We start from the raw sequence: 144179 nt of genomic DNA, 5'->3' as shown, positions 1-144179 counted from the left end.
TTCCCCAGCTCATTTGTGTGTATTGTAGGGGAAGCTGCATTTTCTGTTACCCCAAAAAGCTCCTAAAACACTTAAATATTTCTCAAAGGTAGACAGATCCTTAGCATAAAGTGGGGTGAGGCAGAAAGAAGCTGATTATTGTTTCATAACACATGACAATACATGATGTAAAACCCCGTGCTAAGGCTGGCCCATTCACACTGTTCTGCTTTGACCCCCTACCCCTAAAATCTGCACCTGATACAAAAATTTGAACAAATGAGTTCACACCTCGCCACACATTAAAATTCATGATCAAAATACAGACTACGATGTGAAAATGAAAACTCCTAAAATTCTGATTTGATGCGGATAGCTTTTGTACTTCAGGACAAAGCTTGGCAAGTTTAGTGTGTTTATTTGCTAAAAGCCATCTGCTGAAAAAGATTTGATGTTGAACTGTAATTTCAGGTTATTACTGCAAATTCTGCAATGTAAAGAAGCGGGAATCAGCTACTCTAGACTAAATGAGAATGACAAGCACTGGGAAAAGAAACATAATTTCAAACACTGGGTGTTGTCTCATGGGAAAGAAGCAGAAATAATTGATGTCTAAAAGTAAACTACTCATTAGGATGGACATATGTATTAGAGAACCTGAGGTTGAACAACAGGATTTACTTCAGTCAGATTTTTTTCTCCTCATTCTCAGTATACAAAAATATCAGCAGTAAACAAAGTAGATCTACACCGAAGCCAACACCACAGACCACCCCCTGGGTGAGATAACTTTATACTCATATTTTCTTGAGAACTAGGCAAAGGCAAGTTGCCAGAGCTATTTCTGTGGTTCCTCGGCTTGTCCTTCACTGGGACAAGACCGCTCACTGAGGTGAAGGTGGGAATATAATTTTCTTTTGCCAACTAGCATTGTGTTGTTCGTTATAAGCTTGGCTGTGCCTCTGACTATTGCTCTAAGCCTGCCTTGTTTTTCTTTCACGTCCTTTTGTATTGCCTTAGAGCTCTTTGAAGGTAAACGTTACTTAGTGGACAGTACAGTTACTGTTCCACTGCAGAGCAAGGCATGTTATCCAGTTATTTAAAGGGGAGAAATAAGTATGTATGCTTACATAAATTTACAGACCCTTGTACTTAATGTTGTGAGGGTCAGCACAGTCTGGGAGCCAGGGCAGACCCAGCTGGGCAGGCTGCAGTGTCCCCAGGCTGCCCCAAACCCCGGCAGCCAAAGTCTAGGAGGGGATGGGTGCCCTCCAGGCCCTTACAGCAACTTTCCAAACGGTGAAGGGACAGACCATAATTCTGATGGGAAGCCAGCGTAACCAACTCTGAAGCAGAAGCTTTACTCCTGCTTTAGGTCAAGGACACAAGGACAAAAAGCCTGAACTTATCAGGGCCCTTGGATGCAGTGCCAGGGGTGCAGCTGTCGACACCCACAAATTTCCTCAACACAGTGGCATCTTGGCTTGGAATCATCATGGAATGTGATGATTGATGCCCAAAATAAAATCAGTCTAGCTCTGTCCAAAGTTGCCCCATAAAGGTGTTTTTTCAATCACACACTATTAAGGAAAATGAATCATTAATTCACTCAATTTATTTTCCAGTCCTCCCTTCTGACCATGTTGCCATGGATGGAAGAAGAGGCCGTAGGGAAAGAGCTGCATCTGGCACATCTGTTTTGCATCCAGAAGGCAGGTCTGTTACCTTGTGTTACCTTGTCTGTGTGCTTACAGCCAGGTGCTGCTCTGCTGTGTCATAGAGAGCCCCTGGGGCTACGGATATAGCCGGGTAAGGAAAGTGGCCTTTCCTGCCACTACAACAGATGGCACATGCTGGCACCTGGGTCCCACACCCCAGTGGATGTCAAAAAGCAGAGGGAATACCTGACTGTAGACTAGGTCAGGAACCTGAGATCATCATTGCCTCATCACAGCAGGAAACATCGATGAAGGATGCCTACCGAACATGCTTCCACTGTCGCTTGTGTAAGAAAGGAGTTAAAGCACTTATTGCATAGACACACGTTAAAACCCACATTACAGGGGTTTTAAGCTGATCTTTTTAAGCAGAACCATGTCTATAATGATCTAAATTTTAAAATAGCATACAAATACTCTTTTTAATGCTTTAGCTGCCTTCCCACTCACACATGAATTTTTGAAATCCCGGGAAAAAATGCAATCATGCACCTCAGGAGGTACGGGTACAAACTGGTCCTCTATATTTTAAAAACTGCCATAAATACATTACACAGGTGGACAAATAAGCACTCTTACAGAGCCATGATTTCTTATTATGGTTTTCAGGGAGTTTATTTCTGCAGAAAGGTGGCAATTCACTCACCTTGCTCTCTGTTGGGCTTTAGTTTCAGTAATCATTGCAACCAGATTTCTTTTCGAGCTTTTTCTGATTTAGGTGACTAAGCAGCATGTAAACAGCACGTATTGCTTTTAATTATTCTTCTGGACCATTTTAAAGATTAATTTTTTACTGAAAAGGAAGTCAGGGTGTACATTCTTTGTGGACAAGGCCATCAGATGGGGAAATCTCTTTGTCACTTCCCTGGACCAGGATACAGGTCCACCACTAGATACGGCTGCACTTTCTAAGCTCTGGTGAGTGAGGATGGCATTAAAAGCTCAATTTAACTGAATTTCTGTTTTGTAGAAAATTCTGATGTGAGGAAACTTATTCTCCTTCTGAAGCATGATGATTTGCAATGCCTTTGGAAATCCTGAAAATGTCTGGGACATTTTAAAAGGCATCATTCCCTATTTCTAGGAAATCTTGCATTGCATAGTTGAAATAAAGCCATTTCAATGTCAAAGTCAAAGCATCATTAACTTTTTTGTGATGTTGCATCTATGAAAATCCCTGCTGAAAAGAGTAAACATCCTGGAGTCAGACTGAGTGGCTTCTCTAACTTTCTTTTCTTGTGGTCCCAGAGGAGAGCCATGGTGTTCTGGGGGAAAAGTGAGCATTGCAGCAGCTGCTGCATATCCTTCAGACAAAATTTTCTAGCCAAGAGCTGGAGAAGTGCTGGCTTTTCCCATGATGATGAAGCACTTTTTATTCTCTGCCTCTAGCAAAGTTGTGCCGACATAGTGATGTTACACCATTGAAGTAGGTGTCACATGGGTTCAAAGTTCTTGAGGAGCAGAGGACAGCACTGGTGGAGGGGGAAGGAAAGCACAGGCTGCAGTAGCAGGTGGCAGGTAGGGAAGACGACAGTAAGAAATGAAAAGAGAACCATTGTAGCATATAGAAATGAGACCTCAAAGAAAAAAAGATCTGTCAAAAAAAAAAAAGGAAGCTTTTGGTTGAGGTTATTTAAGTGTGTTTCTCAGAAGCAATCCATAGTTTCCTTCTTTTCAGGGAATCTGAACATCTTCAGTACTCTGCCACTGCTGGGGAAAAGATTAATTGTCTGTAATTACCAGAATTATTCTCACACCCAAAGTGACCATTGTTAGGCTTTTGCTATTGTAGTCTCTTACAGAAGCAACCTCTCTGAGATGTCTGTCCTCTTGCCAAGAAAGTGTTAAAACCAGTGGCTGATTTCAGCCTGATTTGGTCTCAAAGGAAACAGATTTCCAGCATTTTTTGTAGAAGCAGGTAAACAGAGAGGAGGAGAGGGATGGGGTTTCAAACTTCCCCAAGTTTGTTCCTATAAATTTTGATTGTTATCCTCATAACCCCCCATTCTCTTGCCTTTTTTTTCTTCAGCAATGTGACTTTGCAAAGCACATTACCTTTGCCTCCAAATGCTGTGAAGCCATGTGAGGCAAAGTGCCTTGAAACAGTTCAAGAAAAGACTGTCAGATATTCCCATCTTCTGTACCCCTGTGTTGCCTCAGTGGTTGAAGCTAAGCTGGAAGGTGTTGTGAAACAATTTATGACTGGTTTTGAGAAGACAGAAATTAGAATTTGGCATACTCTTTTTGATCTCTGTGTTTGATGTGGGCTGTATGTGTAAAAAGGGTCATGGTAGGTGAACAAAGGAAGTTGTACCACAGCCCATCTTCTACCTGTCATGCAAAGCAGAGTTGCTGCACCACATCTCTGGCTATGTGGGAGGTGTGGACATATCTGGCCATTCTCCTCCTCCATTAAATCTACCTCTGCCCATAGCCATAGCTCCTATTTCACTGACTGTCTGCCTCCAGTAATAACAAGCCCTAGTTCCTGTGCTGGCAACTATTGAAGTCCTTTTTATTAGCCCTGGTTTAGCTACACTTTTTTTTTTTTTTTCAGTTATATTGCCTTCCACAGTCAGTCCTTCTGTTCACATATGCTTCTAACTAACTATGGAGTCAGCTGGCAGCTTGTTCTGAGCTTGAAAATGTTTTAGAGCTTGTAGCCTGCTTTTCCCATCTTAGACATCTCTACCTTACTCATACACAGGTCTTAGATGCTTCTAATGTCAGCCATTAGGACCTTCCAGCACAGCAATCTCCACAGACACTTGTTTTCTTGTTTCCTCTAGTCCTCTTTAAATGATCATGGCTGATGTGATGATGGATGTTGTGCTGATACGATGATGAAAGTGCATTTTTGTGTTGTTTCTAGTTCTTCTGTCCACAATCTCACATCTGTTTTTCAGCATTTTTTAATCTAATGTCAAAAATGACTCTAACATTTTAGAACAAACTCAAGTATATCTCACACTGTAATCCATTTATCTTGGCATTCTTTTTTGTGTTTATTTGGGGGGTGTGGGGTGTGTGTGGGGGGGTGTGGTTTACCTTTATCCTACAAAATTTGAAGTTTTCTTCTTCCTCTTCTTATGCAACTTTTAGCACTGTCATGTCAGGCCTTTGCCATGAAAACCGGTAATGAAAGTACTGCTTTTTTAGAAAAAAACCCTCATTCATTAATCATGGTGACATCTCATATTAACTAGTTAATGTATAAAGGCCTTTGGGCATTTATGAATCTGTCATTTCAGAAGAACTAAAATGAAGCAACAGTATTTCAGGCAACCAAAGAAAAATTCACCAAGGACCAATTTAATGTTATGCAACTGTTCCAAAAATATTCATTCTATACACGTAACAATGCACTTTTTAAAAGTAAAAATCAAAACACACTGGAGAATTTACATATGAAAGCCTGGCTGCTTTCTAGGCAGAATGTCAGTTCTGTACTGAATTCTTATCATTTCAAGGGCCTCTTCCTTGCAACCAAAAAGCCCTGTGAACAAAATAAAAATCTACACTTGTTAAATTTCTCAGGTGTTTTTTAAGTTGGTATATACATTCACTTTATAGGAAAACCACGTGTCATATGAATTACTTTAATATTTTTATGATATTCTTACTGTGTGATACCTTACCCAACAAGTAGTCCCACAGATTTTTAAGGTGTTTTGTGTTACTTAATTTGAGTAAATATTGTGACCTGAGTGATTATTAATAACATGTAAATGTACTAGGTAAGGCTTTGAATTTTGTGTAGTTTGTGACTGTCATTAGATGGAATTCCTTCTAATACATTCAGTATACAAATATAACAAGTACTAAGATACCCTGTGTCACCAGAGAAGCCACTTGTGCTGGGAAAAGACTGTATTTGACAAACTGAGATAAATTATTTTAGAATGTTCAAGTGAGATGGAACTGCAGAATGTTCAAAGGAGGAAGAGAAACAGTGAAGAAAAAAGAATAGGCTAGAAGAGTGGGGTTACAGGAATATACCCGAGGTGTGACCAGCAACTTCTCACACTATGACCACCAAGTCCTGTTGTAAAGTTGTTTTTTCCGCATGTACAGAGTATTTTGCCACTACTCTTTTTGAGAAAGAAAAATACCTCTTTTTTCTGAGCATGTGAGGGCAGTTTTCCGATCTCTGCAATAGGAGCACACAGGGGTAGTGGAAATGGGTCTGTGACCTCTGCACAGGGTGAGCCACCTGCAGGCTGGCTGGAGCTGCTTCTTTCTTTTGTGTACAATTCTGTGCAGTCTCTGATAGCTGTCCAGGTGCATGTTTTAGAATTCAGTATGGTATTACAAGTCAAATTAATTATTTAGTCTGTGTGATTGTTGAATTCATCACTTTGTACCTCCATTGAGCACAGAACTATGGCTAACATGAATAAATTACTGAGAGATAAGATAGGTTGTGCACTTTAAAAGTATCAGCTGCCCTGTGGAACTTGTCTACTTGCACACATTCAAATATGAGAGAATTTGGGATAACTTGCTTCTCAAAGTTTATGGTTGGAGACAACGATCATAAGGGTCTTTAAGTCCGTAAACTACCTTGCAGGAGAGATCCTGGAAGGAGTTACTATGAGGCAGCTGACATGCTATACATCCACACTGGTTTTGATGTTTTGATAACTTTTTTGATAACTCATTGAGCAATGAGTCCCAAGATATGGGTGTGAGAAGATCTGTACACTGTTCTTACCCTAGTGAATGATATTTTACTTAATTTACAGCTGATCCATCAAAGAACTGAATATTCTTTAGAAGTAGAACATTTTCTGCCAGGATATTCACAACTGACCCTTTAAACTGTTACTAACAAGGCTGAAATGACACCCAAAGGTCATTTAATCCATTCCCTACCTTAAGACAGGATCAACAATGCCTATCACTCTTCACAGAAGTTTGCCTACCCTTTAAAATGACCTCTGGTGTGGAAATTCTGTGACTTCCACAAGCAGTGAATTGAAATTCCTTTGTAAATCAGAGCTTGTAAAAAGAGTTTTCCTAGTATCTTATCTAAGTATTCTTTATCCTATCTGCCACAGATATGAAGAACATTTTATAACCTTCTCTTTTTGTAAAAGGGACTTGAAAAATCTCTTGCAAGACTTTAAAGAGTTGTTTTGAACTCGGATGGTTTACAGTTCCCCATCAGTCTTCCAACAACTTTGATTCCTCACATGCAACCATAATTTTTTCCAGACTTCTGTTAGTCTTATTTCTTCTCCCTGGACTTCCTCTTTCTGCACTATTTCTGAATTACTTTTCTGCAAAACAGCTACACAATCTGTTGTTTCCCATCATGTCCACTTGAGTATCTTTAGAACCTTGCACTTACTGAATTTCACACACGCTGAATTTCATCCCAGTTTTGGATCATTCCTTCAACTTGTCAGGATCATTATTAAGTTGTGATCCCATCCTACAGCCTATGTACAGTCATTTCTAGTTTTGTATTATCTGCACTTTTAATAGGCATACCGACCATTCATCATCCAGATTATAAAATGAATATTGTACAGACTTTTGGAGAATCCTGCTAGACAAGTCTTTCAATTTTGTCAGTGAATCCAATGAACTACTTACTGGAAATGAGTGGCCAAACTCTTTTTTAGCATTTTCATTTAGAGCACTGGAAGTCTGTCCTAAGGCAAAGTTAATAGACTTGCACAAAACGTAGATATGTGAGAGCTACTTTGTTTTTCCATCCACAAAGACTGATGATCCTGTCATACAAAGATATTTTTTTTTCCATAGAGTCAAAGAAGATTATACTTAACAACTCTGTGTTATATGCTCCTTGTTCCCTTGCTAAGAAATAGTTGGCTAATCAATACTTTCTTTGCTGCTCTTCATTTTAAAGACAGGCATGTATTTGGCTTTATAGAGTGTTTCAGTGCTATAACTATTGCAGCTGGAGTCTTGTAAGCATCAATAGTTGTTCTGAAATTACTTTAGCCAATTACAGCCAACAAGATGCTGTTCGGTGCCTTGGAGAATGACACACTCAACTTCTGAGTTTCACTGAGCACCTTAGTAAATAGGAATACTGATAACAAATTTGTTCCTTTTGATTTACATTGAACAAACAGAAATTTTGTGTTTCCATTCTATTTGAGTATTGCCTTCACTATGCTGATAAGAAAGCATTACATAAGTGATAACAAAAGTGTTATTCATTTTCAAGATAATTCAGAGATCAAATTAAAAATGAAAAATTTCTTCTGCCCTTCGCGCACACACACACACACAGAGACAGACACACAGACACACACAGACACACACAGACACAGACACACACACAGACACACACACACACACACACTCTCTCTCTCTCTCTCTCAATCCCCCATCAGTATATTTAGTATAGAGTCTAGTCCAGAGCTTACTGCATTAACGTTATAATAGAGCTGGAAATATGTAGGGAATACACTTACAATCCCTGACTGTCAGAGCCAACTACAGCTAAAAGTAAACTTCAGATCCCTTGGAGGTCTTTCTCTAAGGTAAGCAATTAATACTGGGTACTTTGTGTCTCTGTTCAGTGACTCGTCTTCCATGGCATTCTTGTTCAGAAGTTATGGACAATAAACCCAAGGGCTCATTGTGGCATATCTGGGTCACTTCAGAGGTCAGTTTTGGCAATTGAATTCGCCAAGGGAAATCTGGATCTAAATAACAGCCTCTTTACCATTCTTGTTAGTCCCAGTGCTCTGTAGCAAGACAGTGTCTGAACTTAAACCTTTCTTTTGTTCCTTTAATTTAGCCAATGCATTGTACTCTTGGTTTACTTCTTTCATACATTTTGTAATCAGACTAAGTCAAAAGACACTACTGCATTCTGCATGTCATTAAAATTCTTGTTGGTTTCTTATTTTTTCCTTCTTACCTCCTTCATATGCCTCAACACCTGAAATTCTCAAGTGGTTCCTTCGGTGTATTTCAGCCCATGAAGGCTCCTGTACAGCTAACCTGCGCATGTTACCAGTCATTTCTTCTTTCATGGTATACTACCTCACTCCCTCTGTGCTTGAGTGGTGAACGTACTTACCTTTGGTCAGCCCCTTGGTCTGAACTGTACCAGAATTTATCATAAAACTGATTCCTCTACATATGTTTTAAAATGCTGAGTGCCCTCTTCCCATGAGTTGCTTCAGATAAGATATATCCATAAGAGATATCCTAAGGCACTACTTATGGATACTCCCCTATCTTTACACTCCAGGGGCTTTTTTATTTGACAGAGCTGAACCAGTGCACTGGGAAATGCCATTAAACCCATGCTATTGCCTACAAAAGTGCTGTATTTCAGTTTAATTCATGCTGGTTTGAAGGTGAATTAAAACAGACGCCATTATAATACAAAACAGAAGGGTTCATAGGGCTTCTGGGACCAGTTTAATTTTAGAGGCGGTTTCAAATGTGTCTCATGCAGATATCCCACCACCTCTGTCTCTGCAGCCAGCACAACTGAAGTCTCTCAGACTGCCTGGAGCTGTGCTTGGCTGCAGCAAAGCACAAGCCTCTTCCCAGGGCTGAAGGACATGAAACCATCCAGGGTCTGCTCCTTTCAATGCCCTTCCTCATGATCTGTGACTGTAATGACCTCACTTCCATCCCACGTGGGTGGTATGTGGATGGCTGTTGCAATTTGAGTTACAGCAGTCAGGAAATAACATAACACTAACAAAATAGCAAGCAGCAAAAAGCTTTACCGTTGGACAAACAGAAAAGGTTATTTAAGCTGAAGGCAATGTAGGTACTAATGGGTAGATATGGTCTATGATTGCATTAATGGTGAATATTAGAATAAGGTCATAATAGTATGACTTTTGAGTGACTTCCCAGCGTAAATACTGCAGGCAGGGACCAAACTGGATTCCAGACAGAGCCTGAGACACTTCTGAAGCTGTTTATGTGGTCGTTTTCTTCAGCAGTGGGGAGCTGGCTGTGCTGACCAAGATTTCTCCCAGGTTTGTGCTTTGTATTCCTAAATCCTTTGTGACACCGGAGGCACTGCCATGTGTTCGGGAAACAATGGGGCAGTTAGTACTGCCTTACAGCGCTGAATGGTGGATGTTAGCTCGGTTTTGAGATGTTGCTGAACTAGTTTCTGAAGATCCTTTCCAGCCTTAATGTTTCTGTGTTTCTACATTGTTTTCTTTACCGAATAAAAATAAATAAATAGGAAAGCTTTCTAAGCAGACTGGGAATTTTGGTTCTGCTTTTCATTTCAAAAGCAGGAACTGGTTTTCTGCAGTTGTTTACACTGGTGTCCTTTAAAAAATAGTATTGCAGGCAGGGAAAAGAGTTCACTGGGTCTGGGAGGAGAAGCAATGGTTGTTGTGTCCCAGTGTGATGGTATCATATAGCTGCCCACTAAGCTGCACTCCCAAACATGGGCTCCACATGCTGATGAATCCCAGTAGCAAAGGCTTGACCAGGCTGACCTGGATCCCTGAAACTATTACAGAGGCATTGAGTGGAAAGGTAAGATGACTATCCTGATTTGTGTTCATTTGGTATTTTCTAACTTGGGCAAAATTCCTAAAGGTGGAAAACAATGAAGTTTGAGGAAGGTGAGGTAACAATGCTGTAAGACATGGTTCCCATCCAGCTGGGGCACAGATCTGATATTGATAGTATCTGTGTCAATAATTTCCTCCTAGCCCAAGCTGAAAAGTGGTCAAGATGTAAGTCTGTCCTTAAATTACCAGGCAGTGAGTAATATTCAATTAGTAACTATCTCCTAAGGTTCTTGAAGAGGCATGTTCTCACTGAACTGCATAAAATATGATGTGATGGGGCTACCGCGGAGCTTGGAGTATTCCAGCACTGAGATTTATGCGGCTGTTTTAACAACCTCAGGATTGCAGTCAAACTCTATTGCTGAGCAAGGGGAATCTAAAGCAAATTGTGATTCTATATCTTACATAATTGTTCTCAGTGGCTCAAGCAGGTGAATGTGAGTTCTTCTGACTGCCTCTCTAATAAAGTTTCTTGAGGAATGTTTTCCTGGTGAATTTAGCAACTGACATTTACTGTCTCATATATGACAATGAAATGAGTGCCTTGTACTTTCAAAGTGTATCATCAGTCAAGTGTAAATCAGAGATGAACTGCTCTAGTTTACTGCCATTCTCACAACAAGAAAACATTTTTTGAAGCAGAAATTATCCTATTTTATTTTTGATGCTGTTCATCTTGGTTACATTTGGAAAAATTTTATGTGAAATTATATTCACTTCTTTAGCAATAGATTCTTCTGTAATGGCTTGGCAAGTAAACAGCATTTCATTATTTTTGCACTTTGTGTCATTACATTGTGTTATTCTTCTTATGGAGGTAAAAAAATGAATTGACACTGGAAAATAATATGTGCTAAAAGTCTATTTCTTTTGAAATATTAAATCAGGATCTGATAACGTGAAGAGAGATCTGCATATAGTGGGCCTGAGTTTTCAAACAGAGACAAATTTTTCCAGGAGCTCAGCTTTCAGACCTAAGGAAAAGTGTGGGTTTAAAACTAAGAAGTGCCTAAATTTTTCCTCAGATACCAATGGGTTATCAAAGGATTTGAAGCGTTGAAATCTTTTAAAATACCTGATCATTCATTTTGTTTCATGCCCATTCAAAAATTGTCCCTACAGTGTACATTCTTTATGGCTTAATCAATTTTGGGCCACACCTGTGAATTGCTATTTTTATAGAGATTCATAGCTATAAAGCTGTTCTGATACAAGGCTTAATGCCTTTGAAATTACTTTATTTTTTTGAACAGATGTGTCTGAATAACAGGTCTGGAAGTGGAGGTCTTGGTCTCTCAAGTATTCGTTCTCATTGTGTCACTTTCTGTAATGAAATCCTCCAAGGAGTGACAAATTCAGAGATAAACAGCAATTAATAATTCACAGTGGCCAGAGGGAAGGAACAGCCGGTTGCACCTCATTGCACAGATCTAACAACACATAGCTTGGACAGAAAATTTAAGGAGTTGGTCACTAGCTGTTTCTTTCTCAATTCAATCTCAATTTGGATAAAATGGGTCTGTAAGCATAAATGCATGTCTTCAAAAAGCAATATAAAGAACAGTTATTTCTCTAATCATTGTCTTATGGATAAAATCTAGAACCTATTCTGCAATGCACATTGGTATCTTACCTCACTAAACTCGTTTTTTTATTAATCATCTGATGTGTAACACAGAAAAAATCCACCAGGAATTCCAGACACTTTCACATCTTTTCTATCGTCCTGAGTCTCACTGTGTTTATTATATACATCGTAGCCCCATTTTATTTCCTGGAGTTTGCCACCATGGTGAGCAACTCTCACAGCCATTTAGTCATTACATACGCACATGCAGTGTCTAAAAACATCCCTCCTGTTCAGGCTCTCTTCAGTCCCCACTAAGGTTTACTTTACCTTCAAAACCCACTTCATCCTTTGCTCATCTGTGCCTTTGCTCTTGCCTGTTCACACCTTCCTATTCTCCAGGGATGGACTAAAAAACCTTTTCTAGGGCATGGACTTCAAATCTATCCAAAATGTTCTGCTTGGGTCATATCACACCTAGAAATGCCATTTCTGCCTTTTACATTAAATCCAGGTTTAGTACTCACATTTTCTATGTCCTTCCCATACACAGCAGAAAATTACATCTGAACAAGACAGACCTGCAGTGTCATTGCGACAGACTGCTCTCCAGTTCCAGTAGTTTGCATTGTCTTTTGTTTCTTAAGACCTATAAATGTAGTTATTTTTGGTGAATTGATAAGGCCTCTTCTTGTATGAAGACAAAATTTTAGCAGTCAAGATGGTTCCTCTGTAACAAGGAGCTTCACAGCCTCCTTCGGTATTGCTTCAGATGGGCCAGCAGTGTGCTCTGGTGGCCAGGAAGGCCAGTGGTGTCCTGGGGGGCATTAGGAGGACCATGGCCAGCAGGTGGAGGGAGGTGATCCTCCCCCTCTGCTCTGCCCTGGTGAGGCAGCATCTGCAGTGCTGTGTCCAGTGCTGGGCTTCCCAGTTCAAGACAGAAAGGGAACTACTGGAGAGGGTCCAGTAAATGGCTGCAAAGATGATGAGGGGACTGGAGCACCTCCCTGGTGAGGGAAGGCTGAGGGAGCTGGGGCTGTTTAGCCTGGAGAAGACTGAGAGGGGATTTTATCGATGCCTACAAATGTCTTCAGGGTGAGTGTCAAGAGGCTGGGGCCAGGCTCTTTTCAGTGGTGCCCAGGGACAGGACAAGGGGCAACGAACACAAAGTGCAACACGGGAAGTTCCATCTGAATGTGAGGGAAAACGTCTTTCCTTTGAGGGTGACAAAGCACTGGAACAGGCTGCCCAGAGAGGTCGTGGAGTCTCCTTCCCTGGAGATATTCAAAACCCACCTGGATGCAATGCTGTGCAACCTGCTGTAGGAGAACCTGCTTTATCAGGGGGTTGGACTAGATGATCTCCAGAGGTGCCTTCCAACCTGACTGTTCTGTGATTCTGTGATTTTCATCCTGTTCTTTTTGTTCAGGTTTACTTCATCTTTTTACATCCATACTCTGCTTTTTTTCCTCCCATCTAAAATATATTTTCCTGTTGTATTCTTCCTAATTTACATCTTTTTGAATTTATAGATTTGTGATTTAGATTATTAATTCTTATGCATAAACTATGTGTTTTCCCTTACCATTTTCACTTTCTTGAAATTGGGCCTTTACAATTTGTTATATGCAGTATAGATAGATCCCTATACAAATCTTAACCACTTGTTTGATCCAGAAAGCTAAATATGATAAATATTTCTACCTCTGAAAATGTTGACTGATACCCTTGAACTATTCTTCTGTCCACATTGGACTATAAACTACATGGGGTAGGTACCAGATGCTAATTTTCCTTTTGAGTACCTCTGCATTAATACTGAATAATAATAAGTAATTGAATATGCAACTAACTTATGTAACATAAGTCACATCCATTATGTACAGGGTTTTCATAGAAAACAAATAAAATAGTATCAAAGAGTTCCACAAAGGAAGAATCAGCTTGATTTCTTGCATGTTAGCAATAGTTTAAAATTTTGAGCAATCAGTAGGGGTTTTTTGAAGATAATGCATCTATTTCTGGTGTTTATCTGGAATTAATCTGGTGCTTAACAGTAAGATTTTAGTACTTTGAGGTTTTGACCAGAAGTCAGAAACATGCTAGGACAGTGCAAAAAGAACAACGTAACTCAGAATTTTTGGTAGCCATCTTAGGCTAAATTTTGCACCAGCTAAGGGCAAGTTACACTAATTACATTTCTTACTATTGCTAACATTTTGTGTGTGTGTGTATTAAAGACTATCCTAACTATAGGGCTATGAATAGATTATTCTGAGGATTCTGAACTTACACTACTCAGTATTTTCTTATATTTGGCAATCTTTCTCCCTTTCTTTTCCTTTGGTTAATTTTTTCATAGGCATGCTGTTTCTTGTTCCATACACTTTTCTTTTTCCCTGAAAGCATGCATTATTTATTTTTATTTGTCAAAATTCATCTTATCTTGCAGTGTGCTGAATTATAGATACACTGGAAGGTTAGGTGAGCAGCCTCAGATAGCTGAAAGATCTTATCTGTTCTTATTCTGTTTCAGGAAAACACCTGTGCTCTATTAAGGTGGTTTTGCTGAAAAGTCAGCATTCATAACATGAATATAACTGAAAAATATTTCTGGTGGCTAGGGTGGAAAGTATCCCTAAGATGCCATGAAGAAGAGTGTGGAAAACCCACATTCTCAGTCACAGGACAGCAATTTAGAGTAGGTGAGGGCGGGGTCAGGTAGATGAAGACATGAAGCCTTTCCAAGAGTCAGTGAGTAGTGAACGAATGTTAAAATAAGATTAACTTCAGTTGTCTGAGAAAGCAGGAGAGTCTGTCACCCCCAGATTAGCTTGCCTGTTGCACTGGCTGAGGTAGCAACTTTTCATCACAGTCTCTTTTTTGAGACTCGTGCTCCATGAAAAATATAGATAAAACCTCCACACAGCATATCAAGTCTTCAGGTGTTTTTTGGATTTTGGTCTTTTTTTCCTTTTTTATTTGGACTCTGCTCAACATGTAGTGAAAAGTAGATTCTAAATTTGCAGGTAAAGAAACATGCTGGGAAACAAAAGTTTTCAATGTTGAAGAAGTAAATTGGACACTGTCTCAATTGTTGTTAATAAAACACAACCTATTTCAGAGCTTTTCTCAGGCTGTACAACACCAGGGAAGTGATGGGGTCATTGCTGAAATTCATTACATAAGTTCTGTGGAGTTTGGCATTAAAGTTCCTTAGATTGTGATTTGGATTGTAGAAGCTCATTGACTACTATCAAAACCATAAGCATCTCTCTAGCAAAGTGACATTTTCAGAGTGAAAGAACAAATAAGTAAGCAGATGTGACAAGACCATTTTGACATCTTGTAAAGCTGCTCTTAGCCAGGAACTTCCAAACTTGCTATACCATGGATATTTTCTCAATAAATACATAAGCTGTAGAGTCATCTCTTTGTAAATATGCAGCAACTTGCAGCAACTATAGCTGTTGCAATTATGTATAATTATTTTAACTATTTTTAGAATAAAGTGCTGGCACATTTCTTAAAAAAATATAATTTTAACTTTTTTTTTCTTACCCTCAGTCCCTCTGCACCATTCCTGTCTTCCTTCCCATAAAGGTTTCTCTGCCATGTAAGTTACTTTTGATTCTTCTACCTGTTTCTGCACATTGGCTACCAAGTTTCTGTCCGTTGATCTAACAGTGCTTTCTAATGATACTTCCCGCTACCTATTAAGACTCCACAGGAGAGGAATCTGATTTCTTTTTCATCTGAGAACATAGTAACAAAAAGCACCACAAAGATGATCACATCCTTTCCCCTGCACCTGCAGGAAGCCTTGCACTGAGCATGTAACTCAGAAGGATGTGCTGAACATCCAGTCCCCCTGGCTCTACTTACCAGAAGGATTCAGCATCTTATAGCAAGGCTTAAATGCAAATTCACAACCTATCCAACCAGTGGGCTTCAGTCCAGAAAGGTGTAACCCAGGCAACAGTCATTTAAGAGCTGTAGATAATGAAGTTTGTTTTGTAGGGCAGGAAATCTGACACCTTTAATTTTAAAATAAATGGAAGCAAGCACCTGTGGGCTGGTGGATGGATTACCCATTACAGTTAATGACATTGGTGACATTTAAATTCACTGTCCCACATTGGATAGCAACCACCCAGCCCTGCAAGGTGGCCTAATAAAATGTTTTGCCATCAGGTGAAAGGAGGCCATGATGGTGGTAGGAGGGAAGGTTGCTCAGCATCATACAGGAAAGGATCAAGAAGGGATTTTCCTGTGGTTTGCTGACTCTCACTCTTGACATGTATTGCTTGCATCTTGCCTCCTTTCTTCTTTTGGAACTGTCCCTAGACAGCAAGGAAGATTATATTGTGACTATAATTAATATCACTTAATTAAATCAATATACTTAGCACTATTTACAGGCTTGGCTATTTTTAAATTCTTCCAATGCCAATTTTACAGACACATTGATTAAAAGCTGATTATAAACCATAAACTAGTTTACCATTACTGTAAACAAAGCAGAAATAGTAAAATTGCACAAATAGTGAAAAGCCTGCTGATTCTAAATTTTCTTTCAGGTTTAATAGATACATTATCCATAATGTGAATGATAGCATCTCTCAAAATATTTATTACTTTCAGCCAAACAATATATCTGTCAGTGACAATGTCTGTTGGAAGAAATGTCAACCCATCTGCACCATTTGTTGTGTTTTCCAGCGGTCTCCATTATAGCTTGGGAGAACAAAGTGTGCAACAAACCAGCATCTTTGTAAATCTGCCTCAGCACTATTGATTCAGAGGCGTTATCCTGCTAAGCAAAATGTACCACTCAAAATGGGAGTTTTTGCACATGTCTGCCCCTAGCCATCACTCCAATTTTTTCTGTAAGAAAGGACCCTGTGGTATTGACTTGTTTGTATTCATCTTTGTCCTTACCTCTAATCTTAGAAGTGATCGGTTAATTCAGGAGGTTTCTAGAAAAAGAGGAAAAAAATGGGTTAAAATGTAAAGATTTTATTTGGTAATGATGTTGTCAATGATATGCAGGTTAGACTTGTCTGTGTTCATTATTTAAAATAATATACACTCCTCGCACCATGCCTGAATGGACTCAGTATCTGCCATGTTCAGCTTCCATTTCATTAATTTCTTTATTTGTTCTACTTATTGCTTCCATTGCATCCTTCAGCAACAGAAACACTGAAATTTGTTCTTCCCATCTTTAAATTATTTTTCACTTGTTCCCATTACCAGTGTACTTTTGCAAGTCTTCATTTGCAGAATACACTGAGAGGCCAATGTGGATTTGACAGAAAAGGGCATCATTGGAGAAAAAGGGAATAAATTGTAGCCTTTACATAATAAACTAAATAAATTGACCCTCTTTATCATATTGAGGATTAAGCCTTTATAGCTGACTTCTCAATTCATTTATAATAGCATGAGCTGTAAAAGTGCAAAACCTCCTCAAATGTGCTTATTACTGTTAAAAGTCTTTAGGTTCCTGGGGCAGAGGGTTTAGTCTGAGGTGTCTCATTGTTTAGACATCCAAGTGTAGCTGCAGATGATGTTTCATGAGTCAAATCCTGTGGTCTCAGCATCACCATGCCTGACATCTGAAGTCAGTGGGAGTTTTACATGGCCAGAGAAAGTGGTGTAATGTCATTAATGAAAAAAAGCACACATTCTGGTTTGAGCAAGGGATGGCATCCAAGGTAGCATGACTTAAGGAACTGAATAGTGAATTAATAATTCTGAAGATAACTGATCAGTGCCCCCTGGTTTTACTGTGAAATGAGAAACGTATAGGTATTTCCAGTCTTTCCTTTTAACATTTGGATCAATTGTGCTTGTATATCTAGTTAACAAAAAAACCTAAAGTATTTAGCAAGTGATTAATTAGATTTAGTATGAAAATAAAATAATGAATTTTCCTGGAAATCTAGTTCCCAGTAAAGTTCCCAGGGAAGATTCAAGCATTGGTAAGCTGTTGAACTAGTTGCATTGAACAAGAGCAGACTCTCAATACTTAATATCCTGAAAAAAGGCTGTAATTTCCAATAGGCAGTGAGAAGCACTTTTCTTAAATGACATCTTCACTTTGGCCACTTTGGCCGCTACCTTATGTAACATTCCAGCTGACACAGAAGTCTACCTGCATCTTCCCTTGGTGTCCCAACCTGTGATCCCAGGGACTGATACAAGATTTCAAACCCGAGTCCAAAGAAGTCTCAAGATGTACAGAGAACCCTACTGTCATTAAATGAAAACAGCCTGATTATTTTTCAGTGGTTTGATTTAAAGTAGATATTCTTTTGTTCTGAAGAAATAAATTTTATGTGAGAAAATTAGTAAGTGCAAAAACTGGAACCAATTTATCTGGGACATAAGAGATAAAAGCAAAAAAATAGCTAGGGTGTAAGAGAGTTAGGTACTCAGACATTAAATATTGCGCTGTCCTAGGTTTGAATTTGCATGCCTTTGCCTTTCAAGGAAAAGAAACCAAAAAACAACCAAGCAAAAACTTCCATTATAATGTCAGTTTTGTTCATTTCTATTCATATCTTAAACCTGGCAGGACCATTGTGATCACCTACTCTGATTTCCTGCATGAAAAAAAAAAAAAAAACAAAACAAAACAAAAATAAAATACAGACAACAGAACATTAGAAAGTAATTCCTGTATCAAGCCCACAGACAGCAGAGACTTTATATTTCAAAGAAAGAGATTTAATCTTGATCCTAATATTAAAAGTCAAATGCATAAACTAGACTAAAAAAATGAAGACTGTATTTACTACGCCTTTTGAAAAGCCATGTGACTAACTCATTACTTCCACTCTAAAGTTTTCAACTTTGAAATGTTCATTCGCTTTGTCTATACATTATAACCTATATATAAACGATACAGCTCATTGTGTCTGACAGCTGAAAAATTTTTTGTCAGACAAATACTCTCATCGTTCTCCTCCTAGTGCATTTTTCCTGCTAAGTAAGAGAAAGAGCAGTGAAGGAACTTATTCCACCATTGTTGATTTTTATTAGATTTCTTCTGATGAGGACAAAAATTTCCACAGAGAATACTCCATGAAGCCCGGATGGACTGCTTGCTTTCATAAGCATTATTATGCTTTGTTTATCTTTGGGTATTACATTTGATGGATTAATAGAACCGTACATCGGATTAAAGGTAAAATCAGAGTAGCACAGTAACTTGCTTTTAAGCATCTAGTCCGTAGACAGTATCTAAAATCCAGAGCTAGGTAGATAACATCCTTACGTATGTAATTTGCATACACACACACTTTTTTATATTTTTATATGCATATATATAATTTACAAATTATTTATATAGTTTACTGAAAAACTCTGGATGGTCTGAAAAACCCATGCAGCTGGTAAGAAGTGACAGTGTTTCATACTGTCATAATTTCATACTGAATTAGACAGTATGAAAAACTGGTGATAGGAAGGTCACTGAAATCCTTTATTTCTTCAGGTCTTACCTTAGCTCAGATCTTCATCCAGCTGTAATCCATGCTGAGCTCCCCACCATGCGAATAGTAACCCTTGATGGTTATTTTTAAGAACTACTTAAGGGTTAGGTTTATTTGGGTTTTTTTTTTTTCCTATGATGCCTCTTTTATTATTGCCAATAGTTGCCTAATGGCAGTATCTCTTAACAGAAGTTATATACATTTATTGCCCTTCTTCAGTCTGAATGAGAAAAACCTCACAGCGGAATCCTCCCAGAATGGCCAGAGAAAAGGTATGTTTACAAGGAGGGCTATTTCCCATCTCTCTATGGATGCTGTGTCATAAAATAGCCTTGAGGGGAAAGGAGTGAAAAACTGCTTCATAGCTTGTCTTCCATGTGAGCACAAGACACTAAATCTTTAGTCTGAGTTTGTCTTCCAAGTTATTTCCAAGGTGGGTTTTTTGCCTTTGTATTCAAAGACTCTTGCATGTGTAGTGCTCAAAGGGTGTTTGAATTCAGGCCTGCAGAGCTGGTGTGTCTGTATCACGAGGAAATAGTCGTGCCTTTCCTCTCCTTTTTTGATTCAGATCTTGACCTCCTTGGCCTCCGTATCTTGGTGTATTTTACTGTTACTGGCTGGGGTTTAACAAGAAAGCAACTGCAACCCAGTTGGTAAGGGTTGCACTTACTGGCTGCACTGGGCATGCCCATGCCTGCTGGATGGGCTGCCATAGCACATCACCTCTGGGTATCAGCAGGGATAAAAAGATAGCTTAGGTGCCATCCAGCAGCAGACAGATGCTCACTAGAGATTTTGAGGCATCATCTATTTTGTAGATAAATACTTACTCCTACTCTTCTGTATCACACAACTCTTGCAAGACCAGCAAATTTATTTTCTTGATTTTCTTGAGACACCAACCATCTTGTATGATGGAAATCGCACAGCATAAAGCATGTCTATAACATGTTAAAAACCTGCATCAAAATAGGGTAAAGCAACACTCCTATACACTTTCACTTGCCTCCTGCTTGGAAGGAAATGGCAAATGAATGTGCTTCTGTTGTAGACTTACCCAAGACACTATAGTTAAAAGGCAAGCTTTAATACACCAATTTGTTCCTCCTGTCTTGAAATTCAAGGAGTTCAGTGGGTTTAATTTCTCTTTAAAGAAACATGAGTTCATGTAGCATTAGATTAAGAATTTAGTGTTGAGAATGATAATAAGCTACTTGGGAGCACAAAGCACATGATTTCCAGCTGCTGAACTAATCTTGCCTCAGTGAAGCTCAGAGAAGAAACAAGCAAAACCAAACAAATTGGTTGAAGACCCACTTCAGCAATACATTAAACCTTTCCAATCAGCTGCTATGCACTATCAACTCATTCTATTGACAAGGCAAAAGCAGGGGTGGCTTCCCCACATGTTTACACCAGACTCAGGTGAGTTGCTCAGAAGAGCTGGCACAGTGGCCTCGAGTGCCTCCAAGGTGGGTGGACATCTCTAATCTTGCTCTTTAATTGACTTGATAAAAACAGTAGAAGCTATAAGATACAATAAACTAGAAGAAACTACAGAAAGTGCTGGTCCTTTTTTTTTTTCTTTTTTTTTTTAATGCTAGCTTTAATGCATTTAAAAGTGGACATGCTTGTCAGCAGTTGTCATCCTTGAGCTGGAGCCCATCAGCTGCTGTCTGAGGGGCAGTGGACAGTGCACCTCTCCCTTCTCCAAGACAAGGTTGGAAGCACAGTCAGGACTTTCATCCTGACCTTCACCAGTTACAAAAAAACATTTTTCCCTGTGGCAATCCAGGTTGGTGTCAGACTCTCTGACACAGAAATAAATAAGATTCAAACTTTTTCCTTGACTGCTGCAGTTTGGTCCAGAGGAACCTCATTGCAACTGAATGTCCTAGATAAGAACATCATGGTCTTGTCCCTTTAAAGCACGCACTGTTCAAACAGCCATATTTTTTTACCAGTCATTCTTTAATCAATAACCTCTGCCAATTTTAAAATCTTCTTTCTATGGAGAGCCCAGGGACTGTACAGAATAAATGGCCTTGGTGTTTGGGGCCCTTTGCACTACAAGTGGATGCTCCACACACCATCTTGACGGGATGCACAATTTTTTTACTTTTATTTTTATCATCATCTTGTGTTGGCTTCATTTAGTTTTACAGTTTATTAAAGTACACTGGAAAGAAGGAATTCAGGAACTGAAAAATGTATTTGTGCCTCAACTACAAACAAATGCTGCTGAAGCTCATGCTTCTGAGTAATGCAGCCATGCCAAGTTCCTGCCAAGAAAGCTTGCCTACGCCTGATCTCAATGTGAATCTCTTTGTCTGGCTGTTTCTGCTGTAAATAAAGTTACTCATTGGTGAGCATCCCAGGAAAACTTGCTGTGCCTATGCACAGAGAATATAGATACTCAAAAAAAAAAAAAAAAGAAAAAAGAAGAAACAGGTGATGACCAGGGAGATCTGGATGCCAGGGTGATCTGGATGAACTGAGCATGAAATAATAGAACTGGATTTCTTTTAATTTCAGGACAATATCCAGTTCGTTAGTGAACTGTAAAACTGTGTGAAAAAAAAGAAAAAAAAAAATACAATTTTATCAGAAAATGAAAACCAAAAAACAGCCTATCAATAGTTACTGGAGCAGTGCAATGTTCTTGTGGGTTAACAGATTGACTTGTGTGCCTTGCTTGTGGGTTTTGAAGAATGTTATTATCTGGAAAAAAAAGAAGCAGTCATATTTTATTGGTTGTGAAGTACTTTTATAACTTCAGCTGAAGCGCCAGTTCTATAAACACTTCACACATATAAGTCATTACAGTGAAGTCAAAAAAGCTATTTGTCTGCCTGGGGTCATACACTGCTATCTTCAGGACCAGGATTTATTTTCCTGGGCTTTACACTAGACTCAAAAAGAATAAATTCCAGCTCATGATTGCCCAGCAGTAAGTAGTCTTAGTTATTCAGGTTGATACTCACTGTAGCTTAATTAGGAATCGAGGCTACACAGGTAGAGAATAGAAAGACGTATGTTCCTACAGAGCATGATTCAAAGCGCCTCGTTTAATAGCCTAATGATTACCTAACCTACATGCTCTGCATCTTCTGGAGACGCCTGCCTGCCAGGGAGGGCTGGGCATGTCCAAAGTCAGGAATTAAGGATACCAGCTTTGCTTCCATGACCCTTTGGCTCAGTTCAGCACTGGAACTGAGGACAGTAGAGTTCGGTGTGAAAGAGCATTAGATGGGCTCCATGTCCGTCATATTTTTTGAAGGTCCTTTTGTTAATCTTGTTAATGTCTTGTCGCTATGGCCTTGTAGAATCCATTCTTCTGTGTTTCTGTCCCACAATATGTCACCAAACCCACAGTATTCGTTTTCAGACTCAGAATCCAGATTCTGAATCCCCCCAAAGGAAGCTTAACTTTATCTGAAGATTCACCAGAAAAAGACCTTTCCTGTTCTCCCTTCAGCACAGGAACAGTCTAGTTTACGATACCTCTGATTTCACCCTGTCTTTATGAGCTGCCAATACCCCAAGTAGTTATTCAGTCTTCTCTCTGCCTACCAGTCAGCCTCATGCTAAGAAGCATTGGCTTGGCTGATGCCACCACACGCAGATTTCGCTTAGGCAAGTAAGGTAGAAGCCCTTAACAAAGGTGTTTGGAAACCAGTAAGGCTTCCTCAGTTTGGACTTTCCTTTGAAAGTCCTCAACCCTGATGGGAAACCAGGTCATAGGAACCCAGGGGTTCTGAACAGGATCTCTGACCTGCAGGACAGATGTGTTCTTTCCAGATTCTCTGATGCAATCTCTGCATCCTGAAATTTAAATTTTGATTTGCCACATACAGCTGTCTCTATTACAGCATCAACCCATTCATCTTTAGCAAGTGGGTGGACTTTGTTTCCCTTTTCTGTTAATAGCAACGCTGCATTTGGCCACTGTACATTCCTATTACTCATAACTGTTCCTAATAAGCCAGTCACTGTTTTCTTTTTTACTTCCCTGGTTTAGTGAAAAAAGCTTTACGGTGGGACTTAAATCTGACACTGATTACTGTTGCGAAAAAAACTTAATGACCAAGAAGGGCAAAAATATTCTTATAACTCAAAAAGCACCTAAGGTTACTGCTTATAGGTCTGTTGTTTGCAAAACTCTTCCTTCAGGCATTTAGGGTTTTCCTACAGTCAGTGGTCAACCATAAGAGCTTTCTTGGTGAAATGAAATAAATCTACATGGTATCAAACTAAGGCTACCCTCTTCATAAGGATATCCTCCCCATGTGTTGTTCTGTAGGAAAATATGGAACTGTAGTTCTGGTAATTTATGTTCTAAGATTCATTTATATTTATGGTTCCAGCTAGAACCTCTGAGCTGTGGATTTAAGACCTTACTGCCCTTCTTTCCCTCACTCTATATGCCCAAGTGCAAGGAGTCTAATGCTTGTCCCAGATGAAGGGACATCACAGGTGAGCCAGTGGTAGAGCATGTGAGCTGGGACCTCAGTTATTCCCCCTTGTAATCCACTGATTAAAGTGCATTTGTGCAAGTACACCTGAATCGGCAATACAGGCTTTGCAGTCAGTGAGCAGAAAGGCAGATAGTTTAGAGGAAAGTAAAATCTTATACAGCCACAGCAAAACCCTTTATCGGTGTCTTTCACCTCAAACAAGCACTGGGATGTCGTTGCATCTGCCGTACCCTTTGAAGTTCTTCTGTGAAGGTCTAATCAATGGGCCCACAAAAAAGCCAGTGTTCAGGTTATAAAGACTAAATTGGAAAGGTCCAGATGCTGTTCTGTCATTCAGCTCAATATTTCGTAACGTGTTTGTGCTAATATGGAGCTGTGAATTTTATTTAAAATTCATATTAGTGTGCATTTCAAGGTGACTGCACTCTTTATTCCGAAAACTTTTGCATTACTTCATTCAGCCCTATAAACACTTATGGAAAGCACACTCTAAAAATAAATTCCTTTTGCACTTCTCTCATTTAAATTGCTTTCAGGAAAACGCTGATATCAGGAAAGAGGCACCCACATCCATATGTTTACATCTATCGCAATTCTCAGTCACTTTTCTAATGTTAACTAGGAAATTATGTTATTTGAAAAACCTGTAATTACTCACAGAGCAACACTCTGTCTTCATATTCACTGCTTTTATTAATGTTTATGGTACCTACAAAAATTGCACTCAGATTCAGGGCTGAGGCACACAACGGAGGCAGGCAATATAAATCAAGAGAGACATGCTTTTCCCTGCAGGCAATCGCAGGTCAGAGTGACCACCTCCGGGCTGTCTATAGTGTGGGTGGAGAAGAGACATCGCCAGATGAAAGGTGTATCCTTGGTGCAGAAGCACACATTGTCTGTCTACAGAAGACTTCCTCAGCTCAGGAATAGTTGTCTTCACAGAGTCAGTGCCAAAGAGATTCCCCTGCCCCAGACGCTTCTCAGGAAACATTTTTTTCCAGTCGTTCATGTTGACAGATTGGTCTGCACAGGGTAATTCAGCTCTCCTGAAAGGTCACTGGTGGCAGCCGTGTGGTGCCAGCTGATGCATCCCTTCTGGGTGTGGGAACGGGTGTGGGGGACGACCCCCTGCCGAGGGATTGGTGGGTGTGAGGAGGAATAGGAGGCTGCAACACTTTTTGTGATTAGGAATTGAACGGGTTTGATACTGCAAAAAAACCCAAACCTTCAGCTGTTTGGAAAACACATTCTTGTCAATGAACTTTTTCTATCAAAATGAAGGTCTCCCTTACTCTTCTCAGAAGCAGAGACCCTATCATGAAACCAAGGTGCTTTCTACCTAAAAATACATCTTCCAACATCTTTGTTCTTCTCAAGCTAATTGTTTGTTGGGGTTTTTTATCAGAAGTTTTGTAATCTAATGAATGCCTTGGACAGCTGTGAATAACGCACCATAGGTATATAGATAAGGGTCTCCTTCCGTAGTAGGTCCCACCTCGTCATGTCCCACCATGAGAGGTACAGGGTCTTTGATGCTCTGTGTGAGAGTAGCTGCTTCCTTGGTGGGTTGCTGAGGTGTCTCTTTAGGGTCCACTGTGATTTATATAATAAATAATAAGTACCACCTTTTGCACTTGAGGAGTATTGAAAGGTTGCATGCTGCAATTAAAGAGTTTGTTGGAAATCAACCAGATGTTCAATTATGCTGTTGAGGGAAAATGTTGTTCTGATCACTGTAAGTCTGGAAACAGTATTTAGGATACATTTTGTGTTGACTAGATGGTGTCTATTGTGTCTCAGTGAGAGATGGCTTTTTACAGTGCTGCGGAGTACCTTGTTCTTGCTGTACAGCTCATGAGTACATGAGAAATACAAGGTAGTCACCTAATTACAGAGCAGGTGCAGTGTTATTAGTGACACATAGTTCAAAATGGAACCATAATTATGTATGAAGATCACTCCAAGAAACACTTAATTGCATCACTTATTGCTAACAGCTTATAGATACCAGCATGCTTCTGAGTGATAAAAGCAGTTCTTCCACACACACTCCTGGGTCATACAATATGCTAAATCTCTGCCAGGACAGAGATTGAGGAAAAGGGTTTACTTGCATCAAGGATTCAGATACAGCTCTTTAGAAGAACACACTTGTCTAAAACTGAGTGGAAATCCCTGCCTGTTTTTTATTGCTCAAAAGATGTCCTCTCTTAAAAGAAAAACTTCTCCCAGTGATTCTTGATATTATTTGGATTTTTTTTCTGTTGTCAAATGTGTAGCATATCAAGCAAGTTGTAAAACACTGCTGTTATAAAACAGATTGTACACTCTTAAAAATGAGTTTTGAACATTCTATTGAAAATTCATACATGTGTGTTCATATTCACGTATTCTTATGGTTTACTGTAATTTCATAGCATAACTGTATTTTAAGAAATAAAAAGGTCACATTTTTAATGTAACAATTCTGTAGAATAACTGTGGAAAAAAGAGGTCCATAATTAATTTTATCACATTTTGAAAAATTTCCTGAATTTTTCAGTTCATGTTTCCACATGTTTCAGCTCTATCAAGTGTATTGTTATTTTATATATAGTATATAGTTCTTTGTTATAAGAACTCTTGAGGCCCTAATACAAACATATTTATAGACCAGCTTGGGGTTCATTTACAGATTAAAAATTTACAGGGCTTTTAAAATTTTAAACCTAAATTAAACAAAAATGAATTAATCCATTGTACACCTTTTTAAACTTGCTCTTAAGAATGGTAATTTTTGTGATTAAGAGGAAAACATTTGATCTACATTTTTAGATATTCCTTTTTTTATTCTTGCTTCAGCTTAGTATTTGCAAACCCATGATAATGAAGACAGCCGATAAAGGTACCTTGATTTTTCAGTTTCAAAGGCAGGAGATAGAGACCAGACTGTATATCTGATTTAATTAGAAACATTGAATTTAAGCTAATGCTGTACTCACGATCTAGTTTTTGTGCCTCCTTATCTATGTTTTCAAACATTATCTAGAACCAATTTTTTTTTTTTTTTTTTGCTCAACTTGGCAGGGGAAAAGGCAGAGTTTTTGCCTGGGAACTGGGAAGCATTGTTGCTGGGAACAGAAGGAATTGACAATTTCAGTTACTTTTCTTAAATGATAAAGAACCAGGTCTGAATCTGACATTTTCATCTCTAAGTCCTCACAAGGGAAGGGCGAGGAGTCATGTGCAATGGTCTACTTCTTGGATGCTAACTCCAGCAGGCAGGTGTCAAGCTGCAGAAAATACCTAAGCAGTGGCATCTGCTCCCTAAGGAAGTTAGCATCCAAGACTGGCGGCTTTGCTTATTGCCTCTGGGCCTGCCGTGGGGATGTCCTTCCTTCCAGATTTCCTTTTGCTTGACTGTTTCCTTTATTTGTAACTCACATCACTGTCTATGAAATGAATATAATGTCCACCTTCTGGAAATGGAAAACTTTAGGAAATCTTTAGGATATGTACATATACAAAAACATACACACCCCCACATACATATCTATTTACAACCTACATAGACATATCTATACATTCACAATCAGTCCCGTAACCCCACTTCTCAGTTTATTCTGGAAGTTAAGTTGTGTCTTTAAACAACTGCCTGGGGAATGAAAACAAACAAAGAGAACCTGATGGCCCTCCAGGTGCCTTCTCAAAGAGTCTTAGCAGTAGGGAGAAACTCCCTGCACAGCTGGCAAAATAAATGATCCAATGGTGGGAGCTGCATGCTTAGATCTTACATCTGAGAAAGTACTGTGGGTCGTGAGACCCCACACAATGCAGCCCAGCAGTGTCTGTTCTGAGGGTAAAGGCATGGGTGGAATGGGGAGAGCTCTGTTTGCTCCCAGACTGGAGTTAGCAACTTGGAAAAAGAACGTGCTATTTCAGTAAGATTTTGCAGGCAAAAGCTGCCTGCAGCTTCTTACCAGATGATGGGGGGGGGGGGGGGGGCGGGGTAGGGGGGTAGGGAAATTGGGGGAAAAGAATCTGAATCACATTTAAAAATTATTTAGTAGTTATATACAGAAAAAAATATTTCTTCTGAGCTATGGAATTTCTCTAATATAGTAGAGACAGAAGTTACTAACAGCTATCAGGAGGTTTGTGTGTCTCTGTGGTAACATCCCTGAAAATGTGGAATGTTAAGGAGGAGTGAAAAAAAGCAAAAGTGAAAATCTCTGCGAGAAGGAAGGGAAGCAGAGGATCTTCAATTCACACCACTTTACAGAGGTGAGGCTTTTGGTGCATACCAGAGCCCTTATATATCAGTGATGTAAGGAAAAAAAGAAGGCAATTGACTGAAGGGGATGAGGGGGAAGTGCTTTGTAAGAACAAGAAATGTGCTATGAAATTGCAGTGAAATGTATAAATCTGTGTGACTGTAAAGGACTTCTCAGCATGATGTTGTGGCCATTTTCACAAACGGGAAAGTGTTGCTTCCTGAACTAGCAATTGATCTGCTCCCCAGTGTTAATGCTATCATACTTGCAACTTTACAGCTGCTAACTTGGTGGCTTTCCAACTGATAAGAAGGATTTTGAGTACTGTCTTAATAAATCCAGATTCTGTCACCTTCGATCATCTTACATGGTATGAATTTAATAAATAGGTTCATTATTCTTTTTCTGTTGACTTGTTTTCCATCTCCTTGGCTCTGGCTTTTCTGCCCTTAGCACCCAAATGAGATGCTTTTCCTCCTACACCCTGCCTGGCTGCCCATTGGTTGAAGCATGGGTGAGACAAACGCCTGCTTTCAACACCGGGGCCAAGCTTTACAACATCCTAGAGCATTTGTTAACAACTGTCTTACAGAGTAAGTCAAGTTTTGGCCCAATTGCCTGGATGAGGGCTGCTCTGAGGGCTGCAGTGCTGCCACAGAGGGACCGGGCGGATGCTCTGTGCTCAGGTGCTTTGTGGGCAGGAAGCAAGACCAGCTTGTGGGAGGCAAAAGGGATGCAGTTTCTGTTTAAATGCAAGTTCACTAGGCATGGCAAAATGCACTCTTCAAAAGCATTTAAGATGGCCATATCTGGTAGATATTCACATAGGTATCGTTATTTCTTTCGTCCTCCCTGTCCAGACTTTTTCCTGGCTCTGCGAAATTTCAGAGTTCCTTCTCCAGACCAGGGAATGGAAGAGCAAAACTGAAAAACATGAAGATTTATTTATAATGTTCAAAACAATGTATATTCTCTACTTCTGGCATTTTACCTGAATATTTTTTCTTAATATTTTACGTGGAAATGTTCTCATGCTACTTTACTTGTTTCCCATCCAATAACTTGCATTGGCCAATTTCAAACAAAAATGAAAGAGGATTAGAAGACTTAGCCATAGGGAAGTTTTCACTAGTTCTATTAAAAAGAGTAAGGAGAGATAACATAAAGTAAGAAATTAATGTCATCACCGAGGAGAGACAGGCAGAAGGTAACTCTGCTGTAGGCTGTAGGTCAATCAACACAGTCACACTTTCCTGCAATGATGGGAGCAAAGGTGTGCTTCCTTACATGCTTAGGCACAGCACCAGCCTCTGCAGCTGCTATGGATTTATATCCAGCCAGCTCAGGTCTGTTTGCACATGCTTAGACTGGCATGCTTGGCATTATCAAGAAAAACCCAAAAGCTTTTAATATCAATAAATGAGGAAAGAACAAATCTGGTGTAAGGAATACAAAACTGGTCATGATTTTGATGGGGAAAACCTCAGAGAAGCAGGAACATTATAGCTGTAGATATTTATTTTCTCTGTCCATGCACCCATTTTCAAACAATTGATTTTTAGAAACTGCTATTATTAAGTATGCAGTATTCTTGCCAATGTCTTTTAGCTGCTCTAAAACTTTCAGTCTGTGCACAGCTAATAAAAACCCATGATGTCAGAAGCTGGTCAAACAGAAGGCTTTGCTTATTGTTACAGCCAGAATAATAGATAGAAAGGGGAAATAAAAGTAGTAAAGATTTGAATGGTAAAAGATTACATGTTTTTAATGGAGACAACACTTTTCTGGGTGAATGATCACAAGGAAAAATGTACAAAGGATTAGACAGGGGAGTCCAGATTTGTGAGGATGTCATATATATAGGAGAACTTCATAAACATTTTTCATTAAGATCATGAACTGTCCAAGTAACATAGTGAATACTGGTTGGCTGAAAGGTCGAGAATTTGTGAATAATGTAGATCAGATCATCAGCACTGAGATGAGCGAATGCTGTTCTGTTCAGGTTTATGTCACATACCATGTATGCAACCCTGCCATCACTGGCTGTTTTATCTATGAAGTGGATGTCCAGGAGGCTCCATAAATGTGCACTCTCTATGCCCACCCCCCAGAGCTGTTACAGTCAGAAAACTCTCCCTAATCTTAATAATGAATTTACAACATTTACCATGAAGGGCCAACAGCTGTAAAACCGCAGTGTAGCACAGGAGGAGAAGAGGAGACATCGAGGACATCATCAGTGTCTTGGACATCTGCAACAGCAGGAGATTTGTTAGGTGAAAATAACCAGGAGAACGACCTCAGTGAGTTGGTCCTGGTCCTTTTCCATACTACACAGCAAGGCAAAACCCCAATAACTTGCTATGCCTGGCAGTCTGATTCAAGGGGAAACTCCTGTTACTGAAAGGGCAACCAGTTCAGAAAGAACTAATGGATAGACATCAGACTCCTGCCCAGCACAATCTATTATAAAACTTACCAGAGCCAGTACAATAACCATTGCCATGTAATGTTTTGTCTGTGTTATGACTACACTGTTCCACTTTTTATTTTTTCCATTTCTCTCAGATGTGGTCACCAACACTATTTCTGCAGGAAGTAGCGTCTTCTGTACCTTGTTTACACAACTAAACTAGTGACCCAGTGTTTCCTCTGAGACAACCCTTTATCTATGATGCTGACATGAATGAGTAAGTTTTGGGAATTTTGCCTTCAAAAGATATCAGAAAGATGTGCTTTACTGAGACATCTGAAGTCCACCAGCTTCTCACAAAATACAGTTTCATATATACTAACTCTATCAATAACTCTGGGGGGTTTGTTGGTTTTAACCCCAACCTTGGGTTCATTCCTGTGAGAAACTAAAGCCCATCATTTGAGGGTTTCACAAAAAACAAAAAAAAAAAAAAAGAGTTTTTTTAAGCTGGATGACTGCAACGTAAGGAATGTTGATAAAAATGAGGACACAGCTTCAGAGATAAAACATATAATGCTGAAATACAAGGGTTATTCAATAACATCAAGAAAAAATTCCCTTGAAAAATGCAATGAAAAGGTACTGTACTAAACATGGAGATTAAATCCAGCAGCAATTAGCATATATAACAGATATGGATCCTCCTGTAAGTGGAGAGCACAATGCCTCTAATTATAGGTCATGAATACAGATGACCAAGGAACAAACATCTCACAAAACTGAGGTTTCAACCTTTGTCTCCATTCTGATTGGTCTTGAAAATACATGTTATAGTCTGGGGGGGCAGAGGGGGGGAGCACATTAAGAGAAGGTAGAGGAAGAGGACTTTACCTGTAGTGGTGATCAGGACAGGTAAGTGAGAGATGGGATAAAACCTTGGCCTTAATTGGCCAGAAGAGTAGTTTAAATGTCTCTCTCTTTCATCCTACCTGAAAGCCCAGCCCAGCAGAGCAGGAAGGGGATGATCTCTCTAACGAGGCAAACTAAATATAGAAAACCTTGATGACCTTCTTGATTGAAAATCTTATCAAAACAGACACAATCCTTCCAACAACTTTTGTTTAGTGGATTGATACATTATAGTGATTAAAGAGTCACGGAGTCACAGAATCACAGAATGGTTGAGGTTGGAAGGGACCTCTGGAGGTAATCTGATGCAACCACCCTACTCAAGCAAGGCCACCTAGAGCCAGTTGCCCAGGACCATGTCCAGCGACTTTTGACTATCTCCAAAGATGGAGACTCCACAACATCCCTGGGTGACATGTGCCAGTGTTCACACTCTCACAATAAAAAGAAGTTTCATGATATTCAGAGGAAACCTGTGTTCCATCTTGTGCCTGTTGCCTTGTGTCTTGTCACTGGACACCATGGAAAAGAGGCTGGTTCCACCTTCTTTGCACCCTCTCTTCAGCTATTTAGATACATTGTTAAGGTCCCCCAAGCTGCCTTTTTTCCAGGGTAAGCTGTCCCAGCTCTCTCATCCTTTCCTGACAGGAGCGATGCTCCTGTCCCTTCAACTGCTTTGTGGCTATTTGTTGGACTCTCTCCAGTGTGCCCATGTCTCTTAAAATGGGGATCCTGAAACCTGACACAGCCCAGGTGTGGCCTCACCAGTGCTGAGCAGAGGGGAAGGATCACCTGCCTTGACATTCTGGCAAAGCTTTGTCTAATGCAGCCAGGGATACCATTACCCATCTTTGCAACAAGGGCACATTGCTGGCTCATGTTCAGTTTGGTGTCTGTCAGGACCCCCCAGATTCCCCCCTGATTTTATAATCACCACTAGTATCTCCACAATATTTTCTCTCCTAATCAAGCTAGTGTGAAATAGGGAGTTGTTTCTCATTTATGTCAAAACCTCTTTCTGCTGCCCTGGGAAGCTGAAGAGGTATAAAATGATTACTTGTACCTTCAGCTCAAAGCCCACCCTTTTCATAGTGCCAGAGTGGTGCAAAGGGGAAAATATAAGTCCATTATGTGAATTACATGCTGATAATGAACAACTGCATGGAGTTAGTCATAGTAATTGTAAGAAACAGAGTGGTTTAAAAGTTATTCTTACTAAACTCTTTTCTTTTTCATCTCTTCCTGCAAGAACAGCAGTGGTTCTCAGTCAAATAGTTGTGCCCTATCAGAGCTCTGACCCTACATGCACTCTATTCTCAGGAGATTATTTCATTATTTTTGCCCTGTTTTAACTCATGCTGTTCAAAATCACCTGTGAAGCATATCCCCCATTGACACACCAGTCCTGGAAGACTACCATGCAGTTTGCTTTGTCTTTTCTGCAGGGACCACTGAAGTTATGACAATCTTCTCTGGTACCACAGATGAGAGACAAAAGCCCTTTTGATGAGAATTTTTTTTCCAAAACATTGACCCTACTGATTATTACCTGTTTGCACAACAGCTAAGGGGAAAAATCCATCAGGAATGGTTCCTTTTCTTCCTAGGATGATATAAGAAAATATTTTGGGTTGAAATGATTCCAGGTTCTGCTGGATGGTCCATTTTCTTCTTATAGCATAGCTGGGAAGGCACTGAACAGAGACAAGTTAGGAAGACTAGCCCATGTGTTGCAGATGTATTTTCTGGGTTTTGATGTGAGCATGGTTTTTTCCAAATCATTACAGGACACCAGTGGAAACTGGGTCCCTAAATGCCTTTGTAAATCAAAGTGAAACTGTAAGTGAAAGTTAATGGGTTCCATGCTTAAATATTCATGTCTGAAAATTTCCCTCACCACCCATTCTAATATAAATGTGTGAAGGGAAAATTGAGGATGTTACATATTTAGAGTTCAGTGAAGCACTTGGCACTGTGCTTCATGAAATCTTACTGCTAAATTAATTCAGATTGTCTTGGATAGCAGCATACCCGTGTGGGCTGAAAACTGCCTGACAGATTGTAAACATGTGGCAGTGATAGAGTCCTCCTCCTAGAGTGTTAAAGATACGTGTTTAGTGACATATACTATAGGGACTGCAACTAATCAAATCTCATTATATTATATTAAGAGTATAAGCATATCCAACATTAGCTGAAAAGAGATGCCCAAATCTGGAAAGACTGAAGTATATATAGCTTTGCAGAGGTTTTAAAATCTTTTTGTGGTCTAGAGATCAAAAGTTCTGAACAGAGAAGAAATACAAGGCTAAGAAATTAGAAACTAGATGAATTTGGTCAGGAAAAAAAACCAAAGCAAACAACCCAACAACAAAAAGAAACACCCAAGGAACGGAATAATAATAATAAAAAATACAATGAAAAGTAAAAGTCTAGAAAAGTACAATGATTATTGACAATAACGAAGAAGTGCATTAAATAAAACTTTGCAATATGAGACAGGAACAAAATAAGCCAGTGACTTCAGAGTGGATACCCACAAAGTCACAGTGTAACGGACTACTTTTGTTGGGATGTTAGCTGTTAACCATGCTGATCAGAATTATTCCACTACTATTACTTGAAATCATCTTCTTTCTTCTATAGAATCTAAAAAAAAAAAAAGAGCTGTTCTGTTGTGTGTGGAACAGCAGTTTGTATAGTGAAGCTCTGAGCCATCTCTCGGCATTGCAGAATTACAATGAGTAACACAAAAGCCTTTCCTGTATAGCTCTGAGATGACTATACTTTCCTAAAGACTGCATTGTTCGTAACACCCAAAACACGTCCAAGGAAACTCAGAGATGTAAAACAAACAAATGAAAAACAGAACTGTGCTTGACTGCAAGGAAAGGTTGAAACAGCTAAACCTACAGAATTTTCTAAAGGATGAAGGGGTACTAGATGTTTTCCTTCTTGAAAGTATTTAGAGCCATTTTGTTCCATTACAGGCTTACTGAAATCCACTGGAGAACCCAAGTAAAAAGAAATATTTTTCATACTACTGAGAATTTCCTTAGCATTTAAAATGCATATTTTGCAAACACACAGACAAACACAATCCCTGGACTGAGGAGCATGTAAATTAAGAATCATTGTACAATTGCTTCACTGTAGTTTTACCCTGACACAACCTTACATGTCAGCTGTTTCACAGGACCCTCCCAAATGCTAGATCTTCGGCTTATGACAAATCTGAGTTCTTCTTCAGTGAAAGAGGAGTTATTTACAAAAAAATAATACTGCAAAAATAAATGGGTACCATTAAACGTTGGTAGCTTTATAGCATGATGACATAATAAATGACACTCTATATATTTTGCACTCCCACGAACCTTATTTGACCATGTGCAAAAACTAGTTACACCTGTATCTTGGGAGTTCTGAAGCAGCTACAAAGGATGCAGCCTTTTACCATCAAAAAATTGGGTTAAAATCTCTCAGGTGATCGTGTACCTACAGGTGTTGTAATGTAAGCTTTTACTGATAGGTGTTGGGGGATGGTTCTGCTTCACATTTAAAAGAGGGGAGAAAAACTCTTCTCTCATTGATGTAGAGGGAATGGACCAAGTGGATTCAAACCTAAGGTAATGAGAAACACTAAAACCAGTTGAGTACCTTGATCTATGATAGCCTTATTTGTCATCTTCTGAGTGTTTGCTGTCTATTCTCCACCAAGTTCTCAACCAGCTAGTTAATAGAGAACAGCACTTACCAGAACCTACTTGGGTATTTGGTTACAGTTTCATAACAAACAGGTCTCCAATGTATTCAGCTTGACAAAAGAGTTATGAATCAGTTTTAAAACTGAACTTTAATTTGGACAAGGCAAAAAAGTGTCTAGGTTAGTCCACTAATTAATGCAACATAAATTTATATAGCTACATTGCTACTTCTACTGATTTTTTAATATATGTGGACAATAAACACATATATTGGCCAAATGGCCAATTTACTCTTAGCCTGGACTGGCGAGGCAGAGAGGTTTTCTTCTTAATCATCATCCATTAATGTTCAGCCAGCTAAAAAAACCCTCTGATTACGACACCCTTTACTTTCCAGCACTGATGCTATAAGCTGAGAATAGTTAAAGGCAATCAATGTTGAAAGAACTAGGTGTTGGGATGCTGCAATTCACTCACAGTGTGGCCAAATACATACATTCTGGGGGGGTGGAAAGACTTAAAATTCTGATTTATTTTTTCTTCTGTTACTTGTGTCATCCAAGGACAGAGCTAGCAAAAAAAAAAAAAAAAAAAAAAAAAAAAAGTATAAACCAAACTGCAGAAAGATATATAAAATGCAAAAAAAACCAGCTAAACCAAATAACCTTAAACTGGATCACTGAGACAATGTTTCTCCCAGTTAACACAGATTTTTCTTCCACATTCAGCATTTTGATTATAAACATATATTTTTTTTCATTATTTTGCTTTCATGTTTATTTTTTTGCTACTTAAATCACAGGAAAGCACTATCAGTCTGTAGACCTCCTTGGAAAACTAAGGTACGTGCTTAGTCACTCCAGTTTAATCTTATTGAGTGCCTTTGGGAACCAGGAAACTGAGGCTTCAGCAGAGCTGCTGGCCTGAGTACTGTTGGAAAGCTGCACGGACAGCTAAGCCTGGAATAAGAAAAGGGAATGGGAATGAGCCTGTCACCTGTCTTGGAGAGGAGGAAACACTGCCCTCTGATCTGCATAATGTTCTGCTGTTACCTGGAATCATCCAGAATTTCATCGGATTAAAATATGCAAAACTGGGTTTGCACCAAATTCAAAATGGGACAGGAATAAAGCTCACAGATCAGGAAGCCTCCCCATGCTTCCAGCAGCCACCAACATTGTCTTAAAGACGCTGATCTTTTAAAACAGCACACACCAGTTTTTAAGATTGCAGCTCTTGTTTCTGTTACAATATTGCTTTTCATAGTAGGCTGCAGAATCATCCTGCATGTCAGTTATATTCAAAAACATCATTTGGAGATTCTGAATGTACAAATGGCCAGATTTCAATCATTACTTTCATGAAAGTGGGGGTTTTTCTCCAACAACAGAACAAGGTTGTCAGTTTTTGTGAGCTAGTTATGATAAAAATCGATTTACATAAAAGGCAATTTTAAGTTGAGAAATACTGTCAATTTTTTGTTTCTTAGAGAATACCATGGGAAATTGGTTTTGGTCTGTGGTGTTTAATACGTTGATCAGGGACTTGGGAGATAACATAAGATCACTGATAAAAGCTTCAGCTCAAAAAGTGAATGGAGATAAGTAACAATGAAGAGGAGAGGTCTATAACCTGGAGTGGTCCAGACCATTCAGCTAAATAAAAAGTACTATACAGTATATGCTTTAAAACAGCCAGGGCAAAATCTAAAGTCCTACCTGTAGGGCCATTTAATTTAGCTTATATTGATAAGAAGGAGCTCTCTGACCTTGGGAAGAAAGTACTGTAACAAAGATTTTCAGGTAACTTTGAAATCAGCTGAACCTGATGCCACAGTGGGATGTTGTTTGATATAAGCCTTCGGCATGTAACAGAATATTCCTCGTAATCAGTGTGGTGGTATCGCTTGTGAACACATCTGGAAGGCTGTGCTTAATTGTGATTCCCACTGTTGAAGACACATGTTGAATTGGAGAAGGCTCAAATTAAGGACTAGAAATGGGTGGTTTGAATCTGTCAGTTTACAGGAGTAGAATTTAGGTAACTGGCTCTTTAATATGGTGAAGAAAATAAGCAATTCCCTGGCTGAAGCTAAAGCTGAACACATGCAGTTCAGGAATGAGCCATACCTTTTTCAGCAGTGAGAGCAATCAGCTAGAACAAACTTGGTGGAACCCATGCAACAGTTTCCATGGATAAGACTTTTTTTTGTCATCAAGGTTTAATGTTTATTTATGTTGTAGTCCAAACAAGATAATACCATAGCCATTTTTGACAGAATGTCAGAATAAATTATCACAGCTCTTCCCTCCATTTGGTTATATGATCTATAAATTCTCTTAATATACCTTGATTATTGATTTTTAACATTATCTAATTAAAAAAACCAACACAACTTTCAAGACAATGTTGTCTTTCAAGATGTTACACAAACCCATTCAGAGATAGTAAACACCCTATTTTGGAATACAATTACATGATCTAATTGGAAAGGAATAGCACATACATAATCTCAAAGAACATGAAGGATTTTATAAAATGAACTTAAAGAGATATTCCTGGCACATTTTTGCTAGGGACACCCATTCATAAACAACGAGAAATGCTGCTCATAAGCATCCTGGTTACTGAGGCCAGCAATTGGTTTTGTCAGCATGTTCTCAGGGCTGGTGATTACTCTCCTGTAGCAGAGCCTGTGTTCCATGTAGTTTACTCCCAGTCCACCATGACTCATGTTTGATGTTCATCCCTGCCCTCCATCCAATGCAGTGATCAAAGGGTAATGACCAACCCCTGGCAAGTAGGGTGCCACCTACTCCTGCTCTGAGCAAAAGCTATCCCCACTGACCTGGCACATTTCTCATCTGGTATGGTACCTGCCTCCCATCACTGACCTTCAATGATTAGGCACATGGCCAATGATGATGATATCTTATGCTTATAGGAGATTATTTTTAAGGAATTTGTGCATTTTTCATGTTGCTTGAATAGCACTGGGAAGTACAATTATTTGCTGTTTCTGTAAGGGTATGTATAGGGCCCCCTACAAACACGGCACCTCATAGGCAGCAACCAAAAGGCAGAGATTTTAGTCTCTCCTGCACATAGATTTGATGATGTAAATATGAGATGGGGAACAGAAAATTATACAAGTAAGTGGGAGGAGTGGGAGTTGGGGTAGAGGATAGATAAAAAAATGCAGAGTAATGAGGGTACAATTTTGTGAGACGTTTCAAGATGTTAAATTTGTTTCTCTTCAACATCAGAACAAAACTAAAGCTTTCCCAATGTTTCACTAAACTGTAGACAAGAAATGGCTGCCTTCTCTTACCCAGCAGTTTAGTTATTGGCCTCCGCAGGCTCAGCTCCCTGTTTGGGTTAAAACAAGGCAGAATTTTTACCCCAGATTACTCAGGCGGATGAGGGAACGTAACCCAAAGTTTTCCTATCCTAGACTTGCAGCTGAATTAGACCAGCTAGCGAGAGGGATTTTGCAACACCTGGAACATTCTTTTGTGGGAAATAAAGGCATTTTCAAGATGTCTTTTCCTTTTTTTTAAGTTGCTGTGTCAAAGGTACCAGCAGCTCGACATGTATTGGAGTGGCAGGGAGAGCTCACATCAGCTCTAGACACCAGTTGCCCAGAACTACTCTGTTTATGACAACAGAACAGCATATTTTTACTTGCCTAACTCATTGCATGAAGCTAGATGATGGGTATAAAGCTCTGCTTAGCTGTTTCCAAGACTACTACTATGTTAATGAAAACAATTATCCAGAAAAGAGATAAAAGCCTTAACAACCTTAAGAGACAGAAAAATGGACACAGTTATCAAAAATAATAATACAGAATTCAGAATAAATCAATGATTTGTAACGTACCTCCAAAGAAATTTCAGAGGTTACAAAACTCAAGGGACCTCATCAACATAGAAGGAAAAAATGTTGTTCTGAGAATAATTGTTTTGCACTGGGCTTCTAAGTGAAGGTCAGACAGAGCACAGGGTAAGTTTTCTGGTCCTTTTGAGTAGCTGTGCCTAGCCAAGCACAATGGAGAACTTCAGCTGTAGGTAATCTCCCAGAGCACTGGCTGAGAGGAGGAGCACATGGCATTTCTTCTTTCCCTACCCATGACCGTGAAAGACCTACATGCCCATCATCCTCCCTCAGGGCCAAGGTTTGAGGAAGCAACATGCAAAAACGCTGTGTGGCAAACAAGCAAGAGTTCATTCCAAGGGTTCCTCAGCCCCTGCTGCCACAGGCACAGGAGAGGTCAGGGCAAGGTTATTCCAGCATAGTGTTTTGGGGAAGAAAGTCCTTCCTGTGGCCTTCTGCACAGGTGGGCAAAGGTGTAGAAGAAATTACTCTAGAGGGCCATCAATCCCTACCTTGTGCTTTGGTTCCCCATTCCTGTGCATTTCTGAAGATCTTACTGACTTTAATCACATTTGTTTGTGGGAGGGATTCTTGGCAGGACCGCAGAACAACTCATCCCATGTTCTCCAGATGAAAGCCCATCCCAGGCAAGGATGTGAGTGAGACTCAAGGAGGGATGTGATATTCTTCACCTCTGTGCTTCTGGGGGGAAACTGAGTCTCTCTTCCTACAAAATCAGTAGGGATAGTTTGGGGCTATATGTTATTATTGTTCCTAAGCAACGTCACTCACTGTGGGAACCCCTGCCATGCCAGCGCATAGTTTGCATTATACAGTGTCAATTCTGTCCTGGCAGTTCCTTGATTTTCTTTCTTTGCCCTAATGAAAGGGGGGCTTTTTGGTGTTGTGGGGTTCTTTAATACACTCGGTGAGACACACAGTGAATGGTGTGTGATAATAGCGACCCCGAGATAGCTGTGCACTCACAATAACCTGTGTTCATATTTAAAAGCCTTAGCCCCGGAGTCTGTTTTTATGAAAGCAGCATAGTGCAGGCCTATTTATTACCTGCCAATTCCATTTCTTACAGTGAAGTCACTTCTGAGCCAGATATTTTTTTTTTTCTCTGCAAGAACATATTCCTGCGGATGGATGCGGGGGTGGGTGGATGGGTGGGTAGGCAGGGGAAAGGGATGGGTGTGATGGGAGGACAGTACCTAGATGTTACAGAATTTCTGTAGAAAATATCTTGCTATTTATTCCTTGAAGCAGATGGTGCCAGTTGATTACCTTCACCAATAGAAGCTGTACCTGTTAGCGGGGGTGTGAAGAAACCTCTCTGCAGTGATAGCTTAGGGAAAGGCAAACTATTGCTTAAGGTATTCGAGCAAGAACCTACTGCAGAAAGATTAATGCATGAAGGTTAAAGGGCTGGGGCAGGGGAAGTGGGGACAGCTCTGTACAACACAGGTCTGTTGCCCTGAATTAAGGAGGCTAGTCTGCTGCATGGCCATGAGGAGATATCTCGTATCCGTCCTGTAGCAGGGGATTTGCAGGGACAAAAGGCACTGTGACATAATGCCAGAGCAAGTTGCTCCACTGCAGCTGCTCTGGTCATGTCTGAGTTCAACCCATGGCCACTTGTCCATCCCACAAGCCCAGCTCTCTCTGTTCCTTTGATCCAGCATCAGTTTAAACTTCTCCTCAGCAAACAGCTCGGGAAAAATCTTTCATCTGTGTGCATGCACTCCTTCCTCTACAGCCATGCAAAAGGCTGTGTGCATCTCTGTCCCTGAGCAGCTCAGCAGTGATCTCGGTCAGATCAGCCCTTCCACTGCACACGGTGGGGTTAATTTTTTCTTGATGTGCTTTCTGAGAGTGCTGGGCATAATAAATAACTATAACCAAAATGGCCCCCACCATAGAAGCTTCATATTGTTTCTACAGAGTTATAATTGATTGGTTTCATTTCTACTATGTTGGTTTTCCCAGTGGCTTTAAGAGACTTACCCTGGGTTTGCACTGGCTCAGGGAAAGCAGAATCAAACCATCTGTGTAAGATATGTGGGGGATTTTCAGCCAGTAAGGCAGCAAAAGGAGAGTTTTACAGTACAGCAGAAGGACACATGCTGTTTTTTTCATATGTTGGCTCCTGGAACTTTACTGCAACAGTAAGTAAATTGCCACAGCAGTTTCTGAAAAATGCCATTTAATGTTTGCTGGCCCCTGGAAGTGCTAAACTTTGTCACATTTGTTGAAAATGCCAGTAAAAGACTACTGGGAATTTCATCCCCATGCCTGCAGCTTTGATAAGTTTTATAACAAGCTGGTTACAACTGTGTTTGTGAAGCACTGTGGAAAAATAGTAAGAAAAATGTACTTTAATCTTTTTCCTGGCTGGTTAAAAATCTATCTATATACCAAATCCTTATGAAGTGGACGGCATAGATGAAAACGGAAGGAGTCTACATGTGCTCTTACACTGAGATTCAATAGGAATCCACTCCCCAATTTATTTTTTTCTTGACTGTAGAAGAATTCTACCTTAGTAAAATGAAAAATTCTGGTTATGGCCCAAGTCCTGAATATTCCATTAAATCAGGAGTAACTCTGTTGCAGAACCAATCTGAGGAAAGAACTGGCATAGTGAAGGTATTTTGAAGAACTTGACACTGAGTTATGGAAGACAGATTCAAGTCCCTGTGCCATTTGTTCGAGGGAATAGTATTTCTCCATTAATATTTCAGACCTCCTGCATTATAGCCATAAAACTGTGGGGTGTAAAAACTAGTTAGCATTTGTTTACCTCTTGACACAAACTTCACTGAAATCAATATATTTTGCTGCTCAGTAGAATAGTGTATTTTTGCATTGTACTCTAGGAAAAGAATTCAGCCAGTTTTATTCCAAAGCTGAATCTTGCAGTCCAGAGTTCTGGTTCTACCTGCTGCCTCATGTTGTGGAAAAGGAAGACAAAATGAACTGGTGGGAGAAAGAGGAAGCATTGACACATATCCACACATAGCCATTTTTTGAATTGTATCTCAGCTGCAACTGTTTGAATTCTGTGAATATTTTGCTGTTTTCCTTTCATCCTCCAGTATCTGTGTACTTCCATTTCCATTAAGAAACATCAAGAATATAATCATAGAATCGTTTAAGTTTGAAAAGAACCTTAAGATCATCAAGTCCAACTACTAACCCAGCACTGCCAAGGCCACCACTAAACCATGTCCGTAAGTGCCACATCTACATGTCCTTTAAATATCTCCCAGGGATGGTGAGTCCACCACTTCCCTGGGTAACCTGTTCTAATGCTTGGCCACCCTTTCAGGGAAGAAATTTTTACTAATACCTAATCTAAACCTTCCCTGGTGTAACCTAAGGCTGTTGCTCCTTGTCTTGTCACTTGTTATCTGGGAGAAGAGTCTGACACCCACCTCGCTACAACCTCCTGTCAGGTAGCTGTAGAGAGCAATAAGGTCCCCCTGAGCCTCCTTTTCTCCGGGCTAAACAACCCCAGTTCCCTTAGTCGCTCCCCATCAGACTTGGGCTCCAGACCTTTCCCCAGCCCCGCTGCCCTTCTCTGGCCATGCTCCAGCCCCTCAATGTCCTTCTAGTAGTCAGGGGCCCAAAACTGAACACATAATTTGAGGTGTGGTCTCACCAGTTATTCTTGTGGTATTTTTACCTGTTTCTTCAAACCCCAGCTCCATCCTCCAAAACAAAATCTTTCCTGCTGGAATTATATTGAGACCATTTTTTGCAGACTGTAGGAATATGTCTAGTTTGCATAAACACAAACATGAGCCAAAAGATTTTTGCACATGTATAGTTTTAATACAACTGCAAGATTATCTGTTGAACTATGAGATTCCTCATGACAATATTTAAGCAGTTTTGAAGTAATTTCAATCTGCAGAACTGTTGCATGGTTGAGCTTCATATTTCTTTCGCTGTTCTTCCTTCGCAGGTAGTTATGATGAATACATCTGCTTTTTACTGCTCCAAATTTTTCCCTGCAAAGTAGCGGTCTGCAGGAGGAATGAGTAGACCTTTCAGTTTGGCTTTACTCCATTTTAGGAAGACCTTTATGACAAAGCTATTACACAGGTGGTAAATGTGCCCACTGGAATTCTGCCACAGGAACAGCGTTGCAGAATTGTATTAGACTGATGAGTCAGACTTCGCTTTTTTTCTGAGGAAATTAACAGCATGTCAATTATGTTACTACTATCTACTGGCTTATCTGTCTTATTGTTCCAGAATGAATAAAACTGTATTAGTTTAGCAGGTAAGGATGCCCTGCTTGCTCTAAGACCCTATAGTTCAAATCATAGCAAAGCAGGACTCTGAAAAGAAAGAGTGAATAAAAAAAGAACAAAGGAATTTAAAAAAAAAAGAAATTGCTGCTAAGTCTTGATGAACTGAAAGACTCTAGCTTCACTAAGGCTTCATTAACTAAAACTAATGTGACAACAATAATGGACCTGCTGCCACTGTGGTGGTGAGAAGGTATTTCCATGTGCTTGTTGGGAACAATACGTACCAGACCTGCTTACAGAGCATACTCAAAAATCTCATGGGTATTAACCATTCTTGTTCATTTTTGAAATGGGTCACTTTATAGCAAACAGACTAACAGTGAAAAGCTTTGTTCTTACCATCAGTTCCATAAGTCATTCCATTTCACCCCATATTGGTTAATATAATCTAATTTCCCTCTCTTCACCTGTCATAAAAGAATCTGGGGCAAAGGGTTGCTTTTCTCTGTACTTGCAAATTATTTCATATAATTTGTTTGAGATCTCCTTTCATGGTGCTTTCTTAAAATCAGAGCCAAATTAAATGTGTTCCTAGCCATTGCAGAATACATTGATTAGAGCTGAATTATGCTCAGTTGTGATCTACATTGAAATTTCAATGACACATCTCTCCTGCAGTGAAACTAAAAGGGAATTTGAATCATCCTCTATTCCTTTCCAATGAACACAGTTCATTAACCATTAAATCCAATAAGTTGTGGTCAATATTTAGAACAGATGAATGTGTAAGTTTAATGAATGATGCAGCTATTAGAATAAAAGTCTCAAGTACTTACCTAATCTCTGCTAACTGAATAGCCTATGTTTATTAAAGGATAATTAGTGACAAGCACCTCTTTTTTTTTTTCCTTTTCTTATTCGTATTGCAGCAATCTCCACAGTCCCCAGTTTCAATCAAGACAGCATCCTTTATTATGAAAGTAAATACTGTAAGATCTTGCTTGTGAAAATATTTGTGTTTAGTATAACTGTTGTGAGCATTTGCAGTGATTTACATATATCTGCTATATGTAAAAAAGTAGCATGAGCATATGTATTTTCAGGAGATAAGGTGGCAGATGCCTACTTTTGCAAACCCGCAGTGGCAAGCTCAAGACCTCTGGTCTCACACAGGTGACTGTTTTCAGCCTCTTATGTTGTAAATGGGCATTTGAACATCAGACTGAAAAGTGGCTGGTATGAAGTGGAAAAAGGTCAGCAGAGGACCCACACCCCACAGGAAGTTATGCATATGCTTAACTGTTGTGTTGATCAATGTCCACTGAAAACAAAAGGGGAAATCTAACAATGTTATCCCTATTGGGTTCTTTGAGCCCAGGATATTGTTCCAGGGGACCTCATTGTACATGTGAAAAAGCAGAATCACTTTCTTTCCTGTTTTTTTTTTTTTGCTACTTGCCACCTTTTTTAATTTTCCTTGTCTTATTTTGATATGTTCTTTCTCCATTAGTTTTCAGAATCAATTCATTCTTCATTTGAAAAGGCTCTATGAGAGAAATTATGTGTGTATGTATAGAGGAAAGAAAGAAAGAAGACTGAGAAGTTGCCTCCTGTCTGGATCCAACAGGACAGAGCTTCTCAGGCAGGTATCACAGTAAGAGAATAGCACATCTAGGTTGTTGATGTGATGATATAAAATAGCATCTACTCCACCTGACATCAGAACACAGGCAGCCTCCAATCCCAGATGGCTAACATAAAAGCTCCACAACCCTGTGATACTATTAGATGAAAGGTAGGTCATAGATGGGTTCTGACTAGTAAGAACCTTAAGAACTGCTGCTGTGAGAGGTAATTGCAGAACCTCTGCTCTGCATGAATACAGCCAGCTTCTCCCATAATGGTTCAGTTCTTCCCAACTATCTGTGCAGTGTTTGGCTCTGCAACATTGATTCCCTGATGATAGAAATGCAACAACTGAACTCTGAGAGAACTGATATTGTCATGCTTTTATAGATTTTTTTTCAAATGCTTACACAAAAAAATATTGGATTTTTGTTTGTCAAGCATAAGCACTGTCAAATGTATCTGCTCTCTTTTAACTTTGGAAATGACAGCTTTCTGATCAAAGAAAACACTCCTTTTCTTTCCATCCTGAGGAATAATACAGTACTGGTTCTTTTCCAAATAACACATCTCATGTCTTGTTGCTTTCTTCTTTCCTTAAGACATATAACTCACCACAGTAAGCTTTTAAATTAGGGCCTGATCCAAAACTTATAACTGCTGTTGGAAGAAAAAAAAACACCCCAACAAACAAACAAACAAACAAAAACACTCAAAACATTGCCTTCATGCTCTTTCAAGCAGTTTTATGTGCAATTATTCACACAGTGGTCACACTTGCGTGACAAGGCTACATAGTAGGGACAATATACACAATGAAACCTTTCCTTAGGATGTTAATGGTTATTTTGGATAGTGGGGAAACTACCTTTTCTTCTCCTTTTTCTTCGTGTCAGTTCTGGCGATCAACTGTAAAATGTGATAGTGATTACACATGGCAGCTTTTTTTTTGTACCAGTGTTCTGATGCACCAAAATTTACTCCCTCTTTTCTTTTATATATTCTTTTTAAATCTAAGACAAAGATTTATGGCATTTTGGGGAATTAGCCATGTGATCCACTTTCCTGACAGGTGCAGAGGGAGAATTTCTGGCCTCTTTCATGTCTCATTTCAGCTTTTGCCGAAACATGATAACTGAAAGAACTTTTCTTACCATTGCACTTCTGTGTTATCAGTGTACATGGAAAATGTTAAGAGAGACTAGTTTTCCACAGAACGTGCCAGCACCACCCTAATGTGGGCACTTGTTCAGCCAGCTGGGGCTTGGAAGATGTGAGTCCAAGCAGCCAAAGTGGTCTCTAAGCAAGCAACATCCCTCGCTGCTGGCCGATGGGGACAGTGTGAATACCCAGAGGGCAACCATAGCTCCTCTGGGTGCTATGAAATAAAAGGGGGCAAAAAAGGCAAGTGATCCCTCGGACGGACGGACGGACGGGGGGGGGGGGGGGGGGGGGGGGGGCGGGGCGGGGAACCTTCCAAGAGGTACAGATGCTGCTTTTTGACAGGTTCCAGGAATGCTGTATGCACCGTTGCACTCAGGGTGTGTCTGAGCACTGCACGCGAATTAAGCTACTAGCGACTGGTCGGGAGGTCTGATCCGTCCCGAGCTGCGCATCAGCGGAGAGCTGGGCTTTCCCCTGCTTCCTGCGTGCGGCAGCGGATCGGACCGGCTCCGCGCTCCCTGGCTGAGCCTGTGCCTCGCAGCCGCTCGTCTGCGCATGAGTCGCCGCGGGAGGTTCCGCGGCTGGAGTATTTCAGGGGCTGGGCACCGGGGGAAGATGCTCAGTGCCTGACTGCGCCCGTGCCCCCGGCGGCGGGGGGAGCCGCGGCGGGACGCGGCCACGGCCACGGGCACGGCGAGGGCGCCGGCGCGGGGGGCACCGCGGAGGGCGGCGTGAAGCGAGGGCGGCGCGGCCGTCGGGGCAGAGCCGGCTTCAGCACCGCGGACAGCGCACAGCGGGCACCGCGCCCCGGCACCGCGCTGCCCCCAGCCCAGCTCCCGCCGCCGCTGCCCCGGGCCCCGCCCCGGGGCGCCCCGGCCCCGCCAGCTCCGGCTCCGATTCCCGGGCGCCCGACCTCCCGCTCCCTCGGCTCCGGCCGGCGGCAGCCCCGGCGCCCCTGCCGTCGGCTCCGGCACCTCTGCTCCTGGCCCCCGCTAACCCCGCTGCCCGGCACCGCTCCTCGCGGGTCCTCTTCCCCCTGCCCCGGCCGGCCTCCCAGCCCCTCTCCCCGCGTCTTCGGCTCTGCTCCCCGCCGCCTGCCCCTCTCCCTACACCCGCTGCCCCCGGCTCCGCTCCCCGCTCCCGCGGCTCCTGCCCCCCGGCAACATGCGCGGGAGGCCGCGGGTGGTGGCAGGCGAGGCTGCGGTGCCGGCGCGGATGCCCCCTTCCTCCTGCCCTCACCCACCCCAGGCCACCCGCTGAGAGATGGACTTGGCAGGCGTGCTGCTGGCGCTGCTCCTCGTGCTGGTGCTGGTTGTCTCTCTGCTCTCCAACCTCCTGGTACTGCTATGCTTCGTCTACAGTACGGAGATCCGCAAGCAGGTCGCCGGGGTTTTCCTGGTGAACTTATCCTTTTGCAACCTGCTCCTCACCGTCCTGAACATGCCTTTTACGCTGCTGGGGATCCTGAGGAACCAGCAGCCCCTCGGGGGCTGCGTCTGCAAAGCGGTGGGTTTCCTGGAAACTTTCCTGACTTCCAATACGATGCTGAGCATGGCAGCTCTCAGCATCGACAAATGGATTGCCGTGGTGTTCCCCTTAAGCTACACCAGCAAGATGCGGTATAAGGACGCTGTGATACTGATGGGCTACTCGTGGCTCCACTCCCTCACGTTCCCCTTGGTATCCTTGTTTTACTCGTGGGTAGATTACAGCAGCGTTTATGCCTCTTGCACCTTGCACCTGAAGGAAGAGACGGAGCGGAGAAGGTTTACAGTGTTCACCATCGTCTTTCACTCCACCAGTTTCATGCTGTCGCTGGTGATTTTGTGTTTCACCTATTTAAAGGTGTTGAAAGTTGCCCGGTTCCACTGCAAGCGAATAGACATTATTACCATGCAGACTCTGGTTTTGCTGGTGGATATCCACCCCAGGTAATGCGTGCTTGTTCGTATTCACAGCCCCGGGGCACTTGCATAGGTACCCCTGGCGGAGAGGATGCTCTGTACCCCACCCCCCAGCCCCCGAGCACCCCTTCCTGTGCTCCTGCCTGCCCCAGCCACATCGCGAACGCTTCTGCCTCTAGTTTCAGGCTCTGCTTATAGTGCCAGAGGACGGTGGCTTGTGCATTTGTAGCCTGCTTTGTGTAAATGTTAGTCCTGCTCGCCGGCTGCTCCCACTTGCCTGAGCTCCCTTTCACAGGGAGCCGCTGCCTCGGTGAATGCGATCGTCCCCGGGCTCGGCGGGGCCGGGGGCTGCCCTCCCCTTCCCTCCCCTCTCCTCCCCTCCCCTGGGCCGGGGGCTGCCCTGCCCTCCCCTGGGCCGTGGCAGGGTCCCTCGGGCCGGGAGCGAGCCCTTCCCTCTCCCCGGGGCTCCCATCCCGTCTCCTCGCTCTTGCCTTCACCCACCGCCTGCTTTCCCCCTTGCAGTGTGAAGCAGCGCTGTCTGAACGAGCAGAAACGGAGGCGGCAGCGAGCTACCAAGAAAATCAGTATTTTTATAGGGTCGTTTGTGATCTGTTTTGGTCCTTACATTATCACCAGGTTAGTATCGCCTGTTGGGGTGGGGGACTTCCCGGAACCGCTGTGCCATCTGATGCACAGGGGGTTGGGGCAGGGGGGGCACAGCTAATTTTGGGGTGCCAGATCCTGACAGAGACCTGGGGCCAGTTCCGAGGGGCAGAGCACTCACACATGCACACACTCACTCACTCACACACACACACACACACACACACACACAGAGGCCCTCACACAGGCCAACCCAGCTCGCTGGGTAAAGCCCCTGGCTCTCCCTCCCTCATTGCAGCCAAGGCTGGGAGCCCCTGCCAAGAGCAAGAGGCTTTTAGGACAAGTACCAGGAATTAATTACATACCAGTGGGAGATAAAAGCAGTTGAAAAGACTTGCCACCCTTCCTTATTAGCACAGCCTGAGCAACAGAGAGGCAAGCAGACTTCTTTTCCTGATTAGCTCAGGTCTTTTTGTTGTTTTATTTTTTAAAGGCAAAAAGCCAAGCTTGCTGCTATTGGAAGCTGAGGTGACATAATGTAAATTTATCCAGGCTGATAATTTGTCAGATAAGCCCTGTGTCTGGAGACATCAACATCTGTAAATATAATGCTAATGGTGCAGCATGGCCTTGTGATGAAGTGTAAGAGTTATCTCCCAGGAAAACCAACAATTAGGCCTTTAATATGCATAGGAAACACCATGCTCCTCAACTGGCCAGAACTATTGGCATCCACCCTGGTAGTTCGCACCTTTTTAAGTAGCCATGTATACATTCCTCATTTCGTACTTGTATAGTCTTTATACAACATATGGACAACGTATGGTTATTATTTTTAAATCTTGCATAAATCAATGATCTGGAAGCCCATGTAACTATGCTGAATTGCAACACCTCAGGATTTAGCCTTTCATCTCTTGACTAAAACAGGTTACATCCTTCACAAATGATTTTTTGAAATATGTCCCACTTCACTTTGTGTTCAAGACACCCTTGAAGAGTACTGACTTCTGTCAAGAAAGGTGCACTAGTCTGCAGAACCACCCTGGTGAGGGCTTCCTCAAGGTTGCTACCAAGCTTCTGGGGTCTGCAGCCACACCAGCTCAAAGCACTCAGCCAGCTGTAGCACACAGGTCTTCCACAGTCACATATATATAGGCCATTCACATATATATAGGCCATTTATTGACCATTGCTATTACCCTTTTCTTACGTGGGTAGGGGGACAGATTTAGGCTAGTGCACAAAAATTACAGTGTTTTTTTAACCTTTAGGATGACATTTATTTCAGTTCCCATTTATATGTTGAAAAGGATTCCTGACTGATTGCCTGGATAGCTGCATATATTTTTTCTGCAGTTGAAAGGGTTATTACAAATGTTATCATTACATCACAAAGTTAAAAGGTTAATTGATCACTGTTCAGTACATTCTGAGTCATTTTCTATTCACCTTTGCCATAATCAGGATATAATTATATTGAGCAAAGTAGATTTTGCCATCTTCCTTCCATCTGAACATTACTGAGCTCAGCAAATTCCAACATTGCCACATTTTTCAGCGTGGAGATCTCTCTCATAAACTTCTAAAATAAAAGCAACTTCCTTCTTCAGATCTTGCATTTGGAAAATGGTGCATTTTCTAAGCGTGACAAACTGGTATCTGATGTGTCACTACAGAGAAGACTGAGGGCTGGTTTCTGTGAATGTGTGTCACGGTACAGCTTCTGCCTCAATCACAAGAACCTAGTTGGTTCAGCAACAGCAAAATAGGAAGTATTTGGAGAGGACATCCTCAAAGGCTCTTTGCCCCAAAGGCAAAGCAGTATCCAGGCAGCACTAGATAAAAGGTGGTGGAGTTGAGATTGGAGGACTTGCTGCCATGCCCGTGGTGTCTTCATTCTTCCCCCATTCTGTTTTTTAGGGGAGTGGCACTGAAGCTATCTCTATGGAAGCAGTATGAAAGATATCCCCCCTCTTCTCTTGCTCGGTGGCCTGGTGACTCAGGTTGCATTGTGAGCTCAGTGTTTGCTCCTCACTTCAGAAATGTGAATGAGATTATGTTCATTATCAAGACATTCGTCTGTTCACTAAGAGCCGACAGATGAATTTAATCTTTTTTGTAACAACACCGAAACCAAGAAAATGATACTAAGATGCATTCAGATGGATATTTCTAAGGATGACTTGGTTTGGCCAGGACCTTTATCTTATTAAAATCTGTGTAATTTTTCTTCTGTTGGCTTCAGTGCAATTGTGTTGAGGCCCATAACACAATAAATGGAACACATAGTAATGCATCTATTCTCATGACTGAAAGATACCTCACTTTTTGTTTAGTGTCTTTATAAAAAAATGAATTGTGTAAATATCAAATGTATATTTCTTGTATTAGGATGATATACAGGATGGCATAAACCTAAGCAACCATACAGCAAGTGTCATTTATCGTACATTTATTTCTCACGTTTTATGTCTTCCTGTTCTCTCTGTTTTGACTTGACTGGATTTTTGTTTTCCAAGCAGCTTCAAACAGAAGTCATCTTGTTTTTAAATGCACTTGCCATAGGAATGATTTCACTTTTACATATAATAATAAGAATTTTTCCTGTCAGAGTTCAACCACTTGCTGCAATGTTCAGTCCTAGTGGTGGTAAGTCAGCTTTTCTATGTGGAGGGATTGGAACAGCTTCAGAAGGCAATGCCCTGCAAGGTAGGAGCTCTGCACTTTGGAAAGAGGCCAGAAGGTTCTTCAAGCTTGAGAAAGCTTCTGATCTTACATCTTCAGACAGTGATGTTTTAGGGTACAGAAAAGGGCTATTTTATCTCATGGTACTCTTTTTTTTTTTTTTTTTCTTCTGGAATTAATATAGCAAAATAGTATATTCTTGTTCCTGCAAAAGGTTTCACAAAAGATGTACAGATAATAAAAACTTCTCACCCTGTTCTTTCCACCGTCCTGGAGAGTCTGCCCACTGCTGATGATCTGTATGCCAGACATTTGCTGGAACAGTCTAAAGGTTTGTTCTCACTTCCATGGAAAAATTGTTTAACTTAGTTGCAGTTTCTCCCCCTGTGATTAATACACCCATCTCAACTGAGGTGCTAAGGCCACTAATCATCCGTGAAGCACAGACCAGAAGACCCAGGTCTGGAGACAGCTGACTGGTCATATAATGATGATAAAAATGTTGTTTGCTTTTGTTCTTTGGCCAAACTAGTGGTCAGTCAAGTGCATGCAGAAACTCTCACAGGTAAGCAGATGCAGTTGTGCTCCTAAGCATACTATGGGATTGCAGGTGCCACCCGAATCTCTCTGAAATACTGCCACAGTGTTTGTACTATACTGGTCTAACATGAATCCTTTTTGCATATGAGAGAATTCACAGCAGTGGTGCAATGCAGGTTCACTGTTCTGAACCTGAGGAGGTGGATTCAGTGATCTAGACCAGGTTTCGGGTGTCATTTGATATGCTGCATAGTATACAAAACCTCTACATAGGCTGTAGAAGACCCACAACTTCCAGGAGCAGCAGCCTGATGCCATGGGGGTTGTACCCAAATGTCTCAAGTGTCACTAGACAGTTGTACTTAAGCAACTGATCTGAGTGTGCCTGGATGCCCCAAGTCACGTGTGCCTATCTCAAGCTTGCCTTGGGAGAGGGGTAATCAATTAAGTCACCAAGATTCTGACTACTTACCAGCACAACTCTCTAAACTCAGAAAGTGAGCCATAAACTGCAGCGCTTTCTTATCTCTGATGCATGGGAGCATTAACATTAAAAACACACTTTCTCTCTCTTTCCATAGAGGGAATGATTCTTGTCTCCCAGTGGCCTTGCTAGGAAAGTTCCTTTTGCCTTTATTGAATCCAAGGAGTAAGTAAGTACAGGGCCCTTCTCCTGCAGGGACTGAGTGCTGTAAGAAAATAAGTTTTACTTTAATATTTCATGAAGCATGAGTTGAGCATGGGCTCAGTGTGAATATAACACTCAAGTGTTTCCATCTCTCTTTAATGTTTAACAGGTTGATAGAGCTCCTTCCTTTTGTTACCATAAATTACTACTGGGGAATCATAAGCAAGTGCCTCACCTACAGTAAGGCTGCATCAGATCCATTTGTTTACTCACTTTTACGTCAACAGTACAAAAAAGTTCTGATCAACATCGTCAATAGGATACTTAAGAGGGACCTATATCCGTCATCGGGGTACAACAGCTCTCTCGATACTGAAAACGATTACTGCTTGCACAGAACAAATTAACATGAAAAGCATTCCCCTTCAAGTGAGACAGGAGCTTGCTGTTGCTGGAAAGCTGCCTTTTCCCTCTCGTGCTGACAGTGGTGACAGTGTCTCCAGGGTGCGAAAGCTGCATTAATGTGATGCATTTCATTGTGGACTTTCATGAAAGGCTCTTCCCTGGTCTGCAGCCAAGTACAATATATGGCAAAGCCTCTTCCCTGAGTAAAAGGAGTAGGCTTAAGGGGCTTTAAGAGAGCCTTTGGAGGCTTTAGAGAAGCTTGGAGAGCTTTTAATGTCTCCTGTCTGAAGACTTGGCATATCTTGGAGCATTCCACATCAGACATGATATTCCAGTGTCTTCTGGGACCACAGGAATCCCCAGGATGGAAGGAGAGGTTGAGAGTCCTCTGTGCTGTACATGTAACTTGACAGCTCAGGATCTGCTCTGTTAGTTTTGAACATTACAAATAAGTCTTTTAATTGATTTATTGTATTGGTGCCTCAAGTGAGTCAGCACTTTGAATCTGAGATTGTTGTTATTAATATTTACTACTAGGCATCATGATTGTAACATAGCCTTTAGGAAGTGGTACATATATTTGATATGCCAGTATTCTATCAAGCATAACCAAAGTCCACATATCTGAGTTACTAATATTTAGCACTTCAGTGGTATGTGATTACAATAAACGCAGCAACAGTAACAAAGACATATATGGAATTTAGTTAAATAGCACTGTAGTTCCATCACTGAGCTAGTAATCCTATTCAAAGAAGCTTTTATTCAGAAAAAAAAAAATCAGTTAGACAGTAGAAATGACAGATACCACTGTGTTTAAGATATATTACTTCAGAAGCTATCTGTTTTCAAAGAACAGGCTAAAATATATCAATTCTTTTTAAAGGATATATAATGTGTACAATATTTCATGCATTGGCTATATTTGGTAGATTGTAATAATATTGTGCAATCTTTTATTCAATAATGATTGATTAATCTGGTGATTTAACTGATACTAAGAGATGTCTAAGAGATATTATAACAGACCTGCTGCCAAACGCCCAGAAACACAAAGCTGCTTTATTATTATGTGTATTTTTCACTTATTATTTCTTTTTAAATCTAAACAGGCTTTGGAAAAATATGGGAATTATTTTTGAACAATATTCCTTTGATTATATAAGACATGAATCAAAATATTCTATGGCATTCAATAAGCTACTATTTTCTAATTGAGTACATAAGGGGAAAATTAAAGCAATTCCCAAGTATATTTTAAGAAAGAAAAAACAAAAAAAAAGAAAGAAGACAGTAAAGAACACCTATTTTTAATGTAAAACTGAACTTGACCCTACGAAGCATTGAGAAGGTTGCTCCTGACCAAACTAAGCATATAAGCATGTGGTTAGGCACAAATATAATTTCCTTTGAAGTTAACAGCTCTATTCCCATGCTGAAATTTAAGTATATGTATAACTGTTTTGTAAAATCAGCGTTGAGCAGTCAGCACATCGAGAGGGGTTTTTCCACCATCCACAATGAGGAAGGAGAGCATCTTATTGCAATTCCATTGAAGTCAAGGAAAGGCGATGCTGCATAACAAATGCAAGGTTCTCTTATCTCCTTCTTTTAATCTCTGAGGCCTTTCTGATGCTTTTTTTTCCCATGCAAATACCTTGGGCCTCTGTGTTTTGCATCAATAGTTCTGCCTGTGTTTATTAAATTGAATGTATTACAATGGTTTTGTCTTCTTAGTAAAGTATTTGTACTCTCTCCAATTTTGTGTAAATACAGTATTTCCGAAAAAAAAGCTGTCTGTGGAATCTTTGCAGTTTTACTATCTTCCTGTCTGCCTCCACATATCTTCCCCCTCTGCTGTGCCACTACAAAAACCTGATGCTTCAGTCCTTCATTTCAGCTGCAATGTAAGGACCAGATAGCTCTGTAGGGGGTGGGAGTGATGCTAAATTCTCAGTTATTTTTTGTCAGTTTTGTGCCAAAAAGTTTTGATAGACTACAGCATTTATCTGTGAATAAACATGAGTTTAATGATACCTACAATTGTTAATTGCCTTTGGTTTCCTAAAGAAAATAGTGCCGCTTTAAGAAAGGAATATGTTACATACAGTTAAAAGTATTAAATTGTCACTTCCAAGACACACAAATGAAATAAAGAATTGTTTTGACTTTTTTCTTAGTATCAAGAAAATAGTAGAGGAGAAAAAAAAATAATAAACTTTAAAGCTATTACAGTAATAAACTTCTAAAGCTATTAAACTATAAGCCACATTCTAAAGCTATAAAACAGAACATATACTGCTACATCTGGTATTAAGTTAATTAATGAAGCTTATCCATACCAGTTGAGGGTGTCATCATGCACACACTTTACAATACCACGCAACCTCACAAAGCATTGAACATTTCCAGAGGTGCTCAGGTTCAGGCAGGGAGAAAACAAAAACAAAGAAAATTATTTGAGCCTGTGCTGGGTGTTACAAAACATCTTTTAAATTTCCATAGAGAATTAGGAAGCTAATGTTTACAGTATGCTGTAGACCAGAAACTAAGAAAGGGCAAGGAGAGCCGTAGTCCTCAGCCTGGATTTGCAATGAAGTTTAACTGCCTCGTTTAGCATTACCAAAAGGCATCTTCCTCTGCTCGGTATGCACAGCCAGTTCTGTAGGTAAATTTTTCTTTCTCCCTTCTTCTCACCACCCACTTCCCACCAGAGAAGGGTTTGCTCTACTTTTCTAACCATGGAGGAAGCATTTAGTGAGAGGTCTCGGTTTCATTCCTCCAGCTTCCTGATGTAGGCGAAACTCTTGTTAGCTTGGTGCTTCATTCATCATGCTCTAGGTTATTTGGGGATAGGAAGAGACAGGGGGGGAACCACACTTTGCCCCCTTTTTGGGAGATGCTGCAAAAAAGGATCAAAGGATTTAGTGCTTTACTGGAGGTGAGAACATTTATCTTACACAATGGGAGCATCCACCAGAGGTGGCAAGGTTGTTGATTCCCTCTTACTGGCATTTTAAATGAGGCAGACATTAGATGCACGGTCCTGACAGTAGGGTTTAGTTTGGATCAGTTTTCCAACAAAGCTGAAGTGTGATATCCAAAATGGCATCTTGCCATTGACACACTCTTGCCAACTCAAAGGTATCACTCCAGAAAACCTTATCTGAATTTTCTGCCCAGTGGCCTGGAGTGTTTTTTGCTAGGAGACAAGAGACTGGCAAATACCTGGCAGGTGTGTTGTATAGTTGGAAACACCACGGGGGTTCAGCAGGAGCTACCTGCCACTACGACTTCCCTAGCAGAAGGAGCTGTCACCCACCTGTGGCTGCTTAGGGAAAACAATGGCGAGTTGTTAAAAGAGTGTGTGAAAGAAGCATCATTTCCTCAGGGGGGTAGCAGAAGTGCCCAGAAGTAGTCCTGGGCTGTGGCTTTTTCAGCTTCTGGTTGCAATCTGAATCAGCAAAATGGTCTTTCCTTCTCCAAACTTTTATTTTGGCTGCAAAGACTGGAGTTGAGAACTGCAACTTCCCTGGGTGACATCCCTCCTCCTAATGGCAGTCAGAGTACAAACTCTGCAGCACAACAAACCTTTAATTAGTCCATGTAATTAAGAAGACATTAAACTTCAATTTTTTTTCCTTAACACGCCTCCATCAAAGTATTTCCAAGCCTGATGATTTGAATATTTTCTGGCAAGATCCAGGATGGAGTTTTAAATCTGCAGTTTCAGAGGAAGGAAGCTAGCCTGCATGTGGCATTTCCTAGGTGAGTGTGCTGGTGTTTATTTATCACAAAGAGAGTTGCCACTTCCAAAGGAAATATAAACTTTTTTTTTTTAATTTTGCCTAGCACCTATGTTGCAGGTAAACTCTGAGACCGACAGTCAAACTGAGTTTCTGAGGCAATAGAAGTGGAGTAGTGCTTAGACTACAGATTCCCAAAAGGTTTAGGTATATAAGCTGGATCCCAGCCTGCTAAATCCTGACAAGGTGGATGTGCTTCAGTCCAAGTGCAAAAACAAAAGCAGTTTTCTTGGCTTGTGTAAAACCAAAAACTTACATGGTTTTGAGCTGAGATGGCAACAGAGCAATGAGGACCTCGGGTTCTGTGAATTGTCACTCTGCAAATTCCTTAGCCTCGCTAAAGAAAGAGCATTTTGTTCATCTGAGCAAATCAGCACCTAATAGACTTTTGCAAAAAATCTGTGCAGCTCAGTGATTACTGAATACATATTTACCTTGTCTTTTTTCATGAGTAATGATGGTACTGAACTTAAAAGTTCAGTGCTAATAGTAATATTAAGCTTATTACATGGTTAAGCATGTAGGAGCCAAAGTTCTTCAATGCAAGTGCTCCTATATGACCAGAGAGTGATCAGGCTCTTTACAACTGTGGGTTAAAATTTGGCCCTACTGAGAAATTTAGCAGCATTGAGCTTTGTTGAATAAAAAAACCTGTGACAAGATGTTCACACTCATCTAGTTAAAGTACTTTAAAAAACTACAACAAACAAAATCCAAACACAAAGAAAGCTGTACTGCATGGGAAGAACTGTATCAAGTGGGAAGGTTTGACTGTATCACCTGGAGGGCATATTTTCTTCTGTATTTAAGGGTGGGTTTTTTTCCAAAAATAATTATGTGCACTTGTGCACCCACAATAAACAAGCAACTGTGTGTCTGTCTCCAAAGCGCATAGCATATTTCAGAACTGCAGACAAATGGCTTCTTTGGTCTGGTTCAGGAGGACACCTGGTTTGTGGGAAGTGTTAATTACACAAGTAAATTAGAGGTTCTGCTTTTTATTTTTGGAAAGCAGGTCCAATTAATATTTAATGGCTCAGCTGGAGACACAGCAGAGATGACCTTAAGAAAGGTTGTAAATATATTAATATCTTTCAGTTGCCAGAAGCTTCAGAGAGCAAAATGTCACTTGGCTCAGTATATGCAACCAGCTCCTACTCTGAGCTGGAGCTACTTTTCCCCTGTGGCTTATGAACGTGACACAGGCCAAATGGATGGTCACATTTCTGCATGCCCCTGGTTTTTCTCCCTTTAACAGCAGGTTTTCCTTGCCAGGACATGAGTGCATGATGCAAACTAGGTGCTCCTGCTCTTTTCTGTAAGTGAGCAGTGCATGAACCATGAGTTGCTCCCAGCCAGGCTATTCACACATTCTCTATGCAAAATAAACTAATTGTAAAGCACGTATGTTAGATGTCATAGGGTCTGTATGGTTAAAGTTATTTTCGAGTGTTGAAAACTACAGGCCATTCCAGTCCACTTGCACCACTTTTTTAACCAGAGTCCAATCCACTATCACAAGCGTGCAAGTTGATGAGTTGGGGATAAAGACTCTCCAAAGAAAAATCAAAACCATCCCCTTTGGGACATATTTGTTGTGTGTATTTCACCATTTCACTGCATCCTGCTGTTTGTACATGGCATATGCAGGTTAGTAGCCAGCAAATTATCCAGCATATGTTTAAGTTTGCAAGTTTCCTTTCCTGAACCAAATGGATTGACATCTTGAAATGCTTCCCAGAAAACCTCTGCTCCTCATGCCTAACCCTAGAGTACCTTTATTTAACTCACTCTCTGTTTGAATATTTTTTTTCCCGGCTGAAGGTTTAGTACTCTAATTGTATTTCAGTGAAGCCTGACATTAAGTAGCAGACTCATTACCACCTTCTTTTCAGTTTTATAATTCCTGCCTTTACATATCCAGCCACTCTGTTCTCTTGGCTTGCAGCTGTCAACCCTGATGCACGTTTTCAGAATGTTTTATTGAAACCCAATAAATTGCTCAGTGCCCTCGCTCCATGGATGGAACTGGAGATTGGGTTCGTGTATGCATCTTCGCGAGATGAGTTTTAAGTACTCTGTTTCATATTTGCCCTTATTCACAGTAAAACAAAATGTCGATTGGTGATATGTGACCTTTTTTTTCACAAATTACTGCTGAGCACTTCTTACAGGGGCATAGCTCAAGCAGGCTGTCAGCTTGAAATCTGGCTTTTCAGCTAATCAGACTCTTATTGTTGTCGCTGCTGATGAAACATGCTTGAGGCATTTATAATATGTTTCGGGCTCCCCACACAGTAGCCTGAATACTCCATTATATTTTTATTCTTACTACCTTGCTGGAAGCCAGGGAAGTACCAGTACTGCTTTTCTCAGGAGCCCTGAGGTACAGACATGTGAAAGACCACACAGCCAAGCAAGGAACAAAATGTGTGAAACAAGGTTTAGAAGATACCTAGGAATGGGAGGCAAACACTTTTATCTTGAATCTATCTGTTGATCTTTTGCTTAAAGTTTCCGAGGCATTTAAAAATGTGTTTCTCATGATATCTGGGGATGCCTTAGAGCTGACAGCAGAGCTGAATTTCTGGAAGAAAGCTATTTAGAAAACAAGAACAAGGTGGTCCTCCTTCCATCCTGAGGAGCTTGCCACACCAGCACCATGTAAAAAGCAGTGGCAGACAACCCTTGTTCACAAAACACAGCTGCATGTTTTGAAGCCACAGCTCCCTTTTATGCTTTTCTAGATGGAGCTTCATTGGTCTTCTCTGGGTGTGAGAGCTCAGGCTGGGATCTGTCTTCTCCTTGGAGAATATTGCCTTGGCCAGGCTGGAAGCTAGGTAGGGAAGGTGTCCTTCTCTCCCTCTGTACAAACAAGAATTTGAGATACCGTGGACTCTGTGTACATGACAGCAAAGTTTAGTGGGTAGGGAGGGCACTCATGACAAAGGGGGAGGGAGCTCCTCTCCTGAGAGCTGCTTATATCGGAACTGTGTGTTACATCCCACTCATTTTGTTAGTAGGCAGAGGCAAAACTGAAGGGGAACATATGGTAGGGATAAGAGCCTGGCTTCACTGACTTCAGGTGGAAGTAAGCCAAGATTTTACCTGAAAGTTTTCATCAGTTGAGTCCAAGTCTGAATTTGCAGAAATCTTTCCAAAAGACCACTGAAGAACAGCTCAGTTAAGACATCTATTCACTGAATTAGTCACATTTAAAATACATATATATATATATATATCTCCTTGGATTCTTGTATATCCTTAGCAAAACACATTAACAGCACTGAATGGAAATGTAATCTAAGAGGTGTTAAGTTTTTCTTCAAATGATAACATAAGGATATTAAGCAGACTGAAAATGCAGATGGTATGGCTGTAGAGGAAGATGCACTCCAGTCCTTACACTTCTTACACTTGTTGCTTACACTTATGAGTCCTGTTTTTTCTTAAACTTTCTCATGTCCCTCTGTGTATACCCTTGCTGTCCTCTCCCTGATAGATATCTGTGGCTTGCTGAGCAACCACAGCCACTACAGCCAACAGAATTTAACACTTATAGACTCCTTTCTTCCACACCCAGAGGAGCACTCTGACAGTGACCCTGAAAAGTGATTCAAACCCAGGGTTTGTTCCTTCCTTCTTAAAAATCCTGTTTATTCTTATTATTTGTAAATTCCCATCTATTCAGTTATTTTCATCTCTGTGCTTAGAGCTCAGTAGGCACAGGAGCAGCATCATTTGTTCTTTGCATCTCTGCTGGCCTGTGCTCCCTTTGCAACTGCTGAAAGCTCAGTCAGTCCCGATGCTTCCTCCACCTTCATCACCTTTTAAAGCCTCTACCTGAACATATCTTTTTTTTCCTCTGGTTTTGCTTTTCTGTGGGTTTTTTTGTTTTTGTGGTTTTGGGTTTTTTGTTGTAGTTTTTAATTATTTTTCACTGACAGCCTTTTCAGGTTTTAATTTTGTGCAGCTGAGCAGGATTGTAAAATGCAGATTAAATAAAATAGAAAGAAAGCTATGCTCCTTGCTTTTTTTGTGCTCAACAAAGAAAACAGCCAAAGGAATCAAACCAAGAATTTTACTGAATCTGTTTTGTCCCTTGGAATTACAGCTTACCAATTTCTGCAGTCAATGGCAGACAGAGAGCAGTAATATGACTACTGCCACATTTTCCATTTAAGATAAAATTACCAGATATCCATTTATGGCTGAATCAAGGTGTTCAGCATGAGTTCCTCATTAAAATATAATTCTTATTTTTGGAGCTTCAAGAAAACTTTCCACCTACTGTCCCAATAAGCTTCATGCAGGGAAGATTGGATGGAAATGCAGCCTACCCAATGTGGATGCATAGTGCATTTCTCTGTGCTTGTTCTGCAATAACTAAATATCTGGTATTGCGCTGGCAGCTCATAGCCTCCTCTTCCAATGCTGATGATCTCAGGTTTAGCCCTTAGAGTGTCAGTCACCTTTTGCCTTTCAATTGTACATGATACGAACCTGCAAAAAAACAGATAAATGGATCCCAGGACCTTTTGCCTTGTAATTTCCCCTACTGCTGCTGCATTGATTTGATGAGTCTTGAGGGTAGCTGTTGCTTGGCAACTTGAAGCTAAACAGGTCCAACATGAGGTGGAGTATGTAAATGACTTGCTCTGAGCTAGCAAGGTTTCTTGACATCCTGACTTCCTCACAGAGGAAAGCTGGAGGCTGGATTTGTCTCCTAGTGCAACGTAGTTTACTTCAAGGAGAAAGAAGGAGCTACTGAGAGCTGTGTCTAGCACAGTAATCTGTAGGAGAGTGGAAAAAATCAGCCTCTGCAGGAATTTCTCTGGATAATTGTGTTCCAAATGTGTCCTGCTTAGCAGTCGTTTAAAGGATAGCCCTGACTAATCAAAATTTTGACAAATACAATTAATCTTTTTGATGAGCTACTGGTTCTTTCTTGTTCCCTCATCATAGTAAAATAGCAAAGGATAACTCAGTAAAATCAATGGTTGAGGGAAATTGGAAAAATACAAATCCCTTGTCGCAGTAGCTCAAGGAGCTACTAGCGTGGCTAGGATGACAGACAGCAGATTTTGAGCTGCTAAGGGTCTTGTCCTTGTAAGCTGAAGAAAACTCTCCCATAGGTATTAGTGTCATGTGGATGATAAGGCATTTCTCATATCTGTAAAAAACTTTGCAGTTCTGGATCAGATCTTTAACTAGAGTAACATCTTGATATCAGTAGCAATAACTGATGGAGCTGATCCCAGAGTTTAGCCCATGACTGGTATTGTTCCCAGAGTTTAGCCTGTGGCTAGTAATTAAGAGCCTATAGCCTTTCTTTTACTCTCCCTGACTGCCTTGTTCTTGTTCTCTTGACCATTCATAACTGTGACTTGGCCACAGTTATATTTTCAGACTTGGCCAAGAAAAAAAAAAACATATTCAGCAGCTCAAACTATTTCTCATGATGAGTCAATGCTTAAGCCCCCATCCTATTTGTTACTTCTCTTCAAGTCTCTTCCAGTTTGTTAATGCTTTTCCTGAGATGAAAACCCTCATGCTTTTGATGTCATTGGATGCACAATACCGTGACAGAAGGTGGCTCATAGCAGGGACTATGTAGAGTCCCCACATATGTGGGACTCTAGCTCTCCTGCTGAACCCTGAAACAAGTCACATGAGGCAACTCCATACCAGTGACCCCCTTGCAGATGTTGTTGCAAACTACATTTGAAATAGATATCTATATCTAGGAATTAATGACTTTCTTATAAATGACTCGGGGAGCTGAGATGCTGCATATAGGTCTGGCATGGGTTATGCTCATACAGACTTTGATAAAGCTGGGAGAACAGCCTCGAGGTCAGCTTGCTCTTTGTAGAGCAAACAGACTGTTTGTGATGCCTTTGTGGGGTTGGATATCCCGCTGCTGAATATGCTGGCTGCGTGGGATCCTGTGTGATCCTAAGATTGGCCTCCAGACTTGTCTCTCCACCTTTGCTATCCCTATCCAGCACCTCTTTGTCCTTTGTGGGCAATTCAGCACATCTTCAATGTGAGCATGGCAAGTGGAGCTTGCCTGAATACCACAGGCTAGAGATAATGTCTTCCAAAGATTGTCTGGAAAGAAATGCACCTTACTATTGTTTTATGTTTGGTCTTTGTAACTTCCACTGGTGGCTTGTAAATTCTTTGAATGAAAGAAGAAAATAAATACTGAATTTAAATTCCTTATCTGTTAAAAGACACTATTTAGGGGCAATTTGGGCTATGCCACACTAAAGGCTTGGAACCTTGATCAGAAACCAAATCTTAAGACACTTAAAAATGATGTCAACGCAGATATTTAGTTGAACGTAGACCCTCGGTATACTGATACATAATTTTAAAGTGCCTAAACACCTTTGAAAACATCCAGTTTTAACAAGTTTAGCAGCCTGTTTTTCCTGGCTTTCAGTGAGGCTGGGGTCTTGATCTGACTCGGAAGCTTGTTTGTGGAAGTGAGGTTGAAATCCTTGGAGCTCTTATGCCAAGATCATTCCAAATGGCTACTGGTCCTTGCTGTCTAACACTGTGTTCTGGAAAGCATCAGCCTTGGAGGGCCTGATTTTTCTGAAAAGTGCTTAGGATCTGCCTTCAAAGAATCGGGATCTGCTAAGTGTTTCCCCAGTTGGGTATCTACAAACTAAAGCACTCAAAGTCACTTTTTCAAAATGTTTTCCAGCACCTCTGCAAATGTGCAAAGCAAGCCCTAGAGGACTTCTTTTGAATGTTTTGGCATTAATGTTCTGCAAGACAGGGAGAAGAGATGAAGTGAAATGAGTCTCAAAATAGGACTGTCAAGTTCTTTTCTGGTAGAGCTTACATTAATTTTTAATACTCCATCTGTGATCAGAAGAAAAGAAAGACCTTCAGTTCTAAGCACAGATCTTTTTTTGAGCACACTTATTTTTCCTTGTAGCCGTTATATATTCAGCTCTGTGATTCACCAACTTATTTATATTATTTTCTTTGCTTTGTGGGAGTCAGGCAGACTCACCTTTGGGTCTCATCTTGAACTAAAACTGCAAAATGCATTACCAGTAACCCCTGAGTAGGAATCCTGCTTTGCGTTACGTGGGGGAGTAATAAGAGGCAGCCTTTGAGAAGATAACAAGGTCCTCATGTCAGTTCTATCTTTTTAATGACTAAGTTTAAATAATGTTGTGTGCTTATAGCAGAGTTTGGTGATTGGTGCATGTCATTTTACACATGTTCTCCTGTATGTAGTCATATTTATTACTGTTGTTCCTTTATGGTCCCATTCTACCATCTGGTATCAGGTTCCCTTCCGGTTTTTTGTATCACTTGTGCCTTTGATCATGGCTGAATTTTAACTAGACATCATTTTCTCCTGTCATCAAAAGAAACTTTGAGTGGCTTCATTTCTTACTGATTAGCCCAAGCAAGCACAGAAATCACATGAAGGGTATGCTAAAAGAAAGGCATGCATTCAGCTGAATCTTTCTGGGATGTTAAGACCTTCTCCTGCTTTAATTGCATTCCTCTGCATTATGATAGGATCAGTTCAGTGGATCACCTGGAAGTGGTATAAGGAACTAATTTTGTGGGTCATTGACTTAGTTAATCTGTGACAAGTCAGAAGATGAAAACGGAATTTAATTATCACTGGCAGTACTTGTACTGAATTTAAATTATTTCAATATTTTTCAAGAGCTGCAATTTTATTTTTTTTTTTACATTTTTTATATTTAACCAGGGAGGAAAGAAATATCTGCAACTAATATTAAGGTGGACGGATGGGGAGGGGGACACCCCCCTCTCACTCATTGCCTGCTTTTGTTTCCGGCGTATGAGAGAAAACAGGAAAAAAATTGGCAAAACATGCCAAAATATCAAAAATAAAGAGAAAATAATTAAATTCAAATTTTTAAGCCATTGCAAGAAATTTAATTTTTGAGTAATGACTAGACTGATCTGCTCTGCAGAGATCTACCAGCACATTACTCCTCCTCCCTTAGTGAGCCGGTACAAATAGGTATTTGGTCAATAATGATAAAAAAAAAAAAACCTGCCAGAAGTTACAGGGAATTTCTGAAGTATCTGGGACATGTAGAAAGTTGCAGCCCATGATCCATTCTAGGTTAAACTCTCAGGGTACCGTGTAGGAAAACAAGAAAACTCTTACTTGTGTGATCTTTTTCTCTACTCTCAGCCTGTCCATCAAATTTGTGGCACTCAGTATTTGTGCTTGTTTCATTTAATCTTGTGGGTCATAAGGGGAACAAATTGAAAGTTGAGATAAAAGGAACTGCTGAAAAAATTTTCAGTGAGAAAGTTAAAAGCTATGTAACTGGTCCCAGAAGGCACAGAAATACATCCCAAAATATCTGTTCCTTTTAACAAGTGCAGAGCTCAGAACAGTCTGCGTATCTTTACAGTAAAATAGCTATTTCTCTTATCCACATGCATGTTAATTTGAATTAGAAATATTTGTTTAGAGAACAAATGTGTTTTTCTCAATTTAGCACCTAGAAGCTGAAAGGAGAGCCCTCGTGGGACCTTTCTCAGATCTCTGCTGTTGCATGGAGCACAATCAGGGCACAGGGGGCAAAGTCTTGCAAAGATAGAGGTGTTTGGGTTTTTTTAAAAGTCGCTCTTGCTTTGCAGGAAGTTACTAATCCACTCCCCATCTGTTCTGAGAGCAGCTCCTCTTCTCTGCCCTGTTCTGCAGAAACTGAATGGCAGGGGGGAAGCAGGATGGGTATTGGTTTCTGCTGTGCAAATGGAAGTATCTTCTGGACTGAACTACCAAAAAGTCCTAAAACTACGCCTGCTGACTCTGTACTGGAGCAAATGGTATGTGCTGCATTACACTGTTCTGCCAGCTTCCCTAGCACCTAGTGAGGGAGAGAATAACAAGTCATGAAGTAGCATTTTGATCTGCTCTCTGTCTGTTTGTCCTTCAGAAAAGTTATCTAGGCAGCACTGCTTCTGTTTATTGTTCAACCTCCTATCAGCAAAGTCAAAAAGAACCAGGTAATGAAAACCAGTCTGAGTCTGATACGTCCCTCTGTTAAATTTCCCTGACAATAGTAAGAATCATGAGAATGCAAGCAAGTTAAATGTACTGTATTTAATCCTACTTTGAATACTTGCCAAAGACATAAACCAGTTTAGGTATTTATCCTGTCTGAGGATTTCTGGATTGCTAGGGGACTGTGGACTGTAGGCTAACAGAAAGGTCTGATCAAGAAAGAGGTAGTCAGCAATAAGAGCTAGTAAAATTATTTAACTTTATTGTTGTGATTCAAATGCAAATGATTACATCCAGCTGATGCTGCTACATCTGCTCATCACTCTGGGATTTGTTTGTCCATTTTTAAGATTCTTTTAGAATTGGGATAAATATATCAAGTTCTGGTTTAAGATTAAATATGATGTCAACTCCCAGGAAAGCCTACAAGATTTACTAAAACCCAGAAATGAAAAGACAGAAGTGGGTAAATCCATTTGTTCCTGACCATCCCTTCCCTAGCTGCTTTTAATGCTTTTAGGTTTTAGCCATGCACCTGTGCGATACCTGCTTGTTAGTCCCATTTGGTACAACACACAACAAACATATGAGAGAACAAGTGATATATACAAAGTACTAATAATGGGCTGAAAAACAGCCAAACAAGGTAGAAATGCTGGATGGCTGCCAATATTGCATGGGTGAGAGGAGCAGTAGCTGAACTTCTGTCCCCCTCAGAAAGGTGCAGGTCTACAGGGGAGCCCAGAGGCAGCAACCATGCGCAGGGGAACAAAGCTTCGCAGAAAGACACACTGCAAAGCCTGAGGTCAAACCCCTTCGAAAGGAGGAAAAGAACAGCCAGTTTAAGGTAAGAGTAATGAAATAACCCTTCCAGACTTTCTGTTCTTCATGCCTTATGGCATGCAAGCATGGGAATATTGCTAGGTGGTGGTGACAAACTGATAAATTTACCTTTATTGCTAATTATCTTACTGATAATCTTAGGTCCCCGTCTCCCCTACTTATGTTGTAATTTTTTTCTTGGTACCAAATAGACATCCTCCTTGAATGTAAAAGGTTTGTGGAAGCTGAGAAGCAAAGAAATTTGGAGCTTTCTGGATGCCAGCTATTGAGGGGTTTGTTTAGTTGGTGTATTGGAGCCTGTTAGGGATGTGATGTTTATGGGTGCCAGGTACAGGTAATCAGGACCTGGGGATTCCCTCTTCGTGAGTGTGCTCCAATGCCCAGGAATCTCTCTGTCCCAGACCTGCGGGTGCAGCTACTGCTGTTCCCAATTGTAGGTTCAGCCAGCAGTGAGGACTCCCACAGTGGCACACACACCCACGTGTTACATGTGTTTGGTGCCAGAAGAGCCCTGCCTTTACCACAGCACTCTCACAAATGCAAATACAAAATGCCCAGTCCTGTTTCCCCTCTCTGGCTGGTTCAGAATTGAGGTTCACTAGTGAAAACACACATGCTCCCCCTCTCTGGGTTTACGTGTATGCTCACATTCTCAAATCCCTCAAGTATCAGTGCAAGCTCTCAGGCCATGTCTGTGCCCTGGGCCCCTGACCCAGCCACTGGTTCAGACCTTGTCTTTCCAGATGCAAGTCTTCTCCTACTTGTCTGCTAATCCAGACTGAAGTTTACTAGAAAACTACACATACACAAACATAGACATAAGATTATGTTCATTTGGGAAATACAAATACATCCAGGTCTCTCCAGTTGCCGATACTTAGACCTTGCAAGCTTGCACCTTGGTCTCTCCAGTTCCTGGCACACTCACCTTTCAGCACTCACACCTAGGTCAGAGAGGGAGATTACACAGGGGGTAAAAAAAGTTAAAGGATTTAATACGAAGATAGACTGGATTGCAGGGACCAGGCACAGGACTCAGTCAGATGAGCATAGTGCCCAGCAGCCTGCATGCAGCTGTTCCCTTTAACCCCCTCCTTTCTGATTTTCCTGCTGTTGTGCCTCCCTGATCCACTCTGGTCTTTCCCTTTGCTCCTTCCCCTAAGCAAGCCATAGTAAGTTGCACGGTCCCTGAAGTCACTTCTAGTATCTCATAATATTGATGATAATCACATGTAATGTTTCTTATCAGTGATGAAGTTCAGGCTGACCTGCTTCAAGGTTGTGCCCAAATCGTTGCTTTAACAGCTCATCAGTAAGTGACCAATATGTTTTGGTCCCTGTTCATGTCTCTATCACCTGCTTGTTAATTCTTGAGTGTCTATGGATTTAATTTATCACTTTTCTTGTTACTTGTTCATTCTGTTATACTGAATAGTCTCTGGGTGTATGCACCAGGTAAGTTACTGAACCAAATGCTCCCTTATTGTGCATACCCATGCAGAGCTTGCTCTGCAGTATATTGGTGTGTATAGGAGCCACAGAGTATGCCACAGCCCAGGGCTGCAGTGAATGAGCTAACCCTCAGGCAGGCCAATTCTCCCATTTTCATGTTTGAGGTAAACCTGGGTGTGCAAACCTTGGGTGTGGGTAATCTCCGACAGCAATGCTGAAGGCCTCTGTCTCTCCTCCTGCCCAATACTTCCTCTCGATCTTTTAAGGAAGTCAAGAAAAATCAAAAGACAAGAGCTTTAAAGGGCTCTCCTAGGCAGCCCAGTGCACACAATTCTGGTGTGGGACAGGATATAACCTTGAAAACACAAAGAGTGCGTAGAGCTCTGCTCCTGTCATCTGAGATGGCAGTCCCTTCAAGCTACTCTGTAGCTCGAGACAATGTCATAAAGAAAGCCAAGGTGACCTGCAGGAGTGAGGGTACCACGCTGCAACCATATGTAAGGGCGGTAGCTCTGGTCCTGGAAAGCTTACACTGAGGCCAAGGAGTAGTGACCCTTGGCAAGGCTAATTAGGCTGAGCATATTGCTATGATGATGAGACACAATGTTCTTTTTGTTCCAGAGCTCATCCACATTAGTCACTAGGTTGTACTGCCTTATGAAGGCAAAGAAAATGCTGTCTCTGTTTGATTCTGATGAATACAGTTTAATGGCCCAAAGGCTGGTTGAACTGGAGATGGTGTGTGGAAATCAATGCATAGACAAGCTACAAATAATACTGGATGGATACAATAATCTTGAGAACAAGAGATTATATAATGTGTACCACAATCATTTAGTTCACAGAAATAATGAATGGACATTCCCAAATTACACAAAATCAGTATTCTCAGTGTGATGGGACTTTCTCGTTAGTATTTAAGATGAAGTATACAGTGCTGTATGAATGTGGAGTATCACAGTAAACTAACAGTGTTGGTGAAAGCAGGTGTCGAAGTGTTTTGTGGGATCCTGGTAAAGTAGATGTATGTTTGCTGGTGGTTTAAAATATGTGGTCCTAAAGTATGTGGCATCTAAACTGGAGCTGGTGGCTTGAAGTGCAGTGGAGGGGAGGAGACACAAGGATATAGCGCCTAGGCTGAAGCATGGGATATTAAGTGAGAAATCGCAGGCTGAAACAAAAAAATGCCAACAAGAAAAAGACAGAAAAAGGGAAAACTGGTGGGATTACAGCTACTGAAGGCTTAGTTCCACAGCAGAGCTCACCGCAAAAAGCATTGGGATGTGTGGGTGAGATGTCACTCTGTACTCTTGAGGGCTGCAGAAAATTACAAATTCTGTTGGTGAGTATAATCTCTGCAGCCTTTTTTGATGTGAGGAATTTAGCCATATCACTGAAGTTAGCAGCCACATTCTTTCCCTTTAACACAAAATGCAGCCCCCAGCACACAGCAGGCCTGCGGCTCAGACACACCACCAGCTGTACCTGAGCACAGCAGGTACCAATGTGGCACACTGGTATTCAGAGCTGACCTCAGGCTGCCGGGATGCTGGGCGAAAGGTGAAGTACTCCTGCCCTTGGAGACCACGCTTTCAGAGCTCTGTTGGTAATAGCTTTTTTTTGATTCTTCTTCTTTTTTTTTCTTTTTTTTTTTTTTCCCAAGGGTCCAGACATGCTGCTCTGTGATCAGGGCAGAAAAAAGGCAGCTAAATAGCATGGTTCTCCTTAGAAGTTTGTTCTTTGAAGTCTGATGGGTTTTGGTATTGTTTACTCCCAGGGCAGACTCTGCAGTCTCCAGATCTAGTAGGAAATCCTGGAGGCAAGAAAAGTTGCCCTCCCTTGCAGAGCCTGGTAACCAAGGATGTACTTTATTGCTGAGCTTCCCAATCCATCTAGCAGTATAATCTCTTCTAAATATGATATCAATTGCTTTCCGAGATGCATATAGTTTTCTCCTGCTCTGTCAGCCTCTTTAGTGTTTCCCTATAGGGGGGTTTATTTGATTACATTATCATATAGCATCATAACTCCCTACTGATCTCTCTGATAGTGATCAGCAGGAGCCGGTGTGCTCTGACTGCAAGGACAGATTCTCTGCTCTCATGTGTAAGTGGGTATCTGTCCTCAAAGGAATATGCACTGCCTGGAAAGATTGGTCTGTTTTGGTCTAGGTTTTTGAAGAAAAATTCCTTTTCCTGTGATACAGGATGTTTTTTTGATGTATACGTAAGAAATTAGGAGTTCACATCCTACCTAAGGCAAGCTTCTCCACCATACCTGTTACATAGGGATAAAAACATACAATGCATATTTCTCTGGGGAAAAAAAAAAAAAAAGACAAAACAAAACAAACAAGCAAACAAAAAAACCCTTTAAAAGTCAATTTAAGATAAACTCAATATAGATTTACTATCCAGTTAAAGCCTGTATTGTAGTTCTGGCATCTTATCTACATTTTTGTGAAGTTATTTTTTTAAAGACTAGACAGAAAAGACTGGTACCCCTCCAAGTTTGCTTCTGTAAACTGGATCTTAAGTAAAATGCTCAGAAGGAGAATATGGAGGGGGATACTGCTAGCTATTTTATGGGTTCCCATTCTCACTGTGTTGGAGGGGATACAGCTTACAGCTTAGAGTTCCTTTGCTGTCATGTTATGTTTTAAACTTGCAGTTAAGTGGGTTATGAAATACCATTCTTTGGGAGGAAAGTGGCTTTCGATTGTTTGCTTTTCTCTGTCTCTCTTCCCCCTGCTCTCTCCAGGCAGTTGCTCTTGGCTTCAGTGAGATATGCTTTAACAAAGCTCCCGTGTCCCTTAGGAAATCTGCTGCATGAAGACCAAAGGCATCGGACCCATGGTGGAGGATGAGGCAGGCGCATCCCTGCAGGGACCCCCCTTCACTCAAACTGTTTATGAAATTGTAAACCAGGCTGGAAGAGTGAGACTGTCTGGAGGCAGAGGGGAGGGGGAGCTCATTCCTCCTCCCTGTCTCAAAGCCTTTTGCTTTCCAAGCTCAAATGCTAGCTGAAATCTGACGCCTGGACTGCACATACTGTGAGACGTGGGCATGCCCTTGCAGTGCACTGATTTCCTCTGCAGCTTGGAGAGCCAGAGCCGCGCTGAGGCTCGGCTCCATCAGGCAGCGAGTGCCACATCACTGCACGGCCTGCGCAAGGGGCTCCAGCATGGTCCTGAGGCTCCTGCTCCTCCTCGGCGGGCTGCTTAGGGCTACCGAGCCGGCACCCCGCTGTGAAACTGGCCAAGAAACCCTAGGTAAGGCTAACCACCCCAAAAGTCCCCTTCTCTCCTTCCTTCCCCTGGAGATGAGCAGAGTAAAGGGCTCCGGCTTCAAGGCGAGGGAGGCAGGAGCTGTCACTCTCCCCTGGAGACAAGGGGATCAGCTCTTTGGAAATCTGCAGGCTGCCAGTGATGACACTGGGGTTGTGCTTGGGAAGTGTGGATGGGAAGGCAGGAGGTGGTGTAGTTCTGCAACAGAAAAACAAGCCTGTAATGTAAGGGATGTAATGTTTCCCCATCACTGTCTTTTAAGGCCATGTGTAGATGCGTCTTTCTGTCAAATTATGGATTTCCCAGTCAGTAGGATCCCCCTCGCTGTTGTGGGGAATGCAGAGGATTTGCCCCATCTCTGGCCTTGTCTTCTAGGAATGTGGTAGTCGGATTGCAAGAAGATGAACTTTCGACCTTCTGTATGCTTTTCTGCTAAGAAAAAACTCTTCTCCCTACATTTAGCTTTAGGTCACTTATTTCAAGTCCAACATATGAGAAGATTTATTAGGATCTGACAGCTGTAGGGTGTGTTTTAGCTTGCTATAAGCAATATGGAATTCGTATGAGTTGATTGGCTGGAAAAGCAGATTTACCCTTTAGGATAAAGTTTAACTAGGAACATGTTTTAAAATTAAACCTTTTGGTTCAATAAACCAATAAATCAAACAAAAGTTGATTAACAAAAAATATTAAGAGTATATTTTCAAAATACCTGGTGTTTTTTCTCAAGTCGCCTTAATTCAAATTTCATTTATGTGAGGACAGTGGAGAGATGAATGCCATTGTAGTGACAAGTTCTGTTCCAAGAAAAATATTTTCATAGGGCTCAAACTCAAAATGATTCAGAAAAATACTTATTTTATGGGAATATAGAAAGAGATAAGTTAACTTGGAAATGACCTTAATGTTACCCAAGGAAATTCAGCTATATTTCAGTGCATAAATATAAACCATAGACTGTCACTGGCATTGAATGACTACACAATTCAGTCCATGTGCTGTGTACTGCATATAATTTGAGAGTACTGTTCCCACAAACATCAAAGTGAGGTCTACCGCAGCCTAAAGGGATTTTATTTTTGGATAAAGCTGCACAAAGAGAAGTGTTGTAGACTATTTGCAGCCAATTACAGGAAGAGGCTGTGTGGTTTGCAGCATGCCTTTTCTCGAGTGAGGTATGTTTCTGCTCCAGTTTCAGCTGATCAAAGTTTTGCCATGGGGTATTAATCCCAACGACCACAAATGTATGGATCATGGAGGGGTAACTTTGCTGTGGCAGAATGTTTTGTGTGTGTTGGCAACTGTGCTGTCTCTAGGGAAGGGCTTCAGGGAAAGGCGGGTGATGGAAATACACCTTGCATGTGGTGGGACTGGGCTGCCAATTGTGGCCCTAGAGGGATGGCTAGTGGTAGGGAAACCTCGCTGCATGGTGTGCAATGTGAGGAAGGGGCACATTTCATATTGGAGGGATGTTGGATGGGGGAATAAAGTAGCAGCTTTGCCACTGAGACACCTGCCAGATTTCTCAAGGGTCTTTCTTTTCTAAAGGGGAGAAAAAGTCATGTCAGCCACATGAAAAGAAATGGGGTTGCGGTGCTGCAAGTGTTCACCAACAGGCCTTGCAGGGGTCTCCTCTCAACATCCAGGGCAGTAGCTTGTGTCTTCAGCTGTAGCAACAGGAATTTCTCCCCTATTTTGGGGTCCCTTGGGCAGATCCTGGCGGGTCTCAGTGGCCAGACCTGCCATGTCCTGCAGAAGGAGACCAGCCTGGAGCTGCTCCTCCGGGAGAGAAGGGCAGCAGGGTCCAGTGCCTTTGACTCCCAGCAAGGCTGGAGCTGTTTTTTGCAGGCTGCCTGGTCTTCTCGGTGATATTTGCTCTACTGTGACTCATTTTGGTTTTTTTTTAATAAGAAACCAAATTGAAACATGGTTTACAACACCAAGATCCTTAAAAAATGCTTTGTGCTCTTCTGTTTAGAAAAATAAGGAAATGATTAGTGTCATCCAGCCCCACAATATGGTACAGGCATCACACACTGTGTGAAGAGCTTTCTGAGCAGCAGTTGGGAACCATGGCACTGAGAGGGCAGAACCCTTTTCCCCAGCTGTGTCCTGCATCCCTGCAGGGGCCACTAAGCCACACACTAAGCCCCAGTGATAAGATGCTACATTGCCCTGTTGTGAGGCAGCACTTCCAGACCCTGGTGAGTTTTACTGGCCTCAGCCTCTAGTTCGGGTGAGAAAAGTGCAGCTTAGCACTTTTCACCTGAAAGGTGGCCAGCCTTCAGAGCTAATAGCACAGGTGGTCCCTGTTTTATCTGTTGTGCATGTCTTTGCTGCTGACTGATGTATTCCAGCAGTAATTAGTTAAAGGCAGCACTTTACCGTCACTGACAACCAAAATAAAAACAAAGTAGAAGCAGGCTGAAGTCACATGCCTTGAAATACTGAAAGCAGCTGACTTCCCTTGCAGCTGGGGCCAGGTCTACCACTGAGATGCTACCAGGGGTCAGACCGCGGCTGCAAAATAGCAGCGATAAACCCCTTCCCCACCACTCATGTTCAGACAGCGCTTTCTTGGGGACTTCTGGGGCAGGGGTACGCCAGGGCTCAGGTGGGTGTGCGAACCCCCGGGGCTGACAGGGTGAGCTGGCTGGGGGGAGCACCGGAGCGCCGGCCCCGGGCGCTGCCGCGATGCGCCGGGAGCGGCGCCGCCGTCTGTGGTGCCACCGTGTGGGCTCCCGGCGAGCGCGGCCGGGCCGGGGCTGCGGCGCAAGGAGGGGGGCAGGGCCTTTAGGACCCCCGGCTCCCTGCCCAAGCACCGAAGGCTGTTTCGGGCTCACGGCATAGCCTGCCAGGTGCCACGGCTGCGGGGCGAGGTTTGATCCGGAGCTGTGGAGGTGGGGAGCAGCTGGCGCGCTGCGCCCGGCTTGGCACTGGCTGGCACTCGTCACCTGCGGGCCGCCTCTCTCCCAAGCACCTGGGTGTTTCCCGTTATCCCGGGTAGCTCTGCTCCGAGCCAGGCGTTGCCCCATCCTGAGGGTCTCCGAGTTTAGCCACTGGAGACGGGACGGAGTGGGGAGGTACAAGAAAGAGAGCTGGGGAGGGAGGAGACAGGTAATGTCTTTCTTCCGGAGCCCAGCGCAGGTTTGGTGGCACTGGCTCCTCTCTGAGCGATGGCATTGAGTAAGGAGCTATAGCATTGAGTAAGACTGTCTTCTGGAAAGTCAGACTGACAGAAAAAGTGGCTTTACATATAGATGCCATACCTTTTCCCTCTCCTTTTCTGCCATGCCCAACTCTGTTGTGTGCCATGGGTTTTGCCGAGAGAAAGGGAAAAGCTCTTCCTTCCACGAGCTGACCTCAGCTTTGTGGGACCTGAGCATATTGGTTCACCTGCTGTGGACATTTCTAATGCTTGTTTCCCAGTGAAACCCATGTCTGCATGCACACACACAGGCAGAGCTCTGCAGTTACTGCTGCTCTCATGCATGTGACTGCGCTGAGTGAGCTGGCGGTGGGCTGGGGTCTGCTCCTCTCCCCCAGGGCTAGTGCTGCAGCTGGGCCCCTCATCCCACTGGGGCTGGCACGGGCAGGCGCGGACATGGAGCACAGCCGCAGTACTGTGCTGCCTCGTGTGGGAAAGCCCAGGCTGTAGGAACCTCGCCTGCTGCACCCAAGATGGATGTGCCCAAGTCTTGTCAAAACAAAAAAATGCAGAGCTCGTGTCTGCTCCATGCACTCCCACAAGATGAGAAACTCCAGCTCTCGTAAACTCAGTTGTCATCACCGAGTCATGAGAGCTCCTCTGGATTCCCTCCACCAACTCTAGTATTTTCACACAATTACTATTTTAACAATACTTTTGTTCAGCTACTTCTAACACGGGAAATGGGATCAAACGCAGCCACTTATCTGGGGAAAATAAATTTATATTGAAAATACAATACACAGGTATATCCTTTTACTGCTGAAATATGTTGTGTATTACTTTAATCTGAAGGCAAAGTTTTCTTCTGAATACTTGTTCAGACATTTTTAAGGTGTGGGTGTGTAAAAACATAGAAGTCAAAACCTGATCAAAACCCCCACTGCCCTAAGGCACAGCAAGGCTTTTAGCAAGAGTTAGTAATACTAATGGTTGATCCCCTTCTAACATTTCTAGATATTGCCTTTCCCTTCACACACTCAGTAGCTGGTTGGGGGTGCTGGCTGGCTGATAGCTACCGTGGTCCCATTTAGGCTGCCCAGGCCACATGAGAGCCATCCCCTCCTCAAGCCTGGACCAAATGTTGGATGAATGCCACAGGTGCCATTGTTTGAGGGGGGCTGGGCATGGAGGTACCATGCAGAAGTCACCCATTATGTTGTGAACATGGTGTTTGAGGCTGGTGGGCCACACCCTGGTCTCTTTGCTGGGCTTTTGTGGCTGCTGAATCTTGGTTTGGACAAGATCACCTTCAAGTCGGACGCAGCTGTCACAGATCAATGGAGTTTAAGGACTTGGGGGTTTTCTGCCCATTGCAGAAATAAAACTGAAAATTCAATCGCTTTGTTTATCCTGTTGTAACTCCATTGATTTACTTGGCACTATGTCAGTTTTTACAGGGTTATAACAGGACACCCTTATCCAAGAGACGTTATGAGATTAAGCCATGGATTTAAGCTAAGGCCATTGAATTAACTGTCAATCTTTTGTAACATAAAAATACCATATTTGGCTAAAACTCAACTACCTACAGAAGAACCAGATGTGAAATTAATTACATAAGTTCTCATACATCTATACTAATGAAAAGACAGTTATGCTAGGGGGCTGCATAGACTGTGTTTAACGAGGATGGGATCATATTTTGGCAAAAGTTTTGAAAGTCTTGTAACACCAAAGAGAAAAAACCTCAGTTTTTCAGACATGCTCCTCTGTCCTATGCCATTCAACAGAGTTGAACTTACTTAAAGCTTCTGACTCTGTGGTAAGCTGTTGGCCAAAGCAGTTAGAGAGTGCTACATCCTTAGACCGTGAGAACTGAGCTGTAGAGAGTATAAGGTCACAAAATAAAGCTATGGAGGCATCGCAGTTCCAGATTACCAGTTTATTAAGTTTTTTCACCCTTCTGCAGTCATCCTGATAAAAAAATGGATCCTTTAGATGATAGTTATAGAGATTTCCTGACCTATTCCACCTTCTCACCCCAGCTGTTGTGTTAACACCAGCATCCCCCAGATCTGAACTGATTTCTCTTCACTGACCAGACGCTAAGAGATGGTCTCTATATGTCTCCAGATCATCTTGGTGCACAGCGAACACATGTTCGGCATCAGCCCAGGCACACATGCAACCCAGCAAGTCTTCAGCCAATTTGGCAACTGCTGGGCCATTTTGTTGTCATTGTCTTTGTTGTGTTTTGTTTTCCCAATTCGTAATTTTTCCCTCACAACTTGGAAAAGATCTCAGCTGAGGTAAAGAAAGGACATTTAGTGTTTGTTTTGGGAATTATGCTTCTGTTCAGGATTTTCAGGTGGGAGGACTCCCTGGATCAGCACCTGTTGGCCAGAGACACAGCTGGGGTGACACCAGGGATCCTGTCACTAGAGGCACAGAGACAGGCAGTGGGGACAGACAGGCAGACAGAAATGCTCTTCATCAGTTCTTTCAGGTTCCTACAACTGCAGCCTTGTTCAGGTTTCATCTGGACAATTAGAAACAAGGGAGAATTACTGGTAACCACTGAGGCTGGCTTTGAGCTGTTGCTGAGTCACAGGTCCTGGTGTGTACCCACACAGATTTTAACCTGTGATCCACAGGTTGCATGAACACCCGTCACCCATGGGAAAGCTTCAGCACCTTCTTGCAGGCCCCAGACCAGTTCCGTGAGAGAAACAGTCCTGAAAGAGCCAACTGCAGTGTCATTGCTGTGGGAATACATTCAGTAATTCAGTAAAAATGGGTGTTCAACCGAATGCCAGGCAGCAGGTGGGTTAGAAAGAAGGGTGATTAATAATGAACACTGGCTTGTGTCTTCCTGCTGTGATCTTGCTTGCAAATTGAAGGCAGATTAGGCATTAATCTCTTTCAGGTGCTTTCAGGCTTCTTCATGTGAGGGAGCAGGGCTAAAACAGGTCTTGTCTCACTGCCTGCACGTCAGGCTGCTGCGTACTGCTTTTGCCCCCTTGCAAACAAATTGCTGCCCTGGGGCAGTTACAGCAGTTGCTGGAGTGGAAGATTAGTAACAGGAATTCAGTCCTCTACTCACAAAAGCTTTGATGTACCCAGAAAAAGGAGTTAACCACGTGAGTTGCTTTTGGCAATCGCTCCTCTCTCCTCCAGTTTTCCTGGAATTCCTTCTCTGTGGCTGGGGAATCTTCTCCAATTCTGCTCCTGCATGTGTGCCTTAGACATGTAGCTGTCTTCTCTCCTGGACTTTCTGCCTGACCATTTTCCCCCTAGCCAAGCTACCCGGGTGCCTCATTCCTTTGCCACTAGTCCCCTTACTTCACTCCTCCTGGAGGTTCTGATCCATTACAGTATTCTGTAACAGAGCTTGTCCTGCTCTTGTCCTTGTGCTGTAGCTAGAGCTTGCTCTGGAGGCAGGCTGTGCTTTGCCATTTGCAGGTGCTGTTGCAATGTTTTGTAAAATGGTGCATCCCAGCAGTGTTTTGTATTACTGCTGATATTAAGTTTTGTCTCTTTAGTGTTACAAGGCAGGTTATAGTTGCAAAGACTTGACTTGGTGAACTGTGTAGAACTGCAAGGAGAGTAATACTAATTTGATCAGAAACTGGAATGTTTTGTTTGGAGAAGTGGAGGTCTTGACTATAAACAGTCTAAAATGAATACATATGTCTTCCAATTTAAAATTGTATTGTAAGAAACCCTGAAAGCTGGTAGGGGGTGTGCTGGTCTGTACAAGATAAATTATCTAATCTTGTTCGATCTGTCAGTCATAACAATGGGATTGTGTAAGCCTTACTGAATGATTTAGATATTTTGAATGTAAGGCTGGCCCTTGGGCTTATTCCATATCCTCAAGCACGTAAGTCTCCTATTGGCTTTGTTCTCAAAAAGACAAGCAGCCAAGTCGTGGCACTGGAAGTAGCTGTTGAGCTCTATTGTCCGGGTTAGGGTTAATCACAGCAGCTTGCCTCTTTCAGTGCTGAATCATCAGGGGGGGGAAATGTAAGCTTGGCAGTAAAATATGTATGTGCTGCATTGTAGGTTTTCAAGCTTGCCTTTGCAAATTAAAACCAGAAGCGTGTATTATAGAGAGCGCTCAGAAAGCTTGAAATGGCTTTTCTCCTCTTCAATAAGTTATTTTATCCATGATCTTAAATAGAAGCTGTGCTACTGAAAGGACTTTTGTAGCTTTGGTGGAATAGCTAGAGTACAAAAATAAACATAAAAAAGGTTGTTCTGTGTCAGGAAGAAAAAGGTCTCTCTGTACCAACCTGTCCACAGATGGGACTGTGAGAGGAGGTGGCACTGTCTTCCTCTGAGCCCAGGGAAGCCTCCTCTCAAAAAATGGAAGAGGTCTGGGCTCTTTCAAGCACAGAAGAAGCAGCAACTGAAGCCTGCCAAGTTAATTTGGAGACCTGAGAAACTCCCTGTCATTTCTTTTCTGAAAAAGAGAAAGGGAGTGGCTGAACTCTTGTAGCATTGCCAGAGCTTTGACAAAGCAGGCTATGATGGGTGGGGACAGGGATTTGCCAGTTATTTCTGTGTGCAGAGACCCAGACCCGTGAGTGCAGGGCTCCAGGAATGGAGAGTGCAGCTGCAGCTTGGGATCTGGCCTCAGAGGGTTGCCTGCTGCCTGCTCTCCAGGCAGGCAGGCTCTGGCCCAGCTACGTGCATCCACACTTACTTATATAAGTACACATACTGGAGAATTATCTTTGGCCCTCGTAGAGCCGCACCCTTCAAAACATATGCAGGCATTGGCATTACAAAACATAGGAAAAGTCCAAACACCACATCTGCACACATACACATTTAAGACTCACTATAAAGCAAGAAAAGCAGACCTTTTCTCTCTTGCTTTTACGTATATTAACTCCTGGTAACATGAAAGCTCAAGCTGTTTCACTCTTGCTTGTTCACAAGAAGAGCTGTGGCTGATGTATGGTTCATATGGCAGTTTGCACGGGGCTGTGGTGGGGAGAAGTGTTACAGTTTGGGCAGAGCTGGCCTCTGACAGCAGAAGAAATTGCACAGATGTCTTTGGCAGAGAGAGACAGAGAGAAAACAGTACAGTATGCTGCAAAAATGTGAGGCTTAGTTCTATGTTTAGGCTTAGAACTAGGTTTAGGACCCAGGAGGAAGGAGTTTGTTTTGCTTCTAGCCAATGAGTGAGTCTTGGTAACTGCATTTGTGAGGGGCATCCTGCACCAAAAGTAGTAGAAAAGCTTTATCCTGTGTTGAAAAATGATCCCTGCTTATCACATAGTGAGATGAACAACGTGGGAAAGGCTTACCTGGGTTTGGGTTACTCACCTAAAAAATGAATCTATCCTCTTCAGTCAGCATCTTTGTTAATGAGTAATAGTCATGTCCCTTAATAGATTGCCCCTTCCTGTAAGTATGGTAAAAATAACAAAATGTAAAAGCCAGGTAGCAGACAGTCTGAAACCAGAACTGCCTTCACCTCTCCAGTGCTAGCATTTACTCCTGCTCACAAAATGATCCAGCCCTCTTGTGAGCCCAGCTACAGCATATGACTTAGCAAAATTTTGCATGTCTGTTCCATCAGCTATCCATTTCTTCCTGACTCCTTCTGGCCAGCTGGGCCGAAAGAGGGTTCTGCTAAGTGCAGCAAAACTGCTGCTGCTTGGAGAGCCAGAGCAGGGGGAAGCAGCAGCCCCAAGCCCAGACCGCGCCTGCTACATTTTCCCTTTGGTTTTGTCTGCTTGTTTCAGCAAGTTGCCAGAATACCTTTTTGCTCCAGCTGAATAAGCAGAATACTGAGACACCGTTGAGAACAAATTTGTGCCACGTATCAAACTGACTGATGGCTCTAGCACTCCTGCACAGTAATAGTGGTCTGGGGAGGCTGTGTGTGCCTCAGCTTCATTATTTGAGCAGTGCACATCAAAGAGACACAAAAAGGATGTTAGTAGCTCATCAGCAGAGGGGAAATACCTCTTACCTTTGAGGATATGGGAGCAGTTGTAGAAAGACCATTCATACTCCACAAATGCACCCATGAAGAACTGCACGCAGCACACACAACCCTCTAGTCTAAAATAATGGGTACAATACAGTCATTTTCGGCTGAGAAGAAAAAAAAACAAAACAGTCAAATATTTCTTATCCACCCTTCAAGGTACTGAAGGGGATTCATTGCTAATGACCCTGGTGATAACCAGAGATAGTGTCACTCTGCTCATTGGGATGTGGCTGGACTCAAGGCAGTCCCATCCACATCAAGTTTTCCTCCCTGTATGGAACAATTGGCTCGCTCTATAGACTTCTGTCCATGGATAGCCTCACAAGTTGTTGTGGGTGTGATAGCATTATGATATAAGACTATCCAGATTCAAGGAGGTAGTGACATCCAATTTTATTAACAGGATTAATTACTAGAGCTCTTACTAAGAAGAGATCACTCCTTTCTCTTTCCCAGCTAGTATTGTACAAAATGTTATTCCTTGATTATGCCCAGATGTAAAACTTCACACAGTATCTGGCTGAGATGAAGCTTTTTTAGAAATACCTTGACCTTAATAACTAACTAACTGAGGGGATTGTACCTAGCGAAGGGAAACACTGAAATCCTGTAACAGAAGACACTGTTGATGAACCAGGTATTGTTTATTGCTATCAGCATAATGTACCAAGCCAGGAAAGGAGTTTGTATGGATATGATTTTTTTTTTCCAGCTTGCTGCTTACCAGAACTTGCTGGTGTTGGAGATGGACTCTTTCTGCTAGCTCTGATCCCTCATTTATTTTATCAGGTAATGTGGATCAATGACAATCCATAATACAGAACCAGACTAATTTCCAATTAAATGTCTTCCTCCAAGATAAAATTCCCGGGTTATTTTTTTTTCTCATTATAATGATTTTATTTTGGCTAAAGAATGATCAACTCGTTAGCAACAGATGTGCAGATGATTTCATTTAAACAAATAGGCTGGGAATAGAACTTTAAACTTTCTTTAGTAGGAAAAAGAAAACGTAATGAATTTGTTCTTACGAGGACAAATACTCAATTTACTAAGCAAGAAGCTAAATGCCTGTCCCCACAGCGAGAGTTAGAAGAAATAGCAACATAGCTAGATCCCCAATACATCACAAGGAAAGCAGACCTGTTGGTGTTTAAAAAGCATGCACGTAGTGGCTTAGCTGCTATGAGGCACTGGTGAAACAGCTCTGATACCTTGATAGCAATATTTTTCTTTACTTGCCAGTATTGGAGAAGGGCAATATAGAATCATTGGCTACAGGACCAAAAGAGGCCCCTCCTGGGTGATCAAACCATGTTCTTTCAAAGCCAAGAGAGCTTCTTTATTTGACCTAGTAAACAGAAAGCTGAGGGGATCTGATTGCTCTCTGCAAACACACGGTGAAGGCATGCACCAGAAAGTGCAGATTGCTATTTAAGCTAAAGGACAATGCTGGCACAACAATGCACGGATATCAACTGGCCACGAATACTCTTAGGGAGGAAATTAAAAGGCAATTTCTAGCCATTAAAGGAGTGAACTTTTGGAAAAGCTTTCCCATGAGAGTAGCTGGGGAGGGAAATAATTAGTTTTAAGTTTTTATTAAAAGGATTATAAAATGCAGTTGCTAGGGATAGAATGAAGTAGGATGGGGAAGAAATACATCCCTTCACATCCGTCAAAATTTTAATTGCTTTACAAGGAAGGTAGGCACACCATTATGTGGGACACAGATTTGTTAGGGGAAGATCCATGAGGCATTCTTGGTTATGTTCAGAAGGACTCACATGGACTTTTGGACTAAACCAGATTATTAAAGACCTACATTTTCATTAGTGAAATTTCCTAGGCACCTAACTTACAGTTTTTAAGCATGCCTAGAAATATTGTCAGGTTGTCAGGGCTGGGGAGCTCCATGTTTTTTTCAAAGATAAGCCTGGTTTCTTACACAACCACACTTCAGATATATTGTCAAGACCTCCTCCCTTTTTAAACTGGATCAAAAACTGGCTGGTCAATATGCTTGTCTGGCCATGCCCTGCACAGGATCCTTGAAGTCTGTCCTGTCTTCTTCTTAAACTCCATTTCTGACTGTTTGCTAGGGTGAGGGTCTCTCTTCTTTTGTGTGTGGGGGTGGGGGTGTATGGGGCTCCACAAGAGCCCCATATGGTCTGGTGTAAGACCATGGGTTAGAGGGGTTTCTGTGTCTGGGGTGCAAAACCCAGAGGGACCAGAGTGCATGGGCCTTGTGCCTGTATGTCAGTGTGTGCAGTTGCTAGCAAACACCACACTGGACAGGACAAAAGATTGGGAGCTGGGTATTTGAGCAGCTGTGATCCTGGGCTGGATAGTGAAGAGTCAGGAGGGTCTCAGACATGGCTACTGGAGGAACCAGGAGGTCCAAGCCAGCTATTGGGAAGACCATGGTACCTGGGGCTTGGCTACCAAGCATACCGTGCTCTAGGTATGGGCCAGCTACCAGTGAGACCAGCATATGTGTCAGTGCATGAGACAACTGGGAGATCAGTGGATCCAGGTACCACCTACTGGGTAAACTGAGCCTGGCTATTGGGGTTTGAGTATGTCTAAGCTGAGCTACTGGAGGAATCCACCTGTACTTCTGTTCCATCAGTGGTCTTTCATCCTGATTAGTCAGAAAGGGGAATGGGATGATGCTTTTGGTGCTGGTTGTGTTTGCCTGTACTGTGTTTTGTCGTTGAGTAAATATATGTAATATGTGACTGTTGGGAATAAGTGCGTGTCCCCTGTGGACCTCAGGACATAGAGCTGCAGCAGCCTTTGTGGGGCTACCAAACTGGACAATTCCTAACATGAGGAAGGTACCACAGATACCCCCATAATACTTTTTTTTTTTTTTTCCTCTTTGTTTGCAGGTCAATGCCAAACCGTACAGAAAGGTATGATGTGACTTTGCTCGCTGTCCTTGGAGAGTCTCAAAACCTTAAGTATTCCTTTACTATTTCCTAATAAGTTTTCTAATGTTGATGCTATACTAGGTCTTATTCCTCGAGAGATGATCTCTCACACAAGGTAGCATTTTGCTGCTGTGACAATGCTATTTGCTGCCAGCCAGAGATATTAGCAAGAGAAGGAGGCTCAAACATAGGCCCATTACTGTAATAGCTGGTAATTTTATGAAAAGACATCTCTCTATTAATCTATTACTACTCTTCACCTCTGAGTGGGTTGAAGGTATTACCAACATTTATCCTTCCTAAGACCTCTTAACCTGATTTCTTAAAAGGTATTAGGTTTGTGAGAATATACATGTAAGGACATTTATGGGCCTGCTTGCCTGAGAGTCAAGTCCCAGAATAACTTTTGATCTCTTTGGGCAATTTCAACCAAACTTCACAGAGGAGCTGCATTCAGACATATTAAGTCTTATAAATTTTATGGGGCCAAGCAAAGAAGAGAGATACCTTACTAATGCCTTCCCCATTACAGAAAATAGAGATCTGTATGATCTCTCACCTCATCAGTGAATCCATAACAAAAGGTAAGGACAGGGAAGATAATGATATCAAAACCACACTTTATTCAGAATCTGAGTTTTTCCTATGTTAAACACCAGCAAATTCACACCTCAAGGTTTTTTTTCTCTCTTATGGATTCTCTGGTGTTTAATAAGATCAAACTGTAATGTTAATTTAAATCAGATAAGATTTAATTGGAGATTAAGCTGGAGACATGGATTTGACAGATGGACAACTCAGTGGATAAGGCATTGGCCTCGTTGCCGATCGGTGTGGTTGCACTCAAAGAATTACGGTCAACGGCTCGATGTCCACGTGAAGACCAGTGACGAGTGGCATTTCTCAGGGGTCTGTACTGGGACTAGTGCTGTTCAACATCTTTGTCAGTGACATGGACAGTGGGATTGAGTGCACCCTCAGCGAGTCTGCTGACGACACCAAGCCATGTGGTGCAGTCAACATGCTGGAAGGAAGGCATGCCATCCAGGGGGACCTTGACAGGCTTGAGAGGTGGGCCCATGCAAACCTCATGAAGTCCAACAAGGCCAAGTGCAAGGTCCTACATATGGGTCGGGGTAATCCCAAACACAAATACAGGCTGGGTGGAGAATGGATTGAGAACAACCCCAAGGAGAAGTACTTGGGGGTGTTGGTTGACGAAAAGCTCAACATGGCCCAGAAACATGCACTTGCAGCCCAGAAAACCAACCGTATCCTGGGCTGCATCAAAAGAAGTGTAGCCAGCAGGTCAAAGGAGGTAATTCTCCCCCTCTACCCCACCCTTGTGAGACCCTACTTGTAGTAGTGCGTTCAGCCTTGGGGCCCCCAACATAAAAAGACACGGATCTCTTTGAGTGAGCCCAGAGGAAGGCCACAAAGATGATCAGAGGGCTGGAGCACCTCTCCTATGAATACAGGCTGTGAAAGGTTGTTCAGCCTGGAGAACTCTGGGCAGATCTTACAGCAGCCTTCCTGTACCTAAAGGAGGCATATAAGAAAGCTGGAGAAGGACTACAAGGGCATGTAGTGATAGGACAAGGGGGAATGGCTTTAAGCTGAAAGAGGGTAGATTTAGATCAAATATAAGGAAGACACTCTTCCCTGAGGCTGGTGAGACACTGGAAGAGGTTACTCAGAGAAGCTGTGGCTGCCCCATCCCTGGCAGTGTTCAGGGCCAGGCTGGGTGGGGCTTAGAGCAACTTGGTCTAGTGGAAGGTGTCCCTGCCCATGGCAGGGAGGTTTGAACTAGATGATAGTGAAGGTCCCTGCCAACCCAAACCATTCTATGATTTTATAAGTATGAGACAGCCTTTCCTTTGGAAACCAGATCTTATTAATATTGGTGGCTTCCAAGATATTTGTAAATATACTCCAGTGTTTTCTGAGCAGGGATGTGTCCTTTCGTTGCTGTTCAGGTATTGAATTAACAAAATAAATCTTGTTTTAGGAACAATGCTTATTAATGAGGTAAATTCTGATGTTCCATCAAATTGTTATATACCGTTTGAATTCTGAATGTCATCTACTTGCATCAAACTGTTTGCAGTCAATCTCCAGACCAAGCATACTTTCCATTATCTTTCTATAAGTGGTTTTAGACATCAAATTCATTTAAGAGTATTGCAAACTGCCTCTAGGCTATCTGTGAACAAAAACCTAAGTTCATCTAATGTGTTCTTTGTTATGTTGTATTTCAACTATTCAGAGTGCCAGTGAAGCAAGTTATTTTTCATATGTTTATCTTCTTTTCATAGCAAAATGTGTGGACATTGCTTTAAGTTCTTGTACTGATGTTGCCTATACTCAAATGATGTATCCTAATTTTCTGGATCAGAAGTCTCGAGAAGTGATTGAGTACAGCTCTGAGTACATCCTCATCAGTGTGCTGCACAACTTGCTCCAGGGAGAATGCAATCCGGACCTGAGGCTCTTGGGCTGCTCAGTGCTGGCCCCACAGTGCGAAAAGGACAAAGTTATAAAGCCCTGCAGGCATGTCTGTGAAAATCTGAAAAAAAATTGCCTCCCTGCCTTTGATGCAATAGACATGGCTTGGCCGTACTTCTTAGACTGCGACCGCTTTTTTGCTGGGGAAGAAGAGGGATGTTTTGACCCGCTGGCAAAGCTGCGAGGTAAGGAAGCAAGCCCTGCTGATGCAGCTTACTTGTCTAGATGGGAAGGGTCTCACCTCACTCAGCTTGACAAGTCTATGGCACAAAACCTCTCTGCTTGTCATCTCAGCTTGTCATCTTTTTAGACACCTGTAAACTGTGATTCATCTTGTTCCACCTATTTTAAACACTTAATTAAACTGTGCTCAAAAAGCATCTGTTTCTCTCTCTCATATACAAAGAGCATCAAGACAGGCAGCTCAGAGCTAGATGTTTAGACTGCCAAAGTGCGTTTAGATAAGCCCTGCTCTGTGTAATAGCTGTCTGTATATTTCAAATATTTTATTTAAAAACTGAAATAGTAATGCAATCATAAATTCATGACTGCTTGACAAGCTTAACACCTCATTAAAATAATCTCATTAATGGTTGTCATGGATTTTTGTTTGGATGAAGAAGATCCAGATAGCTGAAGACAACTGAACCTCTTAAAAAATGAATTTGCTCCACCAGATTCAAAGGGAAAGATCTGTACATTTTGTGACTATAATGTGCTAAGTATTCCAAAGGCCAGATTATAACTGGAGGCTGCAAAAAAATATTTGTCGCTATGCCTAAGCATTAGTATGATTTTGCAAAGAAAATATGCCACAATAAACAGTATAGGATGTACTACATAGTTTTAAATTTTGATTGCAGCTGTATTTTCTATAATTCTACTACTGAAAAAGTTATTTTGCAGAAAAGTGCAGGCGTTCATACAATCCTCTGAGCATCATGGTTTTAAACACTGTGTTACAATTTTTCTTTGCAGGGGAAGTAGATGTGGAGGAAGATTTGCCTTCAGATTTGCCAGCAACTTTTATTCAGTTCAAACACCATTCTTATTCCCAAATGGTGAGCACATTAAAGAAGACTGCTTCTAAGTGCTCCCATATTGCAACAACTTACAGCATAGGTCGCAGTTTTGAAGGAAAGGATCTTTTTGTGATTGAGTTTTCAGCCAAGCCTGGACACCATGAACTGCGTGAGTTATATCAGTGTTGATCAAGTTGCTTGAGGGAAGTCCAGATTATCCAAGTGAAAACAGGTCCTTTTAATGGGATATCACTTAAACTGTTAAAAGCATTGATTCAAAACCATTTCTCCTCCTTTGTGTTCCTGAATTACAGCAATAGCCGATGGTTCACTGTAGCAATTATAGTCCAATTGCAATTTTCTACCTTTATGACCTCCACTTATGACCATGGTTGACATTCCTTGTCCCTAGATGTATGACCATGTGATTGGTTGCAGTGATATGGCTATTATTTATATGTGTCCAGTGTACAGAGAAGTTGGGATAGTTTTCTGTTACTGACCTGTCCTCTCCATCATCTACCACTTCCTCGGTCTCCTTTTATTTATTACTAATAAAAAGCTTTATTTATCAAGTGCTACACGCTTCCTACAAGTAATGCCTGTCCCTAGACTAAACATAGTCTTTCACATCCTAAAATATGTACATGTGAGAAGGCCTCGGATACAGAAGGACATTGACATCAAAAATAGGCAATGCAGCACAGAAAACAATACTGAACAGAGTTTCAAGCCAGTGTAATACCTGTCAGTATAACAGGTGAATGATACCAGGAATTTGTGATATCAGAATGCCTGAATATCTTTAGGATATGAATCCTCACAACTGTTCTGCAAAGGGGAACAGTGCTGATCTCTATTTTGTAGATTCATCACTGAGACAGCAAGGGCCAGATTTTTAAATGTTGTACATTCTTCAAAATCCAGATCATTTCCTTGGGGAGGATTAGGTGTTATTTTCCAGTTACCAGCTCCCAGCTCAAATACAGTACCTGACTAACTCAGGTGGACTGCTATGGCCACTGCTGCATACCAAGAACTTCAGGCTGCTTCTCATCAGACTAGTTCCAGCATCAGAACAGCCTCAGCAGTGCGGCAGAACTGAACTACATCTGATTTAATACTTCAATGATATTATTATCTCAGGTCAAGCTACTGTGTCTTCTCTGTCTCCCATGCAGCATACCACACAGAAGACAGTGAAGACTGGTGTTAGCTTTGCTTAACTCTCAGCCGCGCTGCCTTGCATGATGTAGAGGTATTTTGAGGTGCCTTTAAACTTGCTCAAGGTCACAGGAGATGTCTTGAACAGAGCAAAGACCTACATTACTATTTCCTGGCCTATTATCCCTCCTCTCTTGTGTAAAGAAAAGAACTTGCAGGTGTCTTTTTAAGCTGATAGTTCCATTTGCCAGGAAAACACAAAGCCTACGAATCAGGCTTTTAAATTAAAACTGTGATATGGCATGATAAAGATGGTAGTTTAACATATTACCTAGCATTTCCTTCTAAATCTGTTGCTTCATGCTGCTCCGGACAGCACAAAAGAAAGTGGAAATAGCTCTAGAGGTGGAGATTTTGCCTGCCTGAGCAAACTGCAAAATAGGTCTGTGCCAGCCTTCCTCCAGCATTTAGTGCTCGAGGCTGGCCAGGTTCGAAGAGGAAGATGAAACGATAGACAGGAAAGGGTGTCTCCAAAGTGCATCTTTTTTCTACTTTCCATTAGTCTCTAAGAAAGGGTGGAAACTGAGAGAATAACTGTGGGGAATTGCGAAGTTTTACATTTCTAATAGTCTTATTCCAAGGCTATTAGCCTGAAAGCCATTTTTTATGCAAGACCTAATTTCTGTTCCAAATAGAGAGACAATATATTGCACATCTGCAGGTCGTTTCTAGGATCTGTGGCAGCATAAAGCATTGAAGCCACCCAAGGTAAGTGAGATTGCCAGGGATGTATTTTATTCCTTCCCAGCCATGGCCTGACACTTTTGTTCACAGCAGTCTTTGTTCACAATTAATAAGTCCCCCAAAATCAGAGCAATGATTGCTTCTTATGGTGTGGGATCCTGAGAGTATGGACATACTTTATTTTGCACTATTTAAATTGATGCTGAACTGACTTGTAAGGGAGGGAAATTAATCTGGAATTGGTGTGCTATTTACAGGAACATATGCATTAAATTAGTGTAAATAAAACTTTCTGACTCATCAGTAAGGTATTTGGGTTATGCTGCTTTTGGAAGCCATCCAAGTATAATCAAATTAAAGCATCTCATTACTTCACATTTCGCAGTTAAACCAGAATTTAAGTACATTGGCAATATGCATGGAAATGAAGTTGTGGGGAAAGAGCTGCTAATATACCTCGCACAGTATCTGTGTTCGGAGTATCTTCTTGGGAACCCTCGCATCCAGACCTTGATTAATAATACCAGAATCCATCTCCTACCTTCACTCAACCCTGATGGGTATGAACTGGCTGCAGAAGAGGTAAAAGACTTTTTATAAGGAAATGTTCAGGACTTCATGTTTCTAAAATCCCCCAAGCTAAAGGACAAACTGGGAGGGGAATGTCACACATGGGAGGGAGTATTAATAATCAGCAGCCAGAATCCCAGGCTGTTTTGGTGGTAGGTTGCTTTCCAAAGATGATGTGGACAGAGCCAAAAGGAAATCAGAGCCACGTTTGTCATTTTTGCTGCCTGCATGCAATGACGAGGGAATGACTGTGTTACTTTTTCACACATTTAGCACTCTCTGCTATCAGTTCTAGAACAAAATGCCCACTGAGTCACTGTAATGACTGTTAAATTATTTTATAAGGAAATGTGGTTTAATACTGTGGAATAGATGTTCTTCTTCTTTTAGAAGAGCAGGTATAATAAAATGTTTTTTTCTGTACTGTCACCCTTTCCTAATCTATAGCAGTTTTCAGAGATCAGCTGGTGTCTGAAGGAGATTTGTGAAAGCAAAACTTCTATTATATTTTACCTGACATTCTTCTTCTTTTCACCTCACTTTTACCGATAGCACCATTAGCATGAAAATAGGACCTTTCTTTATCTGCATTGCTCATGCGGTGAGTTCTCTCTGTTGTATGAGTTGTATGAGTCTGGCGTTATTGCAATCTGCCTGATCCTGTCTGGGAATGTCAGCTGTATTTTCTTTTTCTCCTCCTCTAACCCACTCTGCATCCTGCTCCATGCTGAGTAAGAAGCTGCTGCATTCCTCTCATGAGTCACATCACTGGTGAATGAAATGCTTCCTGCATGCTGGTTAGTGTGTTAGTGTTCATGGGAATATAAAATGATTAGTAAGTGTGGCTCTTTAACAGTATAGACATTTTCAATTTACTTATTCTAAAACTTCCCTTTGATTAAAATGGCATTTTAAATCATTTCCACAAAGTGATATTTTGAAACAGAAAGTTATTCTGAGGCTGGCTTCTATGTTACAAATTAGGGAGCTGGTTACAATGGATGGGTCATAGGACGACAGACAGCTCAGAACTTGGACCTGAACAGAAATTTCCCTGATTTGACATCTGAGGCTTACAGAAGAGCTGGGATTCGTGGGGCCCGCCTTGACCACATCCCCATTCCACAATCCTACTGGTGGGGTAAGGTATGAATTACAGATTTTATAATCACATGTACTACATAGCAACTCAGGAATTTAAGAAGCTGAGATTGCTTGTTCTGAAGTTATTCTCTGGTAATCAGACTTTGCAAGTAGGACTAAACTGGACAGGCTCAGAATTGGCATGAAAAATGATGGTGCAGGTCTGGCCAAAGAGGCAGGTGTCACAGATCATTGGGAAAATTTGTGGATAATTTGGATTTTGCTATTTTAGATAAAGAATAATGACTGTTAGGAGGGGGTCACAAGTGTGTAATAGTTCATCATTAGTTAAAGACTTTATGAATTTGGCTCTCATTGCACTGCCTTAGAAAACATACAAAGGCTTCATGTGAAGTTGTGTGGCATCAGCTTCCACAAAAAGGATGTTGATAAATGACTGTAACCAGTTGGAGCAATAGAAACAGCCTGTCAAGCTGCAGTGGTGCTGGAAGGGAGTGTTGCTGCTGCTTCCAGTCATGGGCAGCAGGATGGAGGCAGCACTGCAGGGCCTCACACGCATCATCACTAAGCTGCATGTTATGTGATGTACAGGAATGCAAAGCTCAGTTCCACCTGTGTCACTGGCAGCCCAGAAGCCCGACACTAGCAACTCATGATGGAACTTAGTTCCCCTTGAAAGAAGAAACACAGGAAGCAAATCAGTAGTTCTGGTACTGGGAGCTCTGCTTTTAAACTCACTTTATCCTAATTCAAATTTTATTGCTAGCAACAGTCATTTCAGCAGCTGGTGTATTAGCAGATTTGAGAAACCATATTTCAGTTCTCTACTCTGCTGCAGGTGATCTATTATGAGGCTAGGTCTAAATCCCAAAGGTATCTCTGATGCTGCCCCAGTGTTTTGGTACCCAAATTCAAAGTAGGGAAATCTGGATAGAAGCCCCTCACTTCCTCAGGATAATGTACCTCTGAAGATGCAAGGCTGCAGGAAGCTCAGTAATGCAGGCTGTATTAAACACTTGGATTTTGACATAACTAAGCTCAAGAAGTTTTTTTCTGGTTTATGGATATAATCGTACAGATCCGAGCTCATTCTGCTAGATATCTACCTGAGTATAAGGTCATAAACTTAACAGTTTCCATTTTCTGACTGAATAACGACAGACAACTGTGAGCTGGTAAATGCAAGTAGAGTACAGAGCCTCAGATGGGAAAGAAGGGTTGAGGGTGTGTGGAGCAGAGCCTGAGGTTAAATGAAAACAGCTGAGGGAAAAAAAAAGATTTTAGGAGAAAAGCCTAGAGAGATAATAGTTTTGATTCACCCCTGTGGTGGGTTGACCGTGGCTGGGCGCTGTCCTGCTCTCAGTTTTGTCAAGGCTGGTCATTCCACGCAACTGCAGGTCTGTTACCTGTCAGGCTTTTTGACCCTCATCAATGTATGTGCTTTCCTTGGGGAAATGCTTACAGGGAGATGTTCCCTGTCTTAGGAACATGAACTCACAGACACTTACTTCAGTTCTTACCAAGGTTGTATAGCCCAGCCACCAAGCACTGCCACCAGCGTGTCCACAGATACAGCTGATGAGTCAAATTGTGTCTGCAACATCTCACTTACCAGGCAGAGTCCTTCCTTTCCTGGCCCTTTGCAAAATCAGTAGTGAGGATGGCAGTCTCCTGGGAGCTCTTTCATGGGCTGTATCATTCCCTGAGCTATGTGTAGACAGGCTACAGGATTGCTGGTATGCCTAAAAGTCATCAAAAATGCCTTTGGTTTTCCATGGAGGTATCCAGGAAAGCTGCTTTTGACCTTTCGGACTGTATGTAGTGGCTGTGCAGCAGGCTTTGGGGTATAAAGGAAAGGATGGAGATCTCCTCCCAGCCATGTGCTCACTCTTACTCTCCATCCAGAGGTGCAGGGTTGAAGGCTGAAGGCTCAGGCACCACTGAGGAAGGGCAAACATGGCTTCGACCCCTCTTTGTGCCAGTGCCTGGTGCAAGCCATGCAGCCCAGAGTGCCTGCAATCCTCTGGATTTTCTGGCTTTAACCTCCCCACTCCCTCCCCCAGCCCTGCTTCTGCCATGGTCTTTCTGATGGTCTTTGGGATGGTCAGTGGTAGGCAGCCACTTGCAGATGTCATTTTTACAACAATGTATTCAGCTTTCTTGGGTGTGTAACATCATAGTGGTTTGTAGAGGGCTGGATGGAGTCAGCCTAACATTTGTCCCACAGTTATCCCCACTGCTGTGGCCACCACTGCCCCAGCTGCAGGGTCACTCCAGGGTGTCTGTCACCACAGACAAGGGACCAGGAAGCATTGGCACACAACCACCCTCTGTCTGAGCTCTGCCTCAGCGGCTGCAGACCTGGGGTTATAAATAAATCTCTTCTCCTTCAAGTGTTTTCTTGTTTTTGAAGACAAAATAAGGCAGTGACCCAATGATTCATTCCTCAGAGCACCAAACCTCAGGGAACCTCTGGATGCTCTTCTGACACCCAAGTGGGTCCTGACCTAAGCAACACCCCAAGCATCTCCAAATCCATATGCTTTATGGAACAAATGAGAGAACCAATTTGCCTCTGACCTGGATGACACCACAAAATCTCCTTGCTGACTGCAGTTTCACATGGTTCAGAAACCTGGCAGTATGTGGTCTCAAGCCTCGCATCCCTCTCCTCTGCCAGTGGTATCATAGGACAGCCAAATCAGCTATCCCATAATGAGCTTCAATTTTGTCAGGCAGATGAACCCATGGCTTTTACAGTAGTTGGCTTTGTGCATGCAAAAACATTAGATTGGATGTTTCAACACCAGCCCCTCGGCTTTCATTTACTTAATGATGTGTACGACCTGCCTTATTAAAGTAATCATCTGACTATTGCAGGGCATTATATAAAGATCAAAAAAGGAAAAGTGAGATCCCAGCCAATCCCATAAACTCAGGAGAGCTCCTGTGTCCCTGTAACCCTTGCTGTACAGTGCATTTTCTTCCCCACTGTTTTGAATTATTGTAATAAGTGGTCTGAGGGCTCAGGCTGAGAGACCTCAGGTTTCATCTGAACTGAAGTCAAATTGGCTTGATTCAAACAGAATTTAGAAGTCTGTGCCAGTGGAGGCTGGCATAGTCTTTAGGAAAATGAGTCTGGTTGCTTCTAAAAGGATAAAAAGAAGTCTTTGAAAGCCATGGAGACAGTGACTAATTGCAGCGTAATTGACAGAAATGAGACTCAGGTTTACAAGGGTTGTGACCGTTCCTGTACTTATGCAAAAATATTTCAGCTGTTTTCTGATTGTGCCCCAAATTGTTCCTGTGAGGTGGATACTTTAAAATTGATCTCTGACTAAAAAGCAAGAGCCCTGGTAAAAAAAAAAAAAAATAAATCAAAACCCACATTAAAGGAAAAGTCTATGAATAGTCAAAGGCCAGTGTGACACAGATAGCATCTGCTATCATCCAGTGGAGCTGAACCAGGATGTACACATTTCAAAGCCTTAATCACTGTAATGATGTCACTGAAATGCTATTAGGTTAAAAATAGTGACATTGAAACTCCTGATTTTCCACAACATTCGCTTCAATAAGACATCGGCTCTGTGACACAGCCGTGTCTTGTGGCTTCTGCAGGTATCTAGTAAGCAAGCTGCCTAATCAGGGGGAAGGACTGAATTTAGGAGCTCTCTAAATAAAACTGTGCCTTTGACCCTTGCCCACTGAATTGCAGAAGCAGCGTAAAGATCTTACCAAGGCCAAAACTGCTGTTTGACAGCAGGGCTGATTCTGGCATCAGGGATGCCCTCTCTGGCTGGGCAGTACAAGCTGGGGCAGCTGCCGGTGGGGCAGGGAGCTGCTGAAATTTAGGGACAGCATCCTCCTGGTGAGTGCTGGTGTTATGGAGCTTGGGAGGTGCAGGCTTGGTGACAGGTCCTCAGCCATCCCGTGAACCCCCAAACAGGGATTCATGGGGCAGACAGTGCCACTTGCAGCCCCTTATAAGCCACCAGGGGTCTTCTCTTCAGAAGAGGTGGGCTCGAAGGATGAGCAAAGCACTCTCAGCGTTCAGGTGAGAGTGGCTGATTCAGTCCCAAATTCTCTTGGGATAAAGATATTTATCAGACCAACCCAGGGCACTGCACAAAGACAGAAAAGCAAATACTGACTGCTGCTGGTACCATTCTTTGGAGACTGTCAGATTCTTTGTCATGAAGCTTGGTGAGCTGTTTTCTTCTCCCACCTCTGTGTTGGGTGAGTGGGTATGTAAGAGTGCAGAGCATTTGTCTTTTCCCTTTGGAGTGCCCTTTATCTGCCTTGTTAAAAATTATTTTCAGGTCAAGCCCTTCTTGGAAACTTCCTGTCTAATCTGCACTATTTTCCAAATTACACAAAAAACCTTGGTTAGGTTTTTGGTGCACAAAGTGCATTCTGTGTGTTCCCGGGCTGGTCAGACTTTACCTGTTACATCTCATCCTACACTTAAGTTGCCGTTTTATAGTACCAAGGTTGAATGGTTTGTGACACAAAGATTCGGAGGCTGCCACTAGGCTGACATATAAAATGGACCTAGCCTGTTTCTTCTGGGGACAAGTGGCACAATCTGACTTGTGTCTATATGCTCACCACAAACTACTGATTTAATGACTCACCTTACAGCAGTGGGAAACTCAGGTTTCTATTTCTTCCCAAGTACGAGGTACAGCCTTTTCAAATAGCACAGTGGCAGTGGCTGGAGGCTCAACAACTATAGAATGGCAGTTTAAGGAAACCTGAAAACTGGGAGGACTCAGTTAATAACTATGGCATATGAAGGACTTTAGCCTTCTGCCTAGGTCAGGGATGGGCAGGGTGATACCTTCTTAAATCATTCCAGGTAAAATTGTATTTAGACATGGCTTTTTCCTGAGACACTTTGCTTTCTACCTCATTGCTGGGAGCTGTAATACATCCATGATGCACCTTTGCTTCACAGTGTTTTTCTCTGTTCCATACCTATGTTTGTGTTACCCACTCATCCCCAAAGCTAGGATTTACCAATAGCAGAACAGGGACTGATCCAAAGAAAACAGGAATTACTATTATTGCAACTCCAATGTATAGGTCTCTAGAGTTTTTGTTTGTTCATTTTTTTGTTTGATTGGGGGTTTTGTGTTTGACATTTTTCGTGGGTTTGTTTCTTTTTTTTTTTTTTCCCTGCACATTGCTGACTTGATTCAGTGTTACTAGTCATTAGCCACTCTGAGATCCTGGCTGGCTGATTTGCTAATGGCTGATGGAATTAAAGCAAAGGTTGATATGCAATTTAGCAGCCCTATATAGATGCTGGACTAAGTCCATCATAACAGATCTGGCTCATTTTTAAAAAACTGTAGATCTGCACCCATGCAAAGCAAAGCGCAGGTTAGCAGCCTCTGCCCTCACCCACGTTTCCTCTGGAAGCTTCACAAACTACAAGCAAAAGACCCTCACCTCCTCCAAGGGCACTGGCGTGCGTCTGGGCTTGCAGGGAGCGGCCACCAGATGACACTGTTACCACTAAGAATTGACTAACTCCGGAACAGGTCCGTGAAATTACTTAGCAAAGGGGATGAAGGAGCCTCCTGCATTTCAGGGGGAGATGGGTGCCTGAGCATCCTCGGGAGTCCGGTGCCTACTCCTTTGGCCACTGTTACTGAGCGCTGATTGACAGAAAGGCAAATTCTATGACTTACTGCAACCGTTCAGTGCAGGTAAACTGCAGTCATTGTGTTTTATATACATTAGTTTTCATTTATTTGCATATAAACCTAGACCAAAGGATAGCAAATGAGACAGTGTATTTCCAGCCAGTGCTGAGAATTTCAAATTGATCCCCATATTCCAGCTTATCTATCCAAAGTCAATTCTGCTGATTCAGAAATGAAATTAGATAAGGAGTTTGGTTTGTGAGTAGTGGTACAATGCCACAATTTTTCAAGCCTAAAATACTAACATCATCACTTTGAACTGCTGAAATGTCACTGTAATAAAGTTATTCTTCTGTCAAATTTTCTTTTTTTTTTTTTTTTTTTTTTTTTTTTTTTTTTTTTTTTTTTTCAGTTTTCCCACAGTGAACAGTGTGTCTCATTTGTTCCCTGGAGCAAACTGACACTCTTCCTCCACTAACCTTTGGGATGGAAGAGCCAAAGAGCTTCAGCATTCTTTTTTCTGACACACTCTCTTCTCCACTGAGCTTCATCCTGCCCAGGATCAAATCCCTTCAGAGCTGCATGACTATTCACAGCTTTTCATTTTCTCCTGGATTTCAGGTGGCTCCTGAGACAAAAGCAGTCATGAAGTGGTTGAGGTCTATCCCGTTTGTGCTCTCTGCCAGCCTCCATGGGGGTGAGCTGGTTGTGACCTATCCTTATGACTATTCAAGGCATCCTATGGAAGAAAAAATGTTCTCCCCTACACCTGATGAGAAGGTAATATAGTTTTTGCAGGGTAAGCATATCAGTACGGTTTCCACATGTGGAACTATGCAAGTATTTTCTTTAAACAAGTAAAAAACCCTGATTTATTTAGATTGTATATATGTGTGTATATGTATGCATGTATGTATTAAATATGTAATAAATCACACGTTTATATATATAAATGCATGTGTGTGTATATATATATATTATTATTTATACACTTATTTAACATGGCTTAAAATATAGGGTCATTTACACACTATCAGCCTGATCTGTAAATATTTACCCATATATGTGTGAGGCCAAACATAATTTCACAAGGCACAGGTGAGGAAAAGACAAGCTTTTACTATTTAATGGTTGTAGGTTGTGACATTTTTACTACTGATTTCCAGAAGAAATGGAACAAGCCTGACCAGCAGTATTATTTTCTGTTGACTTCTTTAGGAAAAAAAAAAAAAAAAAAAAAAAAAAGGCTGACTGCCATATGGTGGCAGCCTTGTAACATTTATTCCAGGTCAGATGAACGGGAATGGTTTACCCCTCATCCCTGGAAAGTTCCCCAATTGGGACTCACTGTAAATCTTCTGTGAAATTTTTTGCCATCTTCCCTATTTCCCTTTGGCTTCCTCAGTCTAGTATTCATTGCCGACATGCCCACTAGGAGAACAGCTATTTTTTCAGCCTCCTAGCATATGTTAAAAATGTCCCTGGCCTGTTAAGATAGTTCTTTATATAATAAACACTTGAAAATACTCAGAAGTTGATCTTTGACTTGAAGCATCTGTTATGTTTGAGCATATCTCTGGGATGACTTCTAAAGTAACAGTTCTCACCAGCACATATTAAATATTTAAATATTTATGACTATTAAACATTTTCTGTAACAATTCATTTCTTCTGAGCTGTATGATACCTACTGACTATGTCTGTATGACAATGATTTAGCAGTGAAATAAACCAGGCACAGTAAAAAGCTCATGTAACAAATACCTGCTGGGTGGTAATGAAAGCTACAGAAGCTCTTGGTGAAGACTAGGGGAAATCACAAACCTGTGCACTTATATTCCATCACTTAGGCTAGGGGTATCCTGATTTACACATAGATGGTGGAGGAATGTGGCCATGTGTGCCTTGTCAAGCAGTCCATCACCTTCAGTCAGGGACAGTATGTGTGTTTTCAGTGAAAGAATGCAGTCACTTGGACAAAGAGCTCCATCCCAATGCAGTGCATAGTTGGGCAAACCCAAATGGCATTCCTGGTTTGCAACAGTGTAAGAGGACCTCACACCGGTGACTGCTGCATAGTCAGTGGCTGCAAACCCTGGGAAGTTAACTGTAAACTTCCAAGTTTAAAATATATAGGGCAGGACTGGAGGTATCCTCAATTAAAACCAGTGTTTCAAATGAGTCAACACAGAAACCTTAACACCACTAACAGTATCACTTTAAATTTTTCTCCGAAAGTTATAAAACCTGTACCTGTGAAGTGACCTGCATTTTAGTAATGTCATCTGCAACTGCTGCTGCTGGGGAACCTGCATCCTGAAATATAGCACCTTGACATTATGTCAGGACCTAGCTGCCATACGTTAGCCATAACCCTTGTTCTGATCCCTGACCTGTTGAATTTGCCATGCAAGGGGAAATGAGGCTGCAGCCCAGGGTGAAATACTGTGGTGCAGGTAATGGTCAGAAACTAAAAAGTCTAATTCTACAAAGTATATTCAAACCAGGTTGCCCTGTTTGAAAACGCATGTGGGTGCTGCCACCTCCCTGTGTCCCTCATGGTGTATGTGCAGTAGCATGAGGATCTTCCTGGCACCTGCTCCAAGACACAGCAGATTTCAAGCCTCTTTAGCCAGCATGACAGCCTGGGCTGGTACCTACTGAGATGGGAGATGCAAAAGCATTCTATATTAAGTCAGGATTTTTAGACTCTGGTCATCAAAATTATTTTGGTAAATTTACACTTACAGTGGAAATCCCTTAATTGGCTCAGTTTTGTGATTATTAGAAACATTTATAAATATTAGATCAAAGTTGTGTGCTTGGTTATTTTCACCTTTATCCTTGATGACAACATCAAGGATAAAGTTCTAGGATCACTTCTAAAAATACGATTTTACCCACCCAACTTCTTGCACACAGTCTCAAGCAATATACAATGGCACTCATGATGATGAGTAGTAGGATCTAGTAACTTCTGATAGTTTCTGTAATTTCAATGTTGAAATCTGCAATTATAGCTTTTGTAGATGAGGTTCAAAAAATGAAAAGGAGGGGGGAGATTTCTGTACAAAGTTGGAATAAACATTGGAGAAAAATGGCAGGAACCTGATTCAAATAAATGGTTTCTGCAGATCACTGCTGTTTCTTCTGTCTTCACTACATGTACCTGTCACTTTTCCTTTCTGGGTGATGACTCCTCTGCTCTTCATCAGTATCAACACTCTTAGGAAATCAGTGGTGACATCCTCCATCACCACATCCTATCCTTTGCTTTTTTAGAAATTATTTCTGCCCCACAAAGAAGCAACTGTCATTGAGATCAAACTGGCAGGTTGTCCTGTGTGAGTGATAAGTACAAAGCAAATTGATACTGTCTATTTTAAACAGCAGCATCCAATGTGGTTGGGCTGAAGCTGGTGTAGGTATTTTTGAAAGGGTAAAAACAGCAAGACCTAAAACATAACGGGGAGAGCTAATTTCAGCTTTAAAATCTGGGACTTGAAGTACAACCAAACAAGCCCTCGACTCCTGCCCTAGGTGATAGGTTGAAGCCAAGTGTCACAAAACCCACTGGTATTTAATGTTGTCTTGGCTAAATGTATTGGATTGCAGAGAAGGACCCTGGAGAAGAAGACAAGTGAAAACTTCCTGGCAGAATATCCTTGCATGGAAGTTCACCCCCTCCATCAGCCTCAAGGACACAGGGTGGCTCATTGTCTGGGCTTGCAACAGTAATAGTTGCTAGTAGCAATGACAGTGTTTGCAATTTGTAAAAGCAAATATATTCCAAACTCTTTTGTTACAGATGTTTAAAATGCTGGCTAAAGCCTATGCAGATGCACACCCAGTCATCTCAGACCGATCCGAACTTCGTTGCGGTGGAAATTTTGTAAGACGCGGAGGTATTATAAATGGTGCTGAGTGGTACAGCTTCACTGGAGGTAAAACCACTTTACCATCATATCAAGTGAGGTAAAACCTCTATATGACCTTTATGAGACACAAGGGTTTGAAAGAAATAGTTTTATTCATTCCAGCTTGCTTTAGGTCAGACCCCTGCAAAACATAACTTGTAAGGGATTTAAGTAGTAAAATGTATGTTGGTAACATTTATGTTCATATACCATGGAATGTATTTCCCTGAGGAAAGTTAACAATTTATACAAGGGTCACATTTGTTATTGCATATACCGTTCTAGTTTTCAAATCTGAAATGCAGAAATAAATGCCAGTGCTATGCTCTCATTCCTTAGTGGCATGAGTTTGAATCCATCTTGCAGACTACGCAAGCGCTGCTTTTTCAGTCTGTTTAAATAAACTCTTTTCCAGGGAAACTGCTACAGAGACAAACATCCCATTCATTTGTGCTTAGGTTGCTAATTTGATTTCCCCAATAATAGTATTTAGTTTTAGTCAGGATTCCTGAAATACTGGCATGGATGAAATATTAGTGTTCATAAATTTTCAGCGGTGCTTCAGTTGTGTTTTCAAATGGATCCCCAAATAATTATGTTGAAACTAGGCGTTTGGAAAGCTTTGAGGCATGAGTGAGAATTAGGTTTAAATGTCTTTGGCCTACATTCTTCTGGAAACTATGTCCAATGCCTTTTCTACAGAAACAGTTTTGAACATTATAATGGCAAAATGTCATCTCTTTAGAGGTGACCCTTGGCAATCACCTCTGATACAGCCGATTATGTAATTACCATGATTAACCAATCCTTATATTTCTATTGCTACTTCTTGATCAGGTGAATAATAATTTAAAATTATGATTTTTTTGCCTGAAAGAAGTGTCATTGTCATTAGTCAACTTGTAGTTGAAATGAGTTGTAGAATTCTGAAATTGTTGAATACTTCTTATGTATTGGCCATGCACATTCTTTACGGTACATTAATACACACCCACAGGGACTGCATTCAGCTGACTGTGACAGCAAAGCTCCAGTTAAGGGTTACATGGCTTGTTCATGATCTCTTTTTTTCTTTTTAAACCTTTAGGTATGGCAGATTTTAATTACCTTCATACAAATTGCTTTGAAGTCACCGTGGAGGTAGGATGTGAGAAGTTTCCTTTAGAGGAAGAACTGTTTACAATCTGGCATGAGAACAGAGATGCCCTTCTGAATTACATGGAAATGGTATGGCTCTGCTTTCACAGACCTTTGTGCTTATGGCTTTTCTTCTCCATTCTTTGTCAAAATCAATTTCTTTACTGTTTCCCTGGTTAATTATCGAGATAGCACTGAATCGATCATCATACTCCTCCAGGGGCCCTGGTGCCTCAGTGTGTCCAGCAGGAAACACAGATAATAGTTTGCATATATAAGTTTGCATACAGAAAGGATGGAGTTTGAGGACTCTAAAGGCCTTGAAAACAGTGAAAAAGGGAATTGTCTTTAAATAGGTTGCGCAACATTACAAATCAGCTCTCCAAAATGTAATGCTAGACAAAACCCACATATTCAGAAAAATATGAATCAATCTTTCTCTTGAAGAATAGATCAACAAGTTCTACTTTTCAGAGAGCTTCCTGGAACTTTTCCCTTTCCATATTCCATGTCTTTGGCCCAAACCCTACTCCTCAGCAACAGGAGATTTAGGTTCAGCTAAAATGGGGAGGTTCAAAGTATCTTGCTAGAAATGCCATTTCCACACTTTTCAGCTTGATTTCTTCGTGAAAGTAGCTAAAAAAGATCTGAACCCTGGTCTTCTAAAGCAACAATATCTGTAAGCATTAAAACATGCCATTTAAAAGTCATTTTTAATAATAAGTTTAAGCTCAGCAAAAACAAATACCTCACTGACAATAAGTAAGTGAACACAGAAACAGAAGTTGCTCATCTTTCTCTCAGCCATTAGTAGATTAGCTTTCTGTCATGCTTTATTTTGATAGAGTACGCAGTAATTTAAAATTGTTAGGAGTGTTTTTATGGCCCTTCTAAGCAACCTCTTGCTCCTTGTGGTAAGTATTATCATTCAATAAAGTCTACAGTACAGACCACCAAACTCATTTCGTTTTACAGCTGTCTGATGAAAATGAGTTTTAGTGAATCCAAATGGAGCTGGGTTAAATCCATATATATTGCAATTGAAGTCTTCAAGATGTAAAGATTTTTATAGTGTGAGATACTGTAGAAGTCTATGCCGGAAAAGCTTTTTGAGTAAACGCAGGACAGTAAGCAAACAACTTTTTAGATAAGGATGACTGAATTACTCCTGATAAGGATTAAGTCTGCCATAACCAATTCAAACTTTTCTTATTCTGATATATACCAGGCTGTTTGGTGTGTTTACAAACCTACTTGGCTTAACATGCAGAAGTAGAATTCATTTCCATAAATGCTGATCTCTTCTCCTCGTCAGAAGTGATACCAAAACACTCTCCCAAACTTACATGGCACAGACTTGAGGCAATATGAAAAATAGTATATTTACTAAATCAAAATGAATCGACATTGTTAAAGAAACTTCAATTTTTTCATTTTTATTCCATCATGTTATAATTGCAAAATTATTATTGAAGTTGGATGAGGTCATACTACTTTGAGTATGTCTATACTGTAAATTAAATTTGGGTCTGAGATGACTCTTCTGACCAGATTTACCCACTATCCATATGATAAATCCTCAAGTCCATGCTGAAAAACAAATTGCAGTGCTTCATCATAACAGTTTTTAAGGGAAAGTCTTCAAGTCCTTATACTGAGTTGTTCCTAAACCCTCCAGTGAATAGCTCCCCTCAGTACAGAGCTGCTGTTTAAGAAAAGCAGTGACAAAACAAGCTCACCTTAAATAAAAACCTGCTGTCACTAGACTAGAATCTTTTTCCAGCTTTGTATTAAGAATTACTGTTGAATATTTTAATGTTTATTTGTTTATTGTTAAATATTTCTTTTTTAAACATTTCTATATTCCAACAGAAAAGCAAATATCTTTTTCCATTGCTTTGATGATTTGTTCTTTTTTTTTATCCTTCTTTTGTGACAAAGCATAATGGGGAGGGGAAAATTACAGGAAAAGAAAGAAAGAAGGGTGGAAGTGAAGTAAAGAACAGCTCAAGTTGATCATAGCAGTTCAAGAGAAAAATCAAAATGGAATTACTTTTCATTTAAAAAGGTCATATAGAGTTTCCAATAGAAAATGTTTTCATTTTGGAAGATTGCAATAAAAAGAACCTGAAGAGGTTTAATATTTAAATACTTAGATTTTTTCCTCTTTTGTTCTGTTTTATTGAACTTCAAATAGAGTGAGCTGTTTGTGCACCTCTTTGTATGACAGAATTCACATTGCTCTTTAGCTTGTCAGCAAGCACATTTCTCATCAGCTCAAGCACCTCAGTTCTGTGCTTGTAGAGAAGGGAAAAGGGTTATTATACACACCGCTACCATGACATTCTGACATGTAGTGAAGTGTAGGCAGCAGAGCGATGATGAGTCCAAAGTAGCTAAAGCAATGCCTTCTTGTTCTGTGTAGGGCATCAGATTGGGGGTTTTAAGCCTTAACTTTTCATTTCTTTGTGCTTCTGGGTCTAGGGCAGACATTTAGAAACTGTCTTTAAATACTGTGCTCCAATCATGAGGTGCTAGTGATCTGTGCAGAGAAGGGTCTCTCAATACAGAGCCACATACCTGGCCCAAAATACATTTCCCTCAGCCCTCTTGGAGCTCCCAAAATAGAGGCTGTCATGTGAACAGGCAATAGCACCCAAGAGCCTCTATAATGGGTTGAACCTCTTGACAGCTGTTTCCTCTCTTACAGGGGTTTTCTTGCAGAAGATGAGAAGGTGGTACTGTAATAAATGACTTCCATCTAACTTTGCTTGCTTTGCCAGGTTCATCGGGGGATAAAAGGAATTGTGTCTGATAAGTTTGGCAACCCAATAAAAAATGCTCGTATTTCAGTCAGGGGCATCCAGCATGATGTCACCACAGGTAATATTTTTAGTTTGAGCTGTTTCCTGGGGCAGAGTGAAAGCACTAAGAGCTTAACCTGCAGATGTCTTGTTGTGTTTGATAGAAATGGCACCTTAATGGAGAGTTGGAGACTCAGATGTAGGTTTGTTTCTAGAATAACATGAGAGAACACATGTCAAACTGGCTGTTGAGTCTGTCGTGTCTCTGAGATAACATGGTCCTTGGCATTAAAACTTCCACCTGGAATTGTTTGCTGTCCCTCAAAACCAATGTGCCTTCATAGAGATTCAGAAATCCACCTTTATGTTTCGTGTTTGGGGGAATACAGCAACAGCCCTGTGCAGGGGCTTTAACTCAGCATGCAGAGGTGCAGAGCCCTGGTAGAATAAATTAGTTGAAGTTTTGTGAGCATGAAGTGTAGACATTAGAATAGGATCCACACTAACTTTAACAATTGGAATAACTTCAGTATTGAAAAAGGGCCTGCAACTTTTTTTGTTCATGTAGAAAGGCATAAATATATGCTTTTTTGGACAATAGTTATATCAAACACAAAAAACTAGAACATTTAATTATGTCCATTTTATACCTGTCACCAGCTGGTAAACACGTACTGAGGCATTTGCAACTGTTAATTTTCACAGTCATAAAGTTCTGAGCTTTTAGGCTCCCACTGAAATCAGTGCTTTTATTTTATTATTGATTTCAGTGAGAACAAGCTAGGCCATAGGAGTGCAAAAAAGAAGACATGAATGGTAACATTTTGCTCTAACGATGATTGTTGAATCAACTGAGAAAGCCAGAATGGTTTATAAAGTAATAGATGCTTTCCAGCTTTCAAAAAACTTATATTAAAGGGGATACAATGGTGCAGATGATGAAGATTCTTGAGGCTGGTGGAAGACTGGCATGAATTAGGGTCTTTTCCAAACTTCTTCCCAGACAATGGCTTTCCATTGGCAGTGAACATTTAAAGAATTAAGAATTAAATAAAAAATGTGTTTACATTGAAGGAAAAAGGAGTATTTGTTTTTGAGTTAGGTGGGGTTAAGAATGTCATATGATTAATAAGTCTTTTTAATGTCAGTGTTAAAAAAGACTGAGAAATTCCAGCAGAAAATAGCATTAATGCAACATTAACTGAGCTAAGAAACTTACCATTCAAAATAAAGGAAATATAAAATGAAGACTAATATTGTTTTAAAACTCCCTGCTTTTGCCTGCAGGCTGTAACCTTCAGCTGGAGGAAATTTACACCCATTTTACACTAATAGCAATTTATACCAGCTGCAGCTCCAACTCCATAGTCTTATGTGCTATAATGTCTGCAAAGTAATTGAATGTAATATAATGTAATATAATAAAAGGAAGGATTTCTTAGCTCCTTAGACATGCTATATTGCAGCCTGGATTGTGCTTTCACTTTCTTAAATTTCACATAGTTTTGGATTCATTTGATTTCTTTGGAGTTATTCCTTGCACCCTTGGGAAACTAGCATGAAGGAAAGCTTCCTTTCCCTCTGATACAGGCACAGCAGTTACTGACATTCATGTATGTCATGTAAATTTTACTCTCTTAGCTCCCAAAGGCCAGATTTCCACAGCCAGAGCCTTTTTGTCATTCAAGAGTTTGCATCTGAGCTTTTTTCAAAATCTGAATCAAAATCTGAGATCCTTTCAAAACCTGCCCCCTAAATGCTTGCTCTACCTGTGCATGCACGTGTATGTGAGGGTGTAACTATAAAGGATGCAAAACTAAAAACTAAGCTTTGTTTGGTTGTGCCTTTACCTTTCCTAAGCTGCTGATGGAGACTACTGGCGACTCCTGCCGCCGGGGACATACATAATCAGCGCCCAAGCGGCAGGATACAGCCGGGTGATGAAGAGGGTCACCCTTCCTGCCAAGATGAAACGGGCTGGGCGAGTCGACTTTGTATTGCGACCCGTTGAGGCTTGGCCCAACAAGCTCCTTCGCCGCTCAATGGAAGACCTGTATGATCCATATGACCCACTGGAACTTTTTGACCCCCACGCCCAACATGGGCAGCCCGAGGCTCGAGGTGCATCACCACCAGGCAGGGAGAAGCCCTGGTGGTGGTCTTACTTCAGTTCTCTAGACCTGCACAAACCTCTGTGGCTGCTCAAGCAGCATTGAAGAGCATCACGGTCCTCTGCTCACCTCACTCTGCTGCCCTTCCACCCAACTCCAGGCACCCTCGCTGCTTTTGGCAATATTTAAATCTGTTTCATTTGAAAATATAATGTTAATTTGAGCGCGCTTACTTCTTTTATTTTCTCTTCATACACAACTGAGTATATTCAAGTGGTTTTATATATTAAAAACAATGGTGCACATCCATTCAAAGGCCAGGTTTTAAGCATTTTTTTCTTGGTAATGTTCTGTGCTCTGCCCATGTAGTTAATCATCACATTCATTATTTATTAGATTCTAAGTACCTGCAGGAAAATATTCCTGATCCTTTAATGCATTTTTGTACATGTCTTAGCACATTAATGACTATATTCTAAAAACAACTTTCAGAAACATTTAGAAAACTCTTTTCTTTCCTCCTTTTACATTATTTTAGCATACTAAGTTCAGTTCAGTAACTCTTGCAATACAGCTCACAATTATTATTATTTTTTAATCCATGATGTGGTTTAGCATTGATTTTGGACAGAAAAAGAAAAATATTAGGAATCTGAAAATAAATATGCATCTAAATAAGTAACATGTTCAGTAGAATGGGCTGCTCATAGGCAGGTCAGTATCAATAATAACACATTTTCCTAAGTAAATTTTCAGAAGTTATCCTTTGTAAGACATATGTATTAAAAGTGTTAAATCTTTACAGCCTTCCTCCTTTGAAATCTTTTGCACTGTGAGTAGGCCCATCAAATGAAGAAAAATTCTTGGAAAGCAAATTCTGTTCCAAGGACTTTGAATATCCAATTTTATGTTGTTTAAATATTAATATAATTTGAACAGTTTGTAATCTGTTAAGCAAGTAGATTTTTCATCTAATTCAGCAAAATACTGAAAAGTACTCTTACTGCTGGAAGCACACACATCCTATGATATAGAAAAGTACATGAGATAATTTGAGAGTTCAGGTTACAATACGACATATTACACGAAGATTGTTAGTGCCATACACTGTTTTGAGTCTACATACTTGTTAATGAAACATAGACACCAAAGAAATCACAAACTTCTTTTCAAGACAGTTGGGTAAAGCTAGGTGAATAGCATTCTTGCAAGATGCTGTCCTTTCTCAGACATCAGATGTAATGATTTTTTAGGGTGACTCAAAAAAATATCCTTAATTTTGATCAAACACGTAGGCCCACACTTCCTTTTAGCTTGAACTGGATAATGAACTCTATAAACCGATAATGTTTCCTCATTTAAATGCCACAGTGTGTGAATATGGTGATGGTTTGGAGCTGATGTACTTACTGCAGGAGCTGCTGGATTAGCTTTCAGGATTGCCCTTTGATTTCAAAAACTTTTTTGCTCATCTTAGGTAAAGAAATCGACATTGCATGAATCCTATATAGTCCATGTGCACATCTCTCATGCTATAATCACCTAAGGAGACCCAAGAGATGAATGATCTTAATTCTGCAACCAGATGCTACACATGCCTAAGGACCTTATTCCCATTTGTAATCTGATTGAAGTTAGGAATCTGTTATTCATGAGTTTGAGTCTCTGCAAGACTGGAGACTGTAAAAATGAAAGAAAACAGTTTCACAGTATTAACAAATAGTAATTATATGGGAGTGAATGTACTGCATGCACATGGACAAGTGTTCCTTGCCCAGGCTTGCCAACTTAAAGAAACTCTGAATCCTAAATATGCTAAAGTGAGCAAGAGATACACCTCCAGTCTTTATTTCCAGTAATAGGTATTACTACTGTTTTCTGTGGTCATTATTTTCAAAGCCACCATCCTGTGAAAACAGTGGTAAAACTAACAAAAAAAGAACAATATCCCAAGTTGCTGGCTATTGGCTACTCTTTTTATGCACATAATGTATTGCACACTTAGAAAGATGTTTTCTGTAAGTATTTCCTAGATTCTTACAGGGCTATTTAGAATTTTGCAAGTAATCACAGTAAAACCAAGCCCACTGAAATGCAAAACAGGATGACTGCACAGGAAATCCATTTCTTTCCTGGATTCCCAAGTTGAAATAGCAGATGGCATTCAAGACTTGGGAAAGATTTGCAGGGAAAATTGTAAAGCTGTGTTATGTTTGAGAGAGTTTGAAAAACTAGTATTCTACACTACTATACCACTAATGTGAAATCAGTATGATAGAGCAAGAGTAGCCTCCCTGTGCCTTTCTACCACATCTGCAAAAAGAGGTGTCCAGTAGAAAGTTAAGATCAAACTTCTGCTAATTCAGACACAACCACCCGTATGGATGGGATGTATTAAAATGCATTGAAACAACTACGAGGGTCTTGGGAATAGGTATGCCTTAGTCTTTTGGAATTACTTTTTTTTTTTCCTCCCCAAGATAAAATCTTCTGTTTTCAGGTCCTTGAAAGTAGGAAAGACTGCCAGAACTCCCTGGGTGGCTCTCAAAAATCCATTTTGGTTTAAATTAGATTTAGGACATCTTTATTGGTGCCTTGAGGTAAGAAAGAAAGAAAAGGAAGAAAGGGAAAAAAGGGAAGGAAGGGAAGAAAGGGAGGGAACGAAAGGAAAAAGGAAGGAAGGAAGGATTGGTCAAAAACAGCCAAATAACAATGCAACCAAACTTAGCATCATCTTTCCATTTTTATTTGGGATTAATATAGATTCAGTTCTCCATTTATCTGGGAGAGAAAGTATTGGCTTGAATTTATATCCTGGATTATGTTACATAAATCTTCAATATTTATTTAAATCAAGAAATGTGTGTTTAATAGATAGTTTTGCTTTAAAAAACCCAACTAAACAACCCATCCTACAACTATAATATAGTTAGAAGGATTGTAAGTGGTGGTGAAGTTCAAGCAACTGTAGGCAGCTCTGTAATTAATGTATGAAAATGAACACAGCAATCAGCTCTCTCATGCACCTCTCTGGAAGATACTTATGTGCAGAGTTCAACAGAACATATAGTTAGAAGCATATTAAATACTTTTTGAATAGGAAGAGGGATTGAAATGCTTTAGTGAGACATGCCATCCTAAGCTGAAGTACAAGTAACATAGGAAAAGAGTGAAAACGAACCAAAGTTCCCTGGCAGTCTCCATCATGCTTAAACCATGCCTTACAGACTGGGCTTGGCCTTTTTCCAGTGCTACTTTGGAGCATGACAGGTTCAGCAGTACAGACGGTGCTGTCAGGAATTATAGTGTGTGTTCATGAGACTCCCTCTCCTTTTAAGTCAGAGTCTACATAATTTTTTCAATTACCTTCCAACCACATATTGAACAGTATTGATGTATGTTTTTGTAACATCCTCCTTAATAATTAATTTCCTAGTCTCCACATTTGTTTCAGAGGGGATCTTCTCTACCATGGAGCCAAACTTTTTCTGCACAAAGCAATCACATCAATAAACGTTCTGATCTGCCAACTGTCCAGACCTCATTGCTCTGCCAGCAATGAATCTTCCCAACAAGTTCAAGCACGCAAATCTAACTAAAAACATTACAAGCATAAAGAGCAAAGAGAAAGGTCTGCTTAAGTCATACATGTTAATTCTTTCATTCATATGGCAGAAAAAATTCAAGAACACATACAGAAAATATCAGGAGACAAATCACAAGCTGTGTGCATGAATTATATCAAAGAAGATTTGATTCTGCTTGTTCCATTCATAAAAACATTTTAGAGCAAAAAGAACAGTAACAGACAAAGACAGAAAAGTTCGCAGCTGTTGACATCTTCATCTCCTGTAACAAAATGATGTACCAGTCTTGGGCCACCCACATATAGGAAGGAGCATCTTTATTTTCCTAAAGATAGAAAAGAAGAGAAAGATGTCTTAAGCTAACTGCCTGAAAACAAAACTTTAAGTGTCAAAATCACTAATAGAAGCCCTTCCTGCTATCATTTTTTCATAGTGTTTATACAGTTCTTCCTTTCATGCCCTAGTTTAGCAGCTCAAGGGAAGCACTCCAAAACAATATTGCAGTCTTGTTTGAAGTTCTGCGAACCAGCTGCCGAGCAGAGTTTGTCAAGCCAGTGCCAAACTGGCTTTTGTGTCCATCCCTCTAGTATTGCACTACAATTCAAAAACAAGTCAGAGATGTCTTTAGCACTTACAAAAGCAGCCGTTGAAGTGAGACAAGACTATGTCTCCACAGTGATGCCTGCAGACAGACTAGGAGATCTCTGTGATGGGTGGGCATCTGCCCCGCAGCAGAGAAGCACTGAAGATTCAGCCTCCAGGAGACAAGGAACAACAGGGAACGGAGCCATTCAGGTGGCTTGGATGGAAATGTCAGCTGAAGCTGATACCCCTTTTTACAAAGCTCCTGTCAGAGGTACTCCCACACTGCCTTCCTTCACAGCGTAGGATCTATCTTTTGAAGCTCCCGCAATGTAAAAGGAGTGGATGGGCAGCTGTAGTATACTTCCCCTGCTGTCTTTGTCTTTGCAGCATATCGGAGGACAGATCCCATTTGACATTTGTCTTCTCTGACATCCTGTACTCTCAAGTCGTGCTGCCAAAGGGCCTCACATCAGCTTCCTTATGGACACCTAGACCTCTGCGAGGAGAGGTGTGCTGCTTCCAGCCTCCCATCACAGGCAGGGGGACACTGGAAGAAGGGCTTCTCTTGTAGGGGCTTTTTGGTGGCTGTGTTGTTTCTGGCTCCAAGCTGCTTAAATGAGTATGTGATGAATAGGGGATTTCCCCCCAGTTTGGCAGCTCCTCCTGGCTCCCAGGGGCCACCAGTTTCACGTTGGTACAAAAACACTAGTGTTGTTGTGCCCATGGTGATATAAGGGAAGGAGCTGAATTCCTCTGCAGTACACCATCAGGAAGCATCTCATTGTAATACTGGAACTGAACCAGATGGCCTTTATGGGCAGAGCTTGGAAGCATAACGTGACTTTCTCACCCTGTTTGGGGATGTTAATAGTACATAAGGCCAGCTGGCAAGGTGCAGTCATACCACTGAGCAGGCAAATAAATACTTTTACAAATACAGGAATTCTAGGCAGGTGATTGCTACTGCAGTGTCTGTGTAGAATTGGATTACGGAAAGGGATGTAGCAATTTTAAAATATTTCTATAAATTTATATATATACATATCTTTAAGTGCATCTATAACTTCAGTATACAGGTCCTAACTTTGAAAAGAGGCAAGAATAAAAACAAAAATCATCTGTAACTAATCTTTGTTAGCAAGGTTTATTTTACATGTTGGGAGAAGAGATTTAGAACTTAAATATTTCTCTAAAGGGTTATATCATCTCCTAACTATAGAGTTAAAAGCATAGTGATAGTGGATGCTGATATTGTTTTTACTTTCCTTCTTTCAAAATGGAATTTAAACGTTTTTGTATACTCAGTAATACAATGCACATGCATCTCTTTCAGTTTTCTTTCTGCCACAAGGTACATATTCTTTATTTTCATGAAATGAATATTGGCATTGTTCTATGCTGGATCTGATTAAGCATTTTTAGGTGTTTGTTGTTTTTTTTTTTTTTAATTTAAAAAATAGTGATTCAATGACATGGGCAAGAAAAAGGCAGTAGAAAATTCTTTTTTGATGAAGTCAGGATATTTAGCTTTTCATGATTCAAACAGAAGCACAATTCTGAAATATCAGTTTCCTGCAGGATAGAAACTTAATTTTATAGATTGCACCCCATTACGTTTTGAGGAAAATCTTTCTAATATCTGCTTTTTACCTTTTAGGAACTGTCATGTAGTGCTTGAAAAACAGGCTTGTTCTTTTCCACCTAATTAATAACTGTTATTTTGAATAATCAGATTAAAATCTTAAATTGCAGTATTTGGTTTGTTTTACTGTTTTAAGGAAAGTTTTTTCTCCTGCCATAATGCAAAACCTGATAATTTCTTGTTAAAAATTCACTGAGCAGTCTCAGACTATTCAATGTAATACACGCTATGCAATATATGCTGAGTACCGCCATTTATCCTACAGCTACATGTATAAAAATACCAGCAGCGTTGCAATAATTAGAAAGTAAACCTTGAATATTTTAAGGGGTAAATTAGAAGAAACTTTAAGAATATAATTATAACTTTTGGCCCAGAAATTCAATAAGTAAAGGCTCAAAATGTCTGCCTAACTTTGAAGGCTTGGCTGTTTGAGCTTTGCCTCTTGGCACGCACAGCACTGCCCGCACTGTAGCAGGGCAACCATCATGATCCTTTCACACCGTGTTGTGTGGACATCCCAAATTAAGTTTTGCCTCTTTCTTCCTTCTGATGCTGAGCCCAAGCAGATAAGCCAGGCTCTGCACTGTGTACCCATGCAAGGCAGTGGCTGCCCCACACCCAGGGGCTTCCTTTACACTGTTGTCTTCGAAGAGGGGTTGCTCAGCACCGCAGGGGAGTGCTCCTGCTCCTGCTTCTCATCTGCAGCTATATTTGCTAATTTTCATGTTATTCCTGATTGCTTGCAAACAAACAATGCTGGTGGTGGGTCTGTGATAAGATATTAGAAAGGGTAAAAAATGCACAGCTGCTGTGAGTGAGAGGAGCGAGGTGTGCGAGCAGCAGCCCCGCAGACACCCGGTGGGTGCAGGCAGGGCCGGAGGGGCTCCAGGCGCCAGAGCAGAGGTTCCCCCCCAGCCCGCGGTGAAGGCCGCGGCGAGGCCGGCTGTGCCCTCAGCCCATGGAGCCCGCGGGGAGCAGGGACCCACCTGCCACCCATGGAGCATTCTGCGTTAAAGCAGGTGGACATGTTCTGAATGAAGCTGAAACACAGTGGAGAGCCCATGCAGGAGCAGGCTCCTGGCAGGACCTGTGGCCCGTGGGTGACCCACACTGGAGCAGTCTGTTCCTAATGAGCTGTACCCCATGGGGGAGCAGTTTTTGAAGGACTGTATCCCATGGGAGGGACCCCAAGCTGGAGGAAAGGAATAGCAGGAGGAGAGGAACACCAGAGGTGAAGTGTTATGGACTGACCATAACCCCCTATTCCCTGTCCCCCTGCGCTGCTTGGAGGAAAAATGTAGAAGAGTCAGGAGTGAAGCTGAGCCTGGGAAGGAGGGTGGGGGAAAGTGGTTTTAGGTTAGATTTTCTTTCCCACTATCCTACCCTGTTTTTAATTGGCAACAAATTAAATTAACCTTCCCAAGTCAAGTCCATTTTGCCTATGACAGTAACTGGTGCCCTTTTCTTCCCCCACAAACTTTTTAATCTTATTTTTCTGTCCCTGCCTTGCTGAGAAGGCAGAGTGAGAGAGCGGCATGATGAGCATTTGGCAGCCAGCAAGGGTTAACCCACTACACCGTGCCTGCATGTCCCAGTGAATTTTGCACTAAGGGACATGCCCTCTGTATTGTGAGCAGGTATTTAACATGGGTTTTGAATTCCCCTACACATCAGGGCCTTAAATAAAAGATGTTGTAATGAGGAGGACAAAGTTTACTTGTGAAGCTACAAAAGCAGCCCTGAGGTGTCTCCTAAGGAGTTGCTGGCAGTACTTTCAGCAAACAGGCTGAAAAAGCTAAGGGATTGTTTAACACTGTGCATGGAGGTGATGATAGAATGAGGACTGGGTTCTCTTGGCTTCCTGGCTTCTTCAACCACATGGAAAGCAATGGCAGCTCTTCTACCATGTATTTCCATTAACATTTGCTTGACTATCAACAACTAGTAGGCTAGCTGAAACAGCCCTGTGCTTATTCCTCATTCAGGTACGTCCTATAGCTTGCTCTACTCAGCTGCACAGTGGTATTAGTTTAGGTGCAATAGCAGTGATCCATTTTAAAATGAGAATTCCTATTAAAGCTACACATGTAACAGCCAATGCAGCTGATAGCAATAATACATGATCAGCAATAAGTAGACTGGTGAAACCCATCTAAGTTAGATTAATAAAAAATTGCTTCAGGGTTCACTGCTTTATTCATCTTTAACAGGAATAAAGATAACATTTGTCATCAGAAAATAAAGTTTCATAGATAAAAATCAGACAATATGCAGCAATATATTGTAGAAAGCAATGTACTGTTATCTCACACTGACATTAAGTAGAATTTTATGTCTGTAATAATATTTCAGCTAAATATATATTTGAACCATATAAACCAGTATTCAAATGAACATTATTAAGTCATACCTTGGATGTCTCAGTCAACCTTAATGTCAGTCACAAATGTAGTTATAAAATAGTCCATAAACCTACTAAAAAATCAATCTGCCTTTACCCTATAGAAGGTGTAAATCTCTGGGAGATAGATCATGTACATGTACAAAGAAAGGAATATAGGCAATACATTTTTACACATGAATATAATCCAGGGAGAAGGTGACTTCTAAAAACAACAGTTGTGTATTGGAGGACTGGATGGTATGTATGCTATTCAGCCTTGGAGAATTTATCTCCTGTACAGTCCAGTGAAAGTGATACCTGGTCTAATCATAAATATACTACAAACTTCAAGGAGAAATTAAGAAACTGGTCTGCACAGGAACTAGTATGAAGTAAATCCACCTAAAGGTAAGTATTATCAGACATGAGTAAGGCTGGGTTTATCATCCCTTCTAATCAGCCTTTCTTACAAGAATCAAGTTGGCACAGACTTGTTAACCAGGCTACCTCTTTTTGACCATATGAAGCCAGGGCAGGTGATCAGTAGACCAGAGGCATGGTGAATTTTTGGGTGGCAGGGTGGTATGAACAGGGCAGAAGGATGGTGAGCACTTCAGCTGGCACAGCTACCACCCCAGGGGGATGAAGGAACCAACCCAAGGGCTAGCAGAGCTGCTTCCCTAGGAGAAGAACTAAAAATAAATTTCTGTGATTGAAATGACTGCATCCATAGGAAAACTCTTGCTGGACTAAGTGGAAGTCATATGCACTGCTGAGACAGTCAGATCAGTAGAGAGGAATGCAGGAAATGCTGGTCTGGATCACACCAGTTGTCACCTCCATGCAGTGATCCCTGAGGCTGGTGGCTAATCCTTCCCAGACAGGTGGGATAAGCCATGGCCAAGGAGCCTTTGCCTTTAAAGGAGGTTTTTTTTCTGGACATAAGCAAGTTTAGGCATGGCCTGAGTTATGCAGACAAACGTTATGTGGTGTGGCTGCATTTGGTTCACAGTTCCAACACTGCAAAGTGCCTCTGAACACAGCCTCAGCCACACTCCCCAAGCAAATATGCTTAAATTGAGCAGGTACGTTACCAGCACTTTGGGGAGAATCAAATAAAGCAAGATGGTTGTGTCTGTGCTCAACTGAACAAAAAAAAAAAGCCTCTTGCCAGGGGCTCAGCTCTGGGACGGCCTCATGCTGCGCTGCCAGGTGGGGCTGGCACACCCCAGGTGTCCCTGCAGCCCTGTGCCCATGATGCTAGTTCTCCTTGGGCTTTAAGAAATGCCACAAGCCTCTATTAACCCACAACATGTTCTACTCTTTTCCTTACCCACATGGACAATCCTCTAAATGAAAAGCTAGACTGGAAAAGGGATTTTATATTTATTAAATTGAAAATGTCACAAACCACAACTCCAAAAATTAGAACATTCATTTGGAACATCTCTTAATTTATACACATGCACACATACACGTACATATACACACACAAGTGCACGCACACATATAAGGAGGCGTATTTTTGTGTAATATATACATAATATATTACTTACTATTTTGTATTGCTATCAAAAATACATTTGATCCATTAGGAATAAAAAATTAATATTGCCTTTATTTAAATTGGTTCTGATTTGTGAAGACTTGATAAATATGCTTTGTTTCAAGGCAAATAAGAAAGCCTTCAAAAGCAGCTGGGTGGCAAAACCTAAGGTATTTTTCGTCATTAATTTTTTATTAGCTAAATTGAATGAAGTATTGATGTGGCCAAAATACAAATATGTGAGCTTTCTGTCAAAATTTAACACAGTAAAATTGATTTAGATAGTTCTGCTGGTTTTATTAATGTAAAATACCAAACTTAGGGAATTCACAAGATCCAAGCCTTCAGTAACAGAATTACTAATGAAATCAAATGTGAGATCTGAGCAGGTTAAAGCAGCAGAAAGGTTTAGCAGTTAGGGCTGCCAGGGAGCAAACAAAACAAAGAGACATGGCAGTAAAACAACATTGTTGTGTGGCTAACACAATGCTCAAGGCAATACTTCTTCCCTCCAATAGGTAACCAGGAAATCAATTTATTTTTTTTTACAAACTTTCTATTTTTTCACTAATGTTAAGAAAGGAATGGAGAAAGAAGAAACTTACTTTAAAAACTGAATGCAGACCAGTCTGTCTCTAGCAAATAAATCACTGCAGTCATTTGAAATCACTAAGAAAACATTTGTCCTGTTTGTTTAGAAGACATATGAAAACCCATTTCTGGCTATTTCCTTTGAGGCATAGGAATTGGACAAGTCCGAATTTTAGAATCTCAGAGTCCTTGCTCAGCTACTGTAATTTGTGTACCAAAAGTATGCAGATTAGATTACTTCTAACATTAATATTAAATGTCTACTTGTCAGCTTGCTCAAAAGCATCAGTCTTGGCATGCTGAGGGGTACAGTTCCTATTTCAGTCTCTGCTGGGATTCACAAATTGGATTTTCCTCTGACTACCTCCCCTGGAAGGCTTGGTCCAGTCAGTGCTCATGTTGTTTATCCAAAAAACTTCAGTGGCTGTGTCATATTGCATTTAAAACCCAGCTAGAGAAGGCAGAGCCTTTGATAGCCCGGTGTCTGCGTTATAGCTGCCACATCTAGCTGTCCAGGAGCACCACCCATGCAGTATATATGTTCCCAGGCAGGTTCACACTGCTGCACAGTGCTTTCCCTGCTTCTTTTCCCTCCACCCTCCTCTCATTCAGCCGCTGCCTGCTTCATTGATGGGAAACAACAGCAACATGATACACTACATTCGGACCTGTCTTCTCAGGGATTTCTCAGAAATTCCTCATTACGGGAAGAAATGCAGTAATGGATAGTGGTGGAAATCTTAACCTATGAGCTTATATAAGGGCATAAAGTTCTGACGTATAAAACCCAGTATCTCCTGTAAAATAGCCCCTTAACATATCATATAGTCGTGGATGACTTCGTGAGCTATTTAATGTCAACCATTATGTTAAACTCTTGCCAAGTACCTTGCTTCAATTCTACTCTGAGGCAGTGATTTCCATAGTTTGCAGACATTTTAATGCTCTTAGCTTTATTAAGCTGATGTTGCAGTTTACTGCCTAAGTAAAGCTAAGCCCCACTGTCGAGACTAGGAACAACTTTCAGAAACTGTGAGGCAGAAATCCCTCCGGTGGGAACTGGCCACTGGCCCCTCATCAAATGTAAGTTTGAAAGCTTTCTTTGTAGGAATTGATTACTGGATTTTGGCAAAGAGTGGACATGGAGCAGATACTGCATGTTGGCCCCTAGACTGTGAGAAAGTTTTTCAGGCTACACTAGCCTGTGTGATACCTTTAAGTTTTGTATTTCTTTAAGGACATAACTCGAGGTGGAGTATAGATCAAGGACTCTTCTGCTTTCCTCCTGCTGCTGCTAGTATCCATTCAGCTCCTGTTCTGCTGCAAAAGGAAGATACTTGCGGCATGTCAAAAAGTGAGGGAGGAAAAACTTTGAAGAGCTCAATGCAGCTATGGTTAGACAATTTCCAGTGCCCACATGCACTTGGCTTAAACGTAACTTAGGTAACTTATTACCACTGAACATAGTGTGCAACAGAGCTATACCATTAAATACATCCTCCACCCTTAAAGATGACTGAGAATATATTTGAACAGGGACATAAATGCAGAGATTTGAAGCTGGCATAACACAAGATGGTTTCCTTCTATTTAATCCATGTTAAAAATGCAAAAGGGTGGTGCAGCATGCTCCTGGCAGTTTGGTTTATAAAAATAAGCGTTGTGGTTAAGTGGATGGGAAATACAATGAGGAGCTGAGGACCAAATGGGAAATGTCTCTTTGTTGAGGAATGCTTTTGTGATCTTGATTTTCTGTGTGTAAAGTCAACCTTGCAGTGTGCAGACTAAAAGAAGAGACCACACAACCCTTTGGGGCAAAAGGGAGCAGTCATTATGAGGACAAAGAAGTATTTGCTAACATGCCCTAATAATCGAATAAAGTAGCTAAACTGCCTTATCTTGCTGGAGAATAAATTGATTTCTTATGCCAATTACAGAAATAATGCTGAACATTTTTTTCTTATTATCATTTAGATCCAAATTCTTCCATCCTTCAACACCTTATATAATTCAATCCTCTGTGGACAATTCCACAAAGCTAAACCCTGGAATAATAAAAAATATACACACTTCCCTGGAGCTTTTCAAGTGTGTGACTGGCTACATCAACATTGACCTTGGAGTGGTGGGCCAATGAGTTGGCTCAGGTCTTATTTCCTTAGACAATGGTGGGGAGACTGGGATGTCTACACTGGCTCAGTGTTGTAGGATGTGTTGCACCAGCAAGGGCAGCCAAATGTGAATGTTCTTGGCTTAACTAGCAATGTAAGTGGGAATAAGTCAGCACAGCTTCTGCTCAAAGGCTTTCTGGTGAAAAAACACCTTTCAGAAGCAACTGTACCCCACCATGACTATATAGGTACCACTGATCTGTCTTGTCTTTAAAAGTGACATAGCTGTAAATACGGAGTCTGATTCAAAGGAGATTTCCTTTGAAATTGCCAGCTGCTTTAATGACTGCAAAATGACTCCTAGATCAGCATGAGCAAAGAAAATATTCTGGTGGCAGCAGAATGTTATAACAGCAGAGAGGAGCAGTGGTAAGTACACATAACTCTATGAGCACAAGAACCAAGGTTGTCTGGTGTCTTATTAATTTGTGTCTCAAGGCAGAGTTCCCAAGAAAATCCCACATATCCAGGCAGGGCTAAACTCACTGTAAAGTCACCTTTTCAGTGGAAGCCTTAGCTGGATTTCTTTGTTTTGAGATCTTTCTCCGTCTCTCAAGTTTTGCTTGCAATTGGCCAAAAGTCAGTGGAGAGTAGAGATAATTACAAATACAAGGGCACATGCACAGATCCACACCCCACAGTGTTTCAAGGTCTTTTCCTGCGGAAACCAGCCTAATAGTAATCTGTGCAAACACATCTGCCCCAGACCACTGGGGTGGGCTGCCACTCCTTCCTGGGTGCAAGGGTGTTCTGTTACTGGGTACCTAATACCCATCTAGAAGTGATGAACTCCTGTGCTTCAAACTGCCTTGCCAGTGATACAAATAAAAAGCCAGAATGAGCTCCTTCGCTTTACAAGCAGTGATAAATGCAGTAGAAACCACTTAATTAGTCTATGATAGATTGCATGCCCAATTAATTGTGATGATTGCCTAGGGGGCAAGACACGACTCGAGGCAGTCTGATGACTCCAAAGAACAGACAACTGGCACATTTTAGTGAGCATTGGAGGGCCTTTTCCCCATTCCCTTCCTGCAGTTGTCAGTAGCTGAATCACAGCAGTTAACTGCCAGGGATGTATTTGCTTGCACCAGCTTTGCCCCACCTTGACCTTTTCTACATTTTATGCTGCTTAAATGCATCAATATTGCCTTAATACAGTGTTTCCTTTTGTCCTCCCAGTAGAAGTGCGTGGTTATACTGTGGACTTAAAATGCAATTAATGAAATATTAAATGAGTGCAATGCGCTTCCTTATCCCTCAGAGTTTCAGGTGGGAATTGGGAGGAAACATATTAAAGGTAAAGGAGTTACCTGAATGTTAGATCAGTTTAGATCTGAAAGCCATGCTCCATAAATTTATGTACAGAGCCTGTGAAGCATGGCCATTGCAAGCAATGTTGCACCAGTTTGAGCAAAAAGATAGTTTTAAAATTATTTTGCTAAACCAGTGACAAAGACCGTGCAGACATTGTTCTTTCAGTTTTAAAACAGTAAATGACTTCACAGGGCAGAGTCAGGTCCCAAATGTGCCATCTGCCTGGTTGTGGTTTGTTTACTTTATACATGATTGAGTTTAGTGCTCATCTTTGTTCCTTTTACATAATGATGCTATGATAACCACATAATTAATGGGTTTAGTGTTTAGCAGATAAATGAGATGCAAAAAGAGAGAGAGATAAATATCTGATGTTTAAACAGAAATTCTTCTGAAATGCCCAGTAGGAGCCAAGTTTTATTCTATGATATTTAAACTCTAATTTAACATATCTAATATTTAGCATTAGTCTACAGTGATAATAAATGTCGTTCACAGACCATTCCTGGGATGTTAATGAGTGGGTGAAACAAATCCTTTTGTCTATTGTTTTCCTCACTCTTTTTTTTAGTTGTTTGGTTTTTTTTCTCAGATATTAATTTCCAAAACTTCACAGAAATTTAGCAGAAAGCAGATATAAAATGACACACAATTAAGATATGCAAAAATATTTCACTTTATTGGGGGAGCAGTTGACGGATCTCCTAGAAATCTTGTGAAAAGTGCATTCTTGAAAATCTTTCCATTTTTTTCAGACCTACTGCTGCAAGCATCTGATTTCTTATACTCTTGTCCCTTCTTATTTCTTATACAAATGTGGACCTTATACTCTTGCCCCTTCTTATTTGGAAAGTTAACCTCTCTGCAAACACAACTAGAGTTTGAGCAGAAACATATGGGGGAAATACGTGGTTTTCTTCTGGTTCCATGAAAAATTATGAAGTGGAGGTGAAGAATGTGAGCTTAGTGGGGGAAGAGGAGGTTAATGAGAAATTTGTCCTTGTTTCAAGTATTTTTGCATCATAGACTAGATTGGGCAATGTCCTTCCCAGGTCAGGACTACAGAAATGCATCTGAGTGATTTGATTTTAGCCTCTCTTGGGATGGATTTCTGTGGGGATTTCTCATAGTTCTTAGCAATGTTTTAAATTGCAAATGTTCAGATAAAGAACTCCATACATTCACAAAAAGCAAGTTCTACTAACTTCTGTGGCAATGCACAAAGCTGATGTCTGCTATTAAGAAAGTGCTTTACAGGAATAGTTTTGAAGTGGAATTACACATTATTAATGGAGACAGATCTGATGGTGAAGCAAACTGCATTTGGCAGCAAGAACATTTACTAAAAATGTCGTTAAAGAATTTAGGCTGTATGCTACCAAGTATTTTGTAACTCCCTCCGCTGACTTCTTGGCCTCTCTTTTTTCTTTCATGTCTGGTAAGTAGCTTGAGGTGGTTGATGAGCATTGGAACTGAGGAAGTCTGGCTTCTTGCTGCTGTTTGTCTAAAAGTTTGTTGGCTTTGACACCTAAGAAGGAAGCTCTACCCCAGTCCCTGCCTCATTTTGTGCATTTAGAACTTTCCTAAGGCTTTGCTTTCATGTAACTTTTATGGTGTCAAAAAGAAATAGGGCTTTTACCATAACTATTTCCTCAGTAGAAGTAAATTTACATATATATTTTTTCTAATAATGAGTGCCTATTTCCACAATTTAGAAAATTTGAGATCTCTTCCAATCTACCCCTGACAAATTTATATCAATACAAGTTGATAAATTTCGCTAAATTTTTTTGCTAAATGATAAAGAAAAACAGACAATCCCATAGGCTTTAATATTCACTTAGAATGATACCACAGAACTCATTTCTTAGAAACCCCACCTTTAAAAAAAAGAAGCTATGTGGGATGTATTTCATCAAACACTGCATTCAATGTCATCTTTGGGAAAAAATGTAGCTTACTACCGCATCTCTTTCCAGGTGGCAACTCCATTTGAAATGCTGAGGCAGTGAAATGAAATAGTTACATTTGGAATGAAATGTAGCCTCAGAGCTCCTTTTACTGGGACAAGAAGTTACCACCTAGGTGCTCTTTGGGGGAGACTGGAAAGTAGCAGTCCTGCTTAAATAGCACTCATTTTTCTTTCAAAATAGGCAAGTGATACTATTTTAAAATCTTCTGATACCAAAAAACAATGCAAGTACCTAGGGGCTTTTTTCTGCCATACCACTGAATGTTGTTTATAAATAAATAGCCCAACAGAGCTGGAATCAGAAAATGAGGAATTATTTCAAAATCTGAAATCTAGGCAGATGGAAGTAAAAGCAAAACAACAAAAAAATATATATGTACAAAAATTGTTTCCACTGGATATTGGACAGCTCTGCAGGGCCTGTCACTGAGATCTCTACTCACTGAATTTAAAGAAAAAAACCTGTACAGACTGAAGGTCTGAAGCTGGACATCTGCAGTTAGGACTGTGAGCTGGCATTTGTGATCTGTAGATACTACAACCTTGATTCCCAAAGGCAACAAAGTTTTAATCATGGAGTTTCCTATCTCCTTAGGGAGTGCTGAAAGCACAAAGTATTTCTTCCTGCAGCTTTCCCAGATGGATTAAGTGCTTCTGTCTCTTTAGGGATTACAAGCAGACCTTTCCATAAAGTTAGGTCCCTCTTTTTTCAAAGTTGTACTGGGATTTGGTGTCGGCCTCATCTCAACCTCTCAGGAACTGGCTAGACCCACCACCTTGGAGGTTACCTTGTCCTTGGAGCGGCTTCATAGAGACATGAAGGAGTGGATGAGACCTATGTCTGACAGTCTTCCTGAGGAGGAGTTGTTTGTTCTACTTTTCACCAAAGTACTTAAATATTTGTTAACCCAGAGGGAAAAAGAAGGAGCATGGCATTGCTCAAGTAAGGGCTGTCCAGCTGGGACCAGCTGCAGGGGCTGTCTACCTTTACTGGGGAACCCGAGTTACTGATAGATGTTTGCTGGGAAATGACACCTGCACCAACACTTTGCAGAGTCCAAGCTGATATTCCCCATCTTCCAAGAAGGGCAGCCAGAACTGCACCCTGAGTGGAGGTGTTTTGGGAGGTTTACAAGAGCAGAACTACTGGGGCATTAGGTGTGTTGACAGAACGTAGATGTTTCCAGTGGAAGATGAAAAGAGGGTGGTGGTTTTGAGGAGTGAAATTTAAGTAAATGCACTCCAACTGTACAGTCTATTCTGGAGTTTAAATCCCTCTGTGGATATTGGCCTATATAAAAATCCGCTGGACTGTGCTTTAACATAAGATTCTAAGTGACTTTGTAAGCCTTCAGCAGCTTCCAAATCCTTCACTTTCAACAACAGTGCTCTTTGTACTAAAAATTTAGTATATAAAGCCATATCACAGACATGGGTTTGAATGTACTCAGAAAAGTTCCATGTAATGGCATCTTAATGCCTAGACAGATGCAAAATTAATATACTGCAGTTCTCCAGCAGCAAGAGTAAGAGCAGTATGATTTTTTTGTGTGTGTTTTGTTGGGGTATTTTTTTATAGCAAGCTCTATTTCTGAGACAGGCAGAGGAAAATCTTCTCAAGCTGTAAGCTCAGCGTCCCCGGAGTGAATAGGGTTCAATGTAGCATGGATAATTTGTTTGCTTTGCAATTATTTTCCATCAGTGGAGACAAATTGATTTGTACAATAAAATTGACGGTCACTGCAAGGCAGCTAGCTTTCTAAATAAGTAAGTACCAAATTTTCGGAGTACTGGGATGTCCTTTCATACTGGTAAAATTTGCAACAATTTTAGAGCTTGCCTGTGATTGCTATGTGAAATTCATCATCAGAGAATGTCAGAACAGTTATTCTTAATACAACCCTGAGCAGAACCATTGCCAGTTTATTTGTGGCCTCCTTTGAAAATTAATTTCACCAAAACAGAAATCAAAATGCAGGAAAAGAAACTGATAGTAGAGCAGATGAATAGGTAGGAAGGAAATAGCAATAATTGCCTCAAAACCGCCTTCTTAATTATTAAAGGAAATTAGATATTTAACATGAGCCAGAGCCAAGGATGCTGGGCAACAAGAATTTCTGCCTGAGAAAAGCATGTAACAAAAACTTTGCTTGGAAAATAGGAGCATGATCAGCCAGTGAGGTGTATTTCCAGAAGATGTTAGTAGTGAAGGCAGAGAAGAAATAACCATTTTGTGCTGCAACTAGAATATTTGGATGTTTGTCCAAATAAAAATATTTAAAGGCCATAAAAACTAAACAGCTATTGACATCCATTCTTTTACTTTTCTGTTCAAAAACCAAAGACTTCATTTAGCCTCTCAAAAGGCCTGGAAAAATTTTAGTGCATGCATGGCCAAATGCTAAGTGTAATTAGGAATGCCGCAGTACCTGGTAGCTGCTTGGAATGAGGCTTTGATTCCACCTCTCACAACACCGGGCTAATCAGGACATACTGTCATATTCAATCTACAATCAGAATATGCCACAAAAAAAAATGCTGGACCTAAAAGTTCAGTAAATTGCTCTGGTTAAACTTCATTTGAATGTTCCAAGTGTTAAACGTCATTGGAGACATCAGGATTACATTAGTGATACTGTCAGTTTTGCAAAAGTCCAAAATCAGCACTAAGTAAGGTAGAAGTTTGCTAAGGCAGGCTAGTTTCTCTTTGCCCAAACTTAAAGGACCTGGGAAAAATTGATACTGTACAGTTCAAGCACATTTGACTGGCCTTAATACATAAGGTAAACAAAGTGCTTCAAGCACCGATCAAAGTGCAGTTCCGGGGGCCAGTGGCATGATCTTTAGGTGTGAGAAAGAAAGTTTTGAGGAAGAAGGTCACATGTTTGAAGGTCCAGACAATCAGGCTTTGGCTTGACCTCTCTGCCTAACTGGGAGCAGCTCTCCCCAGCTACTCATGTGAGCCGGGTTCAGAGGTTACCAATTACTTAGGGAGGCTGAGAAAGTTGTATGGAGCTGCTCTCAGCTGCCATTTCACATTAGCATCAGGCCACTTACAGGTAGGCCATTGTGGTTAATGCTTCACTGCCAGTCACTGATGTTCTTCAGCTTGCAATTACTGCAGCAGCGACATACCTCCCCATCCCTCATCTTCATGTCTGCCCTACGGCACAACTGCTCCAGCGCCACTCGCCATCCCCATGCATTTGTGCATTACATAGCGGCACCTCCACTACGTGGAGGCTGTTGTAATTGCTTAACTGTCAACCAGGTAATGTTTTTCTCTCTTTTTTACACGTTTTTTTCCTTCTGTTTCCCCCTCTCTCCCCGCTCCCCCCCCCCCCACCCCCACCCCTTTGTATATTTCAGAGCCACCAATAGAAATGAGCAAAATGCTTTAATTGGTTACAGATATTGAGATGATCAGACTAATTTCTGGCAACTTTTTTGTACAGATCTTAAAATAATGTATGTGCCTTCACACACATCATTACTAACATATTAAGCAAGGGTGACTAATAACCTTGTGATAGCAGAAGTATACAAAAATACCATCAATAAAAGTCTTGTAAGTTATAGTAAATTTCTGAAACTTATACCAAAGCTATTTATTTAAGAGATTATCATTTTCCAACTTTAGAAGTTAGAATTACCATTAAAATTTATCGGGGGTGGGGGTGGGGGGTGGGGGGTATAGATTGTGTCAAACGAGCTCCCTTGGGGGAGTTCTCATGCTTTCTTCTGAAGATGCTCTCTTGGGTTGAGACAAACAGGCTATTGAACTACCCAGGCCTCTGGTTTGATCCAGTATGGAAAGTTGTACTCTTCCCATTTCACAAATAGTATTGGGGTGTGTGGGGAAGTTTTTGCCTTGTGGAAGTCACAAAATCGAGAATGATCACACTTCCCTAACACAAGACATATTTTCATTCTAAAAATGAGCCAGTTTCAGAAATAAATCTGGTTTTGATTACCCATCCTTTTACTTTCCCAGGAAAATGAGTACATTTCTACTTGGAAATATTCACATAAGTGAAGAAATTTTCTAGGAAATTAAGTGAGCCACTTCAAGTTTACAGCGAAAGGCAAAAGCAGACCAGCCTTAGACTATGAATATACTATTTCACATACATTGCCATCATATATGTTTACAGTTAAGTTTTGTTTTTTTTTTTTTAATTCAGAAAACTACCACATCACAACTGGAATTATTTTAGTCTAGATTTACACCTCACTTTCTTCTTCTCTTCCTCTTACCAGTTATTTCACCTCTAGGGTAAAAGGTGATATCTGTTAAATAGTGTTTCACAAAGTAAATAGATAGTCCCCATAACTTCTTGACTGTCATTTATTGCTACAAGCTCACTGGAAATCATATTTTCCATACAGCAAACAGGAAGAACAAGGACCAGTACTCTCAATATCTGGACAATAGAGTTAGAATATCTTGGTCATATGGCATGTCATGTGGCATGGCACAGAGTTTGACATATTTGTCAACTTGCTACATCCCAAGTTTTTTCAAAAGCCAGTCCTTTATCCTTCTTTGAGGTGGACGTCTTTTCCCCAATAAAAAAAAGCTTCCCTTCCTCATAGGCTTTGTCTTCCTAGGATTTTTAGTTCACCATGCTTTTATATTGACCTTTCATTTGCCACTGTGCCTGAAAATTCGCTGTGATTCCTTGTTTGCCAGCAAATATCATTTGTAAGGCTGCAAAAATTACATTTTTGCACTTTTTTATGTGCTTATTAATGGTATAAAAGAGCTACTCTTTACAACCTGATCTCATTGGTATAGCCTGAGAATTATGGGAGAGTTACCAAGATTGATGTGAAAAAATACTGAAAATTAGAATAAACTGAAACAAATGAGTAGCCTTTTAATGGCAGATTGTAGACAAGGCTAAAGGAGGCTGAACCTGTTCCCACTAAATGTAGCTCTTTTTTCCTACTGACATTAATTACATTAGACCAGATCCCAAGTTTGCACTGACATTATGATATAGGGAAAAACTGTGAAATTTGCAAAGATGTCTTTGACCATGAGATTAATAAAGGGTATTGGTTTTATTTAAAAACACTAAATATGAATTGAAATCCTAAATCTGACTCAGACTGCTAGAGGTTTTTTATTTATTTATTTATTTAGTAATATACACATACATTACAAATGTTCCAGTTTGTTTAATTTTGTCATTTTTGTTACCACTTGCCAAGTGAAATTGAATGGGGCGGCAATTATTTTCCAATTAACTTTTAAGTAAATATTACTTTTCTCCCCAAAAAAATTCCAGTGGTATTTCCACTGTTAAGTAAACCTTAACTGCCTATTATTTTTAATAATTCAGTCCTGTCACAGTGGGTTTAATAAAAGAAGTGAATTTATACCTTGATATAAATGGAATTTTAGCCTCTTAACTGGTCTGCGGTTAGGAAAATACGATCAGTTTCACAGGAAAAAAAAACCAAACAAGCATAGACAATACTGAGAAAAGTCAGGGTGTAGTATTCAATAGAATTTGTAGGAGTTGCATGTTTATAATTGTCCAAATTGCAATATTTATAGCTATCATATAGTATGATGTAATAGGTATCTTCAATAGGGTTATTGATGAAAGAGGAAGGAAATGCAAGGATGATGTTTTAAGTCTTTTAGACACCATTTTGTGCAGACTTGTCCTTCTGCAGAAGTTTTCAAATTTCAACCCTCACTATTAAAAGGCAATTCAAAGCATTGCATAAATGTCAGGAAGAAGACTGTGGAGGATGCTAGGCATGAGAATAGCCAGGAAAAGATTCCTGGAAAAACAGGGCTTGTAGAGATTTTTCAGCTCATTACTCACTTGGGTTGAAGCCAGAGCATGCAGACTGCTGCAAAGGAGAATGAGTGAGAACTGGCTGAGGATGAGGAGAAAAAGACTGGAGGATTGGATGAGGAGGAGGAAGGTTATAGGAAGAAAACAGAAAGTACATGAAACTTGAGATGTGTTTTGGATGAGCATTAGAGGCACAGACCCTAAGGTATAACAAGTAGAGATCCAATTTAAACGCCTGACAATAAACAGAAGAAATTATTTCTATCTGTTTTACATTATCTTCTGTTAAACAAAACATTTATTAGATTACACGCTCTATTATGTATGAACTCAATATTGAAAGCAATACTACTGTAAAATACTCTTCTGTATTTAATGTAAGAACATTCTTTTGCTCCTTTATTTATACTTATTCCATATAAAAAAGAAAAACTGCAATCCAGGCTTTTTTTGTGAGTAGTATTTGCAAAAAAATACTCAACAGTGAGTGTGCCATTCCAAATACTGTAATGTTTAGTTGTTTAACAAGACCATCATTAATTTAATGATAAAACCCTCTTATGCCCTCTGTGAAATTTAGTATGTTTAAGAATATACTTTAAAGAAACTTGAGTCAAAAATCCCAGTGCTGTGCAGAAGTAAAAACATGTTTTGCAGAGAGAAATGTTTCTGGCAGAAGTGTCAGGAGTAGCAGTTAGGGGAGGATTTAGAAATTTAGTCATATAGGTGACAGAGGCTTCATTAATTCAGCTACTTATGAAAGAAAAAAGCCTGAACAGCCTAAGAGTTTTTAAAGGTACTGCCAGACATAAATACTAGACCCAGTTTGGAATTCTTACAGAGATTCTACAGTGATGCTCTGGATGGCTGAAGGAATGCTATAGAGTACAGGGAGAATAGAAGAGTATATTTTTGCAATGTGTATTTAAAAGGGTTTTTTTATCAGTGAAAATTTCATGGCTGAGCAATACCAAAATAACTATTAAACAAATATACATATTGAAATGTCTACTGTACCCCTTCTTCTCATCATTCATTATATTTAAAGTCACACATACTATACTACATATGCATGGTACAAGTTGATCTTTGTCAGAAATATTCTGCCCTGATTTCTCCATGAGGCCACACAGTTTTCAATTACTTGAAGGATGAGGGCACCACTTATTGCAGTGTGCCATCTGGTGTTTAGAGAGGTGGACAGGCCATAGGACCTTGGCAAGGTAGAAGTGTTTGATGAAAATAGGATAGAGAAATTATATATAAATTATAAAATGGAGTCCTCATTTCTTATTCTCTTCTTTACAGAATGTCTCATCCAGGTAGGAACTTATAGAGCCATTTGATTGAATAACAAGTCACGTGTTATAAATAATGAATATTGTAACAAAAAAATAGCAAATACTTGAAGTAGCTTGTCTACTGAAACCTCTTGCTGAAAAATACTCCCCTATTCAGTTATTGACTGCTTCTGAAGAATAAGCCCATCAACAGAAGTCAAGGGCTCCACTTGTGACAGGTCTATGACCATGGAGTCAGTGGTCTGCTTTGATCTGTCATGATGTCAGCCTGCAGTCCAGGTAAGACCAATGCCTAAGATATGTCAGTCAGACTCTGCCACAGAAAGATTGCCATCTCTATGGATAGGGCAGAACAGAAAATGTGGAGGAAGAAAACAGGCATTTAAGATGGCAAAAGCTAGGTAAGAGGGTGAGGAAAGAAAGGGGAGTAGAACTTACATGTGATGTCCTGCAAGGTGTCAGGAAAGGCTTTCTGGTGCTTGAGGGGTCTTATTGCTGTGTGCTTCAAAGGGATGCAAGCAGTGAATTTGGGGTGCATAGAACCTCAGATCACCCAGATTATGGGTTTAAAAGGCATGGTGCTACTTCAAAGCAATAGTGAAAAGCTTTTATCTTCGTGCCTCTCAAGTGGAATTAATTGTTCCTAAGAATCTCAAAGCATTGTTTTTTCTCCTCTAAAATTTATTAATCTTATTTCCGTGATAATTTGCAGAGGAATTGAAAAAGAAAAAGAAAAAAAAACATGACGAGAAGATACAGTTTACTGTTTAATCATTCAAGAGTTTAATCATTCAAAACTGAAGAAATATTCCCAGACTTTGAAGATGAAACTATCGGCATCCCTGCCATGTCAGCTGATCCTGGTTAAGCTAGTACAAAGAACAAATAATCACAGTGGGCAAAGCACAGCCAACAAGGTCAGAGGCTGTGACTGTAGTGGTAGATTCCTGAATGATGCCATCTTGGATGAGTAGCTGCTGAATCGTGTTGGGAGAGCCAGGGAAGATTTTGATCAGTTTATCAGAGTGAGGAAGCTAGATGGAATCAAGCTTCCAATCAAATTATGTCTTTGAAATGATAGCTCCACCAAATTTGTTGCACATCACTGAGACACACTGATAGCAGCCAGCCCACATAGGATTACATTTCAGTATAGAGTGGCTCATTTTAAAATACCCCAGTGAGCCAGGGAAGAGAGGCAGTAGGAAAAGTGAAGAAAGGCTGAGCAGACTGAAGCTCTGACCTCCCTTTATGTCATATATAGATGTGGTGAGAAATGGTGTCATGCACACACTGGGCTTTTCAGTCACACTAGCATATAGAAAACCTGACAGACAATAAATATCCTTTGACTCTGAAGGCCAATGCACCAATTTCGCAGAAACTTGCAGCTCTTGGGCAACATCATGCAGATCTGATTTCTGTTATTCCCCAGGAACATTATTGACAAAAGAACTTATTAAAGCGGATAAACAGATGCGATATAAAGCCAGCTTTTCCACTACAAGATTGGAAATCAAGACATCTGGGTTCAGTTCCCAAGTCTGCTTTAATACTGAATGATTCACAACAAAGTGCATGCCTCAGATACTCACCCACCGAGGTGGCTAGTGGTGCCTCACCTGCCTTTTTTGTTAATTGCCTTTTAACTAAAATACTTTTGTCAACTTTCAAGTCTCCAGCAGCAGAGTTTGATCTAATTGCAGTGCTATAATACATAAAATATGTTTTAGAGGACCAATATCTTTATTTTCTTTTTCTGTGTTTTGAACATATATAAAGATAAAATCCTACCCTGAAAATTAACATGATCAAAGGTAACACCAAATTCTTCCACTACATGCTTCACCACCCTAAAGAAAAGTTAAGATTCATTCAGGTGAATAGCACCCTCCTCATGATGAAGAACCTAAATTTGCCTATTTAAAACAATTATAGAAGTATATTTTTTTCCTTGACCAGTTTTATATTTCATCAAAATATTCACTAGAAAATGTATTTTGTTAAAATGGCATTTTGGAAGAGGTGGGGGGTGATTTCAGCCAAGGTTTGCTTTCTTTTGCTATGTGTAGTCTATCCTCCAGTGTTTCAAGCAGTTTTTATTGTCATTTTTTCTTTTTTTCCACTGGTAGTAACTAGCTAAGCAGAAACAGACCTGTGATGACAGTAATATGTTACAGTGGGTGCTACGGAAGGTGGGAAAGAGTCACAAGGAATGGAAGGGGGAAGTGAGCAGATACAGCCAAACTGCTCTTTTCTGGACTATTCCCAGGTTCAGAACAGTGCAATGGGATCCATCCCGGGATATTTTAGCTCTTTCCTAGGCAGGAAGAAACTGATCACATATAGTTTTACAGTTCCTACATATACAAAGATGTAACTAGCTTCAGCAGCCTCAGCAAGGACCAGTGGACATCAGTAGTAGCACACAGGTTTGAAGGGTTTTTTAGCTTTCAGTTGGTGTAGCTGCTTACGCCTGTGCAAGCATTTCAGTTTTCCTCTATTTGTTCTACCTGGTCCACTTTTTCTTGCTCTCTTTTCCTCCATGAGTGTTATCATTCCTCATTTCTATTCTGAGTCTTCTCCCAGCTATGATCTGTGTTGGATGCAAGGGATCAGATGTATCAGTACAATCAGATTACTTTGCAGAGGCAAAGATGAAGCTGGGCAGTGGAAAATCTAACCTTGTGGAGTTTTAATAGTGGTGATCACTCCAGCTCTGCCATTTAGAGAGGCTGCTGTTTGCAGCTGGACATAATGGTCATCCTTCTAGATACCACCATCCTCGCAGTGCCGGCTGAGCATCTAGTGTTAGCACTGCATCTTCTTCCAGCAGTAAGAAGCCAAGTCTGCAAAATTGGCCAAGAAACCCTTTCTTAGCACAAAGCGGCCATAGCTTCCTCTGCCCGTGTAGTTCTCCAGCATGCTCCTCCTGCAGCTCGGTCTGTCTTTTGGCTTCCCTCAGCACTCCTTAACAGTCACCCCCTGCCTCACTCTCCTCCTGATGGCAACAGTTATGCCCTATAGCAGCGATTTTTAAGGATTATCCTCTACCCCTGCTGGCTAGGCCAGACAGGAGGGCAATTGCTAGGAGTAGCTGTCTCCTTCCTAGCTGATGCATTGTACTTGCTTTCTCTTTTATGTGTGCTGGCAAGACTTGCGAAGTGTTATTTTAGTTGCAGTCATAACTAAAGCTAATAAAATGCTATTACGGTTAATTATATTCACCAGTGAGGCACTTAAACTTTACATGAAATGGCATCCCAGTAGGCTTGAGTTTTCATAACATATGGCAGCTGGAATGGCAAGGTTTTAAAAAACGTGTAATTTCATTACAGTAACAAGACAACCACTTGAGTAGTCTTTGTATGACATTTTTAATGGTGCTGCCATATGGATGACTTGTAAACAAAACAAAAAAACCCTATGGAAGGCTAGATGATTTAAGGGACACATACATCTGGCAGAGGATATCCCAGCGTGCTTCAAGCACTTGCAGCTTTAATAAGCACTTCTCAGCACTTTGTGCTTATGAGAAGGTGCAGTGAGGCTGCGTTCATTCTTGTCCATTTCCAGAACTGATTTTTATTAAAAAAAAAAAAAAAAAAAAGTGTTTGAGGCTATTATAAATTCCTTTCAGGCCCTTGGGATGTCCTGCTGTATACCAAGGAGCTTTTCTCCCTGGCTTTGTTGACTAGAAGACATTTATTTCCTACTTATCTCAGTGCTACTAACTTCTAAGCTAGCTCCACGGTTTTGTGGAGATATTCTTTCCTACTTTTTAGGTACCTTGGAAAATTACTTTGGGACACCATGTCATTAATAGGATGCCCTAATGTTAACCTACTGTAGTTAGCTTAAGCCTGGTTAAGAGTATTTATTTATGAAAATCAAAATAGTGTTACAAAGGTTTACAGAGGTGCAGGTGACAGAAAGTAAAACCATGTTTAACTACAAGATGAAATCCAGGAGACCTGTCTCCTTTTCTATAACTAGCTGCATAAGCGTAGGTGCTCTTGTAACCCATAGCAGCAGGGAGTTTGGCCGTGTGTACTTGACAGGGCATTTACAGGAAAGACTTTTCAGTTTTGGCTGAGGTTTGTCAGAGGGTTCTACGCATGATCGTGTTTTGCCCCTTCTCAGTTCTTCTTCCTCAGATTATCGAACCTCAGTTTGGAAGATGTTTCTGAACTTCTAGGCTAATAACTTCTCTCAGTGTTTTGGAAATAGCTACTATGTCTTTGGCAAAATAGCTATTTGACAATCATTCTGGCAGGTCCTTACCTGTAGAAAAGTGATATACTTCTTTGTGACTGATAATTTGCAAATATCAGACAAACTGTCTCTGTTCTCCAGAACATATAGCTCACATTAACATGCAGTTGACAACTGTGTTTTGGGGAAAGCAACCTGCTAATGACTTCTGACTGAAATTATAAATGATGATAAATAACACTACAAGGTATTAATCTCCGAAGAGGCATGACTCCATCACACAATCTTGATTTTTTAGATACACCATAATAAAAGCTTTTAAATATTGTTCCAGAGGAAGTTATATCAGATGTCCAATCTAACCTACTAATCACTTTCGCTGTCAAGAGTTTTGATTATTTCCAACCAGGTCTGTCAATTGGGACTGCACAGTAGACATGCACAGAAAAAAAGGAAAGGAATTAATACTCCATGAATAAGATTGCATATATATGAAAGTCCAGGATTAGGCAAATACATATGTGAAGTCGAGGAAAGCGGTAGGTGTTCTCCATGGGCACTGAGGGATAGAGAAGAAAGACACTGGAACAGCCAGATGAAGTAGGTTAATGGGATTAAATTTGCAAAAGGAAATTTGCAGGAACGGAAAAACAGGATGAGGGGGAAAGGGAAGGAAGAGCCCTTCCACGGCCAGCACAGCAGAATATGTGAGGGTGGGAAGGACTAAGAGCAGCGGAAGGGTTATGGACACTGACAGCTTAGAGACCTCAGAAGCATTGAGATCATCATCAGAAGAACTTGTGGCCAGTCATGATAAAGTAGGAAACGAGGACACTTCTGTTCATGGCGGGATAAGGGAAAGCTGTCTTGCGTTTAGCTTCCCTGAGCTCCATTTTGCCCTTTTAATGGGTGACTTCAGGGCTCATTAAAGAGCAAAACCAGTGACACAGACCTGAGGAACACAAAATGTGAGCAGATGTTATGCAATCTCGTGTGTGTAATTCTGCCACGGTACCTGCCATGTCGGTTGTGACCTATAGTAATAACACCTCTGAACTTTCACTTCTGTACTCCTTTTAACCACAGATTGCAGTAGTTTGGGACTGCATGCTGACTTTGTGATGTTGACAACTGGATACCAAGATTAAACTACTACATTCTTTTTAATAACAACCAAACATAGCATGCAAATTCTCTAGAGGCTACCTAACTTGTGAACTGCTTTTAAAAATACAATTTGCCAAGAAGCAATCCACAATTTATGTATCTATTTCATTTTAAAACACTTTTTTAAAACAAAGAGGTATTAAATACTGGCAGAGGCTTTTGGCTAAAATGCAGCAAATATATTATGAACAGATTTTTACAGTATGTTTCCTCATTATTTTTATGTTTCCTCAATATTTTTGCTATATATTCTAGCCCTATGCAAAACCTGTGCTATGTATTTTTCCCTTTAAAAATGGAAAATAGTCAGCAACTTTAGGGTATCATTAAAGCCAGAGAAGAAATAAATTTTTAGTATAGTTCAAGATAATAGTTCTAACAAAAGAAACCTTTGTCTTGACAATGTGAAGGTGACATTGCCCAAGACTGCCACTCACACAAGAAACAAGCTTAACAGAATAATTCACATACTCCTTCATACTTTTAAAATATTTTCTAGCTATCTTGTTTCTAAAGACCATTTTAACATCTCAAAAGTAAACCTCATAAGCAAAGGTGGATGCTTCTTAAGTTCTTTCCTTTCTTTCCACTGTAAAGTCAGTTTGCAACGTAAGACCAACTACTCTGTTTGCCTCTGAATATTTAAAGGGGGAAGCGAAAACCAGGGATTTTTAAAGTGAGTTTAGAAGTTGGTGGATAGAGGTTTCTGAAAAAGAACAATGAGTAAACATGGGGTACAGGACATTTTTGAACTTTTTGAGTGTGTTTGTATCTGAGAACCATTCTAGCTTGTGGATGCTTTTCTGTCCTGCATTAAGTGCTGCAGCGTTTCAGGTGCATAGGGACCATCCCATGGATGCTGACACCAAAATTTCCATTTCAAAAATAAATCAAAAAAGGAAATAAAAAGAGTAAAGTTTCTCCCCTAACCCACATAGAGGGCAAATTATAGAGCAAGACAAGGATAATAAAAGTGTATGATTGACAGCTGACAGAATGCCAGTGAAAATTTCTCTCCCCCTTAGGATATTGTTTTGATAATCTTTGCCGATTTAATACTTTATGGAACTAGAGATTTTTCTTTTGTTTGTATGGATATTTTTTGAGGGGTGGGGGTTGCACTTGTCAATTGCACATCAAAATAGGGTAGATAGACAGGAAAGTGAAATGTAAACAACAGCTCCAGGTTTGTTTTTCTCTTTGGTCTGTTGGGGGATGGTTTTGTGCATGAAGGTTAACAAAGCACAGCAGCAGCCTTCATCAGTTCTTAAGGACATTTGGTCAATGCTCCCATATGACTCAGCTGACCATAGTGTAATTACCTGGCTTTGTACCTTATGGTCAAAAAAGTTTGTTCTGAAGAGTGACTGTAAAGCAACATAATGGGCTTACCTGTTCATGGTATTTGAAGACTATAGATCTGTCTAGAAATATGTATGTCATTTGCTGTTGGTGGGTCCACGATTTTGCCACTAGGTCTGGTCTGCTTGGTTGTTACGTGTTTTATACACCTGCAAAGTTTTTGTGAGCATGTGCTGATGTCCGTTCCAGCTGAACCGTTGCACCCAAACAATGAGTGTCCTGATCATGCTGGGGTGACCAGTAACGCACGCACACACCCACACACAGAAAACAGAATACAGCCCAGCTCATGGCATTGCTGATGCAAGTATGCAGTCCATGGGACTTTGCACAACTTTGTGTCCTCAGGTTCCTCTAACCCCAGCCACCACGACTTCTAATCCCTCACCAATGGCACTGATTTCTCAGAGCAGCAGCAGCAGCTAGTCAGGCTCAGGATCCTTGTCCCCATTTGTCATCTGGCCACCCTTTTAGCTCAGCACTGACTTACACCTTGCAAGATGGGTGAAATAGCAGTTTCCTCTCCTGCACTTGTGCTCAGTCTGCAATGCAACCAAGAAAAACAGATAAACAAAACAAGCTTTTCCTATGGTATTTTGCAGATATGACTCCAAATGCACTGAAGATGCCAATCTGTTGAGTCAGTTGATGCCTTTTGTAGAAAAGTCATCAGTTTTCTTACTGCGGTTGGATTTTACAAAGTTTTTCCCTCTGATTTCAGTGGGTTCATATAAAAGTTTCTTGGTTTGCAAGCAAAATGTAATGCTCATTTTGAAAATAAAGACAGCTCTGAATGTTCAGATACATCCCCCACCCCACCCCACCCCCACCCCCAATATTAATATCAGGAAACAGGGTTCTACAGGCCAAACAGTGCAACCCATGTAGCCCTACTAATGTCAGATAATGCCTTCTGTGGCACAGGTGTCCATTGCTTTTGGTAGGGTATCACCGCTGTTATTGATTGGAGCTTACTAAACAGTTATGTAGATGATGATGCAGAAAAGATTTTTGTTCATTCTACTGAATAAGCTTTAGGGTAGGAAAGAGGATGCAAATCTTCCTGACTGTGGATCTAGCAGCGACTACCTTGAGCACCTTTGGGCTTGAGCCCACTTCTGGTCCAGCTACACCAAAGCTGGAGTGGGGCTAAAGGAGTGAGGACAGTGTCACTCTGAATTGTACCACTTCAGTCTCATATCAGTATTTTGATAACAAAAGGGGATTCTGATAAAAAAGGAAATTAAATAAACTACTTTTGAGTGTTTATAAATATAATGAATCCCAGTGGAAGAGTGCCTTTTCAGTTAGTTTCTTTGTGAAAACGATGTGTTATTCAAAGAATGATAAAAATGAAACTATGCACTTTCACATCAGGTTAGTTTATCATGGAGGGTTTTTTTGCTTGGTTAGCTGAGATGGGGGTCAGTGCTTGAATACATTAACACTGCAGTTTACTGTAGTCTTGGAGATTAATCCTTTAAAAATACATCCAAGTAGCCTTTCATACAGGCATGTTCCCACTGAATGCAGTGAGGCTGCACTGAAACATCTGTGACCTGGTTAGCTTCACATAAATGTGATTTGGGTAGAGTATGACTAATTCATTGGGGTCTGATGAAGAGTGTCTAAAGTTTTCTTCTGTCTAAAGTACACCATGTACAATTTTTCTATTGATATGCTATTGTACGTCTTGTATCCTTGTAAAGAAAATGTTCTCTCTTTTTGTTCTCTTAGCCCTTTTTGTCTGCCTTGTGCCCACTTCTTTGTGTCTGGGGATGCCCTTATGTCATTTTTCTATACTTACTTTATGCAAAGGCAAATAATAATACTTGTCAATTTATTTGTGGGATTCTCAGCTGCAAAGCTAATGCTCTTCTGCTTGATAGGATGTCGTTGCTTTCTGTAATTATTGTTCTGCTTATGCCCTTGAGAAAGAACATCTGCTATTTCCCACTCATGAGTTATATTTCACCGTCTCATTTCCTCAGTGTTATCCTGCACCACAGTGATGTGGTGATCTCTGATGCCCTTTGCAGGACTTTTCCTTGGGATTCTGTACAGCAGGGTCCTCAGCCATCCTCCTCACCTTCTCTTTATTTCATCAGCCTGTCGTGCTGTTGTCCTCAGCGTGGGCAATGCATTCACTTCTCTGATTCAGCTGGGAGGGAAAGGGCGGAATTGTGCAGGAAGCTCCCACATCACTCTGCCTTGGCTGGGAACAAATGTGCAAGGAAAGCCTGAGGACAACAGGCTGCAATGCTCTTACCAAGAAGAGCAGTGTAGTCTGTCAGGGTCATGGTACGCAACCACCCAGTTAGAACAGAAAATAAGAAGAGGAGGGGAAAAAACCACCTTCTCTTTTTGGACACTTACAATTAAAATTCTGCAAACTTGGCATATTATTCCCACCATTTTTGTTGACTTTATTGTTTACCATAGCAATCAGTTGAATGATCCTATTTTAGTCCTTTGTTCTTATGTATCTATAATTTTCTTTTTAAGTGATTTCTTGATATAGACATGAAGCAATCTTGTGTAGAAGGCAGATTTCAAGGGATAATATATGTATTTCTGGAACAGTCAAAATTAACAGTTTGGATTTCTTAACATTTTTGTAACATTCATTCTTCTTGTATAAAACCTATTTTTATACATCTTGAATCATTTTAATTAATAATTTATACATATTTTTACATGGTCATAATTAGGTGTGGTGAATCCCAACAAAGACTAAGTCAAAGACTTCGAAGTGTTCAGGTGCTGTGGTTTAACCCTAGCTGGCAACAAAGTGCCACACAGCTGCTCGCTCACTCCCCCCTACCCCCGCAGCGGGATGGGGAGGCGAATCAGGAAAAAGGTAAAACTTGTGGGTAGAATAGAACAATTTAGCAATTTAAATAAAATAAAATTATAATGATTACAACAATAATTATATTAATTAGGAGAATGGAGAGAGAGAGGGAGAGAGGAATTTAAAAAAGGGAAAACACCCAAGCAGTGCACAATCCAGTTGCTCACCACCTGCTGACCGATGCCCAGCCAGTCCCTGAGCAGAGATCAGCCCCTCACAGCTAACTCCCCCCAGTTTCTACACTGAGCGTGGCGCTCTATGGTATGGAATATCCCTTTGGCCAGTTTGGGTCACCTGTCCTGGCTCTGACCCCTCCCGGCTTCTTGTGCACCTGCTCACTGGCAGAGCACAGGGAACTGAATTCAAAGTCCTTCATTTAGGGTAAGCACTACATGGCAACAACTAAAACATCGGTGTGTTATAAACATAATTCTCATATTAATCCAAAACACAGCACTGCACCAGCTACTAAGAATAAAATTAACTCTATCCCAGCTTTTATCAAGTTTTAGCAAGAGCTGGGGAGAAGACAGAGGTCATTACTCATAATAGCAAAGGTCTATGCTCTTTATGAGAGGGAGCAACTGGAATGTATCCAGGTCTCCCTAGGGGTGGATGCAGAATGAGTCAAGAGCTTATGTGTAAAGATTAAGGGGCAGGCCAACATGGGGGTCACTCTAGCAAGTGTTTTCTACCGGCCACCTGATCAGGAAGAGGAAGTCAATGAGGCCTCCTACAGACAATCTACAGACAAGATTGTGAGGTCACCTCACGACCACAAGTCCTGGTTTTCATGGGAGACTTAAGCCTTCCTGATACCTGCTGGAAAGGCAACACAGCTGGGCACACCGAGTCCAGGAGGTTCCTGCAGAGGACTGATTATAACAAGTAGGGTTTCTTTGAGTACATCAGCGGGCAAAAGATAACTAGAGAAAACGTGGGCCCGCTGCTGAATGAGATGGGTGCCCTGCTGACGAAGGACACAGAGAAGGCAGAGTTACTGAATGCCTTCTTTGCCTCAGTCTTTACTGCCAATGCCAGCCCTCAGGTTTCCCAGACCCTGGAGGCAAGAGAGGAAGTCTGGAGAAAGGAGGACTTTCCCTTGGTCAAGAAGGATCAGGTTAGAGATCATTTAGGCAAACCTGACACCCACAGACCCATGGGCCCCAACAGGATGCACCCCTGAGTACTGAGGGAGCTGGCAGATGTTATTGCCGAGCCACCCTTCATCACCTTTGCAAGGTCGTGGAGGACAGGAGAGGAGCCCGAGGACTGGAAGAAAGCCAGTGTCACTCCAGTCTTCAAAAGGGCAAGAAGGAGGACCCAGGAAACCACAGACTGGTCAGCCTCACCTCCATCCCTGGAAAGGTGATGGAACAGCTCATCTGGGAGATCATCTCTAAACACAGAGGAAAAGGTGGTTATCAGGAGTAGTCAACATGGATTCACCAAGGGGAAATCATGCCTGACCAACCTGTTACCCTTCTAAGATGGAATGACTGGCTGGGTAGATGAAGGGAGAGCAGTGGATGTTGTCTGTCTTGGCCTCAGCAAGGTTTTTGATACTGTCACCCATAACACTCTCCCAGGTAAGCTCAGGCAGCGTGGCTCAGGTGAGCGGACAGTGAGGTGGATTGAGAACTGGCTGAAAGGCAGAGCTCAATGAGGATCCCTTAAGAGAAAGTATGAAAATCACATATTTGGCAAAGTATAATATTGGAAACAGATGAGAAGTCCATACAGGAGAATCATAGTATGGGGGGAGACAGGCTTGTAAGCAACATGTATGGTGTTTCACTGACATGAAAACTGCTGAGTTCTTTGCATGGACAGTGGATAACCCAGTGCAGATCCCTGAAAGGAAGAACAAGAAAAGTATCTGTGTGATAGTGAGATATCTTTGCTCTTCATTCTTTCTGTTACTGAAATGAAAGAAGAGTCCAACAAAAGTGAATCTTGTTATAGAGACAAAGGAGAATACAAAGAGTGGCTCTTTTGAGAGCAGAGAAACATACCTCCTTTATCTCACCAAAGAGGTGAAAAGGTGTAAATATTTCAGCACTGGAATTCATGTTTCAAGAGAAAAAGAAGTTAAGAGGCAGTAAAGGATGCAACAGCAGAAGAGTTACTGCTGGAACTGGTAGTTGTAATTACAGAAATGTTGTCAGCCAACCTCAACACCAAATAAATAAAGATTAGGGATGAGAAGAAATGAATGGGGAAGAAAAAAATATGGTTGAGGCAACAGAGTAGGTAAGCAAAGGAAAACAGGAGAACAGGAACTGAGGGGACAAGGTGGAAAAATCAACAGGTGACGAAGTGTAAAGGACACAGAAGGAAAAAGCGTAGCAAATGAAATGAGTAAAAAGGAGAAGAGAAACAAGACTATAAAGCATCATGTGATCAGATCTACAAACATGCTGAAGTATCATCAGTAGCTTGCTCCAGAGCAGTGACAGTGCTGTCTGGAAGCTTTGCTCTCATTGAAGTGAGGAATGGTGATGGTGGGGATGTTTATCTGGGGAGGTGACATGGGATGCTGTGGGCCATGAGGGCACTAATGGGATCACCAGCACCTGGTCACATCCAATGGCTCTGCTGTGTGCAAGAGGGGACAAGATCTCTCCTTCCTTCTCTTCATCCACTCTCCTGACTTTTTGGGAGGGGAGGGGGAATACTCACTGAGAAAGTGATACTCACTGAGAAAGGGGGGATACTCACTGAGAAAAAGGTTGGTTTTCATGTACATGCACATACACATGGACACACACACAACACACACATGCATCTGCAGTGTCTCAGAGTAGCTTGTACTGCACTCTGAAGGGGGACATGGGAAAAGATGCAAGCTTAAATACATTTAGAGACTTTTTTAGAGGAGGAAGGAGGGACAAGGGACAGGCAAGTGCTGACATCTGGAGAGTGGTAACAGCTGTGAAGGCCTCAGGGCCAGAGACTTTTGTTTCTGACCTTAGGGAGAAACCGGAGAGTACTGACCACATGGAGTGGTTGCAAGGAAGAGTGAGGGCAGAGGGGAGATAGAAGTGGCAGCCCCTTATTTTTGTACCCTGGAGCCTTGGTAATATACCTCTGTAAAGAAGCCAGTGCATGTTCATATGAGAAGTTACTCCTTTCTGTCTGAAGTCATGTTAAAAATAACTTTCTTTGGGCCTTGGGGCATTGCACTATAATGAAGTTAAAAGGATAAATGCTATTAAATGTCTGAATAATGTTGCTAACATAGCTTGTCTTCCTGATCATTTTGTTAAACTACAGTAACATACAATCATGTCACCATTAATACTTCCTGCATGTGCAGGAAAGAAGAATACAAAGAGTATGAAATATCAATTGATTTTAGGATGGTGTGTTTTGTATTGAAAACAGCTGGATAACTTATTCTCTCATATGGCTAGTGGCGGGTACTGGAAACATCACATATTTTTATTGTTGAAACAGAGTGCAAACTATTCAGACCGATACACCTACATCTGTACTGTATTATACTGTATGCCTGCTGCCATCATTTTATGGACTCAATATCTGTCCAACCATTATTTTTATAGGGTCTTATAACTCCATAGTTGGTCCACCTGTAGAGCCTGCAAGTTATCAGGTTAGTGTGTTTTGCTGTTGTCATGTGTCCAGTTTTCAAATTAGAGTGGTTTCCAACTGGACTACAAAGAACCAGAACTGCTATTCTTATAGCTATTTTTATTTTAACTACATCCATTCCTATTTATCATTGCAGTGTGCTGAAAAAGTCTACTTTCCAACAAAGAGAATTTTTTTTTTTTGGATGAGGGAAGGGAACATGTATCGTATTTTTCATCTCCTTTTTATTATAATTTAATTGTTCCCACACTTGACACTTGTTTATCACTATCATATTAAAAACCAGGAATGGTTGTCCAATTCCTGAGTTGCAAAATAGCCCTGGCACATTCCTGAGGCTCACTTAGTGCATGATCATTCAGACATCAAAGGCAGCTAGAATCTAAATTCTCCTTTGAAGACAAACAGCCATTCTAAAAACCCGCTAGGTCCATTCTGGGCAAGGCCCTGTTGCCACAACCTTTGCTGGCTCTGGCTAGCACTGACTTGAACAATACGATTTTTCTTGGTCTTCTCTATCATGTACATCTCTCCCCACATATTTTTTGCACATCTATCTGCCCCCTTTTTTCAAATTTCTACCTTCCTCTGCCCTTTCCATTTTTATTTCACAGTAGGTATCACCTTCATGTTGCATTTCTGTTTACTGATCCTTTTCTGAGGTACCCCTGAGCTGGGATCTCTGGCTGCTGTCTGCCTTCTTTTCCTTCTTCCTCTGTCCAATGTCCCACCCTCCAGTGTCTCTTCCCTGAAACTGTCATTCCCTCTCCACACTTGATTCCAGTTGCAGCCATATTCAAGACCTCAGTTGATCCCAGACTGTAGTATCTGCAAGCTCCCAGTCTCCTCCCATTGCTCTTTGGGGTGGATGGTGGACAGGTGCCTCCAAGGCAGGGGTAGTCCATGACCCTTGGGTGTGCTGATAGTACCACATAACTTACTGGTTGTGCGAGCGGACAATCCAAGGACCTACAAGGTGTCCCAACACCAGGATAGTCCCAGACCCTGAGAACCCCCAGAATCTCTATGTGACCACCACATGAGCTGTCAGGAAACATGCCATTCTTCACTGGTCTACTCTTTCCTGCTACCATGCTCATCACAGCTCTGTATTGCAAGCTCTACCAAAGTAGTTGTTAATGTGTGACTGCTTCAGTACTACGTCATTTCCCATATGGAAAAGTGTAAGATGATGCTTTAGATGCTGCAGCAAGCCCACAGATTGTGATAGGGCTGTATATTCAGCCATCAAAATGATAGCCTAACTAATTCTAAATTACTTACTCTGTTCTAGTTTCTGTATTCAGCTGATTTCACAAGTATTTACAAGCCAGCTTTGGAAGTTCCAAACTATTTTAGCAATTTTATGGGCTAGAAGTACAAGTCTGAGCTTTTCAGTGAAGCCTATAGGATTAGGCCTTTTAATAGGATTTTAAAGAACTAAAATGGGCAGGTTCTATGGACCACCACTGCGTTATTAGGCTTATTAAGTTGTCTCTAATGTACCCTGCAGTCTTTGCAGTCTAGGAAAGAAACATCTGGTTCATGAAGGTTTCCATTTGTATCTATTTTGTTAACTACATTAAGCAACTAAATAGAAAAAAATATATATAATGCAATGAAAACAAAACTACTTAAGCTAAAACAATTTGAGGTCAAATTAGTCATGCAACTGTATAAAATATGACAATTATTACAACCAGCAGTCACTCTAAGATTTTACCCAGAATTAGGGATGTTGATAAACCTTGTTCATCTACTACTCCCAAGTAACAGACCATTATCTATGCAGTAAAGATATCTATGTAAAGACACGTGTTTATGTTGCCCATAAGCTCATACTGATTGAAAGATGTTTAATTACAACACTAAAGGACTAGGTCCCATTTACTGTAGTCCACTTCTCACTTTTTTTTTTTAACATCTGGCTTTGTCCTTTGCCAACATAACTATACAGCTTCAGGTATGGAACTCGCTGGTTACCCAGACAGGCTGAAAAGTCATGGAGAAGTATTCATGTTTGTCATCATA

The 144179-nt window shown here is 41.1% G+C and overlaps 2 protein-coding genes across 6 annotated transcripts; both read left to right on the top strand.

Moving 5' to 3' along the window:
- The first annotated feature begins 46310 nt into the window (after positions 1-46310).
- GPR78 (G protein-coupled receptor 78) lies at positions 46311-54160 on the top strand. Of its 2 annotated transcripts, none has more exons than XM_080407402.1 (3): positions 46311-47937; positions 48433-48546; positions 52539-54160. In XM_080407402.1, the coding sequence occupies exons 1-3, from the start codon at positions 47270-47272 to the stop codon at positions 52774-52776; spliced, it is 1020 nt and encodes a 339-aa protein (XP_080263528.1). In that variant the 5' UTR covers positions 46311-47269; the 3' UTR covers positions 52777-54160. The 2 variants fall into 2 exon arrangements, with proteins under 2 accessions (XP_080263528.1, XP_080263529.1); XM_080407403.1 differs by lacking the exon at positions 52539-54160 and adding an exon at positions 51386-52531.
- On the top strand, positions 52786-130261 carry CPZ (carboxypeptidase Z). 4 transcript variants are annotated; one of them, XM_080407353.1, is made up of 12 exons: positions 52786-65433; positions 70667-71177; positions 83248-83271; positions 85605-85979; positions 86773-86985; positions 89110-89306; positions 90279-90440; positions 96674-96832; positions 99861-99996; positions 101057-101196; positions 103890-103989; positions 105771-130261. In XM_080407353.1, exons 2-12 carry the CDS (start codon positions 71090-71092, stop codon positions 106124-106126), a joined length of 1950 nt encoding a protein of 649 aa, XP_080263479.1. In that variant the 5' UTR covers positions 52786-65433; positions 70667-71089; the 3' UTR covers positions 106127-130261. The 4 variants fall into 4 exon arrangements, with proteins under 4 accessions (XP_080263479.1, XP_080263478.1, XP_080263480.1 ...); XM_080407352.1 differs by having other exon boundaries at positions 52786-71177; XM_080407354.1 differs by lacking the exons at positions 52786-65433; positions 70667-71177 and adding an exon at positions 73715-77483.
- Positions 130262-144179: the final 13918 nt, after the last annotated feature.

This window comes from Falco punctatus, assembly GCF_963210335.1.
Source record: "Falco punctatus genome assembly, chromosome: 1".
Classification (NCBI taxonomy): Eukaryota; Metazoa; Chordata; class Aves; order Falconiformes; family Falconidae; genus Falco; species Falco punctatus.
This window is presented reverse-complemented; position numbering and strand designations above follow the sequence as displayed.

Coding starts and splice junctions, on each gene's coding strand:
- GPR78 (XM_080407402.1), top strand. CDS start 47,270: ATGGACTTGGCAGGCGTGCTGCTGGCGCTGCTCCTCGTGCTGGTGCTG. Junction 47,938..48,432: donor CTGGTGGATATCCACCCCAG/GTAATGCGTGCT, acceptor TCCCCCTTGCAG/TGTGAAGCAGCGCTGTCTGA. Junction 48,547..52,538: donor GGTCCTTACATTATCACCAG/GTTAGTATCGCC, acceptor AATGTTTAACAG/GTTGATAGAGCTCCTTCCTT.
- CPZ (XM_080407353.1), top strand. CDS start 71,090: ATGGTCCTGAGGCTCCTGCTCCTCCTCGGCGGGCTGCTTAGGGCTACC. Junction 96,833..99,860: donor CCCCTACACCTGATGAGAAG/GTAATATAGTTT, acceptor CTTTTGTTACAG/ATGTTTAAAATGCTGGCTAA. Junction 101,197..103,889: donor TTCTGAATTACATGGAAATG/GTATGGCTCTGC, acceptor TTGCTTTGCCAG/GTTCATCGGGGGATAAAAGG.